Raw genomic sequence first — 144,179 nt, 5'->3', positions numbered from 1 at the left:
GGCTTTATTCCTTATTATTTCTCCTTGATCGTCTAACTTATTCCTAAATATTCATTTGGTGTTAATAATTGTTTTTCCTTTTAGTGGAGGTACTAGATCTCAAACCTGATTTCTTTCAAATTGAACTAACTCTTCTTGCATTGTAATTATCCAGTCGGGTTCTGACAATGCATCATTTACAGTTTTAGGTTCACTTTTAGATATTAGTGCTATTTGACTTAAATTTCTAAAGGTTGATATGGTTTGAACCCTTAATTCGGGATTACCTATGATTTGTTCAATTAGATGATTTGGATTTAATTTTATTGTACGTGAGTTAGATTTTTCAAGCTGTTTAGTTTGTGTTATTTGTTCTTCTTCTTCTTGATTTATAGAACTATGTTGTTTATTAGTTGTGATATTAGTTATATTTTCATCAAAAGTTACATTTGTAGTTTCTTCTATTGTTAAGGTAGATTTATTGTAAACGCTATAGGTTCTACTTGTAGATGAATAACTAATAAAAATTCCTTGTTGAGTTTTTGAGGTGAATTTCCCTAAGTAATTTTTAAGGTTTAAAATATATACATTGCATCCAAATACTTTAAAATATTTTATATTTGGAATTTTATTAAAATAGATCTCATAAGATGTTTTATTTATAAATTTATTAATTATTGTTCTATTTTGGATATAATAAGCTGTATTAATAGTTTCAACCCAAAAATATTTAGGTAAATCATATTCATTTAATATTGTTCTTGCAGCTTCTTGTAAAGTTCTATTTTTACGTTCTACTAGACCATTTTGTTGTGGAGCCTTTGGGCATGAAAATTCATGATGCTAACCGTTTTCTAAGCAAAAGTTTGTAAAATTTTGATTGTTGAATTCTCCTCCATTATTACTCCTAATTTTCTTAATTTTTATTTCTTTTTCATTTTCTATTTGTTTGTAGTAATTACTAAATATTTCAAAAGTTTCATATTTATGAGTTAAGAATTTAACCCAAGTGTATTTAGAATAGTCATCTATTATTACTAAGTAATAAAGACTTCCATTTAGTGATTTTATTCCATGAGAGTCGAATAAGTCTTAAATGTAATAATTCAAGTATTTTATTAATTTTATTTTGATTAGTTAGTTTATGGGTTGATTTAATTTATTTTCCTTGTTAACAAGGATTACATATTTTATTTTTAGAATTTCCTAATTTTAGTAGTCCTTTAACTAATCTATTTTTGTTTAATTTTAGTAAATTCCTAATATAAGTGTGAGCTAGTCTTCTATGTCACAACCAAGTTTCTTCATGATGAGTTAGAAAACACTTGGATAATGTTTTTGGTAGATTAATTGAATAAATATTTTTATCCTTAAACCCTTTTAGCAATATATTAGTTGATTCAGTGTAACTTATTAGACATTCAGAAGATAAGAACTTTACTTTGAATCCATAATCACATAGTTGACTTATACTAAGCAAATTATAATTAAAATGTTCAACAAACAAAATCTTTTTAATTGATATATTTGATTGTAATTGAATTTCATCTGTACCAATTACCTTTAGCTTCTCATTGTTTTCAAAGACAACTGATCCTAGGTTTTTGAACTCGATATTTGTGAATTTGTGTTGATCCCCAGTCATATGTCTGGAATAGCCACTGTCCAAGATCTATTTATCCAAAGCTTTTGTAACGACCACCCTTCTTACTACTACTCTCTAAGGGTGACCGTTACTTAACTACTAACTCTATTTAACCGGTATGATCGAAAACACGAAGAGTCTCTACCGAAAAATTTCGACAGCATCTCCCCTGTACCGGTGACCATAAACTGAGATACATAAATATATACTTCAGCCATAGGCGGCTGGAACATGTATCAAACACCCATGCAGTTTAATAAGTGTCAAACACTAAAATAACTACTTATTACACAGAAACTCATCACAGCATGCAATCTAAAACACGAATAAACTCAATAAAAACATGGAATATAAGATACAATCTCAAATGACATAAACCATAAAGTACGACTCAATTCCCCAGATCTCTCCCACAGTCCTGGCATCACACACCATCCGCACCACCTTGTCGCCTTCCTTGCTATATCTTTTCCTTTCCTTTATCTGCAGTAAGAGGAAATGCAATCTATAAGCAAAATTTGCTTAGTAAGCGCTATCTAACTCACAAAAACATGGATATGCATATATACAAGAAGAACTAGAAACTGTATGCTTTAAAAGGAACATATATAGCTACTCATGTTAATCTAATAACAATATAGATTACTCATGCTCAACTAATAGCAAAGCAATAAAATTAGCATACTCATGACATACAAGAATAAACTGCATGCTGGAAGATAAAGCTAATCATGCTAAATAACTAATCAAGAAACAAATAAAACTAATACTGCATGCTTCGAATTAAAAGAAGTTAAAATTTTGCTAACTCTAAACATAAGTGAAGCTTGTTTCATTTGTTTCAAAACTTATACTCTTATTACTTTAAAATAATAATCAACTTCTTCTTGGGCCCAGGTTTAGTACCAATGTGCGCTCCCTAATAGGGACTGTGGTAGCTAGTCATCAGTTCTACGAGGGCAAAGACCTTGGTCTTACCAGGGCCAAGACCTTGGAATTGGTCACTTGGATTTGTTTAACGACAACCTTGGAAGTCGGGTACTAGCCTCTTTAAAATAAAATACTTGTTATCTTGTAATATTCTTATAATAAAATGCCTTGGCATTTCTTTGAGCACTTGGTGTGCTGTTGATCCCAATTCTTAAAATTTAGGGATCCTATCAAGACCTTGGTCTTTTCTTACTTATAGTTACTCATTATAGCAAGGAAAAGCCTAAACTAAATGCTATATATATATATATATATATATACCATAATCTGTTCATGCACATCTAAAAGCAAGGGGAAGACAAAAATCAGCCTACAATACCTATAAAAATCTGCATGTCATACTTATCAAAATCTAATAGCAAGGAAATCTAGAGATCTAAAATCGATACTGCTCATGCTGGAATCTATAGCAAGGAAATAGCAATATAATTCAATACTGCCCATGCTCAAATCCATAACAAAGGAATGGTAATAGGATCCAACACTGCTCATGCTCAAATCTATAGCAACGAAATAGAAACATGAAAGCTGATCACATAGCAATTTCTACTGTAAGAAAAACTCCTACTGTAAGGAATTAAAACATGCATTATTCTCATTGTTGGGTGCCACAGCAACAAGGAAATAAAATAGAAAATGTCTGTGCTTCAGCTCACTACAGCAGGAATACTACAACATGTTAAAGAATAAATAAGACTATAGTCTAAACAGTAGGTTTACAAATTTTGAAACCAAAGGTTTAACAAGCTACTGAAATATACTAGAATTCCATCAAAACAACAACTTCACAGCATTTACCTACAACAACTCATAAGGCTACAGCAACTCATAAGGTCTAGCAAAACTAACCTTGCTTTACCTACAAAACCGAAACCTAATCCAATCAAAACCCCCTTCTATCTTCTTTATGCGATTCACGACAGCAAACCCTATCTTAAACATGTTACAACATACATGCAAGGAAGAAAACCAAGCCTGAAACCTTAATTCGCGGCAGGAAATTCTACAGCCACTAACCCTACCGAAATCAAAGAATGAATTCGAGGTTCGAAAACCACTCTTACTGCAGGTGAGTAAGCAACTTACCTTTGCTTTTGGGACTTGCAACCGGAAGAGGAAGGTTCTAGGGTTCAAAGAAGCTTCAAATCTCGGCGGCTTCTTTATGTTTCCGAGCTCCCCTCGTCGAGGTGGTCACGCACGGGTGAAGACCGGCAGGAAAAAGCCCTTCACCGGCGCCGGAGGCGTGCCCTAGGTCCGCTTCGTTTCCACCCGAGAGGAAGAAGGCCGACGCCACGTGAGGAGGAAGAAGAGAAGGGTTTTCGGGTTCGGTAAAAAAAGAAAACCTAAGTTCTCCTTAAAAACTAGGTTTTTTTTATTATCTAACTACTGCTTAAATATATTTCGTTCCATATTCATTCACAAAATGTTTGTGGAACAGTTGGCTAGTTGGATTCGATTAAAGTTGGGTTCGGTCGGAGGTCTCGGGTTCGAATCTCAGCTTGAACATTTTTTTGTCGAAACTTCCTTCGTTTAGTAAAAATACCAAACGACCTCTAAAAATTACATAAAAATACTCTAAAAATTTCTAAAAAACTCCAGAATATTTCTATAGCATTTTTAAATTATCTTTGGGACTCAAAATGAGAAAATTTGGGTTGTTACAGCTTTGGATTCCTACACATAACGTAGGAGTTGAACCAAAGTTTGGTTAAAGGATGTTCAAATTTATGAGTTTGGTTGTTAGGTAGTATTTTAAGGTAATGTTAATTAAGTTTAAAAATAATTTTAAGTAAAGTATTTTTAAGTTAAGTTTTAAGGTAATTTTTAATAAGTTTTTTTAAATATTTTTTTTTTAAAAAAATTTAATTAAGTTTTTTTAAAATAATTTTTATTAATTTTAAAAATAATCTTAATTAAAATTTAAAATAATTTAAAATTAGGTTCTTTAAAATAATTTTGATTAAGTTCTTTAAAATAATTAAGTTTGTTTTTAAAAAATAATAATAATTCTAATAATTGTATTTGAGTTTTTATTATTAATTAAATTAAATTTTAATTAAAGTTAAGTTTGAATTAAATTTTAATTTTAATTTAATTTACTTTGAATTAAATTTTTGAAAAAGGTTATTGAACCTATGTTAGATTCAAACTTAGCTTTGGGTTACTCAAGCAGACTTCTTCAGGATAAGTTTACAGTTCAGTGGCGAAACATATGACCTTCTTGTGTATCAACAGTGAACTACTTGCTGAATACTTTTCAAAATAGTCCTGCCCAAGAAACTTAATACTAGGTTTTGGTCTAACTAGCCCATATTTGACTAGGGTAGCTTCGGTCAAATCCACTAAGTCTAGTGCACCAGGTAAAATACACAAGATTCAGCCTAAACATGCCTTCGACAAAGCTTCCTTGACGTACTATCATCCCAATTCATTCCGATGTTATGTTATAGGGTTTGGTAAACCTTTTTAACTAACCATTCTAAGCAAAAAAGTAAACCTAATACTAATCATGTATAGTAGATTGATCAAGTTGGTTGAGCCATTTTTCTATTTGCTCCCCCTGAGTCATAGCTTAGATATGGTCTATCTAAGTAATAGATTTGACTCTTAGAATTAAGTATAGGTTTGGTTAAACATTTTATTAAAACTCATGTTTGGACTTGACTTTTAACATTTTGACTAAATAATGATAAATATGGTTTATTTGTTTGATTTGGTTTATAGCCAAGTCCTGATTTGTTGTACACAACTCATTGTGATCTAGGTACCATATTTAGACACTTGGATCCCATTTTAAACTTTTCCAATATTTTCTTGAGTTGTTGACTTGACCTTTCAAGTTAGAATTTTCTTCCTTAAGTTTTGCAACTTGAGTTGAAGTTCCTGTTGGAGCAATCCCAATGGTCTATGCGACCATGTGTTTTGATGTTTGGGAAAAGGGTTTATGTTAGATTCACCTTTGTATTTGATATGTGTATATGAGTGTGCAGGTTTGCAGAATATACATATGACTCAGCTTGATGGCTTTGGGTCCGGTGAATGATTGAGCATCCGAGGGACCGTGGATAAGGCAGTAAGGACAAGGGCCTGTAAGGGATCGATGGCTGGCTAGAAGGGGGTTGAATGGCTAAGTCACCCCCAACTTTTGATTCTTTTCTACAAGGTTAGTTTATGCAAGAGAAAATGCAAAAACTAAAGCAATAAAGATAAGCAAGAATACAAACGCTAACAAGCTCGATGTAACGGGGTTCGGAGATTGCTTGCTCCTACTCTACGACGTGTCCTTGAGGTGGACGAACCTTTGATCCTTCGGTGGATCAATCCCCGGCTATCTCCGGCTAGAGCTTTCTCCTTCTCGGTGGAGCAAACCTCTCACAAAGAATCTCTTCCTCTTTATAATGATGAAGTTTAAGTTTGAGAGGAAGAGAGTAGACTTGGAAGCTTTGGGCAAAGACTAGGAGTTATTCAATGAGCATGAGTAACCTCCTTCAAGCCCCAAAGATTCCTATAAATAAGAGGAGAGAGTTGATCATCATATCAACTCATCTCGGCACCAGTCGACTGGCAAAACCATTAGTCGATTGGTGTTACCGTTGGAGGTAGGCAACGGCTACTTTATAGCACCAATGGTTTACCAATGGTCATTTACCAATTAACTGGTAAAAGTATCAGTTGACTGGTCGCTACTGGCTGAGCGAACAAAATACTTCTATTCGCTACCAGTCGATTGCTAAAATATGCAGTCGACTGGTGCAGTCGACTGCTAAAACATGCAGTCGACTAGTGTAGTTAACTGCTAAAACATGCAGTTGACTGCACTTGGTTACATACTCGCACTCATCCTCTCCGGAGTCGCCCTTGAAGCTCTCTTCCTTGGCCTCCGTCCCTCAGATGCACCCTAGCCTGCGACTTCTCTCTGTGCCATCCTTCATGTTACCTTAAAGTCCGCTTCCCTTGGCTCTACTCCGTTGCTCCTCGTCCGGCGGTCCCTCGGATGTCTTCCACACCATCCTTCACCGACTCAAGGATCCGAGCCCTAGGATGAGCTTCCCAAGCTTAGATGCACCAAGCTCCTCATGTGTGTTTCACCAAGTCCTGCAAGACTCAAACACACATATCAAACACATATGAAAGTCTAACTTAAACTCTTTGACACATACATCAAAACCATGATCGTACCGATCAAACCTAGGTCGATTGCATCAACAATCTCCCCCTTTTTGACGTGTGGCAATATGTTTAAGTTAGGTATTAATAACAACATAAAAATTAAAAGAAATATGTAAATATGAAGCATAATTTCCAAGCTCCCCCTTAACATATGCTCTTCAACCTTAATTTTCAAGTTTTGCACATGATTAGGTTTCTAACTTAAACCTTCTCATTCTCCCCTTTTGACACCATCAAAAATCGTACCAAACAAGTACATATACCAAGGTATCAAGGTGGACATAAAAAACACCCAAAACCAGCTCTTGACAGTGATGAAAAACAGGTACCAGTCGACTGCCATTTGTTGCAGTCGACTGGCACATTACCAATCTGAATTTCAACCTTCCGAAGCCAACTTCAGAAATGCAAAAAAATTTCTAGAAAATTTGAAAAATCATGAAATTTTGAACACATATTTCTTATAATGTTTTTTAATAAGAAAAAATATGCTTCCATGAAAATTCATCATATTTTTGAAGTTTTGATAAAAACTCAAACACTTTGAAAATATATAATTATGTATCAATTTGAAGCCTAGTTTTGCAATCATATGTTTTAACATAACTATACCATAGTAAATAAAATATAAAATTATTTTCAAAACATTTGAAATGTCCAACTATGATCTATGGACAAGATGTCCATTAATTAAACATTTACTTTCCCCATAGTTGACCTATGATTACTAAAAATTTGATACATTTCATAACTCATCAAAATGTCATAAGCAGAAGTGAATTATTCGTATCATCCTATCATCTCACATTTATGGTTAGAAAATAGTGCAAGTCATTGTGAGATAAAAGGTAACCTCTACTTAGCCCTCTTGATCATAAATTTCTATCAAGGCTAACCAAATATTCTCCCCCTTAAGGTCTCAAGTCAACCATTTTCAAGGATTTGGATTATGATTTCCATGGTTGACTTGACCTAAAACCCTCTAAACCTTGAGGATTGACTTTGGCATCCAATAGAATTCTTTCTAATTGGATTAACCAAATATTTCTTGGGGATCCATTTTCTATTTATGGTCTTTGTCTTTGATTTCCCCCTAGCAAGTAGACAATGATAAGTCTTTTCATTGTTAGGTTCATTGTATCCTAACTCATTTTTCTTAAAACTTATCCTTTGGCTCCCAATAATCATGTTTAGGGTATTTGAGCCAATTTCAAATTTTCTAAGGGCATTGGTAAGATATTATATCTTTTTCTTTAATTTCCTATTTTCCTCTTCTAAACATGAATCATATGAACTTGTAAAAGAAGCATGCATATCATTGTCCTTAGAACACATGGATTCTAATTTTTCATGAAGCATGCAAATATCATTTTTCAAATACTTATTTTTCCTTTTAGCCTTAAACAAATCATCATTTGTACTTGTAATAATTTTAATTAAAACATGAGGAGGAAGATTATGTACCTCACTTACCGAGAAGTCCGAATCCGAAGTTTGACCTCCCCCTTTACTTGAGCTCCCTTCTTCATCTTCACTTGAGCTCCTTCCTTCTTCTCTTTCGGATGAGGTGGAGGCAATGCCATCAACTCCCATTAGAGCAAAATGGGACACATGGTGCTCTTCTTCCTCCGATGACGATGGATCATCCCATGTAGCCTTTAGGTTTTTAACCTTCTTCCCCTTTTCTTTTGACTTCTTCTTCTCTTCCTTCTTCTTTCTTCTTCAAGAGAGGACAATCATCTCTTATGTGTCATTCTCCTTGACAATTATAGCAAATGATCTTCCTTATCCTACTTTTGCTTCTTGAGCTTTTCCTAGCACAAGATTTGTTAGAAGAAAAAGATTTAAATGCTTTTCTCATCTTCCTTACCATATATGCCTCTTGATCGATATCCATTGAGGGGCTTGATTCTTCGGAGTCGGAGGATGGTGGGGATGAAGACTTCTTCTTTTTACCCTTTTCCTTGTTTGCTACAAGGGCTACTCCTCTTGACCTATGAGCTTCTCCATCTAGTCCTTCAATCCGAGTCTTATGGAGCTCCATTGTTGAGAAGAATTCATCTAGAGAAGATTTCTCTAGATCTTTTGAAATGTAGAATGAATCTACAATTGAGCTCCATGTTGAGGTTCTTGGAAAAACATTGATGACTTTCATTATAATGTCTTGGTTTGTAAGTGTCTCTCCTACACTTGTTAGTCCATTTAAAATTTCCTTAATTCTAGAATGCAAAATTGATACCTTTTCTCATTTTTCAAGCTTGATATTGGTGAGTTGAGTTCGAAGAAGGTCTCTTCTTGCTAATTTTGCTTCCGATGTCCCTTCATGAAGCTCCACTAGCTTTTCCCACAAGTCTTTGGCGCTTGTGTAGTTTCCAATCCTAGTCACCTCTTGTTGGGGAAGAACACTTAGGAGGTGATGCATTGCTCTTGAGTTTGCTACTGTAAACGACCACCCTTCTTACTACTACTATACTCTAAGGATGATCGTTACTTAACTACTAACTCTACTTAACCGGTATGATTAAAAATCACATGGAAACCCTACCGAAAAAATTCGACAGAGTCTCCCTTGTACCGGTGACCATAAACCAAGATACAAGCATAGTATACATCAGCCACAGGCGGCTGGAACATTTATCAAACAACCACGCTGTTAAATAAGTATCAAACACACAAATATCTACTTACTAAACTGAACTCATCCTACATGCAATCTAAACAGAATAATCTCAAATGACATGAACTTAAAATACAACTCAAATGTTTACAATAACTAAAATGCGGAAACTAAAATTAAAACTTCTTTCCTAGTCCCAAGGCTTCCATAGTCCTGGCATCACACATCCTTCGAACACCTCCTTGTCGCCTTCCTTTCTATATCTTTTCTTTTCCTGTATCTGTAGTAAGAGGAAGTGCAATCTATAAGCAAAATTTGCTTAGTAAGCGCTATCTAACTCACAAAAACTCGATATGCATGTGAATATACTGAAAACTAAAACTGAATGCTCAAAAGGGAAAACTACTCATACTCATCTACTAGTAAATAAACAAACATACTGAAGTGCTAAACACGTAAAGCTACTCATGCTCTTCTAATAGCAAAGAACAGTAAGCTAATCTAAATAGCATGCCAGCATAAAAGGAAACAAAATTTGCTGATTCTAAAACAAAGTGAAACTTAGTTCATTTGTTCTAAACTTATTCTTTTATACTTTTATACTTGTGTAAATCTTATTTTGTTTGTTCAAAAACCTATACTTATAATACTTCAAAATAATAATCAACTTCTTCTTGGGTCCGACAACTGTACTTGCTATGCGCGCATCCCTAACTAGACCCGAGATAGCTGGTCCCGAATCTAGTAGGGTTTACTTGGTTATCTAAACCTAGGGACCGACTATGGGAGCCCAACCCAAGGACTACTGAGAGTCCTGCATACTAGGTTATCTAAACCTAGGGACAACTATGGGAGCCCAACTCAAGGACAACTGAGAGTCCAGTACAGTGCCACTGATAAAAGTAAAATACTTGTTATCTTTTAATACTTCTAATATTTAATGCCTTGGCATTTTAATAAGCACCTTGTGTGCCAAAATCCCTAAAGTCTTGACTTTGGGATCTACTTAAGACCTTTGCCTCTTTCTTTCTTTTCTTTATCTGTCTTATACTTGTTAATACTTCTAAAAGAATTTAATAGAACTCTTATTTTCCACTAGAATACACTTGTTCATGCTTGTTAAAAATAGCCAATGAAAACTAGAAAATCTGCATATCATACAACCTTAAACTAAATCTAAAACTTGTTAGAACTAAAACCTTAAATCTTGCTACATCGAGATAAAAAAAAACAAGAGAGAAAAGGATGCATGCTACTCATTAATCTCTAGCTATTCCAAAGTTATACAGTGTAATCCAAAGCAACGGAAAACCAAAACTACAACGTGAACTGATATAGCTGTTCCTACTCATTGGAGCTACATAAATTTGAAATCTGCATGCATAAAAACTAATAAGGAAGGATCTATATCGAAAACTAAACAACTGAAATGCTAACAGCACAAAACAACTCTACTGCATGCTCGTTTAAAGGCCTATTCCTACACATGGCAGCAAAGAAGAAAATCAAATACTAGGATGTTTCATGCTCTCATTCCCAAATCTAAACAACTAAATCTGGTCTTATGGCAGCAAGCTTTAAGATAAACCAAACCCAAGTCTGTTCATGTTATTCTAATAGCAAGGAGAAACATTATAATTCAATACTGCTCATGCTCTTCTAGTAATAAAGAAACTACACATGCTTAACTAATAACAAATAGGAAAGTCCAACAACATGCTAAATCTAAAGAATCTAACTCACATGCCTTATATTCAAGAATGCAAATATACGGCAGCAAAGGAATTAATAACCAAGCTAAAGCAGCAGAGGAAATCAACCAAGCTAAGACATAATAGGGAATTTAACCAGCAAGGCAGCAAAGGATTAACCAAGCTAAGGCAACTGCTCTAGATACCAGTGGAGTACCCTAACCAAAACAAAATGTTTCCTTCTCCCTTTCCTTCATGAAGGCCACGGCAGAAAGTATCCAAAACCCCCAAATTCTTTCATCTTCATGGCGTGACTCAGAAACCAGCAGTAACAAAAAGGATACAAGGTCCAAAGCAATTAAGCACAAGCTAAATAATAAAACCCTATTCTCTTTCTTTCACATGGCAACAAATTCAAACAACAATCTCCACAGCAAAACTCGAAACCAAACAAGGAAACACCAAAACGAAATCGAAACCACTCTTACCGCAGGTGAGTAAGCGACTTACCCTTGCTTTTAGGACTTACAACCGGAAGGAAAGGTTGCTAGGGTTTCGGGAAAAGCTTGAGATTCCAGCTCTTCCTTGTGCCTACGGTTTCTTCTTGATGAGAGAACCTTGTCTTGATAAAGCACCCCGGAGAATCCCCTCGCCGGCCTGTTTCGCCCGAAAGAAAAGTCGTTGTCGCACGCAGAAGAGGAAATCGCGAGCGAGAGAGGAGAAGAAAGTATTCGGGAGAAATTAGGGATCAGGAAATTCTCAAGCCCTAAGTTCCTTTTATAACCCTGGTATTTCTGTTAACTTAAGGTTATTTCGCTGCCAACTCTTTCGCGAAATATCCACGGAATAGTTGGTTGGCTGGGTTTTGACCGAGCCAAAAGCCCCGGGTTCAATTCTCGACTGCTACCCCTTTTTCTTCCTTTATTTCTTTGTTATTAATTCCTACTACTTAAATAAATCTCTTCCTTTATTTGTTCAAGTAACAATTGCTAGCCCAGTTGGTTAGTCGGGTTTTGCTCGGGTCAAGGGTTGCCGGTTCGAGCCTCGGCTTGGACATTTTTTGTCAAAACTTCTTTCTTTTGGTAAAAATACCAAACGACCTCCAAAAATTACATAAAAATACTCTAAAAGTTTCTAAAAATCTCTAGAAATTTTCTAAAACATTTCTAGATTTTAATAAGGTATGTTAGGACTCCAAATCATGAAATTTGGGGTGTTACAGCTACATGCTCTTCCCTTTGCTTCTTACTCCACCTTACTTTCTCAATTAACTTATTGTCTTGGTCCCTAGGCATCTCAAAACCATTTTCTATAATTAGCATTATATCAAAATCGGTTTCGAAGAATACCTTCATCTTCTTCTTCCACCAAGAGAAGTCTCCTTCGAATTTGGGTGGATGGATGCTTGAACCGGCCATTTTGATAAGTGCTCTTCTCGGCGATTAGTCCGTTGAAGGGCATCCTCGCTCTGATACCACTTGTAAGGGATCGGTGGCCGACTAGAAGGGGAGTTGAATGGCTAGGTCACCCCCAACTTTTGATTCTTTTCTACAAGGTTAGTTTACATAAGCGGAAATACAAAAACTAAAGCAATAAAGATAAGCAAGAATACAAATGCTAACAAGTTCGATGTAACATGGTTCAGAGATTGCTTGCTTCTACTCCACAACGTGTCCTTGAGGTGGACGAACCCTTGATCCTTCGATGGATCAATCCCCGGTAATCTCCGGCTAGAGATTTCTTCTTTTCGGTGGAGCAAACCTCTCACAAAGAATCTCTTCCTCTTTACAATGATGAAGTTTAAGTTTGGGAGGAAGAGAGTAGACTTGGAAGCTTTGGGCAAAGACTAGGAGTTATTCAATGAGCATGAGTAACCTCCTTCAAGCCCCAAAGCTTTTTATAAATAAGAGGAGAAAGTTGATCATCATATCAACTCATCTCGGCACTAGTCGACTGACAAAACCATCAGTCGACTGGTGTTACCGTTGGAGGTAGTCAACGACTACTTTATAACACCAACGGTTTGCCAATGGTCATTTACTAGTCGATTGGTAAAAGTATCAGTCAACTGGTTGCTACTGCTGAGCGAACAGAATGCTTCTGTTTGCTGCCAGTCGACTGCTAAAACATGCAGTCGACTGGTGCAGTTGACTGCTAAAACATACAATTAATTGCACCTGGTTACATACTCATACTCATCCTCTTCGGGGTCACCCTTGAAGCTCTCTTCCTTGGTCTTCGTCCCTCAGATGCACCCGAGCCCGCGGCTCTTCTCCATGTCATCCTTCACGTTACCTTGAAGTCCGCTTCCCTCGGCTCCACTCTGTTGCTCCTCGTCTGACGGTCCCTCGGATGTCTTCCACACCATCATTCACCGACTCAAGGATCCGAGCCCTAGGATGAGCTTCCTAAGCTTAGCTGCACCAAGCTCCTCATGTGTGTTTCACCAAGTCCTACAAGACTCAAACACACATATCAAACACACATATTAAACACATATGAAAGCCTAAATTAAACTCTTTGACACACACATCAAAACCATGATCGTACCAATCAAACCTAGGTCGATTGCATCAACAGGGCCGAGGGAAGTGACTTCGAGACATACGCGAAGGATGACATTGGGGGTATGCCGTGAGCTTGGATGCATCCAAGGGATGAGAGCCAAAGGAAGTAGGCTTGAAGGTTAAAGGTCAAGGATGCAATGAAGGGTCAAGTGAGTCGTGAGGGTACGAGTGCATGAGAGATTGCACTCAGAGTAAAATCTTAGGTTTAGGGTTTTACCGTAGCAGTTACTGCAACAGGACTGTAGCAATTACTATAGCAGCACTGTAGTAGTTACTAGTCGACTGGTAATAGTATTTTTGAGCACAGAATGTCTCTGTAAGCTCATTTCGATAAGGGTAGTCGACTGATACCAGCTTGAAACTATTTTTTAGCGTTGTTCTTGACTGTGTCAACTCGTTTAGATGTATGAGATATATGGAGGAAACATACATGAGTTTAGGTTCAGTTGGATGATAAATGTTCAACAATTGAGATATTATAAGAAAACATTTTGAACGTTCGGCAAAGAGGGATAAGTAAGGTTAAATAGCCAAAACCTCAGCACAATAGCCTAGGGGGAGCCTTGTGATAGGTCCATAAATATCTCTATGGAAAATCCTAACTCATTGGGGAGCATAGGTGTAGGGGAGCTCCGCTGCACCTACAGTTTTCATTTTTTATTCGGCGGTGTAAGTCCAAGTGTGTAGCCTTGGCAATGTAAGTCCATTCGGCGTTGTAAGTCCAAGTGTGTAGCCTTGGCATCATAAGTCCATTATTTTTAGCATGTTTATTTGATATTTGTTTTCGCTAACTTAAACGTATTGCCAAACATAAAAAAGGGGGAGATTGTTGGAGCAATCCCAATGGTCCGTGCGACCATGTGTTTTGGTGTTTGGGCAAAGAGTTTAAGTTAGGTTCACCCTTGTATTTGATATGTGTATATGAGTGTGCGGTTTTGCAGGATACACATATGACTTAGCTTGATAGCTTTGGGTCCGGTGAAGGATGGAGCATCCGAGGGACCGTGGTCAAGGCAGCAAGAACAAGAGCCGAGGGAAGCGACTTCGAGGCATACGTGAAGGATGACATTGGGGACGAGCTGTGAGCTTGGATGCATCCGAGGGACGAGAGCCAAAGGAAGTAGGTTTGAAGGCTAAAGGTGAAGGCTACAATGAAGGGTCAAGTGAGTCGTGAGGGTACGAGTGCATGAAAGATTGTATTTAGGGTAAAATCCTAGGTTTAGGGAATCACTGTAGCAGACACTGTAGCAACAATGTAGCAGTTACTGTAGCAGTCGACTGGTGAAAATAGCAGTCGACTGGGCAGTCGACTGGGAGCGAACAGAATGATTTTGTTCGCTCGACCAGTATGGAGCAGTCGATTGGTACTTTTAGCAGTAGACTGATATCGAGCTGTTGGGATGTAATGGTCGAATTCCCACAGAGGAGCAGTCGACTGGTAGGCGAGATTTTCCAACCCGCGACCTATATAACCAAGCCTTAAGAGCTTGGTTAAGGTTGACGAAATTAGTGGTGGTAAACTCTAATTAGTAGTCTACTAGTCTCAAGAGTCTTGGTTGGTGTTGTTGTGAGGTTTCTCCACCCACAAGGAGCGACTTGAGATAGCCAAAGTTTGCCGGGGCTAATCCACCGATGGATATGGATCGTCCATCTTATGGACAGTCGTGGAGTATGAGTAAGATATCTCCGAACCACGTTACATCGACGTGTTAATTGGTTTGCTTGTCTTTCTTAGTCTTTGCATTTTTTTTAGTGTAGCTTGTTTGTTTTGTTTGTATTCTGTTGCGCAAGCTAACATCGTAGGAAGAGCGATCGATTTGGGGGCACGTCTATCCAACCCCCCTTCTAGTTGGCAGACCAATCCCTTGAAGTTTCGACTTGAACTTGGTTAGTCGAGTCACTCAAGTTAACTTGCTTCTTAAGGTGGTCTATTTCCTTAAGTAGCAAGTTATTTTGTTTTTCAAATTTTGATAATTTTTTAAAATAAATATTTAACTACTTTAAGCAAATTTGACTTTGAATAAATCGTTACTATATTTGGACCTTCAGAGACGGATGCGGCTTCGTGGCTTCTCTCGGACTTGATGTCGATCTCGGATTTAGTGTCGATTTCGGACTCGTATTCTTCCTCGGGTTCGGAGTCTTCGTTTCTTGCCATAAATGTAAGATGGCTCGAGTACTTCGATTTTTTTGTATCAGATTCGTCAGAAGATGTCTTGTCCCATGTCGCTTGGAGGACTTTCTTTTTTCTTGTTGACTTGAGCCTTTCTTCCTTCCGGTTTGGGCATTTGTTTTTGAAATGCCCTTCTTGTTGCATCCGTAACAAATTATTTCTGATTTGTTTTGTGTTTGGTTAATCAGTGTCCTTTTGATGCTTCTTTTGAATTTCCTTTTTGTTAGCAATCTTTGGACCATGTTGACTAGTTCTTCTTCATTTGTTGAATCAGAATCTGACTCACTTTCTGATTCAATCTTTGTTCTTGATTTAGTTTCCTTGCTTGGACCTGCATACAAAGTGACTCCTTTCTCGACTTGGCTCAAGTTAGATTGTTCGTGTATTTCTAGTTCGCAAAATAACTCATCTAGTTTAAGAATTGAGAGATCCTTAGAAACTTTGTAAGCATCTACTATTGATGCCCACAAAGCATTCCGCGGAAAAGCATTTAGTGCGTACCTTATTGTGTCGCGGTTCTCCAGGTTGTGTCCGATCAGATGGAGGTTGTTGAGGATGTCTTTTAGTTGAGCGTGTAGTTGCGAAGCCGTTTCTCTGGGAAGCATTTTAATATTAAATAAATTATTTAAAAGTAGTTCTCTTTTATTTACCTTAGACTCATCGGTCCCATCGTGTAGCTTTACTAGACAGTCCCACAGTTCTTTAGCATTGTCATAGGGGCCGATCGATTTAACTCCTCCATTGTGAGCCCGCACTGAATGGTGTTAATCGTCTTGTAGTTTAGTTGTGCCTTCTTGATCATTGGGGGAGTCCAGTCTTCTAGTTCTAGTGGCACTCCATCTTTCGTTGGAGGTGTGTAGCCTTTCAGTATTGTGAACCAAAGCTCGATGTCGGACTTAAGATAACACTCCATTCTGTTCTTCCAATAGCTAAAGTTCTCTCCTTTAAATAGTGGAGGTCGGACGGTGTTGTATCCTTCTTGGTAAGAGTTCGACATCCTTGTATCAAAAAATAAAATAAGCAAATTTCCAAGACTCTCGTCTTGGGATTAATAGTGTTGGAAAATGAATTAAAAAAATAAGGGAAAAGAAAATTTTTTAAAGGTGCTCGAAAAATGATTAAGTACTTTCAGAACTACAAGACTCTGATACCAATTGTAGGATCGAACGAGTGCGATAGAGGGGGGTGAATATCGCACTCTTAAAAACTTTTCTTTTTAGCATTTTAAAGACAATCAGAATATATAGTAGAAAGTAAATAACTCGTTTGATTACTTGGTTCAGAGCCTAGATCGACTCTTACTCCAAGACCCGTGATCCTTGATTGCACCGTTGGACAATTCACTAAAACTCTTCTTTCTGAAAACCTCGTGGTGAAGCAGTGTGTACAAGAAAATGAGTAAGATAGTAACAACCTACTATCTTACTTGAGTTAAGTACAATACAAGCAATAAAATAAAAGTATACCGACAGTATGTTAAAGTTGAAGTTCGGTCGACACTTGAATGAAGTAGTTGCTTGCGAGTTGTAGTAGCAGTAACACGAGTAGCTTTCATAGAGATAAACTTTGAACCAACCATAATGCTTTTTTACAGCCACGGACCTCGAGCTCTCTTTTATAAGAATCGTCGATGTTCGGTCGATCGATCTTTAGATTTGGTCGACCGAACCCACTCCCTCCCTTCTCTGTTGGGATTCGCTGAGATATGATCTTCAAGCATTAACTGATCTTTAATGGTTCGGTCGACCGATCTTGATGTTCGGTTGACCGAATAGTAACCTTCCCTGTTCGTCGAGATCTTGAATTAATGAGCCATTAATGTCTTCATTATTTGGTCGACCGATTTCCTGATTCGGTTGACCGATCAGCCAGTCTTCCTTCTTTGCTTAGGCTCAATCAGCTTGCTTCCATGTCATCATTGTTCGGTCGACCGATCCTCTGGTTTGGTCGATCAATCATGCTTAAATCTGAAGCTATGTTTTGTTTGGTTCTGGTCTGATCTGGTCTGTGTCAACCTGGTTCGGTCGATTGATACCTACGTTCAATCGACTGATCAGGCCAAATCTTCAAAATAGTGTTAGACAATAATTCTGCAAAATAAATATTAGCACAATAATAATACATCTAATGCATGAGTAACAGGCAATTCAACTGTCTTGATCCTAACTTGAAAATCTTCCCGGTTTCTTTAGTTGGATCAGCAACCTTACATTGATCCCATCAAGAACACGATCTCATTGTCGTTCCTCTAGTTGTTTACGTCAACCTACCTGCCAAACTTTGATCCTCCAGATCTGTTTGGACTTTTCACTTAGCCTTGATAGGCTCACCAGGACTTTCTCTCGATCTTCGGTCCTTTAGACCTCTCGATCTCACTGCTAAGTGTCGGGTCCTCTCGACTCACTTGGTCTTTTCACCTATGTTCCACGATCTGCTAAGACTTCTCCTGCCTAGCCTCCAACTAGGTCTTTCCTGGTTAAGTAAACAACCTGCACACTTAGTCAACTTGTTAGATCACAATAAGACTTAATTTGAACTTTTGACAACATCAAAACTTAGGTTTGATTATGGTCCAACTTACACCAACACATGTCAATCAATCAACACTGATCGAAATCGATTGGTGTTAGATATCAATCGATTGGTAGCTGCTGTTTTTGCTGAAATGAGTTTATTTCAATGGATTAAGCCACAGTTAGGTATTTTAACTATTCCTAATAGTTTCTTAGATAAGTATTTAAGTGAAATTTTATTGATAAAAATGAGAAAATAATAGTTAAAAAAGGCTAATTTAGAGTTAAGAACGAGGTTTAGATTTAAGGTTGAATTTTTAACTTTATAACTTCAATTTTGGGATTTTTTTTATATGTTTAGGAACTCCAAATCATTATTGGTGCAATGATAGAAGTTGGAGTATTCTTTAAGGGGGATGATCACCTTAATGACATGATTTGACTATGGAAGGAGAAATTTTGAAAGAAATTAATTGAATGCTTAAGGTAGAGCATTGGATACAGTGAAAGGTTTGAGACTTTCATTGGGATGTTTGGAGGTTAAGAGGAATGAATATTGGGAGAAGATTTTTGATGTGTGACAGAGAAAGAGAATGTAGGATTTAAATTGAGAAACCCTCATTCATGCTTTGGCATGAGAAGAAGGAAGTTGGGCTAATGGGTAATCATAACTTAATCATATTATCAAATATCAAAAAGAGGAAGGTTATTGTAGCAATTATCCTTGGGTCAAGGTTGACCAGTTTGACTAAGTTCGGGTTGGTTCGAGCTTAAGTTTAGATGTTTGACAATATATGAGAGAAGTCAAGCAGATCAAGGAGGACCAAATACTTGACTTGAAAGTTAGGCAATGGAAAGTCCAACGAGAAGGTTGATAGGGGAAAGTTCAAGTGGGTCGAGGAGGATTGAACACTTGGTAAATTACTCCCAATAGGTCAAGGTTGATCAAATATTAGCAATGGAGAGTCTCGATGGTTCAAGGATGATCAAATGTTAAGCAAAGAGAGTCTTAGTAGGTTGAGATCAACCGAATACCAATAAAGACACGAATTCAGTCTTAAGAGGATTGAATTCAGTGTTACCAATTGGGGGTGATGTGCCAATGGATTGGTAAACTCTAAACTCGATTTCGGGTTTAGGGTTAGGCAATTGATTGGTATATATAATCAATTGATCCTTAGCAATCAATTAGTGTAATCGACTGAAGGCTTTTTTTGGAGCACATAAGGTGCCAAAATCGATTAGGACAATCAATTCCGACATTAACAATCGATTAGGACAATTGATTGGACGATTTTTATGAGGAAATAGAATAATACTGAATCAATTGGGGCAATTGATTCAGCATGATCAATCGATTGAGAGTGTTTTTCTTGTGAAAACAGAAGGCTTAGGAATCGATTCACTCAATCGATTGAGAAGCTATGAATCAATTGGTCAGGCGAAAAAAAGTCATTCGCAGGTTTTGAACGGTCAATCTGATGTGGTAATCGATTGAGGGTAAGACCACTCGATTAGGAGATGCTTTCTAACCCGAAAGGAACCCTAGAAAAGAGGAGTCAGTTCTTAAGGATTTTGGAGACAAGTGCTATTGTATTTCCTACCATCAAGAGACAATTCAAAGCAAAAGGAAAAAAAAAGTAAAACAAGGTTTATTATTGTAAAGTCATTTTCAATTATATTTGTCTTTGCAGTCTTATTTTCTTGTTATGTTCTTGTAAGAATAACTTGTACGAAGCTTCTCCGTCTCTGAAAAGTTTCCAAGAAGGAGCCATTAATAGTGGAGCTGTGAGTATGAGGAGTCAACACTTAAATTAATCATCTCAAGGAGGTAGATACCAAGTAAAATCTAAATGTTAACATTATGGAATTTTCACTTTAAGTTTTCCATGTAACATTAAGTTTGAAAAAGCAAAGTGAGCCATTTACTCCCCCTTAACCCATACATGTCCCAACAAAAATATCATATTTTATCACCTTTCATTCACAACTTTCGAATATAACGTATAATAATTATTTTCATCTATTAGTATGTACCCTCCCCTAAACTTAAAATCTAGGATCCATCCGTGATTGAGAATGATAAAAAAATATTTCTATAGTTATTTTATAAAAAATACCTATTTTAAAAATAAATTATTTAAAAAATAACTTATATTTAAATTTTTATTAAAATATTTAAAATAAAAAATTCAACTTATGATACTTAAAAAAAATCATAATTGTCTAAAAAAAAGTTCTAAAAATGTAAATTGATTTTTAAATTAATATAAATCATTTTTGAGATTAAATTATTTATAAGTAGGTTCTAATAAGTAATAAAAATGCAAACTGATTAATACATTAATTTATATGTATGAAATCAAATATAAAGCATAAACTATTTGAATTGTAAGGCCCTATCTTTGTTTCTTATTCTTTAATTAATTTAACCCATCTCATAATATTTAATTATTGTTTCTAAACAATAATTGTTTTTTTATTTGTCAAAGTCGTAATTTCAAATCCTGTCTTTATCATTCTCTCTCTTTAATTATCATATTTTTTTTTTCAAAAAATGGGAAAGGACAGAGGAATAAGATTAGACGATCTTTACGGCGTTGAGTCAATTAAGGAGGATGTGTTTGGTCAAAATAGTCGATTTTATTAATAAAAGTCTGAATTGGAATTTTAATTATAAAAAAATGATTAGAAAATTCGAGATACAAAGTAGTGGGAAAAATTGGCTTGAAGTGTTCTTCTTCTTCTTTTTTGATAAAAAATAAAAAAATATTTTTATTATTAAGTTTCTTGATCATTCAATATTGCAAAACTTTCAATATTAAATGCAAGAAAAGCCGAAAAGGGGCATTTACGCTACACTCACTATAATTACCTCTTTAAATACATTACATTTATAAAAAGTAAAGGAGGTTAAATTAACTCGAAAACCTTAAACATAATATTAATTCGTTTTAAATATTATTAATAGATAAAAAATTGATTTTCTTTACCAAATCGAACTAAGTAAAAATAAAAAATTAATTATTCTATCAAGTATTAAAAAGTAGGTATCGATGACCTTAAAAATCATTCATATCAAAATTAAAAATTTATATAAAAAATAATTAATAGCATTTGGCCAAAAGTATTTATTAGCTTTAAACATCTTACATTTATATCAAATCAATACAATTATACTCATCCCCACACACACATATATATTTTAATTAAGACCCTTTAGGACCATCAATAATGAATAAAAAGTCATCATTATACTGACCTTAATGAACTATAATTTATTTTAAATTTATAACATTTTACTTCTTTTAAGTTCATTCAAACGCCAATATTAATTTGGATTGTTGTACAATTGACATAAAATGATAAAAAAAAATAATTAAAATTTCATGCAAACTTGATAGCTCGTCATTCCAAAGGGTATTTTCAAGAATCTCAAAACAACAAAGGGCCAATTTGATAATTTTCTGAAAAAAACGACAGCGAATAAAAATAAAATTCCTTTAAATCGGTTAGGAATATGCTTCCGGTTCTATTTTTCAATTTCCGAAGCAGTATATTTTTGGCGCATTATTACTAATTTCAATAAATATTTTCGTGGCTTTATTTTAAATTGTTCGTGGAGTAAATCTGCAACTGTAGCAGTCTCCACCAGGCACGGACCCGAGTGGAATCGACGACGACGTTCCCACTTGCGCTTCTTCGCTTGTGCTTCCGCGTACGTGTTGGAGAAGAATATGCCAATCGCGGTTCCCTCCTTCCTCCCAACTATTTTAGTGTCGTTCTGATGCGATTCGAGGCCCAAATCAATACCAACTTCTCGCTCGCTCTCTCGGTTCACGGATCCGGTACGTCGCAATCTCCGATCACGCTTCCCCTATTTCGTTTACATCTTCTTTCTTTTCTCGGATCACTCTTTGCCCGGTTGGTTTCTGTTTCACATTCTCGATTTGTGGAAAAATGATTTGGATTTTACGGAGATGCATGTTCCTTTCTTTTTTGTTCGTGTTCGGCAGATGAGAGTTTCGGCATTATGTAATACTCCGCGATTCGAATCGATGTACTTGTTTCTCGTGCGTTGTAAGCTTTGTTTTGTAATGTAATTTGGGTGGCGGTTGTTTCTGGTTGAGGCTGTGGAGAAAAGAACGAGTTTTGGATGGCGGAACGTCGGCCTGGTTGATTAGGAGGGAGAATGATACATTAAATCAAAAATGTTTTTTTTTTGGGAAGAATAACAGATATGAAAGCGCAGTACTAACTATTTTTTGTTCGGATTTGGATCGAACCAGTTATTTCGAATTGGTTTTACAAAATAGAGAAAGACTGGGAGTTTTATTCGGTAGATATTTTGGAATTACATTTTTGATTGAGCCAGCAAGACGTGCTATTTTTTTCACAGTTGGCTGGAAAAAGCAACTTTTTTTTCCCGTTTCGTTCCCACGACATTATGGTCTACTACTCTTCTAAAAGTTTCCAAGAAGACGGAGGCAGGCCCCATACTCATATATTGTTCATTTTTAGGCTACATAGCCTGTTGGGTGTCCATCAAGCATGAAATATGTTGGTTTGTAAAGACAATAGATCCATTTTAGGCTACATGTGTGCTTTCAATCTGATGCTGCTCACAACCAGATCAACTATGATAGATATTGGTTTGTTAAATACAATAGAGCCACTTTCAGCTACAGGCGTTCCTTCAATCTGATGTGATCCACAACCCTCGAGTACTCCCAACTCTTTCTTTATGCTTAAACAGTAGATTCCAGATTAGGATTTGTTTTCTCCATGTACTTGTCCTTCTCCAATATTGTTTATTTGTGTCATTTGATCTGCATAGAGTTTTGACTACAAATTCAGTTAGGAACAGCTTGTTGAACCAGGCATTTTCTCTCCACAATCTTGATCGAAATGAATTAGCAGATGATACACTAAATTTAGACTCTTTACTGATGGATTAGTAGATGGCACAGTGATATCACTTTCCTTCTGTTAAAGTCCAAAAGAGAAAATGCTAAAGCACTTATGGGGCAGGGCCTCTTGGTATCTAATCTTATTTATAAACCTCATTTTTAGGATGTGGGACTAAAGGGATAGAGTTTAACTCTGTCTCACATCCACTTCTTTTAACATGTCCCCTCAGATTCAACATCATTTTTCTAGAGCCTGACTCTTACACCATGTTTAAACTCAAAGGAGAGCACAATCCTTCAACCATAAATGTCTTGGCATCGGGGCTGCTTGGTATTTAATCATATTTATAAAGCCTTATTTTTAGAATGTGAGCCTCTCTATCTCACATCCGCTCCTGTTAACTCCTTCAAGTTGTTTGCCCATTTTTACTGTCAAGGTTTTTTTTTTCCTTCATATTATTGGATTTTGTTAATTGGAGATATATGCTAACTGCCATAAAAGGTCTTTTACATATTCATACTGGTTAAGGCTTATTGGTATATTATTTTTTGTCCTTTCCTCAATAACAAATGATGCTATCTCTCTTCATATATCATGCCGCTGAAAGTTAAAAGATTCTCGTGAAGATCATCTAATACTTTTGGAGTCTCATAGTCATGCACAGTTGCTCTAAGTATTACTCTTTGGTACAATGCAATTCTTCTTTTATATGATAGAGCCTCCTTGATTCTTGGGGCTTATTAGACATTTTTTTCTTTTTTGAGTGCTTGACACAATGGTAAGTTATTGCTTTGTGATCAAAAGGTCACGGGTTCAAATTTTGGAAACAACCTCTTGCAAAATGCAGGGTAAGGTTGCATACAATGGATCCTTCCCCAGGACCCCGCATGGCAGAGCTTCGTGCACCGAGCTGCCCTTTTTGACAAATATAGCTTCATCACAATTTCGAAGGCAGTTTTGATTGTATTTCTCATTCCTACTAAAGAATGTCTTTTTCACTTGGAGAATGAATACTAAGATGATTGTGTGGGATAGGTAGAAAATATATCTATATATACACAAACACACAGATGGATGCACAGGCATATTAACAGAATAACATTCTCTTGAGAAACAGGAAGAACCTACAATTCTTAATTTTTCTGGTTGTTGCACTTATGTTTTATTTGGATTTTCTCTATGCAGAATTAGACATATTGTTTGATGGATTCTGTGGAAGATGTTATATAAATATTTATTGGAAAATCTGTGGGACATGCTTGGAGTTATTCTGATTGGTGGATGGTTGGTCTGAATATTGGAGATAAAGAATCTATGAGCTCATTGCTGGATACCCTCGAAATGGAGAGGGTTACAACAATCCTGAATCCAACATATGCTTATCCACAAGCAAATAAGTATCAAACACAAATATCTACTTACTAAACTGAACTCATCCTACATGCAATCTAATCAAATTAATCTCAAATGACATGAACTTAAAATACAACTCAAATGTTTACAATAACTAAAATGCGGAAACTAAAATTAAAACTTCTTTCCTAGTCCCAAGGCTTCCATAGTCCTAGCATCACATCCTTCGAACACCTCCTTGTCGCCTTCCTTTCTATATCTTTTCTTTTCTGTCTGCAGTAAGAGGAAGTGCAATCTATAAGCAAAATTTGCTAGTAATCGCTATCTAACTCACAAAACTCGATATGCATGTGAATATACCGAAAACTAAAATGCTCAAAAGGAAAACTACTCATACTCATCTACTAGTAAATAAACAAACATACTGAAGTGCTAAACACGTAAAGCTACTCATGCTCTTCTAATAGCAAAGAACAGTAAGCTAATCTAAATAGCATGCCAGCATAAAAGGAAACAAAATTTGCTGATTCTAAAACAAAGTGAAACTTAGTTCATTTGTTCTAAACTTATTCTTTTATACTTTTATACTTGTGTAAATCTTATTTTGTTTGTTCAAAAACCTATACTTATAATACTTCAAAATAATAATCAACTTCTTCTTGGGTCCGACAACTGTACTTGCTATGCGCGCATCCCTAACTAGACCCGAGATAGCTGGTCCCGAATCTAGTAGGGTTTACTTGGTTATCTAAACCTAGGGACCGACTATGGGAGCCCAACCCAAGGACTACTGAGAGTCCTGCATACTAGGTTATCTAAACCTAGGGACAACTATGGGAGCCCAACTCAAGGACAACTGAGAGTCCAGTACAGTGCCACTGATAAAAGTAAAATACTTGTTATCTTTTAATACTTCTAATATTTAATGCCTTGGCATTTTAATAAGCACCTTGTGTGCCAAAATCCCTAAAGTCTTGACTTTGGGATCTACTTAAGACCTTTGCCTCTTTCTTTCTTTTCTTTATCTGTCTTATACTTGTTAATACTTCTAAAAGAATTTAATAGAACTCTTATTTTTCCACTAGAATACACGGCTGTTCATGCTTGTTAAAAATAGCCAATGAAAACTAGAAAATCTGCATATCATACAACCTTAAACTAAATCTAAAACTTGTTAGAACTAAAACCTTAAATCTTGCTACATCAGAGATAAAAAAAAAACAAGAGAGAAAAGGATGCATGCTACTCATTAATCTCTAGCTATTCCAAAGTTATACAGTGTAATCCGAAAGCAACGGAAAACCAAAACTACAACGTGAACTGATATAGCTGTTCCTACTCATTGGAGCTACATAAATTTGAAATCTGCATGCATAAAAACTAATAAGGAAGGATCTATATCGAAAACTAAACAACTGAAATGCTAACAGCACAAAACAACTCTACTGCATGCTCGTTTAAAGGCCTATTCCTACACATGGCAGCAAAGAAGAAAATCAAATACTAGGATGTTTCATGCTCTCATTCCCAAATCTAAACAACTAAATCTGGTCTTATGGCAGCAAGCTTTAAGATAAACCAAACCCAAGTCTGTTCATGTTATTCTAATAGCAAGGAGAAACATTATAATTCAATACTGCTCATGCTCTTCTAGTAATAAAGAAACTACACATGCTTAACTAATAACAAATAGGAAAGTCCAACAACATGCTAAATCTAAAGAATCTAACTCACATGCCTTATATTCAAGAATGCAAATATACGGCAGCAAAGGAATTAATAACCAAGCTAAAGCAGCAGAGGAAATCAACCAAGCTAAGACATAATAGGGAATTTAACCAGCAAGGCAGCAAAGGATTAACCAAGCTAAGGCAACTGCTCTAGATACCAGCGGAGTACCCTAACCAAAACAAAATGTTTCCTTCTCCCTTTCCTTCATGAAGGCCACGGCAGAAAGTATCCAAAACCCCCAAATTCTTTCATCTTCATGGCGTGACTCAGAAACCAGCAGTAACAAAAAGGATACAAGGTCCAAAGCAATTAAGCACAAGCTAAATAATAAAACCCTATTCTCTTTCTTTGAAGCACATGGCAACAAATTCAAACAACAATCTCCACAGCAAAACTCGAAACCAAACAAGGAAACACCAAAACGAAATCGAAACCACTCTTACCGCAGCTGAGTAAGCGACTTACCCTTGCTTTTAGGACTTACAACCGGAAGGAAAGGTTGCTAGGGTTTCGGGAAAAGCTTGAGATTCCAGCTCTTCCTTGTGCCTACGGTTTCTTCTTGATGAGAGAACCTTGTACTGATAAAGCACCCCCAGAGAATCCCCTCGCCGGCCGCCGGAATCGTGCCCTAGCTGCGGTCCTGTTTCGCCCGAAAGAAAAGTCGTTGTCGCACGCAGAAGAGGAAATCGCGAGCGAGAGAGGAGAAGAAAGTATTCGGGAGAAATTAGGGATCAGGAAATTCTCAAGCCCTAAGTTCCTTTTATAACCCTGGTATTTCTGTTAACTTAAGGTTATTTCGCTGCCAACTCTTTCGCGAAATATCCACGGAATAGTTGGTTGGCTGGGTTTTGACCGAGCCAAAAGCCCCGGGTTCAATTCTCGACTGCTACCCCTTTTTCTTCCTTTATTTCTTTGTTATTAATTCCTACTACTTAAATAAATCTCTTCCTTTATTTGTTCAAGTAACAATTGCTAGCCCAGTTGGTTAGTCGGGTTTTGCTCGGGTCAAGGGTTGCCGGTTCGAGCCTCGGCTTGGACATTTTTTGTCAAAACTTCTTTCTTTTGGTAAAAATACCAAACGACCTCCAAAAATTACATAAAAATACTCTAAAAGTTTCTAAAAATCTCTAGAAATTTTCTAAAACATTTCTAGATTTTAATAAGGTATGTTAGGACTCCAAATCATGAAATTTGGGGTGTTACAGCTACATGCTCTTCCCTTTGCTTCTTACTCCACCTTACTTTCTCAATTAACTTATTGTCTTGGTCCCTAGGCATCTCAAAACCATTTTCTATAATTAGCATTATATCAAAATCGGTTTCGAAGAATACCTTCATCTTCTTCTTCCACCAAGAGAAGTCTCCTTCGAATTTGGGTGGATGGATGCTTGAACCGGCCATTTTGATAAGTGCTCTTCTCGGCGATTAGTCCGTTGAAGGGCATCCTCGCTCTGATACCACTTGTAAGGGATCGGTGGCCGACTAGAAGGGGAGTTGAATGGCTAGGTCACCCCCAACTTTTGATTCTTTTCTACAAGGTTAGTTTACATAAGCGGAAATACAAAAACTAAAGCAATAAAGATAAGCAAGAATACAAATGCTAACAAGTTCGATGTAACATGGTTCAGAGATTGCTTGCTTCTACTCCACAACGTGTCCTTGAGGTGGACGAACCCTTGATCCTTCGATGGATCAATCCCCGGTAATCTCCGGCTAGAGATTTCTTCTTTTCGGTGGAGCAAACCTCTCACAAAGAATCTCTTCCTCTTTACAATGATGAAGTTTAAGTTTGGGAGGAAGAGAGTAGACTTGGAAGCTTTGGGCAAAGACTAGGAGTTATTCAATGAGCATGAGTAACCTCCTTCAAGCCCCAAAGCTTTTTATAAATAAGAGGAGAAAGTTGATCATCATATCAACTCATCTCGGCACTAGTCGACTGACAAAACCATCAGTCGACTGGTGTTACCGTTGGAGGTAGTCAACGACTACTTTATAACACCAACGGTTTGCCAATGGTCATTTACTAGTCGATTGGTAAAAGTATCAGTCAACTGGTTGCTACTGCTGAGCGAACAGAATGCTTCTGTTTGCTGCCAGTCGACTGCTAAAACATGCAGTCGACTGGTGCAGTTGACTGCTAAAACATACAATTAATTGCACCTGGTTACATACTCATACTCATCCTCTTCGGGGTCACCCTTGAAGCTCTCTTCCTTGGTCTTCGTCCCTCAGATGCACCCGAGCCCGCGGCTCTTCTCCATGTCATCCTTCACGTTACCTTGAAGTCCGCTTCCCTCGGCTCCACTCTGTTGCTCCTCGTCTGACGGTCCCTCGGATGTCTTCCACACCATCATTCACCGACTCAAGGATCCGAGCCCTAGGATGAGCTTCCTAAGCTTAGCTGCACCAAGCTCCTCATGTGTGTTTCACCAAGTCCTACAAGACTCAAACACACATATCAAACACACATATTAAACACATATGAAAGCCTAAATTAAACTCTTTGACACACACATCAAAACCATGATCGTACCAATCAAACCTAGGTCGATTGCATCAACAGGGCCGAGGGAAGTGACTTCGAGACATACGCGAAGGATGACATTGGGGGTATGCCGTGAGCTTGGATGCATCCAAGGGATGAGAGCCAAAGGAAGTAGGCTTGAAGGTTAAAGGTCAAGGATGCAATGAAGGGTCAAGTGAGTCGTGAGGGTACGAGTGCATGAGAGATTGCACTCAGAGTAAAATCTTAGGTTTAGGGTTTTACCGTAGCAGTTACTGCAACAGGACTGTAGCAATTACTATAGCAGCACTGTAGTAGTTACTAGTCGACTGGTAATAGTATTTTTGAGCACAGAATGTCTCTGTAAGCTCATTTCGATAAGGGTAGTCGACTGATACCAGCTTGAAACTATTTTTTAGCGTTGTTCTTGACTGTGTCAACTCGTTTAGATGTATGAGATATATGGAGGAAACATACATGAGTTTAGGTTCAGTTGGATGATAAATGTTCAACAATTGAGATATTGTTGGAAAAAATTTTGAATGTTAGGCAAAGGGGGAGAAGTAAGGTTTAGTTGGGAAAACCTTAGTACGTTAGCGTAGGGGGAGTCTTGTGATAGGTTCTTAAATATCTCTATGGAAAAATCCTAACTCATTGGGGAGCATAGGTGTAGGGGAGCCTTGGGATAGGTTCCAATGTTAATCCCCGTGGATGTTTTGATGTGATCAACCAAGTTGGTTAGGTCCTACTTTGTGTTTGATCCCTGTGTCTAAGTGTGCAGGAGCTTAGGAGCGCAGGAAGTCAAACGAAAGACGCAACTAGCGAGAAGGACGACACGGGAAGGGAGCCGACGGGCTCGGTGCGTCCGAAGGATGAGAGAGCTGCGGAAGAGTACTCCGGTAGACGACAAGAACGTGCGTGGCGTTCGAGGGATGAGAAGCCGGAGGGAAGACTGCTCGAGGAGAAAGCGGGAAATTGAGTTCAGGTGAGCTCTATTTCAGTTGGCCTCAATCACCCAACCAAGTGAAGCTTCGGAAGTCAAAGCAAAGGAGAAGATGTGCTGGAAATACAGCTCAAGGCGCCTCAAGCAGTATTTGAGGCGCCTCAATCAAGCTTGGAGGCGCCTCAAACATTTGAGGCGCCTCCAAGTTTGTTTAAGGCGCCTCAAGCCTGGTCAAAAGAGTCGTTCGAGCACGGATAGAGTTCTATCCGGTCAAAAGTCATGGAGGCGCCTTCAAGGCTTATAGAGGCGCCCTCAACCCTCGGGATTGACTTTCCAGGAGCTATATAAAGGCCCTTGGAGCTAGGAAAGACACAACAACTCAAGCAATCAATTCTGTAGTATTTTCTAGCAACTAGTGAGCATTTTAAGTGTGTAAAAGGCTTCTCCGCCTTCAGCAAAGGAGTTTTCTTACTGCGCTTTTCTTACTGCCCTGGATTAACAACCCTCTTAATTGTAACCAGGTTGATTTCTGTCTCCTTTTATTTCTACTATTAATTTTATTATAGTTGCTTTACTTTTGAGTTGAAAGATCCGAGGAGGGTATCGTTTTAATTTTTTCAGAAGCAATTCCCCCCTCTTGACGACCTCCGCTGTACCTACAATTGGTATCAGAGCCAGACCACCTCAGAAGGACTAACCGCCGACTGAAGCACAACGATTAAGACGATGGCCGGAGCAAATATTCATCCGCCAAAGTTCGACGGAGATTTCGCCACATGGAAGCGAAAAATGGAGGTATTTTTTGAAACTGAGTTTAATATACTTTTAATAATGAAATATGGATATACAGTGCCGAAAGATAAAGAAGAAAACACGTGGAGCAAGAAGGAGCAAGCCGATTTTGTCGCCAACGGAAAAGTTGAGTTCCACCTGTTCAGCGTTCTACCACCTCAGGAGGTAAATCGGATCGAAAGCTACGACTCCGCGAAAGACCTCTGGGAAAAATTCCTGGAGCTTCACTAAGGTAGCTCGGAAGCCAAGCTAGCTAGGCGCGATATCCTCCGGACCCAATTGATGAACCTCCGAATGAACCAAGGCGAGAAGGTAGCGCAACTCCAAGCAAGGATTAAAGAGTTGATCACGCAACTAACCAATCTTGGAGAAGAAGTAACGAATCGGGACTCGATTCGATACACGCTCAACGCCTTCCCGAGAACTCAAGAATGGGCGTCCTTAGTAGATGCGTACTACATCTCTAAGGACTTCGAGGTAAGTACTCTAGAAAATTTATTTTCAACTTTTGAACTTCACGAATCTCGAATTGCAGAGCCCATTGGTGTAGAAAAGACAAGTCAAAACATTGCTTTGAAGACAAGAGCAAACGGTTCTGACTCCGAAGCCTCGATCGACGAAAATGAGGCTACATTAATGGTAAGACGATTTAATAAGTTTTTTAAATCTAACAAATTTAGATCGCAGAAGCATGAGCGAAAAAGGAGAACGATTCGTTGCTACAACTGCAATGAAGAAGGGCACATCAAGGATGATTGCCCGAAATTAAAGAGCAAGCAGAAAGAAATGGTTAAGTACAAGAAGCCAGAATCCTCCAAGCACAAGAACCTGAAGGCCACTTGGTCAGATTCGTCGTCTTCCGAATTAGACATCGAAGCCTTTTCGGGGTTAGCTCTACTAGCTAACCATCAGCTGGAAGAAGAGTCAAGCTCAGAGATGAGCATCGATGAAGGGGGAGGAACATCAGTAGAGGAAAGCTGCAGTGAAGGGGGAGCCTCACCGAGTCAGGTAAGTCAGGTACGCAATCTAACCTTGACTCAGTCTTTTCGCTTTATTAAGTCTCTTTTTAAAGACTTATTCAAATTAGAAAAAGAAAATGCTGAATTAAAATTGAACCTAGCAAAAGCATGTCCGTTAGAAATGTATGATCATCTAAAATCAGAAAATGATAAATTAAAATTAGAAATTGAAAAACTGAAATCTGATGCATGTTTAAAACCAAATAAATTTCCAAATTCAAAATTAAAAATTTATGAAAAATTGAATTGGTACATTAGAAACCATCAGGGTCAACTTAAAAGAGTACCTAAGAACTATGTACCCCCTAAATTTTTGAATAATCCTATAGGAAGGAACCTCTATTGGGTTCCGAAATCTGTACTAAATTAACCTATTTAATTAAGGCTTTCAGAAGCAAAATTAAATGTTAAAATTTCTTTATGAAGCTTTGTCTAAGGAAGTGGTTGTTGCTCCAATAACCAAGAAGACCTAGTACCTCGCCACGACCTGGAAGCTGAAATATTGAAATAAAATATTTAATTAAACTTTCTGAAAAGCATTAAACTAGAATTAAATAATGCTTTGAAAGTTTTTTTTAAAAAAATTAAATATTTGACTTAGGAATTATTTTTGAAAATTTTAAAAAATTATGTTTACTTAGAAATTTTTTTTGGAAAACACTGACGAAAATTCTAAAAATCATGTTTACTTAGAGTTTTTTTTTGGAAAATTCGTCTTTTACACAAATTTTTCTAACTTAAAAATTTGCTAAAATTTTTTTCTGTTACCCCGCTTTTTTTTGTAATCAAAGGGGGGAGAGATAGGTACAAGTTTAGAGAGGAGAGAATTTTTTTAAAATTATAATTATTTTTTGGTTAACTCTTAAATTATTTTTTAGTTAACTCTTAATTTAGTAGTTGCAATTTTATTTATTGCAAACTAATGCTTAACATGCTAGTTTAGTAATTTTCTTTAAAATTATAGTTTTGTGTCTATTTTTACCCTAACTTGAACTTGGGTTGATGCACATAAAAAAGGGGGAGATTGTTGGTCCCCGTGGGTGTTTTGATGTGATCAATCAAGTTGGTTAGGTCCTGCTTTGTGTTTGATCCCTGTGTCTAAGTGTGCAGGAGCTTAGGAGCGCAGGAAGTCAAGCGGAAGACGCAGCTAGTGAGAAGAACGGCACGAGAAGGGAGCCGACGGGCTCGGTGCGTCCGAAGGACGATAGAGCTGCGGAAGAGTACTCCGGTGGACAAGAAGAACGTGCGCGACGTTCGAGGGACAAGAAGCCGGACGAAAGACTGCTCGAGGAGAAGGCCGGAAATTGAGTTCGGGTGAGCCCTATTTCGGTTGGCCGCAATCACCCAACCAAGTGAAGCTTCGGAAGTCAAAGCAAAGGAGAAGATGTGCTGGAAATACAGCTCAAGGCGCCTCAAACAGTATTTGAGGCGCCTCAATCAAGCTTGGAGGCGCCTCAAACATTTGAGGCGCCTCCAAGTTTGTTTAAGGCGCCTTAAGCCTGGTCAAAAGAGTCGTTCGAGCACGGATAGAGTTCTATCCGGTCAAAAGTCATGGAGGCGCCTTTAAGGCTTATAGAGGCGCCCTCAACCCTTGGGATAGACTTTCCAGGAGCTATATAAAGGCCCCTGGAGCTAGGAAAGACACAACAACTCAAGCAATCAATTCTGTAGTCTTTTCTAGCAACTAGTGAGCGTTTTAAGTGTGTAAAAGGCTTCTCCGCCTTCAGCAAAGGAGTTTTCTTACTGCGCTTTTCTTACTGCCCTGGATTAACAACCCTCTTGGTTGTAACCAGGTTAATTTCTGTCTCCTTTTATTTCTACTATTAATTTTATTATAGTTGCTTTACTTTTGAGTTGAAAGATCCGAGGAGGGTATCGTTTTAATTTTTTCAGAAGCAATTCCCCCCTCTTGCCGACCTCCGCTGCACCTACAGTTTTCATTTTTTATTCGGCGGTGTAAGTCCAAGTGTGTAGCCTTGGCAATGTAAGTCCATTCGGCGTTGTAAGTCCAAGTGTGTAGCCTTGGCATCATAAGTCCATTATTTTTAGCATGTTTATTTGCTATTTGTTTTCCCTAACTTAATCATATTGCCAAACATAAAAAAGGAGGAGATTTTGAAGTAATCCCAATGGTCCGTGCGACCATGTATTTTGGTGTTTGGGCAAAGAGTTTAAGTTAGGTTCACCCTTGTATTTGATATGTGTATATGAGTGTGCGGTTTTGCAGGATACACATATGACTTAGCTTGATAGCTTTGGGTCCGGTGAAGGATGGAGCATCCGAGGGACCGTGGTCAAGGCAGCAAGAACAAGAGCCGAGGGAAGCGACTTCGAGGCATACGTGAAGGATGACATTGGGGACGAGCTGTGAGCTTGGATGCATCCGAGGGACGAGAGCCAAAGGAAGTAGGTTTGAAGGCTAAAGGTGAAGGCTACAATGAAGGGTCAAGTGAGTCGTGAGGGTACGAGTGCATGAAAGATTGTATTTAGGGTAAAATCCTAGGTTTAGGGAATCACTGTAGCAGACACTGTAGCAACAATGTAGCAGTTACTGTAGCAGTCGACTGGTGAAAATAGCAGTCGACTGGGCAGTCGACTGGGAGCGAACAGAATGATTTTGTTCGCTCGACCAGTATGGAGCAGTCGATTGGTACTTTTAGCAGTAGACTGATATCGAGCTGTTGGGATGTAATGGTCGAATTCCCACAGAGGAGCAGTCGACTGGTAGGCGAGATTTTCCAACCCGCGACCTATATAACCAAGCCTTAAGAGCTTGGTTAAGGTTGACGAAATTAGTGGTGGTAAACTCTAATTAGTAGTCTACTAGTCTCAAGAGTCTTGGTTGGTGTTGTTGTGAGGTTTCTCCACCCACAAGGAGCGACTTGAGATAGCCAAAGTTTGCCGGGGCTAATCCACCGATGGATATGGATCGTCCATCTTATGGACAGTCGTGGAGTATGAGTAAGATATCTCCGAACCACGTTACATCGACGTGTTAATTGGTTTGCTTGTCTTTCTTAGTCTTTGCATTTTTTTTAGTGTAGCTTGTTTGTTTTGTTTGTATTCTGTTGCGCAAGCTAACATCGTAGGAAGAGCGATCGATTTGGGGGCACGTCTATCCAACCCCCCTTCTAGCCGGTCGACCAATCCCTTATAGTTTCGACTTGAACTTGGTTAGTCGAGTCACTCAAGTTAACTTTCTTCTTAAGGTGGTCTATTTCCTTAAGTAGCAAGTTATTTTGTTTTTCAAATTTTGATACTTTTTTTAAATAAATATTTAACTACTTTAAGCAAATTTGACTTTGAATAAATCGTTACTATATTTAGACCTTCAGAGACGGATGCGGCTTCGTGGCTTCTCTCGGACTTGATGTCGATCTCGGATTTAGTGTCGATTTCGGACTCGTATTCTTCCTCGGGTTCGGAGTCTTCGTTTCTTGCCATAAATGTAAGATGGCTCGAGTACTTCGATTTTTTTGTATCAGATTCGTCAGAAGATGTCTTGTCCCATGTCGCTTGGAGGACTTTCTTTTTTCTTGTTGACTTGAGCCTTTCTTCCTTCCGGTTTGGGCATTTGTTTTTGAAATGCCCTTCTTGTTGCATCCGTAACAAATTATTTCTGATTTGTTTTGTGTTTGGTTAATCAGTGTCCTTTTGATGCTTCTTTTGAATTTCCTTTTTGTTAGCAATCTTTGGACCATGTTGACTAGTTCTTCTTCATTTGTTGAATCAGAATCTGACTCACTTTCTGATTCAATCTTTGTTCTTGATTTAGTTTCCTTGCTTGGACCTGCATACAAAGTGACTCCTTTCTCGACTTGGCTCAAGTTAGATTGTTCGTGTATTTCTAGTTCGCAAAATAACTCATCTAGTTTAAGAATTGAGAGATCCTTAGAAACTTTGTAAGCATCTACTATTGATGCCCACAAAGCATTCCGCGGAAAAGCATTTAGTGCGTACCTTATTGTGTCGCGGTTCTCCGGGTTGTGTCCGATCAGATGGAGGTTGTTGAGGATGTCTTTTAGTTGAGCGTGTAGTTGCGAAGCCGTTTCTCTGGGAAGCATTTTAATATTAAATAAATTATTTAAAAGTAGTTCTCTTTTATTTACCTTAGACTCATCGGTCCCATCGTGTAGCTTTACTAGACAGTCCCACAGTTCTTTAGCATTGTCATAGGGGCCGATCGATTTAACTCCTCCATTGTGAGCCCGCACTGAATGGTGTTAATCGTCTTGTAGTTTAGTTGTGCCTTCTTGATCATTGGGGGAGTCCAGTCTTCTAGTTCTAGTGGCACTCCATCTTTCGTTGGAGGTGTGTAGCCTTTCAGTATTGTGAACCAAAGCTCGATGTCGGACTTAAGATAACACTCCATTCTGTTCTTCCAATAGCTAAAGTTCTCTCCTTTAAATAGTGGAGGTCGGACGGTGTTGTATCCTTCTTGGTAAGAGTTCGACATCCTTGTATCAAAAAATAAAATAAGCAAATTTCCAAGACTCTCGTCTTGGGATTAATAGTGTTGGAAAATGAATTAAAAAAATAAGGGAAAAGAAAATTTTTTAAAGGTGCTCGAAAAATGATTAAGTACTTTCAGAACTACAAGACTCTGATACCAATTGTAGGATCGAACGAGTGCGATAGAGGGGGGTGAATATCGCACTCTTAAAAACTTTTCTTTTTAGCATTTTAAAGACAATCAGAATATATAGTAGAAAGTAAATAACTCGTTTGATTACTTGGTTCAGAGCCTAGATCGACTCTTACTCCAAGACCCGTGATCCTTGATTGCACCGTTGGACAATTCACTAAAACTCTTCTTTCTGAAAACCTCAGAAAGAAGCAGTGTGTACAAGAAAATGAGTAAGATAGTAACAACCTACTATCTTACTTGAGTTAAGTACAATACAAGCAATAAAATAAAAGTATACCGACAGTATGTTAAAGTTGAAGTTCGGTCGACACTTGAATGAAGTAGTTGCTTGCGAGTTGTAGTAGCAGTAACACGAGTAGCTTTCATAGAGATAAACTTTGAACCAACCATAATGCTTTTTTACAGCCACGGACCTCGAGCTCTCTTTTATAAGAATCGTCGATGTTCGGTCGATCGATCTTTAGATTTGGTCGACCGAACCCACTCCCTCCCTTCTCTGTTGGGATTCGCTGAGATATGATCTTCAAGCATTAACTGATCTTTAATGGTTCGGTCGACCGATCTTGATGTTCGGTTGACCGAATAGTAACCTTCCCTGTTCGTCGAGATCTTGAATTAATGAGCCATTAATGTCTTCATTATTTGGTCGACCGATTTCCTGATTCGGTTGACCGATCAGCCAGTCTTCCTTCTTTGCTTAGGCTCAATCAGCTTGCTTCCATGTCATCATTGTTCGGTCGACCGATCCTCTGGTTTGGTCGATCAATCATGCTTAAATCTGAAGCTATGTTTTGTTTGGTTCTGGTCTGATCTGGTCTGTGTCAACCTGGTTCGGTCGATTGATACCTACGTTCAATCGACTGATCAGGCCAAATCTTCAAAATAGTGTTAGACAATAATTCTGCAAAATAAATATTAGCACAATAATAATACATCTAATGCATGAGTAACAGGCAATTCAACTGTCTTGATCCTAACTTGAAAATCTTCCCGGTTTCTTTAGTTGGATCAGCAACCTTACATTGATCCCATCAAGAACACGATCTCATTGTCGTTCCTCTAGTTGTTTACGTCAACCTACCTGCCAAACTTTGATCCTCCAGATCTGTTTGGACTTTTCACTTAGCCTTGATAGGCTCACCAGGACTTTCTCTCGATCTTCGGTCCTTTAGACCTCTCGATCTCACTGCTAAGTGTCGGGTCCTCTCGACTCACTTGGTCTTTTCACCTATGTTCCACGATCTGCTAAGACTTCTCCTGCCTAGCCTCCAACTAGGTCTTTCCTGGTTAAGTAAACAACCTGCACACTTAGTCAACTTGTTAGATCACAATAAGACTTAATTTGAACTTTTGACAACATCAAAACTTAGGTTTGATTATGGTCCAACTTACACCAACACATGTCAATCAATCAACACTGATCGAAATCGATTGGTGTTAGATATCAATCGATTGGTAGCTGCTGTTTTTGCTGAAATGAGTTTATTTCAATGGATTAAGCCACAGTTAGGTATTTTAACTATTCCTAATAGTTTCTTAGATAAGTATTTAAGTGAAATTTTATTGATAAAAATGAGAAAATAATAGTTAAAAAAGGCTAATTTAGAGTTAAGAACGAGGTTTAGATTTAAGGTTGAATTTTTAACTTTATAACTTCAATTTTGGGATTTTTTTTATATGTTTAGGAACTCCAAATCATTATTGGTGCAATGATAGAAGTTGGAGTATTCTTTAAGGGGATGATCACCTTAATGACATGATTTGACTATGGAAGGAGAAATTTTGAAAGAAATTAATTGAATGCTTAAGGTAGAGCATTGGATACAGTGAAAGGTTTGAGACTTTCATTGGGATGTTTGGAGGTTAAGAGGAATGAATATTGGGAGAAGATTTTTGATGTGTGACAGAGAAAGAGAATGTAGGATTTAAATTGAGAAACCCTCATTCATGCTTTGGCATGAGAAGAAGGAAGTTGGGCTAATGGGTAATCATAACTTAATCATATTATCAAATATCAAAAAGAGGAAGGTTATTGTAGCAATTATCCTTGGGTCAAGGTTGACCAGTTTGACTAAGTTCGGGTTGGTTCGAGCTTAAGTTTAGATGTTTGACAATATATGAGAGAAGTCAAGCAGATCAAGGAGGACCAAATACTTGACTTGAAAGTTAGGCAATGGAAAGTCCAACGAGAAGGTTGATAGGGGAAAGTTCAAGTGGGTCGAGGAGGATTGAACACTTGGTAAATTACTCCCAATAGGTCAAGGTTGATCAAATATTAGCAATGGAGAGTCTCGATGGTTCAAGGATGATCAAATGTTAAGCAAAGAGAGTCTTAGTAGGTTGAGATCAACCGAATACCAATAAAGACACGAATTCGGTCTTAAGAGGATTGAATTCATGTTACCAATCGGGGTGATGTGCCAATGGATTGGTAAACTCTAAACTCGATTTCGGGTTTAGGGTTAGGCAATTGATTGGTATATATAATCAATTGATCCTTAGCAATCAATTAGTGTAATCGACTGAAGGCTTTTTTTGGAGCACATAAGGTGCCAAAATCGATTAGGACAATCAATTCCGACATTAACAATCGATTAGGACAATTGATTGGACGATTTTTATGAGGAAATAGAATAATACTGAATCAATTGGGGCAATTGATTCAGCATGATCAATCGATTGAGAGTGTTTTTCTTGTGAAAACAGAAGGCTTAGGAATCGATTCACTCAATCGATTGAGAAGCTATGAATCAATTGGTCAGGCAAAAAAGTCATTCGCAGGTTTTGAACGGTCAATCTGATGTGGTAATCGATTGAGGGTAAGACCACTCGATTAGGAGATGCTTTCTAACCCGAAAGGAACCCTAGAAAAGAGGAGTCAGTTCTTAAGGATTTTGGAGACAAGTGCTATTGTATTTCCTACCATCAAGAGACAATTCAAAGCAAAAGGAAAAAAAAGTAAAACAAGGTTTATTATTGTAAAGTCATTTTCAATTATATTTGTCTTTGCATTCTTATTTTCTTGTTATGTTCTTGTAAGAATAACTTGTACGAAGCTTCTCCGTCTCTGAAAAGTTTCCAAGAAGGAGCCATTAATAGTGGAGCTGTGAGTATGAGGAGTCAACACTTAAATTAATCATCTCAAGGAGGTAGATACCAAGTAAAATCTAAATGTTAACATTATGGAATTTTCACTTTAAGTTTTCCATGTAACATTAAGTTTGAAAAAGCAAAGTGAGCCATTTACTCCCCCTTAACCCATACATGTCCCAACAAAAATATCATATTTTATCACCTTTCATTCACAACTTTCGAATATAACGTATAATAATTATTTTCATCTATTAGTATGTACCCTCCCCTAAACTTAAAATCTAGGATCCATCCGTGATTGAGAATGATAAAAAAATATTTCTATAGTTATTTTATAAAAAATACCTATTTTAAAAATAAATTATTTAAAAAATAACTTATATTTAAATTTTTATTAAAATATTTAAAATAAAAAATTCAACTTATGATACTTAAAAAAAATCATAATTGTCTAAAAAAAAGTTCTAAAAATGTAAATTGATTTTTAAATTAATATAAATCATTTTTGAGATTAAATTATTTATAAGTAGGTTCTAATAAGTAATAAAAATGCAAACTGATTAATACATTAATTTATATGTATGAAATCAAATATAAAGCATAAACTATTTGAATTGTAAGGCCCTATCTTTGTTTCTTATTCTTTAATTAATTTAACCCATCTCATAATATTTAATTATTGTTTCTAAACAATAATTGTTTTTTTATTTGTCAAAGTCGTAATTTCAAATCCTGTCTTTATCATTCTCTCTCTTTAATTATCATATTTTTTTTTTCAAAAAATGGGAAAGGACAGAGGAATAAGATTAGACGATCTTTACGGCGTTGAGTCAATTAAGGAGGATGTGTTTGGTCAAAATAGTCGATTTTATTAATAAAAGTCTGAATTGGAATTTTAATTATAAAAAAATGATTAGAAAATTCGAGATACAAAGTAGTGGGAAAAATTGGCTTGAAGTGTTCTTCTTCTTCTTTTTTGATAAAAAATAAAAAAATATTTTTATTATTAAGTTTCTTGATCATTCAATATTGCAAAACTTTCAATATTAAATGCAAGAAAAGCCGAAAAGGGGCATTTACGCTACACTCACTATAATTACCTCTTTAAATACATTACATTTATAAAAAGTAAAGGAGGTTAAATTAACTCGAAAACCTTAAACATAATATTAATTCGTTTTAAATATTATTAATAGATAAAAAATTGATTTTCTTTACCAAATCGAACTAAGTAAAAATAAAAAATTAATTATTCTATCAAGTATTAAAAAGTAGGTATCGATGACCTTAAAAATCATTCATATCAAAATTAAAAATTTATATAAAAAATAATTAATAGCATTTGGCCAAAAGTATTTATTAGCTTTAAACATCTTACATTTATATCAAATCAATACAATTATACTCATCCCCACACACACATATATATTTTAATTAAGACCCTTTAGGACCATCAATAATGAATAAAAAGTCATCATTATACTGACCTTAATGAACTATAATTTATTTTAAATTTATAACATTTTACTTCTTTTAAGTTCATTCAAACGCCAATATTAATTTGGATTGTTGTACAATTGACATAAAATGATAAAAAAAAATAATTAAAATTTCATGCAAACTTGATAGCTCGTCATTCCAAAGGGTATTTTCAAGAATCTCAAAACAACAAAGGGCCAATTTGATAATTTTCTGAAAAAAACGACAGCGAATAAAAATAAAATTCCTTTAAATCGGTTAGGAATATGCTTCCGGTTCTATTTTTCAATTTCCGAAGCAGTATATTTTTGGCGCATTATTACTAATTTCAATAAATATTTTCGTGGCTTTATTTTAAATTGTTCGTGGAGTAAATCTGCAACTGTAGCAGTCTCCACCAGGCACGGACCCGAGTGGAATCGACGACGACGTTCCCACTTGCGCTTCTTCGCTTGTGCTTCCGCGTACGTGTTGGAGAAGAATATGCCAATCGCGGTTCCCTCCTTCCTCCCAACTATTTTAGTGTCGTTCTGATGCGATTCGAGGCCCAAATCAATACCAACTTCTCGCTCGCTCTCTCGGTTCACGGATCCGGTACGTCGCAATCTCCGATCACGCTTCCCCTATTTCGTTTACATCTTCTTTCTTTTCTCGGATCACTCTTTGCCCGGTTGGTTTCTGTTTCACATTCTCGATTTGTGGAAAAATGATTTGGATTTTACGGAGATGCATGTTCCTTTCTTTTTTGTTCGTGTTCGGCAGATGAGAGTTTCGGCATTATGTAATACTCCGCGATTCGAATCGATGTACTTGTTTCTCGTGCGTTGTAAGCTTTGTTTTGTAATGTAATTTGGGTGGCGGTTGTTTCTGGTTGAGGCTGTGGAGAAAAGAACGAGTTTTGGATGGCGGAACGTCGGCCTGGTTGATTAGGAGGGAGAATGATACATTAAATCAAAAATGTTTTTTTTTTGGGAAGAATAACAGATATGAAAGCGCAGTACTAACTATTTTTTGTTCGGATTTGGATCGAACCAGTTATTTCGAATTGGTTTTACAAAATAGAGAAAGACTGGGAGTTTTATTCGGTAGATATTTTGGAATTACATTTTTGATTGAGCCAGCAAGACGTGCTATTTTTTTCACAGTTGGCTGGAAAAAGCAACTTTTTTTTCCCGTTTCGTTCCCACGACATTATGGTCTACTACTCTTCTAAAAGTTTCCAAGAAGACGGAGGCAGGCCCCATACTCATATATTGTTCATTTTTAGGCTACATAGCCTGTTGGGTGTCCATCAAGCATGAAATATGTTGGTTTGTAAAGACAATAGATCCATTTTAGGCTACATGTGTGCTTTCAATCTGATGCTGCTCACAACCAGATCAACTATGATAGATATTGGTTTGTTAAATACAATAGAGCCACTTTCAGCTACAGGCGTTCCTTCAATCTGATGTGATCCACAACCCTCGAGTACTCCCAACTCTTTCTTTATGCTTAAACAGTAGATTCCAGATTAGGATTTGTTTTCTCCATGTACTTGTCCTTCTCCAATATTGTTTATTTGTGTCATTTGATCTGCATAGAGTTTTGACTACAAATTCAGTTAGGAACAGCTTGTTGAACCAGGCATTTTCTCTCCACAATCTTGATCGAAATGAATTAGCAGATGATACACTAAATTTAGACTCTTTACTGATGGATTAGTAGATGGCACAGTGATATCACTTTCCTTCTGTTAAAGTCCAAAAGAGAAAATGCTAAAGCACTTATGGGGCAGGGCCTCTTGGTATCTAATCTTATTTATAAACCTCATTTTTAGGATGTGGGACTAAAGGGATAGAGTTTAACTCTGTCTCACATCCACTTCTTTTAACATGTCCCCTCAGATTCAACATCATTTTTCTAGAGCCTGACTCTTACACCATGTTTAAACTCAAAGGAGAGCACAATCCTTCAACCATAAATGTCTTGGCATCGGGGCTGCTTGGTATTTAATCATATTTATAAAGCCTTATTTTTAGAATGTGAGCCTCTCTATCTCACATCCGCTCCTGTTAACTCCTTCAAGTTGTTTGCCCATTTTTACTGTCAAGGTTTTTTTTTTCCTTCATATTATTGGATTTTGTTAATTGGAGATATATGCTAACTGCCATAAAAGGTCTTTTACATATTCATACTGGTTAAGGCTTATTGGTATATTATTTTTTGTCCTTTCCTCAATAACAAATGATGCTATCTCTCGTCATATATCATGCCGCTGAAAGTTAAAAGATTCTCGTGAAGATCATCTAATACTTTTGGAGTCTCATAGTCATGCACAGTAACTCTAAGTATTACTCTTTGGTACAATGCAATTCTTCTTTTATATGATAGAGCCTCCTTGATTCTTGGGGCTTATTAGACATTTTTTTCTTTTTTGAGTGCTTGACACAATGGTAAAGTTGTTGCTTTGTGATCAAAAGGTCACGGATTCAAATCTTGGAAACAACCTCTTGCAAAATGCAGGGTAAGGTTGCATACAATGGATCCTTCCCCAGGACCCCGCATGGCAGAGCTTCGTGCACCGAGCTGCCCTTTTTGACAAATATAGCTTCATCACAATTTCGAAGGCAGTTTTGATTGTATTTCTCATTCCTACTAAAGAATGTCTTTTTCACAAGATGCTATGACTATTAGGAATGTAGAGTATGGAGATAGGCTGATAATATATCTATATATACACAAACACACAGATGGATGCACAGGCATATTAACAGAATAACATTCTCTTGAGAAACAGGAAGAACCTACAATTCTTAATTTTTCTGGTTGTTGCACTTATGTTTTATTTGGATTTTCTCTATGCAGAATTAGACATATTGTTTGATGGATTCTGTGGAAGATGTTATATAAATATTTATTGGAAAATCTGTGGGACATGCTTGGAGTTATTCTGATTGGTGGATGGTTGGTCTGAATATTGGAGATAAAGAATCTATGAGCTCATTGCTGGATACCCTCGAAATGGAGAGGGTTACAACAATCCTGAATCCAACATATGCTTATCCACATGAGCATTCAAGGCATACTATTACAGCAGTGATAGTGACATGTTTATTCTTCATTTCATCTGATAATATACATACCCTCATACAGAAACTGGACAACAATATTAAGTGGTGGTCTATGTACCTATTTTTAATTGGATTCTTCTATTTCTTCTCGTCACCATTTATTGGGAAGAGAATTAAACCAAATTACTCAAACTTTAGCCGTTGGTATGGTTATTTTTACTGACATTTATTTTCAAATTTTTATGATTGCTACTTACATTAGTCATTTATTTTGATCTTTCTGATTTACTAGCTAATTACATTGCAGGTATGTTGTTTGGATTTTTGTAGCAGCTCTCTATCATCTTCCTAGTTTTCTGTCTATGGGAGTGGATTTAAAGATGAATCTTTCCTTGTTTCTGACAATATATGTATCATCTATAGTATTCCTTACTGTCTTCCATATTATCTTTCTTGGCCTTTGGTATGTTGGGCTTGTTGCTCGTGTAGCAGGAAAAAAACCAGAGATATTCACCATTCTCCAGAATTGTACTGTCAGTATTATCATAGTACCTACTTGTGAAGTCTATTTATGCTTCTGCATGAAATAAAATTGATTGATGATCCCTCTTTCCCTATTTTCAGGTTATAAGTATTGGGTGTTGTGTTTTTTATAGCCACTGTGGTAATCGTGCCATTCAAAGGCATAAATTCTTGGGAGAAAGAAATTCTTTCAATTCATCTCAATTTGTGAAAAGTAAAGATGGGAGCAACTGGCTGTCAAATTTTCTTCAAATGTCTGAATTAAAAGATCAAATCTGCTCATCTTGGTTTGCTCCAGTTGGATCTGCCAGTGATTATCCTTTTCTATCAGGGTGGGTCATTTATGGAGAGGTATGATGATATTATGCTAAAAATGTTTCTGTAGTTTTGAAGAAGAATGCAGTTTTGGTGCGTCTAACATGCATATGCCAGTTAGCTTGCAGTGGATCATGTGCCGGTCCATCTGATGAAATATCTCCTATATATTCGTTATGGGCAACGTTCATTGGCCTTTACATAGCTAACTATGTTGTTGAGCGATCAACTGGGTATGTTATAATAATTAATTAAATCTTTAATTCTGTGTACAATACATTGGTACATCTGTTACATTTAGAAATCAGAATTTTAGGAAAATATTTGAATTGCACTCTGCATTATTACCTTCAATTTTAGAAACTTTGAATTGTTAAATTTAGCATTTGGCCTATAATCAACATAGTACCAAATGTCTGACAAAGAAACTTGTGATGCATTTTTTTGTTGTTAGATGCCTACATACTACAAAGAAACTCACGGATTGTTTTCATAGTTAGCTTACTAGTCTTTCTGTTATTTATTAATTGTGATTGATTCACCAAACATTTTTGTTTATGAATGTGCATGTTATTTTTTAAGCTTCTCTATTTTTCTTAAGGTGCACTCATACATCATCCCTACTTAACAGATGGGCTCTAACTCACCCCTTGTCAATTTCGGAGCATGAAAGGTTGAAAAAGCAGGTGGAACCTGATTTCTTGGATATGGTTCCTTGGTATTCTGGGTGAGTTTCTAGAGATGAAAGAAGTTTTGGTCTATGATCCAAGAAGCACATTACCTCATCCTTTCTGTTTACACATTTTTGCAGGACTTCAGCTGACTTGTTCAAGACAGTATTTGATCTATTAGTTTCTGTAACACTTTTTGTTGGTCGTTTTGATATGAGGATGATGCAGGTAAAACAATAGAAGGTGCTTAATCCTACTTTTTTGTCGTATATATGAATCCTTTCACATATTTAGTCTGTACTGTCTTCATTAGATTCAGTGGAACTATACTACTTTTTAAATGTGGAAAACCCAACTTACGTGGCAAAAGACGAATACACTTGCCCCTAGCGCCCCTGCCAGCCCACCCCAGGATCAACACGGAGGACGTAAATCATGGTGACTAAGAAGGCAAGTGGCAAGTGGGGTGAGTTTACACGGGTTGCAGGGATTTACACCCACTAGCCCCGAGATTCGACCCCAAGACCTTATGTGGCAATCAACCTGCCACTTACCAACTCAGCTAATTACGCGGGTTGCAGGGATTTACGCCCCGCTAGCTCCGAGATTCGACCCCAAGACCTTATGTAACAATCAACCTGCCACTTACCAACTAAGCTAAGCCTGTGAGGGCGGAAGACCCAACCTACACTTTTATGCTCAATTGTTTGTAGGCAACATAAACCAATAGTGAGTTGACTTGCAGTATTACTATCTTTTAAATTGTTGACACTGAAAGGATTCAAACATAAGAGCTCTCACTCCGATGCCATACTAAATTGAATTGAATTCCATACCCAAAGCTTGCTATTATACTTGATTTGCATAAATCCTTAACTACCAATATATTTGTTTATTTTAAAAGAAAATTTGGATGGGGACATCCTACCAGAATATCCAATATAGAGATTGAAAAGTCAAAAGTACACAGTATAGATACATTTCATAGGACACTAGGTTTCAAGTACCAGAGAGGGTGGAAGTACAATAGAAGAGCTTGTGCAGATTCAAATAAAGAGATATGATTACCAGTGCTGCAATTTCACTATTTACATATGAGACCATATTACCAGCAGAGGAAAAGAATGACTGATAGTTATTCTCTTTCTATACGAGAGAACTATCTAGAACATGTTACCAGTTACCACAAATAATGAATTTAAGAAACTTCAGTATAAAATGTGATACAAAGTTTGAAATCATGTTGCGTTTCAATTCACATAGGTGAAACCTATCATTACACCCGTAGACTGAAATTGCAACAACATCAACATGAAAAATTTATAATTAGTGTGAACCAAAGCCCATATTTGCATCACCCTTATTAAGAGATAGTGCTTACTTCTATTTTTTGTTGGAATCTACTGTGAAAGGATTATGACATGTTACTCATAGACATACTCAACTCATGCCCATCTTCACGGTCTTCAAATTCATCCTCGGTGGATTTTTTCATTAGTTGACCTTTTATATTGTTTTTTCTCTTGTGTTTGTTAATGTTGGTAACTTTCTTTAAGCTAAACTTTTCATTCATTTAATATACTTTCTTGTGAATTTTAAGAGTCTTTCAAACATCATGTATGGTATTCACTGACAAGTTGCCTATACAAACATATTATCTTGACAACCAGATACATTTGTAGGTATATTTGCTATGTGCTCCTTCCTATACACTCCCTGATATCATTTTTTCACACAACTTGCATTTAATTTTATCGAAGTTCTTAGGATCAGTCAACATCCCAAACTCTCATCCGATGTCATTTGACTTTCTCCTAAAAATCTCGGATTTAGGTTGAGTGATGGATGCCTATTGTTCGCCATTGTAATTGTGATTACCTGAAAAGTGATTTAAGAATAAATTTATAGGATATAAATCAATAAAAAATATTAATATAAATCAGTAAAAAATATTATTAGAATATAGATGTAATTTATATGGATTAAATAATTAATAAAATATATTTTATTTTTTTAATATTTTAAATATAAAATTATGAATATAAATATGATTTATATGAATTAATAAGATTTGTTAGATTTTTTTAATTTGAAATATAAAATATCAGAATATAAATTAATTAATAATATTTATTAGAATTTTTAAATTTGAAATATACTATTATTAGAATATAAGTAACTTAATAAAATTTATAAAAAGATTTTAATTTTAAATATATTTTTTTATATAATTTATTAGGATAATTTAATTAGGATGTATAAAAGCCTATTAAAATTACCCTATTTAAGAGTCAGAATATAAATGTGATTTATACAAATTAATGAAATTTATTATATATTTTTAGCATTTTAAATATAAAATTGTGAATGTAAATATAATTGATATGAATTAACAAAATTTATTAGAATTTTTTAATTTTAAATATTAAATGTCAGAATATAAATTAATTAATAATATTTATTAGAATTTTGAAATTTGAAATATAATATTATTAGAATATAAATAACTTCATAAAATTTATAAAAAGATTTTAATTTTAAATATTTTTTTATATATAATTTATTGGGATAATTTAATTAGGGTGTATAAAAGCTTATTTAAATTACCCTATTTAAGTGATAATTGTTGAATTAATTAAATAATACATAAATTTAAAAAATAATAAATAAATTAAAACAAGAATGCGTGTTGAATGCCACGCGCGACGTGGCATAGCTGCTCAGAACTCTAGCGGCAGCGAGCGGTTTCCTGGACGTGTCTGGGTCGTCGGACAAGTCGTCGGAAGCTTCCGGAGGCACCGGACGCTTTTGGCGCTAGGCGCGCCCTCGATGCTTCTTGCGCCGTCGGAAACCTCAGGTGCCGCCAAAAGCTTCCGGCAACCCAGACGAGTCCCATGACGCTGGAAGCATCACGGGAGGCGAAAAAAATTGCTTCAAAATATAAAATAAATTTAAAAACTTACAGCTCTTCCGGAGAAGGCGAGAGGCAGTCGAAACGGTGAGATCGAATAAGGTTTTTAGCCGTTTAGGGCTTTAAATTGAAAAAAAACATTTTAAAAAAATTCCTAAATTTCCGCGACGTCGAGCGTAGTCCGGCGTCGCCTAGGCGGCTGGGCTGCCTAGGCTTGACGCCTAGCACCTTTCCGGTGCGGGTGCCGGCAGTCGAGCGCCTAGGTGGCGCCTAGATAGCCACCTAGGGTGCATTTTAGAACATTGGTAAAGATGATAGAGAACTCAGGTTTTAAGTTAAGATATATAGGAAAGGATAAACTAAGAAATGGAGTGGGTATCGTTGTAGATAGTTCGTTGAAGGATGAAGTTGTAGGAGTAGTTAGAAAAGGGGATCGAATTATAACCCTTAAGATAATAGTGGCGAAAGAAACTATAAACATAATTAGCGTATATGCACCGTAAGTAGGATTAGATGAAGCTACCAAATCAAGGTTTGAGGATGACTTAGATGAAGTATTACAAAACATTCTGCCAAATGAAATGATTTTAATAGGAGGTGATCTAAATTGGCATGTCGGAGTGAAAAATGAGGAATATGAGAGAGTACATGAGGGTTATGAGTTTGGAACGAGAAATGAAGAAGGGAAAACTATATTAGATTTTTACCGTATATTAGCTAATATATTTTTTAAGAAAAGAGAATAACTCTCAGTGGCGTTCAAAAGTGAGAATAATAAATCGCAAATTGACTTTCTTATGGTTAGAAAGAAGGATAGAAAGATTTGTAAAGATTGCAAGGTCAACTTTGGAGAAAGCTTAACTACCCAATATAAGTTAGTAGTGTTGGATATATGCCTCAAATATAATATAAATAGAAAGAAAATATATACGACTCCTAGAATTAAGTGGTGAAAGTTAAAGAATGGGAAGCAAAAAATATTTAAGGAAAAGGTAGGAGTACAAGTATTAGGTGAAATATATGGTGACTCTAATACTGTTGATGTTGCAAGGTTGCAAATATAGTCCCATATTGAAAACATATGGGAAAGACCATGGGTATATAAGATAAAAATATCTCCATTGATATGAGGTCTTTTGGGTATAACCCAAAAATAAAACCATGAGGGCTTAAGCCTAAAGTGGACAATATCACACTATTGTGGAGCTATCTAAATTCTTTTGGTCATAACAAATTGTATCAGAGTTCGGACTACCAGAAGATCTAACCGTCAACTGTGCACAAGAGTTATGATTTAATCGAGCCATGTAAGTAGAATATTGACCTCGAACAAAGGAAGTGGGGACTCTCATGTCCGGATCAAGAAGACCAGACACCAGGCAAGAAGTCCTAGTAGGTCGGTTGGATCGAGGGGCAAGAAGTCCTAGTTGTGGCTAGGCAAGGAAGTTATAGTAGGTCAGTTGGACCGAGGGACAGGAAGTCCTAGTTGCGGCTAGGCAAGGAAGTCTTAGTAGGTTGGTCGGACTGCAAGGCAAGAAGACCTGGTGGATTGAGAATCAGACGTTAAACGGATAGGCTTTTCCACTTGAGGGGGACCCTGTGGTCCTTTGTTTGAGGGAAGGATTGCTGGGTTGTAAGGTTACAAATATAGTCCCATATTGAAAACACATGAGAAAGATCACGAGTTTATAAAAGAAAGATATCTCCATTTGTATGAGGCCTTTTGGGTATAGTCCAAAAATAAAACCATGAGGGCTTAGACCCAAAGTGGACAGTATCACACCATTATGGAGATATCTTAATTCTTTTGGTCCTAACAAATACGACATGGGATAAGATGGTATCAAAGTTGAAATAGTAACTGAGAGTGTACACGGTGAATCAAAGGGACATGCACCACTAAATAAGGAATCTTGGTAGTGGAATAAGAAGGAATAAGAGAAAGTAAAGGAAAAACGAACAACTTATAAGGAATTATATATTTGTAAGAACTAGAAAAATTTTAAAAAATATATAATAACTAAGAAAGAGGCTTAGAAAGTAGTGAATGAAGCAAAGAATGAAACTTTTGAACGATTATATCAAAAATTAGATACAAAGAAGGGGAAAGAGACATTTATAGAATAGTTAAAGTGAGAGAAAGGAAGACAAAAGATCTTATCTAAATAAAATGTATTAAAGATGAATGTAAGGGCATCCACAACGCTACATCGTTATAACACTTACCACCTCATCAAAAAGCATGGGTCCACTGCCACATACTCATTATAACAACATCCTTCTTTCACCCACATTCCTTTTAACATTAACACTCATTATTTATGGGTCTCACAATCCACTCAATTATCTTAAAATTATATCATATTAAATAAATACATTTTAAATATATTTTAAAATATTTAAATTATTATTATTATTTTTAATAATAATCTTACTTTAAAAATATAATTTTTTTTTTCAAAAATAATATTATTTTTTAATATATATTTATTAAATAAAATAGATGTTTGTGAGAAAACAAAATTTCAAAGTTGGGAAAACAAAATTACAACTAAGCGGCTAAATTATAAAGTTGAGAAAACGAAATTTATTTTAAGTTACCATGTAATTATAAAATTGAAATACAACAATAACTTAAATAAACTACACTATGATGAAATTAAAAATAATATATGAAATACTAATTTACGGATTGTTGTTGTATTGCCCCCCAATATGCTCAACTAAGTCAGCACGAAGTTGGTGATGAACTTGAGTGTCACGTAGTTCAGAATTTGTTCGAAGATAATCTTGAAATCCTTGGTTTGAGCCATGGATAGGTTGTGCGGGTTCGTCACCTTCATCGTTGTACCAATTTGTCATGTTACCTCCCTCATCCTCAACAATCATGTTATGCAAAATAATGCATGCTAACTTGATTTGTTTTAAATTTTTCCTATACCAATAACGAGTTGAACCTCTGACAATTGCCCATCGAGATTGGAGCACCCCAAATGCCCGTTCGACATCTTTTCTTGCAGATTCCCGTCTTTCTTTAAACAACTTCCTCTTGGATCCTCCGGGCAAGGAAATGCCTTAACGAAAGTAGCCCACTCGGGATATATTCCATCTGTTATATAATAACCCTTCGTATATGTAGTGTTCACTGTGAAATTAAGCTCCGGCGCATTTCCTTGTAAGACGTTGTTGAATATGGAAGATTCATATAACACGTTAATATTGTTACGTGAATCGGCGACCCCAAAAAATGCATGCCATATCCACAAGTCATGAGATGCGCTCGCTTCAAGTACGATTGTTGGTGACCTATGCCCCCTTGTAAATTGACCTTTCCAAGCAACTGGACAATTTTTCCATTTCAGTGCATACAATCAAGGCTACCTAACATACCAAGGAAGCCGTGTCTCTCATCATGCATTGAAGAAGACGTTGAACATCATCAGCATTTGGTCTTCTCAAGTACCTATCACCAAATATTTTAACCACGTATTCGCAGAAATTGAAAAGACACCTAATGGCAGTTGATTCACCCATACGTAGGTACTCGTCAAGATGGTCAGCGGGGATTCTGTAAACCAGTTGACGAATCGCAACGGTGCATTTTTGTAGTGGTGACAACCCTTTTCTTCTCACGACATTGCCCCTATGTTGAAAAAACACTAAATGATTCTCTAATGCATTCACTATGCGGAGGAATAACTCTCGTCGCATTCGAAATCGTCTTTGAAATATTTCATCGTGATACACCGGGTTTATAGAGAAATAATCATTGACTAGCCTCTCATGCCCGACTTCACGATTTCTTTGGATGAACTTTCTTCTTTTGCGTGTGTCCTCCCTCTGATATGCTTCCATAAGTTGTTGGTGTTGTTGAAGAACCAATAACATCAGTTCTTCACCTGGATCATAAGCTTGCCCATCGATTTCAACACGGACTTCGTCTTCGCTTGTCGAGCTAGAACTTGAGCTAGAGCTGCCTATAGAATGAGACATTTTTGGAGGAAACACGTTATAGTCAAATGAAAATCTCATAGCACAATGTGTCTATATATATTATTTTTCTCATGCAATAGTTAGTTTGCAACGGCCAGTTTGCAACGGCTAGTTGCAACAACTAGTTTGTAACTGCTAGTTTGCAGCGATTAGTTTGTAATGTATAGTTTGCAACGGCTAGTTTGCAGCGGCTAGTTTGTAATGCATAGTTTGCAACAACTAGTTTCTAACAGCTAGTTTCCAACGACTAGTTTACAACGACTATTTTACAAAATTATAATAATTGAAAATCACATTAATCAAAATGAGAAATACAATAGTTAAAACTTACAATCACTCGAAAATACAATAATATTAGAAAATGAACGTTGAGTAAACAATTTAGATATTCCATCTCGACCTAATATCCTGGCATAGATGTTCATGTATGATAAGCTGCTCCTTTGTCATCTGCGAGGTGTCTTTGTTCAATATTTCATACTCCTTCAACTTCAAGCGACGATTCTTAGCTTCAGATTTGGATAAGGCAACTTTTGCCTTAATCTCCTCTACTTCGAGTTACTTTTGTTTCAGATTGACTTTGGACTTCTTCACGCTTGTGTACTCAGTGAACTTTGCGAAAATATTGTTGTAGTTTAGTGTCAGATCCTCCATGGTTGATTTTACTATGTCTTTTCCCTTTTTTTTTGCTGCTTCTGTCCCATTGGGCGAGTATCTTCATCATCCAGGTCTATACTCACATCTTGGTTGGAGGAGGTGTTGCTTGCTCCCGACTTGAGGTCCTCGTCTTCTTTGTGGCCACAAAGTGATTAGCGGACTGTGGAGTAAACATTGAGCGGTCTTTGACAATTCTCCACACATGCTCGAGATTAAATGCAACGCCATTGTTTTCGGATCGATATTTTTCGTATGCATACCTCAATATATCTTCGTCACTATGACCACTTCGATATGAACTGTAAATACTATTGTAATTTGCGTTGAATCGATATACCTTCTTTTGAATTGTATTGTGCCAATGTGATCATATAACATTTGCACTTCTGATGTTTGAACCTGAGGATGATTCTCATTGTAGTAGCTTGCAACACGTCTCCAAAAAGCATCCGCCTTTTGATCATTGTCGATTATTGGATCATCGCTGATAGTGACAAAGCTTCTTGCTAAGACCTCGTCTTCAGCCTTTGTCCAATTTGAACGCTTTCTTGTACCCTCATAATTTGAAACCGTTTTTTCAAAATTGACCATCTCAATTGGGGATTCATGGTCGGAAAGTTGAGTCTCCGGGACAAAAGTTGGAGTTGCAGGTTCATTCGACATCGGAGGAGTGAAAGACATACCAGCTGTGTGCGGGGTACCATATCCATGAACAACCGACGGCGTGAAATACAGATGACTCATGTTTTGCCAATATTCGGCTAGAACTGGTTGATATGGACTTCGAGGGGCATAATTTGGATGATTCATAGAATTTCCAAAACCTTGGAAATTTTGTGGAGGAAACGACATATGTGGAAATGGATGTGAGTATTGATAATTTGGTGGAATTTGTGGATTTTGGGAAGATGAATATTCTTGCGGGTTGTTTGTAGAATTCAAGAAATTTGTAAAAAATGCCTTATTATTTTCATCCATTTCAAATTGAAAATAAGATTGTAGGAACTTAAAAGAATAGATGGAGAGAATATTAGAGAGTGGAATTGGAGAGTTTAGTGAGTTGGAAAGAAAATATGTGTATACATTGGTCGGTATTTATAGATGGAATTTTGAACTAGCCGTTAAAAAATAGTCGTTAAAAATAATCGTTAAAAAACTAACCATTTTATTTAATTTTTAATTTTAAAATTTATAAATTTTTAATAAATAAAATTAAAATATATATATATATACACACGGGGTGGGCCAGTCGGGCCCACCCTATGTTTGCTTGAACGCGTTCAAGCGGAGGGGTTTAGAACACCCCTCCATAATGGTTTTAATGTCGAAGTGACGTTATAACATGAATCGCAGCGTTGAAGTTGCTCTAATAGGGTACTAGTAAACGATAGAAAAATAAAAGAGCAGTAGAAGAGGTATTTTCATCAACTTTTGAATAAAAGTTTATGTGCCCAACCTAACTTAGGTAATTAAGTAGGTCAAATGAGTATAGAAATTTAAATTTTTATCATAGAATCTAAACCGCAGAAGTAGAATAAGCTTTAAATGAGATGTATAATGGAAAAACTGTTAGACTAGATGATATTCTGATAAAGGTATGGAAGTGCTTAAGAAAGCAAGGTATTGAATGACTTACAAAATTATTTAACATGATATTGAAAACGAAAAAAATGCTCCTAGTTCCCTTATATAAGAATAAGGGAGATATATAAAATTGTGCAAATTATAGGGGTATTAAGCTAATGAGTCATACCATAAAACTTTGGGAAAAAGTAATAGAAAAAAGATTAAGGAAGGAGATCACGGTGACTGAAAATCAATTTGGGTTCATGCTTGGAAGGTTGACAATAGAAGCTATACATCTTTTTAGACAACTAATTGAAAAATATTGGAGCAAAAACAAGATCTACACATAGTATTCATTGACTTAAAAAAAAACTTATGATAGAGTTCCAAGAGAAATTATATGGAGAATTCTCAAAAAGAGAGGTGTTAGCGTAACATATATTAATTAATTAAGGATATGTATGAGGATGTAATGACTAGAGTAAAGACTTTAAGCGAAGTAACTGAAACATTTCCAATAAAGATAGGGATTAGCTCTAAGTTCCTATCTTTTTACACTAATTATGGATGAACTTACTACACACATTCAAGACACAGTACTATGATGCATGTTGTTTGTAGATGATATTGTCTTGATAGATGAAACACGTGAAAGAGTAAATGCTAAACTAGAATCTTGGCTGGAAACACTAGAAGGGAAAGGTTTTAGGCTTAGTAGAATAAAGACAAAATATATGAAATTTAAGTTTAACAATATTAAACGTAATGAGACAATTGTTAAGATAAGAGATGATGAGTTGCCCAGGAACTGAGATTTTAAATATTTAGGATCATTTTTGCAAAATGATGGAAGGATTGAGAAAGATGTCTTACATAGAATACAAGCAGGTTGACTGAAATGGAGACGAGTGTTGGGTGTTTTATGTGACCCCAAGATATCTTTAAAACTTAAAGGAAAGTTCTACAAAACCATAGTTAGACCTGCTATGTTATATGGGGCCGAATGTTGGGCTATGACTCGAGCATATGAGTAGAAGATGAGAGTTGCAAAGATGAGGATGCTAAGGTGGATGTGTGGACATACGAGGATGGATAGAATAAGAAATGAGAGCATTAGAGAGAAAGTCGGAGTTATATCTATTGAGGGAAAATTCTGAGAGACACGTTTAAGATGGTTCGAGTTGTACTTAGACGCTCAATAAATATTCCAGTTAGACGATGTGAAACTATAATAAACACACACATCAAATGAGGAAGAGAGAGACCAAAAAAGACTTGGTTAGCAATAATAAAACAAGATAAAATTTATTTAAGTATAGATGATGATATAGTAGGAGATAGAGTTTATGACGTAAAAGGATCCATATAGCGGACCCCATCTAGTGGGATAAAGTTTGGTTGTTATTGTTGTCGTTGTTGTTGACACATTGAACTTATTTGCTATTTAAGGGTAAGTCATGTATATTTGACCCTTTCTAGACCCTGTGTTGGAGGGAACCTCATGCACTGAGGTATCATTCCTATCATGTCATAATGATGAAGTTGAGCAATCATTGAAGTTTTGCATTTGGGAATTACTTTAAATCTTGAAGCATCTAATAACTTCACTATTTCATGGTGAGTATAATAAGTTTTCTAGTTGCTGTAATGGATTCTAATTGTAGGGTTAAAGTATCTGTATCTTACAACATAGTGAATTTGGATTGAAACTAGATTTGGGTTTACCTTTTCAGGGTAACTGATCCAGTTTCTTTAACCAAGTAATGACTGAACCATGCAAATTGAGTCTATTATATCAGAAGTATTTTGTTCATTACATTATTTCTTTTTGTTTCTGTATTCCATTGTTTTGGTTTATTGCTGGTTTAGCCTCCTACAATGTAATCCTGGTCAAAACTTTTCCATTCTCATTAGTTTGTGCATTCTTTGGAACCAGGCTGCGATGAGCAATAAACCTGAAGAAGCAAAAGATGGTGATCTGTTCTATGATCACCTTAACGATCGAGATGAGCTGTGGTTTGATTTTATTGCAGACACTGGGGATGGTGGAAACTCATCTTATGCAGTGGCTCGACTATTGGCCCAGCCTTCCATTCAGATTAAGTCTAGCAACTCCATCTGTGTTCTTCCCCGTGGTGATCTACTTCTTATTGGAGGAGATCTGGCGTAAGCTAGTCTAACCTTTGTCAGCGATATTCTTTAGCAAAACAGTATTCGAGAAAGTAAAAGGCCTAAGCAAAATAATCTAAATTGCTCATCAAGCTGTCTAATGACCTGAGATAGTTTTTATATTTATGATTTTGAGCTCTGGTACATGCTATATTTCACAGAATAAATATAGCATCAATAAAATATATTGGCCTAGAAATCTTACAAGTGCTTTGCGCAATTTTTGTGAAAAACTACATTCCTCATTAACATGAATCCGTATATGGTTTGTGATTCTTTAATGCAATCAATATTCATGAGACTGCAACCCATTGGTTGACCGGTTGTAATATTTCAAATTTTTAATACTAATTTGTTGAAAATGCAGAAACAACGAATAAAACCTATAGTATATAGCAGTGCTAACTTTCTGCTCTATATTTCTGGTGTTTTTTTTTTCACGAGAGAGCATGAGTATCAGATGAAGGAGACAAAACCGTCAAGTGGTTATAGATAAAGCAATTAGAGGAGATTTTGTTCATTCATTTAGTCTATAGTTAACTGTCATCAAAAACCAAAACGCCATTACTGGTATACCCAAACTTTTTTAATAGCTGATATCATATATGAACAACTAACGTATCCATCCAATCTCTATGGAAATACTATTTTCTCGATGATTCTAGGTTAAAGTTATCTATCTGCAGCTAACTATGCTGTTAACTCATAATCTTAGAATCAAATCAAGATCTAATAACTTGATTGTCACCTCTACTTTTGATTTCTCTCATTGTAATGCTAGGAATATTCATTCCTCTAATGTCATTGCTTGTGAATTCTCTAGTTCCCTCTCTCCTCTCTCCTTTCCTTTCCCTTTTTCATGTTTTTACTGCTTTTGGGATGACTTTAAATAGTCGTTATGGACAACTCCAGATATTGTGTCAGAGAAAAATACACTTGATTTTTTGCTCAATAGGGAGTTAATCCTTTGACAGATTGGTTTGATTGGAGAGGTATAAAAATATCTAGTGGAAAGTATTTTTGTCAATTGATGGAACTCTTCTTCTCAAAAATCCGTACAAAGTTAACTGGCTTAGTCTTGAAGGCTAGCTGCTTGTATTCCTTGATGATTTACAAAATATGCCTGTTGTTTTGATATCTAATTCTAAAGAATGAAGACAATCAAATTAAATGGTTGTTACAAAGGACAACGATTTTCTGCTAGACCATGTGGTCTACATACTTTTTCTTGACAGATTCCATATAGCACCTTCCCACTGATTAATTGTTATGCATCTAATCTTTTGATTGCATGTAAATTATTGATTTAAGTCAAACAAAATCCAGAATGTAGTCTTTGTTTATAGTCAAAGTTTGTGTTATGTCATTTGGGCTATAACTTGAAGAATATTTCCAAGTGTAGAATTATGATTGCCAATTTGGATGTGTAATTACTGATTCTTGTGATTTAGATTGATTATCGATGAGTTAAAATTTCCAGAATAAATAGTTCCTAGGGACGTGTTAATAGTTTTATAGATGTTATACTTCCAAGTTAACTTTGCTAATTTAGTTATTGCACAGGTATCCTAACCCTTCAGCATTTACTTATGAGAGGCGATTTTTCTCTCCATTTGAATGTGCTCTGCAACCTCCACCTTGGTACAAGTCTGAGCATATAGCATTCAATAAGCCAGAGGTTCCTTATGGAATTTCAGAACTACGTCAGTATGATGGGCCTCAGTGTTTCCTAATTCCTGGAAATCATGGTACTTTCTAGATGAAACATGCATGAACCCTGAAATTATGTCTTTAATATTATCACAATGATTTCGTTACTTCATGACAATTCATTAGTTATTTTATTTCCACATGAGGTATAAGTAATTAACTATTTAGGGTGCCAACTAGCTCAGTTGGTAAAGGTCCTTGAAAGTTGTTGCCAAGGTTTGGGGTTGAAATCTACATTCACCCACATATGTGTGACTGTGTGAGTGCTTGTGGGCTCTCATAACTATCTTTTCGAAAAATTAACTGTAGTTACTGTAAATGCAGTTCTTAGCATTTTGTCATTTTTGGTAAGGGAGACCAAAATTGATTTTAGGACAATTTTCACATCTACAGACTGGTTTGATGGGCTACATACTTTTATGAGATACATATGTCACAAGAGCTGGTTGGGTGGGTGGCTCTTGCCTCAGAAGAAAAGTTATTTTGCCTTGCAACTTCCAAAGGGATGGTGGGTATTTGGTCTTGATCTAGCTCTACACTGTGACATTGATGTTTACCAGTTCAAGTTTTTTGCAGAGCTATGTAAAAACAAGGTACATTTTGCTTCTATTTTACTCAGTTGCAGTATAGCATCACATTGCTCTATTTTTTGTCACAATAGCCTGTTCTTGCTTATTGAACTAAGGGAATTCAGCATAGAAGGACAGAAGCTCTCGCGCTTTAGATTTTTCTGTTGCCAAGTTTTAGCTACCTTTTTGGACTATGAATCACTTGTACCAATATTCAAGCCATCTGATAATGATTACTTCTAAATAAAAGTTTGTGGTTTTTTGGTTGGTGTGATGTGCAAGGAAAGGGTTAACACATTCAGCAATGGTTAAAACCTCAATCAATTATGTCTGTAGGTTTAGAAATTGTAGTATAATATTTTTTAAATATATATATTTAAAATTTATAATATTTTCATATAAATCAGGTAATTCATTTAAAAATTTGAAGTATTATTTTTCACAAAACATATATATTAATGTTTAATAATTGTATTTTATCCTCTCATACTTGCAAGGTCTCCATAGGTTGGTGAGAATGACTCTGTTATTGTCATGACACATGAGCCAAACTGGTTACTTGATTGGTACTGGAATGAGACTACTGGGAAGAATACATCTCACTTAATTCGTGAATACCTGAAGGGAAGATGCAAACTTAGAATGGCAGGAGATTTACATCATTACATGCGCCATACTGTCATTCTTCCTTCTTCAAAGAAATCTGTTCATGCACAACACCTTCTTGTAAATGGTTGTGGTGGGGCCTTTTTGCATCCGACACATGTCTTTCAGGATTTCAAGGAATATGATGGAGTTTTTTATGAGAGAAGGGCTACATACCCATCCTTTGATGATTCGAGTAAGGTGAAAATTAGTCTTCTTTAGTTTTCACATTTTTTTTGCCAAATACCAAATTTTTATTAATTGTCTTATATTTACCTCAGTGATTGAATATTTGTTTGATCCACTCACAATCTCTTTCAGATAGCATTGGGCAATATTCTAAAGTTTCGTAAGAAAAATTGGCAGTTTGATATAATTGGTGGTGTTATCTATTTCATATTGGTGTTCTCTACGTTCCCACAGGTGATGCTCCATCACTTATAGTTCTTTTTGTTTTTAACATTTTTCATTTGTAATATGCTGAAAGTACAACTTATTAGAATAATTTCCCTAGGAAATATACTCACACAGTTAGTCTTTAATTTTTAAGTTTTATTCTATCAAGGGACTAATCATTTTACCGAATTAGAACAATCTTAAAGACATGTGCCTTTTCTGAAAAAGTGAACCAATATTGGCATAGTATACCTTGTTGAGAGATGACAGCCAGTGGGCGACACCATGCAAAGGAATAAACAATCTCATTTAGAAGGTAAAAAAATGTTGACTAAGCGTGGTCTTCTCAACAAGTTATAGAACTAAGAGAATTTAATTATTTTACCACTGTTAATGAATGACAGTATCCTCCTAATTTCATGCCTGATTCTCCACATACTCTATCCTAATTTACCACGATAAAGTACCATATTAGCTTCATATTCTTTTCCCATTCACGTGACTTCCTTACCTTTTATTGGATGTATCCACTTGAATAAAACAAGACTTAGCACAACGAACAAAATTAGTTATTATTCTCTTTCTCTATTCTTAAATCAGTGTCTGAGCACTAGGTTTATCTATCTTGGCGTGACAATTAAAAATGATTGAACTGTATATTATCCTCTTCAATTTATCGAGGTTATACATAGATAATCTGGAAGCTAACCTGAAAGAGGCATCATTAATATTGTATTGAATCCTCAGGAAAGAATACAAATGTATCAAAAGTAAAAATATAAAATTCTTAAACCAAGCCCTGCAATACTTTTTTTTTCTCTTCACTTGTTTCAAGAAATCGATAGATCTCAAGATAATCTTGGAATCCTCAATTTTACTGGGTTATGCATTGACTTGAATGAGGTTCTAAGCGCTGGTTCACTGGTTGAACCAATGGGTCAATCATCGGTCTGGAAGTTGACTCAGGGATTGACCAGGTCAAGTTTATTGGTCTGACTGACCTAGATTTGGTGTTAAATAAGGATAAAAAGGGGATTTTTGTTTTTTTTCCAAAACACGCTATATTAACATAATTCTATTGTGTTGGACTATGTTATGATCTGAGAAATTGCATATTAACCAACGTGGATTGATACCCTTACTTGTTTGTCATGCAATAACTTTTGTCTTTTCAAAAGCAGTATAGTTCATATATTCATTCTCAACTGTCAGTAATCCCTAAGTAAACTATTTGATATCGGATCCTGTAGTTTCTCTTCAAAAAGGTCTGGTTCAGACATTGCCTCTGCTAGTAAATTGTTCGAAGTATAATGTTTTGTACAAAAATCTGATAATTTTACAATCTGGCCCGTTCAACTGATTTTTTCATGGTCACTTGGTTTACAGTTTGCTCAGAACCCAGCTGGACTGACCAGTTTTTTCTAAGTTGATTGCATATCTCATTTTGTTACTTGACCAGACTGGATTTGCTGCTGGTTCCAGGCTTCTTAGATGACCGGCCAATCTGATCTGGTTGAGATAACTTTGCTTTATTTCCACGTGGCGGTTACAAAAGAAAATGGACAAATCTATGGAAAAACTAGGATTCAGTTCATCATCTTTCTTTAAGTTACATATGTCCAGCTTCAAATGTGAATTTTTATTCTAAGATCTCACTATACTAGATCTCAAACACTCACCTTTTGGTGTTTGCTATTGCAGTGTAATGTTGTACAAATATTACAAGAAGATTCTTGGGCTGGTCGCATAAAGAGCTTCTTGTTTAGAATGTTCAATGCTTTTGTTTACATGTTGCAACACTCGTATGTGTCTTCAGCAGGAACTCTCATATTGATATTGTCATCATATTCATTTGTTCCTGCAAAGTTATCACGTAGAAGACGGGCTTTACTTGGTTTTGTTCATGTGTTTGCCCATATGGTTGCCTCATTTATTCTAATGTTGCTGTTGGAGTTGGGTATCGAGATGTGTATTCGTAATCATCTTCTAGCAACTTCAGGTGCATAAATATTCTCATATTTTGACTAGTAGTCTACACAAGAAAACCACTTCATTTGTCCGCTATGTGCATGATTGCAAGTCTGATAATAACATTCACTATTTTTGCTGCAAATTAACATACCTATTGCTTCAAGTCTTTCAGTTAAAGATCTATTATGGTAGTTATAGCAAAATTTTGAAGCCTCTATGCAAAAAGTAGTTCAAATACACAATCGATGTTATTAGGTACTAAAAGAGAAAGTTAGGGACATTTGACTCCAATAATTGGAATATAAATATGCATCTAATGCTTGTTTCTTAAGTGTTCAATCCAAACATTGACTATCATGCTCTTCTTATCAAAGGTTATCACACACTCTATGAATGGTACCAGGCAATGGAGAGTGAGCATTTCCCAGATCCTACTGGTCTCCGTGCTCGCATGGAGAAATGGACGTTTGGACTTTATCCAGCATGCATAAAGTACCTCATGTCCGCCTTTGATGTTCCAGAGGTAATTCCTATTTATGCCTCATGATTCTGCATTTCTTCATCTTTCTTCGTGATAAAATTCATGGAAGTTTTGCAGTTGATGGCTGTTACTAGAAGTAACATATGCAAAGGAGGTATGGAGTCCTTATCCCGTGGCAGTGCCATCATCTACTATGCCTCTGTGTTTCTTTATTTCTGGGTGCTTTCCACCCCTGTTGTATCTCTTGTATTCGGGAGCTATCTGTACATATGTGTCAATTGGTTACGATTACACTTCGATGAAGCTTTCTCATCACTCCGGATCGCAAATTACAAAGCTTTTACTCGCTTCCACATCACCACTTCTGGCGATCTTGAGGTCTTCACTCTTGCAGTTGACAAGGTAATGCCTTCTTTTGTACATCATATCACAGCTTAAAAAGGTCTAGTTGATATCTTACACACCGAAACCACATATTTCTTGATTGTTCAATACACACATTCCATAGGACAACAAAAATAAAAAACCATTCATCTCGGAAAGTTCTGCTGAACAGGTTCCGAAAAGTTGGAAACTAGATCCTGATTGGGATGCGGAAATAAGACAACCACGGCAACTTAGCCATCAGAGAAGGTTCCCTAGCAAGTGGAAGGCTGCCTCAGGCACAGACCCTGTCAACTCAGTGAGAGTGGTAGATCACTTTGTCATCAAAAGAACGAAGGCCGTTCAATAATCTCCCTACTTAATGTTTTTTTTCGTGGCCGGACGATTTATTCTTCTTCTCGTCAACAAGTTGCTCATGCTGAAAGCTCAATGCAACTGTATGTCAATAGTTCCAAATAGGGATGGGAGATGTATCCAAGTCTGAGGCCAGTGTAATGTTTCATCATGAATTTCTTTGGTTTTATAGCTTGTGCTAGTCATAGAAAGAGATTACACATAGCATCCTTTTAAGCAAACAATATCCATCATTTGTGGGCTCTGATATTGCTAATTTATTTTTCTCACTGCTCAATTTTTTTGTTGTGTTTAGTTGGTAGGAAATACTTATTTGATATAGCTTCATTTTGTTTCAATTTCCAAAGAATAGATATACCTATGGGACAATAATGAGGCCCACTCTATCCCTTTTTATATTAGTAGTAATTGTAGACAAGAACAACTTAGTGAAGTTCTACTCAAGAGTGAATTTAACAAGATTGCTTATATGCATCATACTCCCAAAACAAAACCAAAAGTACGTTGTCCACGTCCACCCCCTTTGTATCGGCCTGGCCTTGCCTACCTCATGCTTGCCGTCATGTCCTTCAACATCGGATCTTCATCATTGCTGTTGCCGTTGCCGGCCACGCCATGGGGTTTCTTGGTTTTGCCAGCTCTGAGGGTTCCTGAAGGAAACAAAGGACTACTCTTAAGGCGGGAGACCAACGGCCTGCAGTTGATGCACCGTGCATGAAACACTTAACCGCAAGCAATCAATAAGGTATTGTTGATCAGTGAGTGCCATAAGATCAATTTGGTTGTGTTTAAGCTTCTTTTTCTTTTGGAACCTTAATTTTATATATATATATATATATATATATATATATATATATTTGGGTTATGTATGAACATTATTATTATTATTATTATTATTATTATTTTGTAATTTTGGTTGGATTATTCACTGTTAATTTGTGCTTTTTTATTGATTGTAAGTTGTAAGTAGAATTGAAGTACTAGAAAATCAAATTTTGAGAGACAAAAGGGAACTTTGCATATGGAATACATATACTACAAACTTTTTTAGAAATTATTTTTATAATATTTAAAATTAATTGAACTAATTTATTTTATAAATAAAATAATTTAATGTCAATCATTTAGATATTTATATATCTCAGTTTTATCATGCCATCTATAATTAATGCCACTTATTTATATATAATTAAAGTAGACATGTTTGCTGTTTTCAAATGGTATTTATATGTAATTAAAGTCACACATGTTTGCTATTTTTGACATGCTATATAATAAATAAATACATTTTATTCAACTTTTTTTAGGATTTCAAAATTCTAGTTTTTTTTTCTAATATATATATATATATATTTTAAAAAATTACAAATTTCACAAGTCACACACACACACACACACAAAGAAATTCACAGATCAAACAAAAAATTTCCACTAAGGACTTATTTTAAAAAGGGGAACCAGATAACGGAATGAGTTGAAATTACCGCTTACTAGTTGCTTGTGCTGTTTACCACGGCGAGCGGAGGCTTATCTCAGCGATGTCCGACGGAGCCAAACCGAGGAAATCCAAACTCTGCTTCTCTTCCTCATCTTCCCCTTCCTCCTCAACCCTAACTCTAACCCTAGCCCTCAAGATGGCTCGCCGCTTCCTCCTGAAGCCCACCCTCGCCACGCTCCTCCTCCTCCTCTTCTTTCTCTACGTCCTCGCCCACACCCTCCTTTCCCCCTCCCCTTCCCTCCCCTCGTCCTCCATTACTCTCCCCCTCTCTCCGGTCCCCAAGATCTACCTCTACGACCTCCCGCCCAAGTTCACCTACGGCGTCGTCCGCAGCTACCTCCGCGCCCGCGACTCCCCCGATCCCCTCGACGACGCCGATCTCCGCTACCCAGGCCACCAGCACTCTGCAGAGTGGTGGCTCTTCTCCGACCTTTTCTCCGACGCCCGGCCCGCCTCCTCCCCCCTCCGGCGGACCCTGGATCCCGATGACGCGGATCTCTTCTACGTCCCCTTCTTCTCCTCCCTCAGCCTCATTGTCAATCCGATCCGCCCGCCCGGGGACTCCGCGGGCGGATCCACGGAGTACAGCGACGAGGGGATGCAGGAGGAGCTGGTGGAGTGGCTGGAGGAGCAGGAGTATTGGAAGCGCAATCGGGGGAGGGATCACGTCATAGTGTGCCAGGACCCCAATGCGCTTTACCGAGTGATTGATCGGGTGAGGAATGCGGTGCTCCTGGTTTCGGACTTCGGGAGGCTCCAGCCCTATCAGGCGTCTCTTGTTAAAGACGTGATCTTGCCATACTCTCACCGGATCAATTCCTACAAGGGAGAGGTTGGGGTCGAAAATCGGCAATCTTTGCTGTTTTTCATGGGCAACCGGTACCGAAAGGAGGTGAAACACTCTCTTTTACTCTTCCTCCTTCTTTCATTCCTAATCAATTTGAATCGAATTGATTAATTTCTTTGCAGCAGTGGAATAGACAGTAAAAATTGTAGAATAATTTGATGTTTGCAACTCTGTCCGAACTTTTATCGACTCATAGAGGAAATTTGTTGAATGTAGACACATAATTGTTAAAGTTCCACATTTCATGTTGTCTCTAGAATCCTTTTTGGAAGAAAAAAGAATATCCTGGCAAAGAATTCACAAACGATGATATTGAAAAAGAGATAGTACAGATGCATTCCATCATGGCTCTTCAACTGTCTTCCAATAAATAAATAGACAACTAGGAAAGTGCTGCAAATGCTTAAGTGATTCTGAGTAGGTTATATATATATGTATTTAACTTGTTATATTTATTTCCTTTCTATTTCTTAAGCATTTTCCTTTTCTTATTTGTGTAATTTTTATTTGTAACGTGATGTGTGGAATGTGAATCCATCAGTTGACCATATGCTTTTTATTTTGAGCTAAATTTATGAGGATGTAGTGGAAACAAGATTGATGATGTTGAGCATCAAAAGCCTTCTTTATTTTAGGTTAAAGTTATTCATCATAGTTAATCGTTATAATATTATCACTCCAATGGTTTCCAAGATTGTTTTATCTGTGCTTTCTAGCAATATCTTTGACAACTTTTTATTATCCGAATATAGAGAATATATTTTTGAAATATATCTGCTGAATATCCTTAAATGTAAATTTTCTGGGGTCCTATCCATTTGGGATATACGGTTGAAGAAAGACACAGTTACTTTGAGTCTTGAATTATAAATACAAATGAATCAAAAATGAAACAAAAGCCATTGGTGTTGACAAGAAGTCCCTTTATTATGCCTTTTAAATAATTAAGTTCACAGTAATTTAGTGGATTATTTGCTTTTATGAATTATGATAATTGGATTACTATCTTCCATGGAAATTGTCCTAACAAGGAGAATACTAGCTGCTATGTGGAAAATTAATTAAGATTTTCTGTAATTAGATTTCTGTCGTTTGTTATTAAGAAGTTTCCATGATCTAACTACTTACAAAATCTAGGGTGGAAAAGTGCGTGATACTCTTTTTCAAATCCTTGAAAATGAGAAGGATGTTATCATCAAACACGGCACACAGTCCAGGGTGAGTAGGCGAATGGCAACAAAAGGAATGCATTCATCTAAATTCTGTCTACATCCAGCTGGAGATACTCCTTCAGCTTGCAGGTTATTTGATGCAATTGTTAGTTTATGCATCCCGGTGATAGTTAGCGATTACGTCGAGCTGCCTTTTGAAGATCTCATAGACTACAAGAAGATTGCTATTTTTATAGATACCAACAATGCCGTGAAGCCTAGTTTTTTAGTTTCAGAGCTTACAAAAATCAGTGAAGAAAGAATAGTGCAATACCAGCAAGAACTCAAAATGGTAAAGTCTTCTGTTCTTATGTTCCATCGTATTTTACCTTCTTCGTTCATGATTTCAATCAACACTTGGTACATTTAGTATGTGTTTTTAACCATTGCACTTGTATGTTTAAGTTGAAAGCTGCGTAATGCTTTCTTTTTGTATATGCCCTTTGACTTTCAGTTGGATTTTTAAGAACATTGATTTTCATTTTTCTTTGGTGAAATTTAGATGGTTGAGGTCTTTAAATTGTAACTCAAATGTCATGCCAATATTTTTAGATTTGATGTTTATAGAAAAAGATGGAATTCTGGCGTCATGCCAAAGCCTGACATTCAGACTGCAAGCTACCTTCATCTTTGAGGATAATTTCTGAAGTGAAAAATATATTCTTGCTTCTAGTTAGATAGCTTTGATTCAAGTGGTTACTGAGTGTTTTTATTTTTTATTATTAAAACAAAAACCATACAATCATAGATAATATGTTGGTTCATGCTTAGTCATTTATTCACTACTTTTTGAATTGGCTTCAGGATTACTTGTTTCATACACAAATCAGATAGAATTCATGTTGCAAAGCTAGTAAATTTATCAAATCATATATTGATACATGCCTCTTAATAATACAATATTAGAGGATCTGCTGAACCTTGAAGAGGACATGTTTAGAGTTTTATTTACTATGTTTATAGCCTATACTGGTTTGAGGCACTTAAGGTAGGATTTGTGCCAAAAGATGGTCTCCAAAGTGGAAGTAGGATAATGTAGGTGCTTAAAAATTTTCTTTTCCCTTATTTTCAAGGTTAGAGAATGAGTAGTTGTGTGAGAAACGATAAAAAGTATAGTCTCTTAGGAAATTATCAAACCCCTTTAACAAAAAAATGATTAGCAAAGAAGAATCCAATGGAATTGCAAGATATAGGAGATTTAAATAATGGCATAAAGCTTCATTATGAAGCACAATGTCTTTTGCCTTCATGTAAACCATTCGTATAAGAAAAAGGGTAATCTGACAATTAATCAGGTTCAAACAATGGTCATAATACTAAGCTGCTAACCTAATGTTTGTATATGCAAGATACTTTGATAGCAAAAAACGCTGTCAAGCAATTACCAATTCAAAAACTAAAGGGAGTGATTTTTGAATCTATAGTTGTGGACACACTCCTTGTCAGTTTACTCATCAGGCTTATTATTTTTTCAGGTGCAACACTACTTTGAGTATGAACATCCAAACGGAACAGTAAATGAGATATGGCGTCAGGTTTCATCAAAGGTGCCTCAAATCAAGCTGATGATCAACCGTGACAAACGCCTTGTACAGAGAGGTCCAGATGATCACGATTGCTCGTGTATATGTTCTAAAGGAAATGCAACCTTCAGTGTTAAGAGATGAGGTCAACCCTTTCATATTCCTTCTATTTTGCTCTGTCGATTTCAAATGAGTAGGTAAAATGCCAGTCCAAATACAGATTCACCTAGAATCACCTAAAGTTTTTGTTTTTTTAGTCAATGACTTGTACTTCTAATTCACTGTAAAAGAAAAACTACCTTTCGATCTTTCCGAGTGGAGTTTTTTCCGCGGTTAATATGTATTTTTCTCATAGTTAATATATAAATTTTGCAATATGATTGGAAAGAGAGTTGGTCGAATGAGCATCTGGAATCCTATTAGTATTAGTTTCATCTAGATCACAAAATAGTTTATATTTTGTTCATAATTAATAGCTAGCGGTCATCTCAAATAATCACATGTATATGGAGCTGTTGGCTATATTTAGGTGCAGCAGCAGGGCATCCAGGTTATCGCCCCGTGGTTCGAGCCCCAGTTATGGCGAATTTGTAAGAATTTTTCTTTCAAATGGAGCACACAGCTAAACGATGCCGGGCTCCTGGGCTGTCCGCTGCGAGCACTTCCCGATTTACTCTGATGGCTGGTGGGAAACTTCCGTGGGGTCGGGTCGGTCATCCTAGACTCGACGTTACTCAGTCTGGTTAATTATTTTTTGTTGGCTATATTTAGGGTTTTAAATGAATCTAACGTTTGTGAAGTGTTTGACTTGGTAAAAGTTTATTTTTGTTTGTTCAATACATACAATATCAATTAAATGAATAAGTTTGAATAATTTGTTAAACTAAATGAACAAGTTTGAACATATATGTGTTTAGCTTATTAGTATTTGTGAACAACGTTCTTAAACAATGTTTATCAATAAAAGCCCTTATCAACATGTTAAATAAATAAAGAAAATTTCAACATTTGTGAATATTATCTGCGAACAATGTTTGTAATTTTTTTTTAATAATATTCAGAATCAATATTCATGAATGTTTATAAATAAAATTTTTAACGACATATTAAATAAATAAAGAAAATTTTAAAATAAATAAATAAATTTATATTATCGAGCTCAATGACCAATCAAAGAGCCTTAAAATATAAAAGGTATAAATAAGTTTGAATTGAGAGTCCGATAATATGTAAACGAATCAAACTTAAGACAAGCTCAAACGAAGTTCAAACTCATAAAAAAAAGAAACAAAGCAAAGTTTGAACAATCATTTCAATGACATGATTCATTTAAGACTTGACTTGACTTAGTTATTTTATCAAACAAGCATGAACATTATAAAATTGGGCTCGGTTCGATTGGTTTACAACCCTAGCTACATTGGACAATAACCTCTAAAATTAATTTATAAAACAAAATTTAATTACTTGCTACAAATTATTTTAATCCTATCCACTCTAGACTATAAGTCTATTTTTTTTCTTCCATAGCTTTTGCTTACTTTGAAATATTACTATAGGTGGAAATTTAATTTCTTTTCGGCAATTTACCAAATAACATAGGTGATTATACATTTTTCTTGATCACGTATGTGGTTTTGAAAATATCAAAACAACGTAGTCTCTCTCTTCCTTTTTATAGTCCATTCGGAAAAAATTCCAAACTACCTTTTTTACTGTATTGCTCATTTCAAAAACATAATTTGTTACTTAAAAATCAGCAACATAATACATTGTATTATTAATTTTATGCTGTGGAAAAAAATAATATAATAATTTGTGTTGTTGATTTTTCGAAATCAGCAACACAAAATTAACAACATAAAATCAGAAACATAATATATTGTATTGCTAAAATTTGAAGTCAGTAACACAATGTTACTGATTTTTCGAAAATCAACAACATAATATTGTTGTTGAAAATTTAACAACACAATGTGATTTCCGAAGATGTTTATTTTCGCAAATCAGCAACACAGTGTTGCTAATTTGTGAAAATCAGTAACATGGGAAATCTTTCGAACTATTTTTTTTATCGTGTTGCTGATTTTCGAAATTAATAATGTTCAAATATTTTTGATTTGATATATTATGTATCCCGTTGTTTAATCCAAGTTAAAAGTTATGACATCTCAAAATTATAGCTTATAGTTATAGTAGCTATGATTTCATAGCTGCTACAATCTATTGCTGATCTTCAAAAGACCAACATGTAGCAACTATGAAATTATAGCTGCTACAACTATAAATTATAATTTTGAGAGGTCATAACTTTTGATTCATGATGAACTACAGGACGCATAATATATCAAATCGAAGATCGTTGATTTTTTTTTTGATATATTCTGCATCCCTAAGTTAAATCTGAATCAAAAGTTATGACATCTTAAAGTTAAATTAAGAGGTCATAACTTTTAGCTCTGATTTAACCATGAGATGCACAAAATATCAAATTGGAGATCTTTAAATGAGCTTCGATTTAATATATCATGCATCATGTAGTTCAATCTAAATAAAAAGTTATGTCTGTAAGTATCCGTGGTAGTTTTAATATGATTGTTAAGTTATGTCCTATCTGTATTTGATCCTTGTGTCAAAGTCTGCAGAAGCTTAGGAACACAAAAAGTTGAGCGGAAGACACAGCTAGCGAGAAGGATGACATAAGAAAGAAGCCGACGAACTTGGTGCATTCGAGGGACGAGGTGCTATGGAAGAGTACACCAGTAGTCGAGAAGAATGTGTTCGACGTTCGAGGGACGAGAAGGCGGGAAGGAAGCCTGCTCAAGGAGATAGTTGAAGTTGGATTCGAGTGAGTTCAACTCCAGATAACCGGAGCATCACCCACGCGAAGACTAGCTTGGTCTGCCTTGTGGAAGGTGCCTTCAAGCCTATGGATGACGCCTTTACTAACCTTTACCCGAGCATAAAGTTTTATCCTCGGTGGATAAAATCTATCTGATGGAAGGCGCCTTGGACCACTTTGAAGGCACCTTCAAGTTGTGGATAACATTTTCTAGAGGCTATAAAAGACTGATAGATCTAGGAATTCAACAACAACTTGACCAACAAATCTTGTACTATTTCCTAATCTTTCTTTTGAGCTGTCAACTCTTGTAAGAGGTTTCTCTATCTGCAACGAAGGAGAATTCTAGTGGAGAACTTTCAGAGCCTTGGATTAACAACCACCTAGGTTATAACTAAGTTAATTTTTGGTCTTCTTACTTCTTTCTTTTAGTTGTTCATTTTTATGTTTAATTTAATTGTGCTACTAATTTGAGTTGAAAGATCGGGAAATGTTAGTTTTATTTTGTTACAGGCAATTCACCCCCTCTTACCGATCTACCTGTATCATCAAGTGGTATCAGAGCGAGAGTGTCTCAGAAGGACTAACAACTGATAGAAGCACCGAGATGACGGTCGGATCGAGCATCTATCCACCGAAATTCGAGGGAAAATTCGCATTATGGAAAAAACACATGGATGTATTTTTCAAAACTGATTTAGAAATTCTTTTGATAATTAAATATGGTTTTGTAGCACCAAAGACTAACAAAAAAAAAGAAAAAGAAAAGTATCTCTGGACCAAGAAGGAGCAAACGGACTTTGTAGCAAATGGACGAGCCAAATTCCATTTGCTGAGCATGTTACCTCCATAATAAGTCAGCAGAATCAACGTCTACGAATCAACAAAGGAACTTTGGGAGAAGTTTCTAGAGCTACACGATGTCCGAAGCCAAACTCGCAAAACAAGATCTGCTTCGGAATCAACTGACCAACCTTCCCCTGAAAAGAGAGTCAGTAGTACAACTGCACACCAAGCTGAAGGAGTTAATTACCGGACTTACGAATCTCGGAGAATAGGTAACAAATCGAGATTTGTTGCGTTAAATGTTTTCCATAGAACACAAGATTGGACGTTTATAGTGTACTTTCTATTATATTTCAAAAGATCTAGAGATAAGTACTTTAGATAGTTTATTTTTCCACTTTAGAACTTCACAAATCTAGATATACAGAATTGAAAAAGGAGCCCAGTCAGAATGTTGCCTTAAAGGCAAGAATAAACGATCTAGACTTCGAAGCGTCAATCGATGAAGATGAAGCGACCGTAATGGTAAAAAAATTTAGTAAATTTATTAAATATAATAAATTTAATAAAGCCTAGGCTAAGAAACATTCTTGGAGCAAAAGGAAGGTCCAATGCTACAGCTGCAATGAAGAAGGGTACATCAAGGATGATTGCCCAAAGCAGAAGATGAAGGAGAAGAAAGAGCCAATTAAATCCAGGCACAAAAACTTGAAAATACGCCAGACTAGCCCTATTGGCGGACCATCAAGGAGAAGATGAAAGCAACTCAGAGATGAATATCGATGAAGGGGAAGGATCCTCGGAAGAAAGCTACGATGAAGGAGGAGCATTAGAACACGAGGTAAGTGAGGTATGTGCCCTACCTCTTAAAAAGTCATTTCAATTTATCAAGATGCTTTCTAAGAATATAGTAAAAGTAGAAAAAAACAATGCTTAGATAAAAATGACCTTAACCAATTCATGCCCATTAAAAATGTATGATAGTCTAAGAGTGGAATGAAAAATTGAAAGCATAAATAGACAAATTAGAAAATGACTATGCATGTTTGAATTCAAATATGTTTCGAAAATCAAAATAAAAAAATTATGATAGAATTAACTAGTAAGTCAGAAATATCTAAGGATAAATTAGGAAAATCTTTAGAAATTATGTACCTCTAAAATTTTTAGTAAACTCAATAGAAATTTATATTGGATTTCAAAATTTTTTTTAATTTAAATCTATTTAAATGTTTATTTTGAATACAAATGAGTATCGAAATCCGTGAATATTCATCTTAAATGTAAAATTTTAGTTTGATGTGTCAAGCTGCCGTCAAAATTTTTAGTATGAAGCTGGTCTTTCTCATGCGAAAGTAAATTGAGTATATACTTAGAATCCATTTTTGTAAAATCGTCATTTTGGAGCGGATCACATAATCATATGATCCGAAACATCAAATCGATTCTAAATCATGTAGGAATATTTTTTTACAATAAATTAGAGCAGAATCCTATGACTCGAGCACATGAGAAGAAAATGAGAGTTGCAGAGATGAGGATGTTAAAGTGAATATGTGGACATGCGAGGATGGACAAAATAAGAAATGGGAGCATTAGAGAGAAAGTCAGAGTTGCATCTATTGAGAAAAACTCCTAGCGACACGTTTAAGATGGTACGGATATGTACTTAGACGACAAATAAATGCTCTAGTTAGGCGATGTGAAACTATGATAAACATGAATATCAAACGAGGAAGAGGAAGACAAAAAAAAACTTGGTTAGCAACAATAAAACAAGATAAAATTTATTTAAATATAGATGATGATATAATAGGAGATAGAGTTCAATGTCGTAAAAGGATTCATACAGCCGACCCCACCTAGTAGGAAAAGGCTTGGTTGTTGTTATTGTTGTTGTTGAAATCGAAACAGAATCGGTGGGAACGTAGCAAGATCGATAGAATCGGAGTAGGAACAGTAAAAGCTTGAGAGACTATAAATTTTGATTCGAGTTGAATCACTAGACTAATAATATATCAAATTGAAGCATTTTCAAAGATCTATAATTAATTATTGAGTACAACTTGTAACTACCAATTTCATGATAAAAACACACATCGTTTAAAACCTTTCTAGAGATCTAGAAGGTTTTTAGTCTTTTTTTTTTTTTTTTATATTATCTTTTGACATTTTATAATTTATGTTATTTTTATCTTTTATAGAGTTAGGGTTAGAATTTTAAGACTATTTAAACATCTATTTAGTTATTTTTACTTTAATTTTATCAATAATATTTTATCATTTTATTTTTTCCAAAATGATAAAATTTTGGATGTCTATTACTTGATATACATATCTTTAGAAGATTGTTTAAAGTGTTTGTATTCAAATCAAAAGTTTCAGTAACTTCCTCTACGTTAGCTAATTTGTTGATTTTTAAATTGAGTTATCTTACGAATAAGAAAATATTTTGGTGATTGAATGTGATTATTATTATTGTGTTAGTAGAAATTTTATATTCTTTCATTTTATGATATGAAAATATAAATAATATTGAATGTTATTGTGCTAGACTGGTAGTTAAATTACTAGTTAATTTAAATTTGTATATACTATAGTGTTAAAGTATCGATGATTTCATGTATATATTAAATTATTAATCTATTTATATATAAATAATCTTTTTAGATATTAATTTTGATTATTAATCATGTACCATAAAATTTTAAGGGGTTTAAATAAAATTATAGGATCCTACCATCAAATCTCGACCAATCCAATCCTATTATAACTCCAAATCGATTTTATATAAAATCATAATTCTACAAACTATCTTGGAATCATCTCTTTATTATACAGCCAAGATAAGCACATTCTAATGTATATTTAATCTAACAAACAAAACGGAAAAAGTGTGCCCAAAGAAAAGGGGACCCCAAACGTTAATAAGATTCTCTTGCAAACATACACACACACGCAAAGTGCCACGCCCCACATGGACTAGATCTGCTAAAGAAGAGAATGAGATGAAGGTGGGGCAATGCCTTGTGGATGGAACAATGAGGCATGCGACGGGTAAGGTGAGAATCAAGATCGACATTCATTTTCCTTATTTTTATCAAACAAATTAAAGAGAGGCACATGTATATATATCTTATAGAATTAAGCTCTTGTTGGTCTCAAAACTCTTCTTTGTTCCACAGTACTTGTAGGTAGTTATCAACAAAGTGGTTGCCTCTCTCAATCTTCCCAGCCCCCATGAGCAAGAGGGAGTCCAAGAAAAGTACACCCCAATTTGTGTGGCTATGCCCTATACGAAATTAAGTAGTGCATGGGATCCACATTGTTATATTTTGCTATGACCTTATGCTTATGCTTGGGTAAAGGATAAAACAAGAATCTAATGCAGTTTGTCTGAAAAAAAAAAAGTCATAGCTGCTAAATATGTAATATACATTCTCAAGTCTCGTCCCCTCCCCAGATTAATTATCATATTCTCCTCTTCCACGGCAGCAGGCAGCAGGTTGCCGAAGCAATCTAAGCTAGGTTGGAGCTGCCATATATAGCTGGTTATTAATCATATCCTTGTTTAGTTCTTTTTGATCGTCCCTTTTCTTTTTTTTTTTCTATATTTTGTTAGTTTTCCTATATTCATATGTACGAATTATATTTTCTATATTTTGTTAGTTTGACATGAACTATGCAAGTTTACTTAATTTCTTGGATTAATCCAGAGCTACAAGTCTGCAATCGTCTCTTGTTGTTTAACTAACTATAAGAGATGGAAAATGATTCTCTCGCATCCCTCGATATTCTTAGAGATGTGCATCGCATGGCGAGTTTTTTCACTAAGCAACTACTGACCCCGGAAAGAGAATCGGTGGAAGCCATCCAGGCGACGATCTTTCGAGTTCCTGAGAACATCCGCAGAACCAATGCCGATTCTTTTGAACCAAAGATGGTCTCTCTCGGCCCCTACCACCATGGAAAGAAACGCTTTCGAGCAACGGATGAAAGGATCAAATTGCCCAATGCCACCAACTTTTTCAAGCGCACCAACCGCATGGACGTGGATTTTGTGCAGCGCATTGTCGAGCGATTCAAGGAGTGGGAGCCGAATTTACGTTGTGGCTATTCGGAGCAGATCAGCATGACCAGCAATGAGTTCGTGGCGATGATGATGCTCGACTGCGCTTTCATGGCCGAGTTTCTACGGGAGCATGCCGCGGGGTGTTATGTAACACAGAAGGAAGACTACTTGTGGAAGTGGGCAGCTCCATCGATTGTCAACGATATGCTGGTTGTCGAAAACCAGTTACCTCTTCCTCCCCTTCTTTATCTCCTCAATGAGCGCACAGATGACAATCGCCTCTTAACGAAATTCCTCTGGCATGATATCATGCTGCTAATTCACCGAAACCTCTCTCCGCCCTGGACCTCGACCTCGACCTCGACCTCGAACGTTATCTTTAAAGAAAATTCTCATTTGCTCCATCTTTTTCATGGATGGCTAGTTAGCCAGCTGCGAGGAAAGGCGAAACATCTGGATACCGCCGACTTACCTTCCTTCCCTAGTGCTGAGATGCTCGAATTGAAGCAATGAGAATACAATTTACAAATAAGACCGATGGCAGTAGCTTCTTGGACATCACTTTTAACGAAAGCAAGAGATCCATGGAGATTCCTCAACTCCTCATCAACGATGACAACATCTCCCTCCTCCGAAACCTCATCACTTTCGAGCAGCAATGCCATGAGGTCGACAACTACATCTCCGCTTACGTTTGGTTCATGGACTGCTTGATAAACACTGACAAGGACGTGGCGGTGCTCCGGAAACATAACATCATCGTCAGCCGCATGCGCAATGACGAAGAAGTGGCTCACATATTCAACGAGCTCCGAAGGACGGATGCCTCTGTCGTCGACTTCGATCATTTCTATCTTGCAGAGGTAATGGACAATGTACAGAGCTACTCCAGAAACAGGTGGAACAGACTTTGGGGATTGTGAAATTTCTCATGGCTGAGGCAAAACTATTTCAGGAATCGGTGGGTGACTATCGTCGTCAGTGTAGCTATTTTCTTCAATCTTCTCACTTTGGTGCAAACTGTTTATGCAGTTCTCAGTTACCTCAAGCAGTGAAAGCATATTGTGAAGACTAGTGAATATTGCTTTGATTTTAAATAAAGGTTTAGCGAGTATGTAAAACTATTCTACTCCTAATGTAGATCGTATGTATAATTAACTCATTTGCTTATGATGGTGCTTTAGATATATAACAAGTTATATAAATATAACATTGGACTATGATAATCATCTTAATTATAGGCTAAAGAGGAGAATGAGATGAAGGTGGGGGCAATGACTCATGAAACATTGAGGCGTATAATGGTCCCTCGGATGGATCTAGTGGTTAGCACATGAGATGTTGTCATAATGAGGTATGGAGTTCGAATCTCGATAGAGCCGAGATAAATACATTCTTTATGTGTTAGTCATTATTCCAAAGGTTAGTAGTTGTCCGTGATTTACCTCTTCCGTGTTGACCTTGGGACGGATTGGCGAGGACACTGAAAGCGAGCGTATTCACCTTTTTACCATAATGAGGCGTATAGTGGTCATGTATCATACGGATATACAAAAAAAAAAAAAAAAACTGCTTATTATGACAACTACTTACAGTGTACGTATGGAAGATATATATATTCCTCAAGTCTCACCCCCCCCTTCCCAGCTTAACATTATATTCTAATTCTCCTTTTCCACGATGATAAAAAATAGCTATTCAAGATAATAATTAGAAGACTTATCATATTCAACATAATAATAAAAAATTAATTTCAATTATTGAACATTTATCTGTTTGGATTGCAATCGATCATATTTGTCATTATCATAAATATTTATTATAATGTTTTTTTATATATTATCTATGTATATATATATATGATTGTTAGCATGCGTGTAACATTAATCGTCAATAGAGAAAGCCATTATTTCTTTGCTTGCTAAAACTACACCCTACTTGTTATTTAATAATCCATGCATGTTGCTAAAACATTAATCATCATACCTTTAGTTCTTTTTAATTAATTGTCTCTTTTCTTTTTCTATGTTTTTAATTGTTAGTTTTTGTATATATATATTCATATGTACGATTATTTAAGTTTGCTTAATTCCCTGGAATATAATTCAGAGCTACAATTTTGCCATCAAGTTTAGATCCTTAATTGAAAGGTGGTTTACATAATAAAAGATGGAAAGTAAGAATATCGCACACCTGCCGATGATTTTTGCGAAGAAGGTGATGTCGGCCTCAGGCGAACCGAAGGGAGCCATCATCTTTCGAGTTCCTAAAAGCGTCTGGGACTGGACAGCCAGTGCCAACTATTTTGAACCAAAGATCGTCTCCCTCGGCCCCTACCACTACCATGGAACCTTGGTGAAAGGATCAAATGGTCATACGCCAACAACTTTTTCAGGCGCATCATCGGCAAGGACACGAATTTAGAGCAGCACGTTATCAAGAGATTCACGGATTTAGCGGTGGACATTTTCGAGAGATTTAAGAATTTAGAGTTTAATTCACGCCGTGCCTACTGGCACGAGATCGACATGACTAGCAGTAAGTTCCTGGAGATGATGATGCTTGACTGCGTTTTCATGACCGAGTTTCTCTTGTTGCAACGAGAGATCAAGAATAGGCGCCATGGAACAGAGATAGAAGAGTACTACTACCCATGGAAGTGGGCAACCTCATTGATTCTCAACGATATGTTGATTCTCGAAAATCAGGTTCCTCTTTTTCTCCTTTATCAGGTCCTCACTGAGCATATCAAGTTCACTATGCATCAAACCTCAGTCGAATTCTTCTTTGAAGATTTCATTCTGCAAATTCACCGGAACCTCTCTCCAACCTCAAACGTCATTATATCATCGTACTCCCTTTTATCAAAGGAAACAAGTGCCCATTTGCTCCATGTTTTCTATTTAGTTCTTGTTAGCGAGTTACGGAAAAAGGCAAATCACCTTCTTCACACCGTCCAATTGATAGAATTTGATCAAGAAAATGGCAGACTTAATTGGAGACCTGAGTTACAATAGCAGAGCTCTTCAATATCTTAATATCAAAATGAGAGTTATATATATACTCTCGTGATTACATTGATTACATCATAACAGCAGTTGATTTTCAAAACCTCGTAAATAGTTATATTTGACCAATCTTCTTAGATGCTATACCCAATCTATTGAGAATCATCAAAACAGTTATGGTTCTTGAGAATTGTCATTTTTATATTTTCAATAAGTGCATTAATTCCAACACTCCCCCTTAATGCATTTTCTTTGTGACTCCAATTTGTTCTCTGAGAAAACAGAATTTTTCTTTGGGAAGCGCTTTAGTTAAAATATCAGCAAATTGTTCTTGAGTGTTGCAATATTCCAATTGAATTTCTCCCTTCTGAATTGCTTCTCTAATAAAATGATACTTGATTGCAATATGTTTTGTGCGATCATGATTAATTGGATTCTTGCCAATAGCAATAGCTGACTTGTTATCACAATGCAATATGATTTTTTCTTGTTTTTCTCCCATGTCACAAAGAATTCTTTGCAGCCATATAGCTTGAGACGTTGCTTTTGAAGCTGCAATATATTCTGCTTCAGCAGTGGACTGAGCTACAACTTTTTGTTTCTTTGAAGCCCATGAACATATTCTAGAACCAATTGAAAAAATATAACCTGAAGTGCTTTTCATATCATCAAGACAACCGGCCCAATCACTATTAGAATACCCGTTTAATCTTGAATTTTCAACCATTTTATATGAAATTCCATAGTCAATTGTACCTTGCAAATATCTTAGAACTCTTTTTGCTATTCCATAATGAATTTGACTTGGTGCTTGCATGAATCTGGACAGTAAGCTTGCTGCAAACATTATATCAGGCCTAGTAGATGTTAAATATAAAAGGCTTCCAATCAAACTTCTGTATGCTGCAGTATCAACTTTTGGAACTCCATCTTCTTTCTTTAACTTCTCATTCACAATTAGTGGTGTGTCGACGGCTTTACATCCAAACAAATTAAACTTCTTGAGAACATTTTCAGTATACTTCCTTTGAGAAATAAAAATCTCATTTTCCATTTGAGTTACTTCAATTCCCAAAAAATAATGTAGTAGCCCTAAATCTGTCATCTCGTAGGTGCTCATCATGTCTCTTTTGAAATGATAAATCATATCTTCATTATTGCCGGTGAAGATTAAATCATCAACATATATTGAAACAATAAGGATTGCATCTTTCCTTCTTAAGACATAGAGTGTATGCTCATTTTGACTTCTGTGAAAACCTTTCGTAGTAAAATATTTATCAATCTCAGCATACCAGGTTCGAGGAGCCTGCTTCAATCCATAGAGAGCTTTTCTCAACTTATAGACTTTATTTTCTTCCCCTTTCACAAAGAACCCTTGTGGTTGCTCCACATATATTTCCTCTTCTAGAATCCCATTCAAAAAAGCCGACTTGACATCGAGTTGGTAAATCTTCCATTTCTTTTGTGCAGCAAGAGCAATCAATGTTCGAATAGTCTCTAATCTTGCCACAGGAGCAAATGTTTCATAGAAGTCAATTCCTGGTTTTTGAGAAAAACCTCTAGCCACAAGTCTTGCCTTATATTTCTGAATGCTCCCATCTTGATTAACTTTTGTTTTGAAAACCCATTTGACTCCGATTATTTCCCGATCTTTTGGATGATCAACAAGCTGCCATGTTTGATTTTTCTCAATCATAGCGATTTCATCGTGCATGGCCTTTTTCCAATATTCATGTTTATTGGCATCTTCAAAGCAGTCTGATCAATTTCAGAAAAATTGCATGCTTCATATATTTCACTCAATTTTCGAGTTTGTCTTGGGGAAGTTTCTGAAGAAGAAAAACTTGGACTAGAATTTGGTGAACTTGGTGGAGTTTGGAGAATACCTTCAGATTCAGAACTTATCCTTGTTTCAGAGTCCCCTGTACTTCTACTTGCTGGAGTTGATGAAGATAATATAACATCCTGTATTTGTGACTGTTCAAGCTTTTCTTTTTCTTTCCAATTCCAAGCTGCATTTTCATCAAAAATAACATCTCTGCTCACAATTAGTTGTTTAGCTTCCACATCATATAATCGATATCCTTTTGTGTTGGAGCTGTATCCGACAAAAACACATTTCTTGCTTTTTTTATCGAACTTAGTTCTTTTTTCAGAAGGAATGTGAGCATAACATATACAACCAAAAACTTTTAAATGTCTTACTGACGGTTTGACTCCACTCCAAGCTTCAAATGGAGTTGTATTCTTGATTGCCTTGGTTGGACTCCTATTGAGAATATACACTGCTGAATATACAGCTTCTGCCCAAAAACCCTTCGGTAAGAATTTCTCATTTAGCATGGATGTTGTCATTTCTACAATGGTTCTGTTTTTCCTTTCAGCGATGCCATTTTGTTGTGGACTATATCCTGCCGTCAATTGCTTCCAAATCCCTTCATCTTTGTAAAAATTTTCAAATTCTTGAGAGGTATATTCTCCTCCTCTGTCACTCCGTATGGTTTTAATATAATAGTTACTTTGTCTTTCAACAAAGGCCTTAAATCTTTTGAATACAAGAAAAGTTTCTGATTTTTCCTTCAAAAAATAAACCCAAGTCATTCTTGAGAAATCATCAATAAATAAGAGGAAATACCTCTGCTGTCCTAAGGAGGGTGTTCGCATTTTGCCACAAATATCAGTGTGAATCAATTCCAATGGTGCTTTTGCTCGCCAAGAACTTTGTTGAGGAAATGAATTCCGATGTTGCTTGCCCATGATGCACTTTTCACAAAGTTCTGTTATAGATTCGATTTCAGGTAGTCCCTTTACCATATTTTTCTGCTTGAGAAGCTTCAGGCCATTAAAGTTCAAATGACAGAACCTTTTATGCCATAGCCAAGTGTCTTGTTTAACTTCACCTTGCAGCGCCATAAAAGCATCAGTTTGAAGATTAATAGAGAAACTTCTATTGCTCTTCATTTTTATATACGCAATCACCTGATCTTTTTCTTTCTTATCAAATATAGTGCATCCATCATTTTCGAAATGAAGACAATAGCCATTTTCAACCAGTTGCCCTACACTCAATAAATTTTGCTTGATTTCAGGCACAAACAATACATCGTTGACATATTTTGTACCCCTTTTTGTTTCGATTGAAATCCTCCCTTTGCCTTTTGACTCAACGATGGCACCATTTCCTAATTTCACCTTTAGAATAATAGTTGAATCAAGACTAAGAAAAATATTCTCATTACCTGACATGTGATTACTGCAGCCACTATCAAGAAGCCATGTGCTATTTTTTTCTTCAAGAGTTAATTGGCAAGCATAGAATAAATGATCCTTTTCATCATTATCTTCTTCTTTATCTTGAATTCCCCTTTTAAATCTGCAATCTTTTCCAATATGTCCGAACCTTTTACAATGCTGACATTGAGGTTTTCCACGATGCCAACAATTCGTAGAAGTATGACCTTGTCTTTTGCATATCGTACAAGAGGGCTTGGAATTATATATTAACTCCTTTTTGTTATTGTGGTCTTCCCTTCTATTGGATTCTCCTTTTTGGAATTTTCCTTTGTCATTTTCCTGATCAGTTTTAAAACTGCTTTCTTTGAAGGAATTTTGATGTTTTAAACTCAGCTTTGTCTGAAGAGCACTTTCCAACGGTTGCTCATTACATATTGTCCTTCTTTGCTCATGAGATTCTAACGATCCCATTAATTCTTCGATTGACAGAGTGGTGAGATCTTTAGATTCTTCAATGGCCACAACAATATGTTCAAACTTTTCTGGCAAGCTAATAAGAATTTTTTGGATTACCTTTTGATCAGCAACGTCTTCTCCAAGAATTCTCATATGATTGATTACTTCAATTACTTTAGAGAAATACTCTTTAATAGACTCGGATTCCTTCATCTTTAGATTTTCAAACTCTCTACGAAAAGTTTGAAGTTTGATAACTTTAGCTTTGTTGTTGCCTTGAAATTCTCGTTCCAGAATATCCCAAGCATTTTTTGCTGAAGTAGCTCTCATAATTCTCGGAAAGATAGTTATGGTGACTCCATTTTGAATTTTTGAGAGAGCTTTAGCATCTATCATGCGATCTGATTCAAGCTTCTCAACATTTGCTGCTGAAGGTTGAACCGTTGCTTCAGATTCTTCAAAACCATTAGCAACGATACTCCATAAGCCTTCAGACATAAGTAAAGTCTTCATTTTCACCTTCCAGAAATCATAATTGTCTCCACCAAATACTGGAATGTTTGAATATGAAATTGTAGAATTTTGCATTGAAGTGAATGTCATTTTTGAACTTGTAGAAGACTCCCAACCAGATCTTTAACCTGGCTCTGATACCACTTTGATAGAACAATCTGTGTTTGATCAAGAAAATGACAGACTTAATTGGAGACCTGAGTTGCAATAGCAGAGCTCTTCAATATCTTAATATCAAAATGAGAGTTATATATATACTCTCGTGATTACATTGATTACATCATAACAGCAGTTGATTTTCAAAACCTCGTAAATAGTTATATTTGACCAATCTTCTTAGATGCTATACCCAATCTTTTGAGAATCATCAAAACAGTTATGGTTCTTGAGAATTGTCATTTTTATATTTTCAATAAGTGCATTAATTCCAACACCAATTACCTTCCTTCCCCAGTGCTGAGATGCTCCAAGCAATGAGAATACAATTTACAAATAAGACAGATTGCAGTAGCTTATTGGACATTACTTTCGATGAACGCAAGAGATCCATGGGCATTCCTCAACTCCTCATCGAGGATGACAACATCTCCCTCCTCCAAAACCTCATCGCTTTCGAGCAGCAATATTGCCATGGGCTTGGTTACTGCGTCTCCGCTTACGTTTGGTTCATGAACTGCTTGATAAACACAGACAAAGACGCGGCGGTCCTCCGGAAACATAAGATCATCGTCAGCCGCCTGCACAGTGACGAAGAAGTGGCTCGCATATTCAACGAGCTCCGAAAAACGGCTGCCACTGTCGTCGACTTCGACCATTTCTATCTTGCAGAGGTAATGATCAATGTGGACAGCTACTGCAGAAACAGTTCTAACAGACTTTGGGCGCTATGGAATTTCTCATGGTTGAGGCAAAACTATTTCAAGAATCGATGGGTGACTATCGGTGTCACTGCAGTTGTTTTGTTCAACCTTCTCACTCTGGTGAAACTATATATGCTATTCTCAGTTACGCCAAGCAGTGAAAGTATATTGTGAAGAATAATGATGGCGATTGATTTTAATTAATAAAGGTTTAACGCATAAATAATATAGGATTGTTTGGACAACTACTTTGCTCAGATCACATATTATATTTAATATTATCATATTTGTTTGTAATGGTGTTTTCCATAACAACTTGTATAAATATATCATTGGAGGGAGTTTTACTCTGAAATTTTCTTATGTCTTTAATTGTGATATTGTCTTTTTCTAATTATATGAAAAATATACTGTCTTGCTTTCCCTCTTACTACGAGTGCGCTTGTCCTAGGCATCTCTTTAAGTGAAATCAATATCAAAGCGGCCATGTTTCGATACCAATTATAGAATCATTATGCTAAAGGGGGAAGAAGGTGAATAGCGCTCGTGATTTTCACCTTTTTCAGAAATCATTCGCGTAAAGAGTACGTACAACGGAAAGGAAGTAAAGAAAGAAAAAATCAAACTAACACTTTTGACTTTACTTGGTTCAGAGTCTATGACAACTCTTACTCTAAGGTCCACACTCGTTGAGTATTTACTTTGAACAATTCACTAGCAATTCCGAATAATACAAAGATGAGTACAACAAGTTAATAATTTAAGTATTACAACTGAAAATTATACTGACAACGATGATGTTGAAATTATGAGCTTTTGGTCGTCGGAGTAGCGTTATAGTTTCGTCGGATCATCTTTGGAGTAGCGTGTAAGAGAAGGATCTCGAAGATAAGTTGTATTGAACCCTCTAATCGAAGACTTCTTTTATAGACTGATAAAGACGCCTTCAACACTATAGAAGTTATCCCCTCATCCTCAGACTTGATAACCTCCGCAATCTGCACTGTTTATCCATCTGAAGGTGCCTTCAAGGCACTCTAATGCATCTTCCATCCAGTCTCCAGGGCGCCTTTGGCTGCATGGAAGACGCCTCCATGCCTTTCTACGCGGGACTTCTGACAAGGTGTTCGAGGCGCCTGCAACACCATAGAAGGTGCCTCGAGTATTGTTCACCCGAGGTAATCCTGTGTACATTTTATTCTTGCAAGGCACATTAGTCAAAATACAAAAGATACCCTGCAAAATAAAATTAGCACAATAAAATATGATTAATAAACTATTTAACAGTTTCCTGACTGTCTGATTTTAACTTTTAGATTTCCCAGAAATCGTAGGTCGAACCGACGCCTACTGCTTCCTCAATGGGGAATGCATCTTCACCTACTCTTCTCAAGAGAATTTATCTTTTGCCAAACTAGTCCTCCAAATCATTTGGACTTTTACTTAGCGTCCGAGACATCAAGACTTTTCGCTGAACATCCAATCCCTGACCCATCCAACCTTCCGCCCAGTATCCGTGACTCCTAGGACTTTCACCTAGTGTCCTCGACCTTAGGATTTCGTCTAACGCCTTCGACCCACTAAGACTTTGTCTAGTCTCCCGAACCAGGACTTCGTTACCTGACTATAGCTAAGACTTTTCACCTACCTAACCTCAAGTAAGATTTTCTTTTGCCTAAGATCATTTAGGACTTCCCTACATACTTATTTGGATCATTCTTTATATGCCCAAGATTTCATAATTGGATCAAATGAAGAGAGTTCTAAGCTAAAAAGGGCTTGATGGGGATTATGCTTCATATGCCCAAGATTTCGTATTTGGATCAAACGAAGAGATGGGGATTATGCTTCATATGCCCAAGATTTCATATTTGAATCAAACGAACAAAGTTCTAAGCCAAAAAGGAAAAAGATCAAGAGCACTAAAGATTTTTCTTGAGTGATTAGAGAGGCAACAACTATTCTTGGGGAAGAACTTAACAATGCAAGTAACCAATTAAGTAAAGCATTGGAATATGACGAAGGCACTGAAAATGAGGTTTTAACAAAGTTACCTGGGTTTAGCATGTTGGAGCGACATAAAGCGACAAGAACAAGTAGTTGTAATCGTGAGACTACAAATATTTTCTTCACCATACCAGATGATGAGAAAGAAGTTTTTGTAAAAGTATTATTGAGTGAAGATATTTGAGACGTAGACATGTAGGTTTTGTTGTCATTTATTTGAACAAGTTAAACTTGTAATTTCCTAGACAGGCTAAACTTAGTGGTTAAACTTTATTTTTTTTATGAAACTTGGTGGTTAATTTGTTCGGTATAGTAAAATTTGATTTGATTTAGTTTAGTATGATTTTATTCCGATGATTAAATTTAGTTTGATTTAATTTGATCTTGTCTAAAAAATATATAAAAATATATACGTGTTCATTCTTGGAATTCACTTTTCATTTTAAACTTTTAGAAGTTCTATTCTGTTATCTAATTAGTGATACACTCAGACATCTCTGTAGGTGCTTATATGACATTGAGGCATATAATAGTTTAGTTAAAGTCCTATTTTAATACTCACACTTAAAGTCAGATCATACTAAGGGGAACCTGCAACAATTTGCTTTGTTACAGCCTCCTGGATGTCACAGAATTGTTATTGATTATGTAATATATTGGCTAGTGTTTTCATTCCTATGAAAAGTTAGTTTTCAAGCTGTATCATAAATTACCAGCTTTCTCGCTGAGGACATCGGCCGACAGGTAAGGGATTTTTCATCAGAGGAATTTGCTCATTTTCAGTTACTTTTTCCAACAGCAGGTAGAGTCAATCATATTAATTTCATAATTTCTACTTCTCTCTTATTTTCCATTGTGACAGTTGCTCACATATGGTCGAAGAATTCCAATTACTGAGCTTTTTGCAAGGATAGATGCTGTTGATACCAGCACCATTAAACGTGTGGCGAACCGCTTCATTTTTGATCAGGTTTAGTGGATGATAATTTTCTCATCCACTAATACCCACTAATACTTGTTCTATGATAAATACATAAATGAGAAGATCTTAAATTAGTAAGAGACAAATCAGTTTATCTCTAGAATCCTCTTGATGAATATGTTCTTTGAGCCGAACATAAGAATGATTCATTTGGTTAAATAGCTCCATTTTTTTTCTCTCATTTTAATGATATCAAAATTGACACACGTCTTGGCATCTAAATTAACCCGGCTTGAATGAAATATATATTCTTCAGCTAAAACTTTCTATATGAACATTGCAGGACGTCACAATTGCAGCCATGGGATGTCGCAATTTTAGGTTCGATAAAATATGATTTGATTTAGTTTAGTCTAATTTTATTCTATTCGATTAAATTTAATTTTATTTAATTTGATCTTGTTTAATTTAGTATGATTGAATTTGATTTAATTGAGAAGAAAAATAAAATTAATTAATTAAATTCTATTATAAGGATATTTTTATCATTTTTCAATAATATGAATTACATTTTTTTATAAAACAAGAATATACATCAAACAAAAGAATAAAATCATCCTTATAAACAAAGATTATATGTATAGTATACAACTATTTTACCAAACTGAGTAATGTAATCCTGATTATATTATATTACATTATATTCATTACAAATTTGATTATATTATTAGTTTAATTTGTTGGAATAAAAATAAAGTTTTAACTTTGAATCATTTATCATTTTATATATTTTTATTTCGAGTTTAATTTTCTTATCTGAAAGGATGAACTAACTCAAAATGGCATACTGACATCTATAGTGAGGATTCGATAATAAACATGATTAAAATTGATGATCCATAATAATAATCCGTAATGATGTTATTGGAAGGGGTATGTCTATCCTTATCCTCCAAGTCAAAAGGATGTGTCAAAAAATTTAAGAGGGCATAATCCACGTCTCCGTAATGATACCTAACTAATCCGAATTATAGATTTATAAACTAATTGACTAAACCTATTATGTTAGATCAATATCATTAGTTGAAGGAATTCTAACACTATAACTACACCAAAGAAGGTGTATTGTAGTTATTTATTTATTTATTTATCATATAATAGTTGGTGTAATTAAATAAAAAATATTAAACTTAAGTTGTCGAGAATTTATTTTGGACTTCACCCAAAAAAAAATCAATTCCAATGGATATATTTTCTATCTTATAAGTTCATAATTTTTTTAATGTATTTTTAATGTGAGATTTGATTATATCTCTAATAAAAAAATAATTATATATACACCTACCCTTAACTTTTCACTATAACAAAATAAAAATAATTACTTTAATTAATTAAAAATTATCTACCATTTACCTTATATTGATTTTTAATAATGTCTCACCTAGGATCTTAGTTGAACTTTTTTTTTCCGGGGTCATGGTGCTGCAGTAAGATATTCAGGTTATCACCTAGGTATTCACGGTTCGAATCCTAATTATAGCGTATGTGTAAGAATTTTCCCTCCAAATAGGTGGCGTAACCAAAGGGTGCTGGATTTTTAGACTGACCACCGCGTATACTTCCCGATTTATCCTGATGATCGATGAAAAACTTTTATGGAACCGAATTGATCACCATAGAAATAATTAATAGGGCTAACTAAAATTATCATTTAGTTGTAAAGGACTTACCATTTACCTTAGAAATTCTTTAATTTGTATGGTAAACATTAAAAGGGTATTCTAAATTATTCAAATAGTTAAAAGGACCGTCCAGTAAAAATAAAAAAAAAAATCGGAGAATACTCTTATTTTTAACGTTATTGTGTCAGTTATAGAGTAATTTCTTGTTTATAACGGCTAGTCTATAATTATTATATGTAACAACTAATTTAATTAGGGGTAAAAATGAATCCGACTCACTAAGTTGATCTGAGTCAATACGAAAAATATCGGATTAAGATTGGGAGTTTTTAGATTCAGATTGGAAGTTTTTGGGTTATGTTAGGATCGGGTTGGATTTGAGTTGATTCGAGTTGGCCTGAATTTAAGATTTAGGATTTTTTTTAGATTAAATTTGATTTTATTTTAAAAATTAAAATTTATGTACATCAATTATGATAGTAAATGAACTGAATATTCGTGAACAAACTTATGTTTAACTTGATAAAAGTTTGTTTTTGTTCATTCAATATACACAAGATCAATTAAATGAATAAACTTGAATAACTCGTTTAATTAAACGAGTAAGCTTAAACACATATGTGTTGAGTTTGTTAACATTCATAAACAACGTTCGTGAATAGCGTTTTTGAACAACATTCGTGAATAATATTCGTGAACCATGTTCATCAATAAAACTCTTATCAATTTGCTAAATAAATAAAGAAACTTTTAAAATGAATAAATAAATTTATAATATATATAAAGTTCAATAACTAATCAAACAAGCTTAAAATGTAAAAATTTCAAACAATCAAATAAGTTTGAATTGAGAGTTTGATAATATCTAAACGAACCAAACTCAAGTCACACTCAATTCTAGCTCAAACTCATAAAAAAGAAACTAAGTCAAATTTGAACAATCATTTAACGGCTTGGTTAATTGTAAACTCAGCTCAGCTTTGATTACTCTATCAAACAAGCTGGAGCAGTACTATAAAGCTTGGCTTAGCTTTCTTATAGTCCTAATATCAATAGCAGAAGGTTAGTATCATAATGATAAAATATTAAAATAAAAATAAAAAAATATAGAAAATAGCACTAAAATTCATGTTGGCCGGGTTATCATATTTAGAGTTATCAAATTGTGTATGGATTCGGGTCATATTCGGATTGTGATTTTTTTAAATATCCATACTTTGACCCAACTCGATCCACAGAGTCAATTAGGAAATCCCTAAATATAATACTATTTTTTTATTTTCAATATTAGAGAATGATTAGTTGTGTGAGAAACGGTAAAAATTATAATCAATTAGGAAATTATCAAAACCCATTAGCAAAAAAAAAAAATGATTAGCAAAGAAGAAACCAATGAAATTGCAAGATATAGGAGATTTAAATAATGACATAAAGCCTCACTGTGCAGAACAAAAAATTCATTTATTCAAAGCTTCATTGTGAAGCACAATGTCTTTTGCTCCCTTTTTACCTTCGTGTAAACCATTCGTATAAGAAAAATGGGAATCTGACAATCAATTAGGTTTTGAACAAGTCATAATACTAATCTGCTAACCTACTGTGTGTATATGTAAGATACTTTGATAGCAAAAAAACGCTGTAAAACTAAAGGGAGAGTTTTTTGAACCTATAGAAGTGGATAGGTTAGTCCAGACCCGGTTTAAGGGATAGACCGGCCCAAATTGGAGCACATTATTTTTATAAAAAATTTATACATCATTATTTTACAAAATCTCCCATTGATGAGCCACCAATTGCCACCACGTATGTTCAGATTATTAAATGGCATGATGCTTCGATTTCTGCTGACCGCTTCGTGATTAATGACATTCTCTTCCTCAATTTTAGATGAAGTTTTAGTATATCTATTATATAAGACTTAGATGGCGTTTAATTCTTTCAGAATCAAAATAGAAATAAAAGTATAATATTATAGAATAAAATAGATATAAACATAAATATTATTTTTAAAAATAATATTTAATTAGTTGAATATTTTCTATTGGAATAAATTAAAATTTTTCTTTTTATCTTTAGAGGAAAATAAGAGAAAAAAATTAGATGGAAGAGAAAATTAAAGCGTGAAAGAAAATACGACGAAAGAGAAAGTATGATGAGAGAGAAAATATGATGGAAAAAAATGAATAGAGGGAAAGTGTGACAAAAGAAAATGAGAAAAGAAAATATGATGGGAGAGAATATGGTGGCAAAAGGCGACTACGCACACACCCCAGTGCCCTAGCCAACCCGTCCTAGAGTCAATACGGAGAAGGAAATCACGAATGACTACTAGCCTTTGGAATGTGATGATGGGAGAGAAAATGGTGAGAGAGGATGAGGAGAGAAAAAATATGATGAAAGAGAGTGTGATGGGAGAGAATAAAGAGAGAGAGAGTGTAACGATAGAAAATGAAGAGAGATTGTGTGTGATGGAAGATGTTGAGGAGAGAAAAAGTACGATAAGAGAGAAAATGCGATGAGAAAAAAATAAAGAAAGAGAGTGTGATTGGAGGAAAAGCATGATGAGAGAAACAGTATGATGAGAAAAAAGTATGATGAGAGAGGATGAGCAGAGAGAAAGTGTGATGAGAGAGAAAGTGTGATAAAAGAGAACGAAAAGAGAGAGAAAGTATGATAAGAGAAAATAAGAAAAGAGTGTGTATGGTGGGAGATACTGAGAAGAGATAAAATATGTTAAGAGAGAAAGTGTGATAATAGAATGAAAAGAGAAAAAAATATGATGAGAGAGAACAAGAAGAGAGAAAGTAATATGAAAAAAAATTGAATAAATATATTAAAGATATTTTCATTTAAAACTTAATTTTCATTTCTATTCTGATTAAAACCCAAGTTTTTAGATTTCATTCTAAAATTTTAATTTCATTCCCATCAACCAAATATAAGGTTTGGAAATGAACTCATTCTCTCATTCCCAAACTCTTAAATCAAGCACTACCTTAATTTCATTTTCCTCCTTCACTTTAATTTTACAACTAGACAATCTTAGTCATCGTGATTAGATCTCATTCTCATCATTGCTCCACGTTTCTCCTGATCTCCTCCCTCGAACCCTCCAATGATACTCTTAGAGGAAGGCAGAACGCCCTTCTTCTTCATTAGTAATATTTTTTCCCCGCTTTTATCTTTTTCCTTGATAAGAACATGAATTAAGGATTTTTTTTTTCCATAGAGCTCAAAGTAAAATGCTAATATTTTAAAATATCATTTTTTTTTCAGTTTTCGTATGGGCTATCCAATTTCAATCTTTGCGTGAGTGATGGGAATACACCGATTGGAATTTGGACATTAAGTTACATGTAAACTTGTCAAACTTGCAATATCTGAACTGTAATCTTATCGTGCGAAAGTAAATCAATGATTGTGTCGTTTTAGGATGGAGCACCTAACAAGTTATTTAACGGTGTGGGCAAATGAAACTCTAGTATTCTAATTCTAGTTCAATATCTTACAAAAAAAAAAAAAAATCGTTATCTTAGCGGTCCCCTAGTGTCAACCCTATAAATATAAAAGGAAGTAAATATAGGTACATAAATCATAGACACATGGTGGAATAAATCACAAATCGTCAATTTTTGAGAATTATAATATCTTAAAAAAAAAAAAAAAAACTTAGACAAAAAAGTGACATATGCGATTGTATTTATACTTTTGATTATCTATTGAGAATAAATTATATATAGATACTATCTTATAGATAATGTTACTTAAATTAATGAAATAAATTTTAATATTTATTTTTCTATTATTATATTTGTGTAGTTAATAGTCGAACTTGAAATATCATCCAATTGAAATTATACGATATAAATCAAGTTTTTTCTTTTAATTTTAAGTAATTTTAATTTGATAAAATAATAACGATTTATATTTTCTTTTTAATTATTATTTAAATATAAATATGTCTATTAAAAAAATATAATTTTGGATATTCAAAATGTATGAAAAAAATAAAAGAATTAATTCAATCTCAAAAAGCCACTTGATAGATTTATCACTAATATTCAAAATCAGAACTCCAAAAATAATACATTTGAATATTTAAATGAAAAATCAATTGAATTTTTCATTAGAAGATAACATTTTAGGAAAAAATCTGTCAAGAATTTTTTAATGATTATAAATTTAATTCATTAAATATTAATATTAATAAAAAAGATAATAATAATTCAGTAGAAGAAAATGATAAATTAATACATCATGAAGATAAAGTTTTTTCATAATATTGATGAATTTACTATTCAAAATATATAGGAAAAATATAAATATAAATTTAATAGATTTATTAGATGAAAAAGGTCCAATTAGATAAATCAATTAGATAAAAAATTTTAGACAATTTTTTATGATTTATTCATTCCCTAATGGAATCCCATTTTCATCAGGATTTTCTTACGCAATTATATTTCATCAGTATTCCCGTCGTTATTCACGGAGATTCTTGTAGTGCGAAGCTCCTTGGTTCAATATCAGCATGGATTTTGTGTTGAGATTATCCTACACTTAACAAACCTCAGTTCTAGTTGTGGTTGATAGATTTTTAAAGATACACATTTTATAGCTTGCAAAAAGAATATGGATGTTATCTGAATTGCTCATCTTTACTTCAAGGAGATTGTGCATTTATATGGCAGCGTTCCTTGATCAAGACTTCAGATCGGGATACCAAGTTCATCCATCATTTCTAGAAAAGTTTATGGGAAAAATTAGGTATGCAGTTGAACTTTAGTAATGTTTATCACCCTCAGACAGATGGACAAACCGATGTGGTGAATCAGAGTCTGTACAATTTTCTAAGATGTATCACAAGAACTAAGTTAAAACAGTGGAACTTAGTATTGTCTCAAGCAAAGTTTGCCTACGATAGATCAAGAAATAGGATCATAGGTCTGAGTTCTTTGAGATTGGTTATGGGCAAAACTCATCCATGGTTCTGGACTTAGTCCCTATTCCACATGTAGGACGATGTAGTCCTAAAGAAGATGAGATGGAAGAGCATCTTCAGGGCATTCCTAAGTAGGTGAAACTCGCAATTCCAGAGAAAAATATCAAGTACAAGACTCATATTGATAGTCATCGTCGTCAGGTACTTTTTGAGGTTGGAGATTTTATCTGGGCTGTATTGACTCATGATCGTTTTCCCATTGGCGAGTATCACAAGCTCAAAGAGTGGGAGATCCGACCATATGAGATACTACAGAAGATCAACGACAATGTCTACAGGTTGTGCCTTCTTGGTCATTTGAAGACTTCTAATTTCTTTAATGTATAACACTCGACTCCCTATTCTGAGGATATTGATGATATTACCACGAAATCGAGGACGAATTCTTTTCAACTTGGGACAACTAATGCAAGACCAACCTAGGAGAACCTAATCTTTCAGAGAGCATAACTTTTGAATCGAAACTCAAATTAGGTTCTATCAGTGCTCACACGTGTAAAATTCATAAATCTATATTTGTTATTAGGGTAGCTTGTAATCACCATGTTTTGGATCCAAAATCAATCGTTTAAGTACTTTTCAAAGCCTTCGAAGATGGTTTTGCTATTTTTAATCATATCCATTTTATGATATTTTTGTTATTTATAGGTTAGACTTTATCTATATCAATATCCTATTTTATTAATTCCTTTTTGTTATTAGTTTTTTTCTTTTTTATAATTTTTTTTCCTTTCTTTATAAGTTAGAAATTGAAATTGTAGATTACAAATTCTTTCATTTTTAGTCTAAGAGTTTAGAGGTATATAAACATTTATTCAGTTATTTGGGAAATCAATCCTTTATTATTAACAATTTTTTTTTTTTTTTTTTTTTTTAGCAAAACACGATTTCTCTTTGTTGTCTTCAGATTTTCTTGTTATCTTCTACTTAATTCCTCCTTCTACTTATGTCCTGAGTCACTTTTCCTTTTGTCTTCATGTAAACCATTCGTATAAGACAAAAGGTAATCTGACAATCAATCAGGTTCGAACAATAGTCATAATACAAATCTGCTACCCTACTGTGTGATGCGAGATACTTTGATAGCAAAAAATTATTGTAAAGCAATTACCAATTAAAAAAAATAAAGGGAGAGATTTTTTAATCTATAGCAGTGGATACACTCCTCGTTTCACAGTTTACTTATCAGGCTTATTCTTATTTCAGGTGCAGCACTACTTTGAGTATGAACATCCAAACGGAACAGATGTGGCGTTAGGTCTCGTCACAGATTCCTCAAATCAAGCTGATGATCAACCGTGACAAACGCCTCGTACAGAGAGGTCAAGATGATCATGACTGCTCGTGTATTTGTTCTAAAGGAAATTCAACCTTAAGAGACGAGGGCAACCCCCTTTGATGTTCCTTCTGCTTTGCTCTGTTGATTTCAAATGAGTAAATAAAATGTCCGTCCGAATACAGATTCACCTGGAATCATTTAAAGTTTTTGTTTTTTTAGTCAACGATTTCGCTTCTATTTCACTGAGAAAGAAAAACTACTTTAGATCGTGGAATTTTTTTTTTTCGCATTTTTCTCTTAGTTAATATATAAATTTTTTATGCATACAAACCCAATACGGCAATTTATCAAAAGGTGTACTAGGTTTAATGTATTTACCAAAAGGTATATCATCATTTGATATTTATCAAAAGACGGAGTTTACCAAAATCAATTCCCAGATTACCCCTCTGGCTAACCTGACAATCGCCTTTTTCAAACACATTTTTCCAAGCATCCAAGCCGAAATTAGAATTGAAAAATAATTTATGGTTCGGATGCACGTCTTCTCACCGTTTCTCTCCCTCCATCCCTCTGTGTGGTGTTATAAACTTGAAAGAAAAAAGAAATATGAACTCTGCGCTTACCATTACTGCTCGTGGTGGTTGGCGGGATTGCAATAGACCAGTTAGGTTTATGACAAAATTGCGTAAGAGTTGCTAGAGGAGACCAAGGACAAATTAAGTTAAGAACGTCATCCGAGAAGGACAAACTTCTTGCAAGAGGAAAATTAGTAGAAGCACACATTTAAAGATTTAGACATGTATGTATTGTTTTTTTACTGTAAATTAGGGTAGTGAAGATAAATAAAAATTACACTATTGGTGGGAAGGGTGGCAGCAAAAAGTGTTTTTATGGTTAATTTTGGTTGTGTGGGGAATAATATTCAACAACACCTGAATTATGATGTAATAGAAGACTTAATCGATTTAAGTCATGTTAGTTTTTGACGTTGATAGTTAAGGTTGGCTAAAAATTGTTTATTTATGGTTTAGGGTTTAGTCAGTGGTGGTTCTAGTTTACAAGAAGTATCTGCTTCAAAAGGGGCCTGATATCTATGACGTGTTATGTGGTTAAAACTTTGTTTTTACATCAGACCCTTCCTAGTTTGAGCAAAATTACAATTTAACTACAGAAATAGATTATGTAGTTGTAAATTTACTAAAATAGTTTGTAATTTATTTATCAGGAATGATCATATAACTGACGAAATTCTATCTGAGATATGGAATACTCTTGATGCAAATTCTAGCATTGGACATGCAGATAATGTAGGAGAAGTATCCAGAACAAATATTCTATCATCTTCACAGTATAATTGTGTGCATAACACAAATAGAAATACAAGCAGTAATTTCACATTTGATCTAAATGAAGAAGCTAGTATTCAAGAAGATGAGGTTCTGAACCCGTGTGTAACACTTGTTGATTACTATGGGCCTAGTTGGAGTGAGGAGGAAGGGTATTATAACCGAAATGGAGAGGAAATGCAATGCAATACAGATGTACAAGAATTCTTTGCTGATGATATGCATATTGAACAATATGAAATATCTCAAGAGCAGTACAGTGACTTAGAGGAGGAGTTCCCAATAGCTGATGACCCATATATTCTAAATTCTCGATTGCTCCAAAGGCCAATTGAAGAGGCAACAGATCAACATGAATTTTTTGTAGGACAGATATTTCCGTCTTGACAAGAGTTCAAGAATGAACTTGTGAAGCATGCCATGGTTAAACATATGAGATATAACCCAGTTGACACTCGGAAAAATAAAGTAAAAGCTGTCTGCTTCAATCAACCTTGTAAGTGGAGAGTAGTTGCCAGGGGGGATGTCGAGTTCATTGTTACGAAATATATAAAAGAACACCAATGTGGCACCATTAGGGAAAGTGCTGATCATCAAGCATGCTCTTCATCCTTTGTAGCTTCTTTTGTTGAAGAGCAATTTCTTGCTAATGAACAATACAAGCCAAGTATGATTATAGCAGATATAAAAGCCAGGTTCGGAGTGACCATATCCTACAGAAAAGCTTACATAGCTCGAGAGAAAGTGATGAAGAAAGTTGTTGGAGATTATGATCAAGCATATAGAGATCTTCCACTATATCTGCGTGAGTTAAGAGTCAGGGATCCTGAAACCTATGTGGCACTACACAGGAATGGGGATAATAAGTTCCAACGCTGTTTTTGGGGTTTTGGAGCTTGTAGAAGAGTATTCAGGTCTTATCTGCATAAATTAATTGGAATTGATGCCACACACCTAAGAGGCAAATATCCGGGTGTGTTGTTGATGGCTACATCAATAGATGCTAATGACAATGTCCTCCCAGTAGCCTTTGGAATCGTTGAAGTTGAATGTGAGTCTGCATGAGAGTGGTTTCTGGATCATACGAAGAGATTCTTTAATGTTGATCCAGAGTCAATGAGTATAGTATCAGATAGACATCGTGGCATTATAGCAGCAGTTAGGAAAGTCTACCCTACTGCCCATCATGCTTTTTGTTGCCACCACATGTCTTGCAATATGGTAACAGATACTGGCAGTAGGTCAGGTTTAGGGTTGTTTTGGGCAGCTGCTCGAGCAAACATAACACTACAATATGATCTCATAATGCAGTCCATGCTTGAAAAACATCCAGATGCTCATAAGTGGCTTCAGAACATTGACCCTAAAAGATGGGCTAATGCACACTTTAGTGGAAGAAGGTACACAATGCTAACCACCAATTGTGTAGAGAGTTTAAATGCTTTGTTCAAGGAGACGCGTGAACTTCCGATAAACAGGTTAATTGATAATACCAGAAGAAAGGTAGCTCAATGGTTCTTTAACCGTAAGGAGGAAGCGTCGAAATGGTATGTTGCGTTGACACTTCATGCTACCAAAGAAATGCAATCAAGGAGGGAGAAAGCTAGACGATATAAAGTCCACCCCTACTCTCAATCCGAAATGGAAGTAGAGACATGGGGTGCTTCATACATTGTTGATTTGGAGAGGAAATATTGTAATCGTGGGGAGTTTCAAATTTCAAGATTGCCTTGCTCACATGCAAATGCCGTCATAATTCACTGGAACATGGATACACTCCCATATTGTGAGCATTATTTTCATTCACATAATTGGAAAACGACATACATGGATCGTATTTACCCCTGTCGAAGCAAGGAATTTTGGCCTAGGGGAGTCAACAACATTATAGTGATATGTCCCCGTAGCCTTGTGCAGCCTGGTAGGCGAAAGAAGGCAAGGATCGAGTCGAAACATAATGGGAAGGTAAAAATCAAATGCAGCAGGTGCAAACAACTGGGCCATAATCGGAGGACCTGTAGAATGCCGCCAGCCCCTGGTTCTTGACTGAATTGTAAATTGGAGGAGTTGAGCCATATGTTTTGTATGAAGTACATAAATAGGTTTGTAAGAAAAACAGTTGTTAAAAGTGATGTTTCTGTTATATACGTTTATGGAGTATTTAGTTTGTGTTATAGTGTTATGGTAAGTATGAGAAGTGTAAACCATCACCTGCAAGGCAGAAATAATACTTCACACCATATCTCCATTGTGTCAAATAAAAATGTGATACATTTCAATTCAACAGGAAATGGTTCGTAATTTCAAAGTCACGTAAATATGTAGTGAAATATAGATGTGTTAAAACTCGTACAAAGGGATTGTAGTAATCCTTGCAAAATAAGATAGGACAGCAGTTCTCGGTCATTGAAATGGGGTATAAATACGTTTTGACACCAGATATACCATCTTCCCAGTTAGAACTTCACAGGGAACGTGATTTCAGGTAGATCCAAGTAGGGGAGGGCCATCAGTGGGTTTTGGTCAAAACCCACTAATGGACCTTGACACCTCTGATTGGACCCATTTCAGCTATAGTGGTATTCTGGAGTTGCAAGGACACCAAATCTGCTGACAAATCATTATTTAAATATCTATAGGTGCTGGGAAAAAATAATATAAAATCAGCCTTCGTTGGGCCTGATATGCTTGGATATCAGGTCCAATGTGGGCCTGATATGAGTATCATTTAATAAAACATTATTCTATCTCCCCCTAATATAAACTCCAAACAATCTAACAGGGGTCTGATCAAAAAAATAAAATAAGATCAATTTTAAAAGTGACCTTCCATAAGGTAGAAAAGAAAAGATGTGCACTATTCCGTGCCAATTGGCACATAGCCATACCTTCTAATCCATGGTGTATAAATTATGTTTGACACCATATATACCATCTCCCCACCAAGACCTTCACAGGGGACTTGATTTCATGTAAATCCAAGTAGGGGAGGGACATCAGTGGGTTTTGGTCAAAACCCACGGATGGACCTAGACACCTCTGATTGAACCCATTTCAGTTCTAGCGGTATTCTGGAGTTGCAAGGACTCCAAATCTGGTGGAAAATCATTATTTAAATACCTATAGGTGCTGGGAAAAAAATTAAAATACAATCATCCTCCGTTGGGCTAGATATGCTTGGATATAAGGTTCAACGTGGGCCTGATACGAGTGGATATCAGGCCCAACGTGGGCCTGATATGAGTGCATATCAGGCCCAACGTGGGCTTGGTATGGTATCCTTTCTTATAAATTTATACTATCTCCCCCTTTCTATAAACTCAAAATGTGCTACCATGCTCCTTATGAAAAAATAAAAAATAAAATAAAATTAGAAGGTGCTACCATAGGATTTAAGTCTATACCATGGCCATAAGTGGAATAAGTGGCAACTGGCACGGAGCCATACTTCCTAATCCATGGTGTATAAATTATGTTTGACACGATATATACCATCTCCCCACCAAGACCTACATAGGGGACTTGATTTCATGTAAATCCAAATAGGGGAGGGCCATCAGTGGGTTTTGGTCAAAATCCACTGATGGACCTAGACACCTCTGATTGGACCCATTTCAGTTCTAGTGGTATTCTGGAGTTGCAAGGACTCCAAATCTAGTGGCAAATCATTATTTAAATATCTATAGGTGCTGGGAAAAATTAAAATATAATCAGCCTCCGTTGGGCCTGATATGCTTGGATATCAGGCCCAACGTGGGCCTGATATGAGTGGATATCAGGCCCAACGTGGGCCTAATATGAGTGCATATCAGGCCTAACGTGGGCCTGATATGAGACCATATCAGGCCCAAAGTGGCCTTGGTATGGTATCCTTTCATATAAATTTATACTATCTCCCTCTTTCTATAAACTCAAAATGTGCTACCATGCTCTTTATGAAAAAATAAAAAATAAAATAAAATTAGAAGGTGCTACCATAGGGTTTAAGTCTATAGCATGGCCATAAGTGGAATAAGTGGCAACTGGCATGGAGCCATACTTCCTAATTCATGGTGTATAAATTATGTTTGACACCATATATACCATCTCCCCACCAATACCTTCACAGGGGACTTGATTTCATGTAAATCTAAGTAGGGGAGGGCCATCAATGGGTTTTGGTCAAAACCCACTGATGGACCTAGACACCTCTGATTGGACCAATTTCAGTTCTAGTGGTATTCTGAAGTTGCAAGGACTTCAAATCTGGTGACAAATCATTACTTAAATATCTATAGGTGCTGGGAAAAAATTAAAATACAATCAGCCTCCGTTGAGCCTGATATGCTTGGATATCAGGCCCAACATGGGCCTGATATGAGTGGATATCAGTCCCAGCGTGGGCCTGATATGAGTGCATATCAGGCCCAACGTGGGCCTGATAAGTGGCCTTGGTATGGTATCCTTTCATATAAATTTATACTATCTCTCCCTTTCTATAAACTCAAAATGTGCTACCATGCTCCTTATAAAAAAAACAAAATAAAATAAAATTAGAAGGTGCCACCATAGGGTTTATGTCTATAGCATGGCCATAAGTGGAATAAGTGGCAACTGGCACAGAGCCATACTTCCTAATCCATGGTGTATAAATTATGTTTGACACTATATATACCATCTCCCCACCAATACCTTCACAGGGGACTTGATTTCATGTAAATCCAAGTAGGGGAGGGCCATCAGTGGGTTTTGGTCAAAACCCACTGATGGACCTAGACACCTCTGATTGGACCCATTTCAGTTCTAGTGGTATTCTGGAGTTGCAAGGACTCCAAATTTGGTGGCAAATTATTATTTAAATATCTATAGGTGCTGGGAAAAAATTAAAATACAATCAGCCTCCGTTGGGCTTGATATGCTTGGATATCAGGCCCAACGTGGGCCTGATATGAGTGGATATCAGGCCCAACGTGGGCTTGATATGAGTGGATATCAGGCCCAACGTGGGCCTGATATGAGTGCATATCAGGCCCAATGTGGGCCTGATATGAGACCATATCAGGCCCAAAGTGGCCTTGGTATTGTATCATTTCTTATAAATTTATACTATCTCCCCCTTTCTATAAACTCAAAATGTGCTACTATGCTCCTTATGAAAAATAAAAAATAAAATAAAATTAGAAGGTGCTACCATAGGGTTTAAGTGTATAGCATGGCCATAAGTGGAATAAGTGGCAACTGGCACGGAGCCATACTTCATAATCCATGGTGTATAAATTATGTTTGACACCATATATACCATCTCCCCACCAATACCTTCATAGGGGACTTGATTTCATGTAAATCCAAGTAGGGGAGGGCCACCAGTGGGTTTTGGTCAAAACCCATTGATGGACCTAGACACCTCTGATTGGACCCATTTCAGCCCTAGTGGTATTCTTGAGTTGCAAGGACTCCAAATCTGCTGGCAAATCATTATTTAAATATCTATAGGTGCTGGGAAAAAATTAAAATACAATCAGCCTCCGTTGGGCCTGATATGCTTGGATATCAGGCCCAACGTGGGTCTGATATGAGTGCATATCAGGCCCAACGTGGGCCTGATATGAGTATCATATCATAAAGCATTATTCTATCTCCCCCTAATATAAACTCCAAACATTCTAACAGGGGTCTGATCAAAATAATAAAATAAGATCAAATTTAAAAGTCACCTTCGATAGGGTTGAAAAGAAAAGTTGTGCACTGTTCCGTGCCAACTGGCACGGAGCCATACCTGCTAATCCATGGTGTATAAATTATGTTTGACACCATATATACCATCTCCCCACTAATACCTTCACAGGGGACTTGATTTCATGTAAATCCAAGTAGGGGAGGGCCATTAGTGGGTTTTGGTCAAAACCCATTGATGGACCTAGACACCTCTGATTGGACCCATTTCAACTCTAGTGGTATTCTGGAGTTACAAGGACTCCAAATCCGCTGGCAAATCATTATTTAAATATCTATAGGTGCTGGGAAAAAATTAAAATACAATCAGCCTCCGTTGGACCTGATATGCTTGGATATCAGGCCCAACGTGGGCCTGATATGAGTGCATATCAGGACCAACGTGGGCCTGAAATGAGACCATATCAGGCTCAACGTGGGCCTGATATGAGACCATATCAGGCCCAACGTGGGCCTGATATGCATATGAGACCATATCAGGCCCATCGTGGGCCTGATATGAGTATCATATCATAAAGCACTATTCTATCTCCCCCTAATATAAACTCCAAACATTATAACAGGGGCCTGATAAAAAAAAATAAAATAAGATCATTTTTAAAATTCACCTTCCATAGGGTTGAAAAGTAAAGCGATGCACTGTTCCGTGCCAACTGCCACGGAGCAATACCTTATTAGAAAAGGGTTATAAAGAAGGTATTTATTAACCATAAATTTAATTTACAATAAATTGATTCACCATAAATTTAATTTACACAAACAGTAAATCGTTACTAGAATACAATATTACAATTGTTCATTATTTCTATAGTTTAAAGTTTTTGTCAGACATGATTTTATGTTCAAGTCTAAATCTATAAGCTCTCATATCAGCTTGTACAAAGTCTGTAGATCTTCGGAACATCAAACTCTTTGCATAGTGCATTATAAAAAAAGCACAATCCAACCTACAAAACAAAAGCACAATCCATCATAAAAAAGCCAAATCAAATTATTATGGAACATACACAAATACTTACGATTTGCTTTGTGTGGTGCCAATAACTTGCATCATTTTATACTCTCTCCCGGAGAATGGTGCTAAACCTTTATGCCATATGTGATAGTATGACCAGTTTAGCTCCTTAAAAAACAACACCTACAAATATCAAACCATAGTAATTAATACATAAACAATGATTATTGGATATAAGAAATTTGTTACTTACAGTTTGATTAAAAACAGAAGTGTAATTTTCTGTGGTGCCAAGAGAGTTATAATGAATTATTTGACGTTCCTCCAGGTCCATGACCATTAGATGCCAATGATCATCTTGGTTATGTAGAGGACAAAAAATATATCTAATGTCCTTGCCGTCATCAGTTTTTGCAGTTTGTTTCAATGCATCCACGTGCATCATTCCGAACAAGTCCTATGCAAATAATAGAGCTATTTAGGTGACTGCATCCAATATATATTGTAAACAATTTACAATGAGATAAGGGACATACTGGGAATCTAACCCCACAAAATATGGATGAGTGGTATGGTGAGTTAGAGTGTTTGGCTTCATTAGCAAGAATATTCCAATAAACATTTATGCAATCCCCATTGGTATATTGCGTCCAATCAAATATTGTCATAAAAGATTGCATATCTAAAGATAAATTATCATTTGTCCATATTGGTTGCACCGTCACCCTACACACAAGGATACAGTCAATGGTATTTAATAAATTAAAAATATAAAAAATATCATTAAACTCCAATAATAATCCTTCGTTGACATGTGGGTTAAATATTTAGGTTGACATCTACGTTACCTTAACTGACTGAGCTTCAATAATGCATCGGCTATCACATCATCTTGACTCTTTTTAAAAAATGTCTTCGCTTGCTGAGATAATTAAAATAATACTATGTCATTAAGGATTATAAAATAACAACTTACCTACTCTCGACCGTACCTTCAATATTTTTGTTTTGACCTTGTTAATTTCATGACATTGTGTTTCTAGCTGTGATGAACTTGTATTTTCTGTCTTTGATGGTGCAGGAGCATCTGGTTCGACAGTAAGAACAAGCTGTTTGCCTTTTTTTTGGTGCATTGGGATATCAAACGTCTCTGGGTTCTCTTTCTTTTGGGGCCTACCCGAAAATTAGTTGGAATTATAGGCAGATTAGGGTCTATGCCTTCTGATGCTCTTGGCTCCCCTGATATGCTTTGTATGACTTGTTGGAGCTCTTTAATCTTATTTTCGGCATCGACGATGATTTTGTCATTTATAGTTAAAATTCTGTTATCCACGTCAGAATTTATAGTATCAGCCTTGTTGCCACTAGTATCCCGTTCTTTACGCAGTTCACTTATTTGTTGATCCTTTTCTTTAAGCATAGATTCCATATCAGCAATCACAATATCCTTTGATGCTACTCGACTATCCATTTCTTCTATCACCGTTGCCAGGTTTTTATTAGCTTCCTCCAAACTTTGAGAAGCTTTATGTAATTCTTGCTTTAAACTCTCAATTTTGTTATCATTTTCCTTGCACAAAATACAATCTACCGTATCGTCACACTGCAGTAGACCTTCTTCGGCTTGATGTAAAGATCCTTGGCCAACCAACTCAAGATACTCAGATGGCTGAGGCCGATTTGGTAGTAAATCCAACTCTGATTCTATCAGAATTAAATCTACTAAAATTTTATCTGCAGTTACACGGTCTATCATTTTTTTTACTGTGTCAACATGATAGTTAGGCCACCTCCATCGTAGTATTCTTGGCAATTTTTCTGGATGGTCTGGATCAATAATGCTGATGTGCTCACACACCCATACCTACAATATAATTATAAAAATAATTCATAATCTTTACAAATATCGTGATATATATGTAATCGGACTTACAACTAAAATATTTGGAAATCCCTTTAGCAAGGGGGCCTTGGGCGTTGCATCAGCAACCTGTGGTTTTGGTCTTAATGTAAGCTCCAATCCAATGGAGTCTAATTGTTGAGCCATGAAACTGTATACTGCATTGCACCAGTTAAACCTAGCTAAGTTGTCAAAATCAACTACATAGTCAATTAGGGAGAGCACAGGTATTCTGAGAACACTGCTACTCCCACAAAACAGAACAGTTGTAAAAAAATACAGGATATAAAACTGACAATATAGCTTGTCATTTGATCTCGACTTCCTAATCAGTTTCTCTAAATGTCTGGCAGAACAATCCGATTCTTGGAAAAACTCCATGTACAGTGCGCTTGAAGCCTCATTTAAATCGAGACGAACTATATCTCCATTGTTGGGTAGGCCAAGAATCAGTCCCACATCTGCCTTTGTAAAATTGAGCTTCTTCCCATGGAAGATAAAGTTTTTTTCCTCATGATCCCAGTTATCAAACATATTTTGTACTTGAGCTCTTACAAAAGAACTATCAGGGAGGTCGAGGATCCACGAAAAAGGTGTGCCTCGAATCTTCTGTTCTTGTTCTGCAGTCGGGTTAACAGAAGAGATAAACTTTCTGAAGTGGCAAATGGTACTTTTCCGGTTCATTCTTTTAGTTCTTCATCTGTTGACATAACTTTGATAATTTGATCGATTAGCACTCACACTTGTGGAGACATCTTTTGTTGCCATTGCGAACCTAGCTACTGTATAACCACACCCAGAAAAACAACTCTTAGTTCCCATAATAACGACTACGCTTTTATTCTAACACACCCACACAAACCCTAGGTTAAACGGTTATAGAAAGCATAACTAAATGAGCAACTGACCTACGTATGGAAATGATTCTTGAACACCGGTGAAGGTAGAGTCACGCCTCGACCGGAGCTGCATAGAATGGCTTCAAGAAGAAGATGACGACCGAAGCAGGTGAGTGTGCACTTGAGCAGATTGAAACTTGGGCCTGACATCCCATTATTTTATTTTAAATTTAATCGACTTGATTTATGTGTAAGATTATTTATTATTATTTTGAAATAATACTCTTTAATATCAGGCCCTACGTTGGGCCTGATATCCAAGCATATCAGGCCCAACGGAGGCTGATTGTATTTTAATTTTTACCCAGCACCTATAGATATTTAAATAATGATTTGTCAGTAGATTTGGAGTCCTTGCAACTCCAGAATACCACTAGAGCTGAAATGGATCCAATCAAAGGTGTCTAGGTCCATCAGTGGGTTTTGACCAAAACCCACTGATGGCCCTCCCCTACTTGGATTTACATGAAATCAAGTCCCCTATGAAGGTCTTGGTGGGGAGATGGTATATATGGTGTCAAACATAATTTATACACTATGGATTAGGAAGTATGGCTCCGTGCTAGTTGCCACTTATTCCACTTATGGCCATGCTATAGATTTAAATCCTATGGTAGCACCTTCTAATTTTATTTTATTTTTTATTTTTTCATAAGGAGCATGGTAGCACATTTTGAGTTTATAGAAAGGAGGAGATAGTATAAATTTATATGAAAGGATGCCATACCAAGGCCACTTTGGGCCTGATATGGTCTCATATCAGGCCCACGTTGGGCCTGATATGCACTCATATCAGGCCCACGTTGGGCCTGATATCCAAGCATATCAGGCCCAACGGAGACTGATTGCATTTTAATTTTTTTCCAGCACCTATAGATATTTAAATAATGATTTGCCATCAGATTTGGAGTCCTTGCAACTCCAGAATACCACTAGAACTGAAATGGGTCCAATCAGAGGTGTCTAGGTCAATCAGTGGGTTTTGACTAAAACCCACTGATGTCCCTCCCCTACTTGGATTTACATGAAATCAAGTCCCCTGTGAAGGTATTGGTGGGGAGATGGTATATATGGTGTCAAACATAATTTATACACCATGGATTAGGAAGTATGGCTCCGTGCCAGTTGCCACTTATTCCACTTATGACCATGCTATAGACTTAAACCCTATGGTAGCACCTTCTAATTTTATTTTATTTTTTATTTTTTCATAAGGAGCATGGTAGCACATTTTGAGTTTATAGAAAGGGGGAGATAGTATAAATTTATATGAAAGGATACAATACCAAGGCCACTTTGGGCCTGATATGGTCTCATATCAGGCCCACGTTGGGCCTGATATCCACTCATATCAGGCTCACGTTGGGTCTGATATCCACTCATATCAGGCTCACGTTGGGCCTCATATCCTAGCATATCTGGCCCAACGGAGGCTGATTGTATTTTAATTTTTTTCTAGCACCTATAGATATTTAAATAATGATTTATCACCAGATTTGGAGTCCTTGCAACTCCAGAATACCACTAGAACTCAAATGGGTCCAATCAGAAGTGTCTAGGTCCATAAGTGGGTTTTGACCAAAACCCACTAATGACCCTCCCCTACTTGGATTTACATGAAATCAAGTCCCCTGTGAAGGTCTTGGTGGTGAGATGGTATATATGGTGTCAAACATAATTTATACACCATGGATTAGGAAGTATGACTCCGTGCCAGTTGCCACTTATTCCACTTATGGCCATGCTATAGACTTAAACCCTATGGTAGCACCTTCTAATTGTATTTTATTTTATATTTTTTCATAAGGAGCATGGTAGCACATTTTGAATTTATAGAAAGGGGGAGATAATATAAATTTATATGAAAGGATACCATACCAAGGCCACTTTGGGCCTGATATGGTCTCATATCAGGCCCACGTTGGGCCTGATATATACTCATATCAGGCCCACGTTGGGCCTGATATCCACTCATATCAGGCCCACGTTGGGCCTGATATCCAAGCATATCAGGCCCAACGGAGGTTGATTGTATTTTTATTTTTTCCCACCACCTATAGATATTTAAATAATGATTTGCCACCAGATTTGGAGTCCTTGCAACTCCAGAATACCACTAGAATTGAAATGGGTCAAATCAGAGGTGTCTAGGTCCATCAGTGGATTTTGACCAAAACCCACTGATGGTCCTCCCCTACTTAGATTTACATGAAATCAAGTCCCCTGTGAAGGTCTTGGAGGGGAGATGGTATATATGGTGTCAAACATAATTTATACACCATGGATTAGAAGGTATGGCTCCGTGCCAGTTGGCACGGAACAGTGCACAACTTTTCTTTTCTACCCTATGGAAGGTGACTTTTAAAATTGATCTTATTTTATTTTTTTGATCAGGCCCCTGTTAGATTGTTTGGAGTTTATATTAGGGGGAGATAGAATAATGCTTTATTAAATGATACTCATATCAGGCCCACGTTGGGCCTGATATGCACTCATATCAGGCCCACGTTGGGCCTGATATCCAAGCATATCAGGCCCAACGAAGGATAATTTTATATTATTTTTTCCCAACACATATAGATATTTAAATAATGATTTGCCAGCAGATTTGGAGTCCTTGCAACTCCAGAATACCACTATAGCCGAAATGGGTCAAATCAGAGGTGTCAATGTCCATCAGTGGGTTTTGACCAAAATCCACTGATGACCCTCCCCTACTTGGATGTACCTGAAATTACGTTCCCTGTGAAGTTCTAACTGGAAAGATGGTATATCTGGTGTCAAAACGTATTTATACCCCATTTCTAATAAGGTATTGCTCCGTGGCAGTTGGCACGGAACCTAGTGACGTTGTGCTCTTGAAACCGACTGTTGGTCCGAGCCTATTTGATTTTTTTAACAATCCCAACCGTTACCATGTTTTCAGTTTTGAGAAGATAGAAATGATGTGAATTATAACTTATATACATTGTGTCTTTCCACTGATACGCACCAGCATCACATTTTGTATATTGTGACTTATATTTGACTAATCACTATGCAATATTATTAATATTCCAGTGACAGTTTATAATCTTTTCATATACTACATACCACCGTATTATACAACAAAGACTACATACAAAGATATTAAACTACCTACACTACGTAATAAGTTCATTTACATTCTATACAAGTTTTTGCCTTACAAGACTGGATATTTAATCCAATGTTTTAAAATACTTATCCCTCAAAATTGATACCATTACATCAATTCTAATATTTTTCATGCCTCCTTGTTTGAAGTCCATCTTCATATCATATAGGAGACATCGAATGTATTGCATCACAAAGAAGCCACAGTCAACGCTGTAAAGAACAACAACATTTTTATGGTCAATATTTTTTTTATCAATTATTTATATTCACATGTTGTGCTCAATTTACCTTGCTTGTTGTTGTGAACATTCAATTGTGCGAGAGACCCATCTATCAAACGGATAATACCTTTCCAAGTTTGGATGAATAGCAGTAACGTGCTCACGACTATATAATTTAAAATCTGATACCTGAAGATTGAAGAGGAAATTTCCATTTTCCATCAACTAGCATTTATATTAAAATACAAACATACACATTATTATTAGATGCTCACCGCTGCTTCAAATTCATATTTGTATTTACTTCCACTTGCTAGAGAATTGTACTGATTGAACATCATTGATTTGATGTCCACCACCAGCAAGTGGAAGTGTGCATTATCACTGCACAAAGGTATAAATATATACCTTACCTCTTCATCTCGTCTACCCGTCTTTATCATGTGTTGGAAGGCAAACTTACTTAATGATTTCATTAATGACTACAAATATGCAAAGTCATACATACATAACCAAATAATAAAAAGAATTCTATTTTTTACTATAATCAAATCAATTCCTTACTGTGAAGAATGTTGAACAATATATTGACTTGTTGTATGTGCTTCCAGACGGGAATGCCCCCCTAAATAGAATTTTACAATACGTGTCGATTACATCCCCTCTTGTCAACATTTCTCCATTCACACCGGATAAAAGGGAATACAAATTTAAACAAAAGGGTGGTTCCTCCCAAACTATATCATTTGTAAACCTACAAAGTAAACAAATCACAGATTATTTTTATAAATTTATTTTTGATAACCTTAGCTTAACCATGTAATCAGATAAGCATATAATATACTTTAATATTCAACTATTTAATTTACATACTTTATTTCCTCCAAGGCTTTTAACAAGTACGCCACCTCTTCGTCTTGTTTTTTTTTCTTGGAAGACTTAAATTGCTTCTTCACATACTATGCATACAAACAAAAAAGGCAATTAGATAATCCATTATATCTAACAAATTACAATGAAATTTGCAGATATCGTCTTACAGCAATTGCTTGTTTCCTCATTTTGTCATATTTGACAAACATATCTACATCCTTGTCTGCCTCTTCATCAGATTTGTCTTCCATCAATTGTACAATATTAATTTCTTCTTCCATTTCATCCAAACCAATTTTTCCTTTCCCCTTGCCCACAACAACATATTTTTTGACAACTTTTTTTCCTTCTCCTATACTTGTAACTTTCTCCGCAGGCTCACTTATATGTATATTTCTACGCTGCCTCTTAGGTAAAGTTTTGAGCCACAATGGACTATCAATTGGAGTATCCCTGTAATTATAGCGACTTCTGTCATGTCCTCTCCTACTTCTTGTTGTAACACCTATAGGTTCAATTTGAGGATCGTCTACAAGCTCGCTATATTGAGATTCCATGCTTTTTTTTTCAACTATTTTAAGTAACTCTTTCACCCTCTCCTTCAATTGCATGTTCTCCATTGTTAGCTCTTTAATTATGTTTGGTTGAATAATGCAATTACAACAATCCTTATTAATCTGCCTTCCTCCTACAGTGACTTCAATTTGTGATGCCTCCATTGCATGTGGACTGTCATCAACGCTAGCAAGGTTCTCAACCAATGATCTTTCATCTTGGTTAGGGATTAGGTCAATCACAACCTGTAAGAATATTAAACCACATGTTAAAACAATACTTTTTAACCAAACTATAGTCCAAGTATTCTAAATTTACCTCTTCAGATGAAACTTGGTTAATCAATTCTCTCACCTTACTAATATGTGAAGGAATATTCCTCCACTTATTTATTCTGGCTCCTTTTATTTTGTATGGTTTTTGGATTGGAACATGCTCCAAAAATCATGCCTGATTCACCATCACAAGGGTTAACTATTTTAAAATTGTTCGCAAAATATTAAAAAATTTCACACAAATTATACACTTACTGCCAAAAGACCAGCAAATCCCTTTAGGTAAGGGAGGTTGGTGTTAGCATGTTTTGTCTCAGTTGATGAAAATATGTCCCCAATCTTAGGTAATTGTGGAGCCATAAATTCATGGATTGCTTCAACCCAGTTGAATCTATCAAGATTCTCAAAATCATCTACTATATCTATAAGACTTAACGGGACCTTATATGTACTAGAAGAAAATAAGACACAAACAAATATATACAAAATATAGAATTTGCAAAATAATAAAACATCATCTTCGACTTCAACGCGATTGCCATAAAATTTAAGCAACTCCTCAATTCTTGATCTAGTAGCTTCTTTTTTGTTTGAGAAGTAAGTTAGAAAGAGGTCACTGGATACTTTAGCTGAATTCATCGAAATTGAAGCTCCTCGGTCTGCAATACTAAGCAGCAATGAAACGTCTCCTCTTGTGAAGCAAACCGGAACACCTGACCAAGTTAAATTATTATTAGACTTCTACCAACACATACAAAAGTATTAGGAACACCGTGGACATGATACGATGTCATATCAAGCATTGATACGACATCGTATCAGGCCCACGTTGGGCCTGATACGGCATCGTATCAGGTCCACGTTGGGCCTGATACAGCATCGTATCAGGCCCACGTTTAGCATAAGATTAAATTTTACCATACAACTACTTTGTAATTAAAATACGAAATTATAAATTGTACCTGAGAATCTAAAGGTTTGACTACTTGAATCCCAATTTTGAAATATATTTACCAAAATCCCACGGATGTGCTGCATATCTTCTATGTCCAAAAAAATACGAAAGGGTGACTGTTTGATCAGCACTATGTATCGGTCATGTAAAATAACAGAGCCTTCATGCGTTCCTTTCTTCGTGGATGGTTGAAAAAAACTTTTAAAGTGACCGATGACACTATTCCAATGCAGTTTCTGTCCAACATCAACTGAACCCTATACTTTATAAAATTAAAAAAATTTAAATCATACTAGTTCAGCTTCTTAATATCACAGAGTTTGTAAAATGATAACCTTTACAGCTAATTGATGTGGAGAGGATGATGATACACCCGATCGACGTCTTTGCGTCATTATGATACTAGCTGATTAATGTAAACCCTAGAATCCTTCACTGATGACTCACGAACACTCCTGGTTTTTAATTGAACTGAAATGCTAGATGCCGCTTGAGAAAAACTCGAGGTCACTAAACTAGGGTTTCACAAGACGGAGCTGCACTCGCATGTCACGAAGGAGGGAGGTAGCCTAATGATCGATTTTATTTTTTTAAAATCAAAGTTATTTAAAAATATGGTTCAGATGCCTGAGAAATGATGACTGATCAGAGGAGTTGGCGGGAGGGTTATATTCGGTAATACACATCACTTACCTGCGCCTTTTGGTAAATACCAAACGGTGATACGCCTTTTGGTAAATACATTAAACCTAGTATGCCTTTTGGTAAATTGTCGAACCCAATATGTTAACTTTTAATTCGGGATACAGAATCAGATTTTATCTATAGTCATATGCGTATAATTCAGATATTTACATTAACTTATTATAAGGAAACTTATAGCTGTTAAGTTTTGGATCCAAAAAGTAATATTTAGGCTAGTGCTCATCTCTGAATATTTTATATATTTTATTACTATTTTTAGTATTTTTTATTTTTATAGTATTTAAGATAATTATAGTATTTCTGGTATTTATGAGTCTTAATTTGTCTATATAATGTCCTGTACAATTAATTTTAATTTATATAAAAGAAGATAAATTATGGAGTCAACTTATAATCAATAGCTAAGTTGATAGAAGGAGAGATTTTTTTACTCTTAAGAATATATATCAATCAAGAATTGATTTATTACTCTATTATAATACAATTATTACCTTTCTAATCAATTGTACACATATGGAGATGTCAATTTTATAGTACGTGTGGTAAAAGATGTTTCGATCGTTCCAAATGCTCTCGCCAACTTATTTTTAAGATAATACGAATGAGATAAATTACATATGACTATTAGTCATTAGTACATATAATTAAGAGATAAAAAAACTATTCAAATGTCTTAAATGTCAATTTCAACATCTCATATAATAATAGATATCTTAGCTATCGTACCGCTCGGGACGATGCCACTTTTACAGTTTGATTGGACAGTGAATTACTCGAATGGGCTACTGGAATCATATTAGCGTAACATTTGATGACTAGACGCCAAAATTCACATGCATGTAATTTTATCTAGATCATAAAATAATTTATATTTTGTTCATAATTAGTAGATGTCATCTCAAATAATCATATGTAAATAGAGTTACCGGGCACCGGCTACCTTGGACAACCTCTACAAATAATTCCATCATACAAAATTTAATTAAGCTTTCTAAAAATTATATTATAGATTATAAAAATTATTAATATTTATTGTTGAGATTTTATGATGATGCAATCTGAACATAGGTAGAATGATAGTATATCATCGTTTTGATAAAGTGGAGATTAGAGTTAGACTCTAGCTCTTTAAAACTATTTTACCTCGCACATGGTGTTCAGAGAACACGACAATCGTCTCCCAAGATATAACGACTTTATCTTGTGATAACATCACTGTAAATCGCAAGACCTCCGAACCGAAAAAGCTCATCGAACTCTCCAATATAAGTATGGAATGCAATGCTTGCTTTGTTTGAAAGGAATTGAGTGATTGAAATGAGTATGTAATGGACCTTATTTATACTAAATGAAGGGGTATAGGAACCTCTTGGTTTAATTAGATCTTATTTATCTATTTTGAATTAGATGATGTAGATCGTATCTTTTCCTAAGAGACACACTATCTCTGTATTAGATGTTACCCTTTAGAAATCAATGAATGAAATTTAATCATCCAAGGGACACTTAAACATTTTTAATTGAATGAACAAGATTTATCAATCTTGATCCGATCAAGATTTAATTTCTCATTTATATTAAATTTCTAACATTTATTATAATAATTTTTTTTCATAAATAGGTTAGTTTGTATCTATTTATTTATATATTTAATCTGAATTTATCTTTATATTGGGAAGTTGATTCAAATTATATTATCTTAACATTATCAACGATCTAGTCTCGCTAACCTTTTTTTTCCATATCTTTTACTTATGCTCGGAACTTTGAGGTGCTTCAGGATTTCTCCAAACGGCAGTTGATTAAATATTTAATATTTTAAGCACTATTTGAATTTCTAGCAGTTTAGTTTTTTTATTATTTAAATCTATTTAAATGTTTATTTTGAATACAATTGAGTATCCAAATCCGTGAATATTAATCTTAAATGTAAAATTTTAGTTTGAAGTGTCGAGCTGCTGTCAAAATTTTTAGTATGAAGCTGGTCTTTCTCATGCGAAAGTAAATTGAGTATATACTTAGAATCAGTGTTTGTAAAATTGTCGTCTTGGATTGTAGAATCGCATATCCTATGATCCGGAACATCAAATCAATCCTAAATACTGTAGGAACATTTTTTACAATGAAATCAGAGCAAAATCGGTGGGATCATAGTAAGATCAATAGAATCGGAGCAAGACCGTAATAGGAACGGAGTAGGATCAGTAAAAACTTTGAGAGATCATAAATTTTAACTCAAGTTGAATCACTAGACTTATAATATATTAAATTGAAGTATATTCAAAGACCTATAATAATTGAGTAAAACTCGTAACTACCGAATTTCATAATAAAAAAATATCGTTTAAAATTGTTCTGGAGATCCAAAAGGTTTTTAGTCTTTTTTTTTTATATTATCTTTTGGACATTTTATAATTTAGGTTATTTTTATCTTTTACCGAGTTAGAGTTAGAGTTCTGAGACTATTTAAACATCTATTTAGTTATTTTTACGTTAGTTTTTATTAATAATATTTTATCATTTTTTTTTTCAAAATAATAATTTTTTGGATATCTATTACTTGATATTCTACGTAATCAGCATGTCTTTAGAAAATTGTTTGAAGTGTTTGTGTTTAAATCAAAAGTTTCAATAACTTCCTCTACGTCAGATAATTTGTTGATCTTTAAATTGAGTCATCTTATGAACAAGGAAACATTTGGTGGTTGAATGCGATTGTTATTGTGTTAGTAGAAATTTTATACTCTTTAATTTTGTGATATGAAAATATAAATAATATTAAGTGTTATTATGCTAGAATGGTAGTTAAATTACTAGTTAATTTAAATTTGTGTAATATTGTTATTTGTGGTGTCTAAGTATGATGATTATGTATATATAAAATTATTAATCTATTTATATATAAATAATATTTTTAGGCATTAATTATGATTATTAATCATCTATCATAAAATTTTAAAGATTTTTAATAGAATTGTACTATCCTACCATCATATCTCGACCAATCCAATCCTGTTATAATCCCAAATTGATTCCATATAAGATCACAATTATACAAACTATGCTTGGAATCATCTCTTTATTATACAACCAAGATAAGCACATTCTAATGTATATTTAATCTAACAAACAAAATGGAAAACATGTGCATGCCAAAAGAAAAGGGGACCCCAAACGTTAATAAGATTCTCTTGCATATATACATACACACGCAAAGTGCACACCCCACATGGACTAGATCTGCTAAAGAAGAGAATGAGATGAAGGTGGGGCAATGCCTTGTGGAACAATGAGGCATGCGATGGGCAAGGAAGACTTCCACGGGTGACAATCCATAAATCAGCAGCGTGAGAATCAAGATCGACATTCATTTTCCTCATTTTTATCAAACAAATTAAAGAGAGGCACATGTATATATATCTTATAGAATTAAGCTCTTTTTGGTCTCAAAACTCTTCTTTGTTCTATAGGTAGTTATCAACAAAGTGGTCGCCTCTCTCAATCTTCCCGGCCCCCATGAGCAAGGGGGAATCCACGGGAAGTACACCCCAATTTGTGTGGCTATGCCCTATACGAAATTAACTAGGTGCATGGGATCCACATTGTTAGATTTTGCTGTAACCTTATGCTTGGGTAAAGGATAAAACATAGAATCTAATGCAGTTTGTCTGAAAAAGGAAAAAGTCAAAAGCAGCTAGCTATAAATATGTAATATACATTCCCAAGTCTCGTCCCCTCCCCAGATTAATTATCATATTCTCCTCTTCCACGGCAGGATCGAGGCAGCAGGTTGCCGAAGCAATCTAAGCTAGGTTGGATCTGGCATATATAGCTGGTTATTAATCATCCTCGTTTAGTTCTTCTAGATCGTCCCTTTTTTTTTTCTCTATATTTTGTTAGTTTTCCTATATTCATATGTACGAATTATATTTAAGTTTGCTTAATTTCCTGGAATCCAGAGCTACAAGTCTGCAATCAACGTTAGATTTTATATATGGTTGTTTAACTATAAGAGATGGAAATTGTTGAGCCCCTAGCAATCAACATCGATCTTGGAGACATGCCGTGGAATTTCATGGAGAAGTTGAGAAGGGCCTCAGACAAACCCAAGGAAGGCATCCAGGCGACGATCTTTCGAGTTCCTGAGAACATCCGCAGAACCAATGTCGATTCTTTTGAACCAAAGATGTTCTCCCTCGGCCCCTACCACCATGGAAAGCAACTCTTTCAAGCAACGGATGAACGGATCAAATTGCCCTGCGCCAGCAACTTTTTTAGGGGAGCCATGACCGGGGATTTGCAGCGCATTGTCGTGCAATTAAAGGACTGGGAGTCCAAGTTACGTTGTGCCTACTCGGAGCAGATCAGCATGAGCAGCGATGAGTTCGTGGAGATGATGCTGCTCGACTGCGCTTTCATGGCTGAGTTTCTACGGGAGCAATACGGGTCGATTAAAAAAACAGAGAAGCAAGAAGGGGGGCAGAGAATAGAGATGGAAGAGTACTCGTGGAAGTGGGCAGCTCCATCGCTTATGAACGATATGTTGGTGGTCGAAAACCAGTTCCCTCTTCCTCCCCTTCTTTATCTCTTCAAGAAGTGCAGCTGGGATGATATTATTAATATCGATGGTATTTTTTATTCGCTCATGCAGCAAATTCACCGAAACCTCTCTCCGACCTCGAGCGTCCGTTCAGATCTATTAATTAATTCAAGTTCCCATTTGCTCCATCTTTTCCATTCAAGTCTTATAATTGTCGAGCCGCGGTACACGGAAAGACGGCTTCACAACACCGACTTATCTTCCTTCCCCAGTGCAGAGATGCTCCAGGCAATGAGAATTCAATTTACAAATAAGATCAATTGCGAGAGTTTCTTGGACATCACTTTCGACGCAAGCAAGAGATCCATGGAGATTCCTCAACTCCTCATCAACGATGACAACATCTCCCTCCTCCGAAATCTCATCGCTTTCGAGCAGCAATTCCATGGGGTCCCCAACTGCATCTCCACTTACGTTTGGTTCATGGACTGCCTGATAAACACCTACAAGGACGTGGCGGTGCTCCGGAAACGTAACATCATCGTCAGCCGCCTGCGCAGTGATGAAGAAGTGGCTCACATATTCAACGAGCTCCGAAGGACGGATGCCCCTGTCGTCGACTTCGACAATTTCTATCTCGCAGGGGTAATGAACAATGTGAAGAGCCACTGCAGAAACAGAACCAACAGACTTTGGGCATTGTGGAATTTCTCATGGTTGAGGCAAAACTATTTCAAGAATCGGTGGGTCACAACCGGTGTCACTGCAGCTGTGTTCTTCAACCTTCTCACTTTGGTGCAAACTGTATATGCAGTTCTCAGTTACGCCAAGCAGTGAAAGTATATATTGTCAAGAATAATGATGGCGGTTGATTTAATTCAATTAATAAAGGTTTGACATTAAATAATATATGATTGTTTCGACAACTACTTTGCTCTTATTGTTGATCCCATATTATATTTAATGCTATCATATTTGTTTATGAGGGTGTTTTCCATAACAACTTGTATAAATATATCATTGGACTATGGTAGTCATATCATAGCTATATATTATAATTTACTTAATGATAACTTATCTTTTGCTTTAAAAAAGCTTTCTCATGACTTTTGGACTTCCATTTTATGTCTCTGGTGGTCTCCCCTTGTATATATTAACCCTTTTTATTACATAAAAGAATACTATGTATTCCTTTACTTTTTTATTATGTGTGCATCACTGCATCTCCTCTACGCTAGATGCTATCAAAATGTTTAATTCAAATGTAAATTTTTAATTTGAAGTTGGTTTTAAAATAAATATGCAGTTTAAATTTCATTCTAATGTATACTTAATATAACAACAAAATAAAATTATACTAATTAAAAGAAAAAGGACCTCAATCTTAATAAGGGAGTGAGTGCGTGTATATATATTGGTAGATTAATATGGAAAATGATAAGTTAAATTATTCTTATTTAGAAAAAAAATGAAAAATTAATATAGGCATTATTCAATTTCTTAATCGAAATGATTTTTTTAAGTAGTTAAAAAGATCTACCAAATGGACTGAATTAGTTGACTTTTATATAAATATAAAAATGAACAAGTGATTCAATCTGTTCCATTTTAAATAAAAAATTATCATATATTAATATATATGTTCTAACATATTGTTTTTAGTTTCACATGTTCAAATATATTAAACATAAATATAAAGTTAATTATGGATGATGCTCTACATAATCATTCCATATATTGCTTGTAATTTCATCATATACATTTCCCATCTGAGCTGTCTGGTTTGGATCAATTGGAATTGACTCTTGATCACTAAAATCACCTTCAACTCCAGACATGAGCATATCATCAGAAGAGTATTCCATAAACGCATTATCCATTGCAAGATGTCGATGTATAAAATTATGCACCGCATAACATGAAACTGGAATTAATCTTTGCCTAGTAATTGGATATTTTGGCATATCTTTTACAATTTGGAACCTTACTTTGAGCACCCCAATGCATCACTCTATAATATTATGACATGTATTGTGCCTATAATTGAATAGCTCTTCCTTCCCCTTTGGTATGCTTTGCCCCTAATAATCTCGCAAGTGATAGCGTCGATCTCAATACGGAGCAAGAAACCCCGACATGTTTGGGTAACCAGAATCAATAAGATAAAATTGATCTGTATATATGTATATATAGAGGGTTTTATATGTTCTTTACCACTGCAAGGTTTAGGAAAATTGTTTCCATACCTTGCCAATGCATCTATGAATACTTGGAATCATTTGTTGTCCCCTCCCAACCAGTATACACAAATGTGAAAAGCATATCGAAGTCACATGCAAGCATTGCATTTTGTGTAACAATAACATTTCTACCGCTAAAAGATGTTTGAATTGATGTTGATGCCCATGCCAACACGTGAGTCCCATCGATTGCTCCAAGACAATTCTAAAAATGCACAATGTGTTAGTAAGGATATATTGTTAATGTAAGTAGACACATTAGTGTAGAATATGTATCTTAAAATACGGAAACCACTTTGGATTGTTCATTATGAGAGAATGGACACCATTGTGTTTATATGGTCGAATAATATATGTGCCGAAGGTACAAACAGCTAGTAGAACTCGTTTGAATCAATTGCTACTATTGTAGAATGAATGTTGAAATTGATCTGCACATATCCGATGTCGTGTGTTGTGCTCGACAATTAGTAAGTACATAGCGACACCTTCTTCAATTGTAAATTTCTTTCCATCTTGCAATAGATTCATCTCTTTTAATGTTCTACAAAAATTCACAAACACATGTTTTTACATACGAAAATTGTCAAAGCAAACTTGGGGGTGCCCATCAAGCATTTCTTGTATATACATCTTCCCAGTAAGACATGAAGTTTGACACGACCTTCGATCAATGTATCCAAGATATTCAGTCGTCATGTCATAAAAAAAATCATTTGCGATACCCAAAAGTATCAGTAAATTGATATCTGGGCCCAATTCATCATATTCATCATCAAAACTTGACATGATATGCAGCATACCAATATTAAAATCAACACATGTATAAAATTACCAATAAATTCATCTCATAAACATCCAATAAATAATTCATATTAAAAAAAGTCAACATAGGCTTCAATATTAAATTCTAAAATATCAAATATAATAAGTCTTAAATATTCAAGCCATGAAATAAAACAAACTCCATTAACATTAAGTAGTCTTCAGTTAGGTAATAAAAGCACTCCCCATCAACTTGGCAACATATGATCCTACACGTGCTCAAGATTGAGGCAATCCAATGATTCAGCTCTTCTATTTGATGAAAATTTCACGTAGATCAGGTTTTAAGGAAAGCTTCGGTATCTTTTGTGTACGCTTGGGTAGATAATGATTTCATCCCATTTAAAACCTACATGAACATCTCTATAGGGTAAGGATCATTGAACACGATAATTCTAGAAGAGCAGAATATATCTTGTTGATGTTCTAACTTAACAACCCTCAACTCTAGGTATTTTTACCTTGAAATAGATTCTCTACTCAATTGTTGCATGGTACTACTCCACTTGTCCATACAAGCTTCATATTTTTCAATTCTTGAAAGTTCAAGATCTTTATATCGACGACTATTGGATGATTCTACAACACGACGCCGTCGATTATTAGGTTCCCCTCCAACATCCTCATTCTCGTCATCAATGACTTCAACATATGAGTTAACACCTCTATTAATGAATGCTTCTTCGAGCTTTGTCTTCATAAGATGTGGGAGGTAATTGAGTATAAGTCATGTGTATATCACTTGTTGCAGTTGTCCCACCAAAAACTTCACTAAGAATGTGAAAATGATCACTGCCTTTCGTTCGTATTGCCTGTACTCCCTTTTATTTTTCTATACCATTGATTAGGAAAGCATTTTATTATATACTAGCATACAATAAAAATATATATTTGAATGGATAAAAATATTTACCATATAAAATTTTGCCCACACTTTCTCGGGAGCATTCACTTTACTGGTGTCTAGATCTATTGCCACACTAGTATGAGCAAGTAATGTAGCAAAAAGTCATTGCCTGGTATGTAGACGATTCCATTTACCTTTGAGCCTATCTACACCATAATTCATCTTCGTAGCTAGATATAATTCTTTGTTGATCTCCTCCCAAATAGTATTACTAAAGGTAGATGGTTGTAACTTATTTTGTTTCACTTTATCGTAAATGATCTTGACAAACATGGCAACATTAGCCTTTGACCACTCATATTTCTCCACTTCGATACCGGGATTATGCCCTCCCATAATGCCTTTTATAAAAAAATTATCTTTATATTTAAGGGCACAAATTGTTGACGATAGAATTCATATACTTTATTAATGATAATATGTCGTATATGAATATCATTACAAGTGAAAAATAGGAAAACATATAAAATAGGAAAACATATAAAATACTAGAAAATAAATAAGTATTTCTTAATAATAATTATTCTCTAATAATTAAGAAACAAATAAGTATTTTCTAATAATAATTATTCCCTAATAACTAGGAAATAAATAAGTATTTACTACTAATAATTATTCCCTAATACGCCCTCTCAATATAGTATCCCAGAAATGACACCAATCTCGCTACAAATAGCAAACAACTGAGGTCGAGAAAGTGACTTGGTAAGTGCATCAGCCAACTGTTCCTCAGTAGGAATATGAGTAACTCGTAGTTCAGAGGCCTGCACCATATCACAAACAAAGTGATAGTCAATAGCCAGATGTTTCATCCAAGAGTGAAAAATAGGATTAGTTAAAAGATAAGTGACACCCAAATTATCAGTGAAGAGCATAGTAAGCATAGTAACCGGAAGAAACAGATCAGTCAAAAGTTATTTAATCCATTGAATCTCAGATGTCGTAGATGCAATGGCGCGATATTCAGCCTCAGTCGAAGAGCGTGCAACCGTGCCTTGTTTGGTAGATTTCCAAGAAACCATATTAGCACCAAGAAAAATAATAAATGTGTTGGAACCCCAAGGTTATTTTGGTGTGATCAACAAGTTAAGTTAGGTGTGATCAATAAGTTAAGTTAGGTCCTGTCGTGTTTTTAACCTTGTGCCTAAGTGTGCAGGAGCTTAGGAGCACAGGGAGTCGAGCAAAAGACGCAGCTAGCGAGAAGGACGACTGTCACACCCGCCCTCCCAACTACTTAAGGAGGGACGGGGTGACTTACTTACATACGTGCATACATATAAGAATCATGGCAGCGGAAACAGTTATTTAAATATTTTTCTACACTAATCATCAAGCTTATCATACTGAACATGTAAACTTACTAGTATTCATGCATACACTTAATTAATACCAACTACTTGAAGCATATTTCATGTTATCATAAGCATACTAGCATGAAACATAACGAACATAAATGCATAACTATCCATACTAGTTAAAGTACTATCAAAACATAACAATAACACATGGTTCATAAGCAACTTAGAACTTAAAAACATATAGCAATTTTCTTCCACCGTGCCACTGCCACACACACTTTTGCCCTTCCTGTTGCTCCTCTTAGTTTAGCCTTTCCTTTCCTTTCCTTTTTCTGCAGTACAAGGAAACATAAAAAAAAACTATAAGCCCATAGGCTTAATAAGTCCCTTTCCTACTCACAAAAACCATGAATCATGCATGAACATAAAGTGGTAAATCATAACATAACATGTGAGCGCATAACATAAAGTCATATCATATCATGTGAGAGCATAAATATAAAGTCATATCATATCATGTGAGAGCATAAAATCATATTATAACAAGTGAGAGCATAACATGATCATATAAGCATCATAGACATATTTCAAGAGCATCTTAAAGAAACATAAAGAAAAACATATAACGTGAACTTGTAGATGCAAGATGTTCTTTTGAAAACATGTGTCATGAAATGAGTATATGCAAGATGTCCTTTTGAAAACATATATCATATACATACTTAAACATAATCTCAACATGAGCGCCCGGCTTGTACTACATACATACATAAATGCGCACATCCTAAATAGATTCAAGGTAGCAAATTTTGAACCTACTAGGAATTAGGCCCGTTTCATAGACCATCGACCTAGGGGCGCTTAGGAGCCCATCCCTTTTACTAGGCCCGTTTCATAGACCATCGACCTAGGGGCGCTTATGGAGCCCACCCTTGGTACAAGTCATACAAAGTAAAATAGCATATCATGTTTCTTATCATAACATAACATATCATATTCTTGTCATATCATGCATATCATATTCTTGTCATATCATGAGAGAGCTCTTGATCCTAACTTAAGGGAAGCATCTCTTAGGCTTTTCATCTTACATAAGCCTTTCATAAACATATCATGATAGCATATAGTGCATATAACATAAAGCATATCATAAGGGATTCCAACATGATGGCATAAATGCTCATACATAAGCATATCATAAGAACTCATAACATGATAGCATAAGTGCACATAACATTTAGCATATAACATACAACATGGGGACCTACAATCCATAGCACATCATAAGGAGTCATTATCATACATGGTTGGGGTTTTGATCTTCCTACAAACCCTAGCTCATTCTTGGCCGAAACCTAAAGGTGAGGTTCCAACCTTTCAATACAACATGTAGCATGGATACTTAAACTAACAACTTGTAAGAGATCATACATCATGAAGAAGCATAAATAAGCATGATTAGACTTAAAAACTTTGCTCTAAATCTCATATTCAATCTTGGCCGAGACTTAAGGTGAGGTTCCCAACTTTCTAACATAACATGAAGCATGAAACTTAAACCAAACATATATTAGAGATCATATATCATGAGAAAGCATATACAAGCATAGTTAGGTTTCAAACTTTTCCCTAAGTCTTCCATTCTTACTTGGCCGAAACCTATAGTTGAGGTTCCAAACTTTCTAACATAACATGAAGCATGAAACTTAAACCAAACATATATTAGAGATCATACATCATGAGAAAGTATATACAAGCATAGTTAGGTTTCAAACTTTTCCCTAAGTCTTCCATTCTTACTTGGCCGAAACCTAAAGTTGAGGTTCCAAACTTTCTAACATAACATGAAGCATGAAACTTAAACCAAACATCTATTAGAGATCATACATCATGAGAAAGCATATACAAATATAGTTAGGTTTCAAACTTTTGCTCTAAGCCTTGATTTCTTCTTTGGCCGAAACTATAAAATATCATTCTAAATTTCTATGCAACCTAAAGCATGAGAACCTATACTAACATCATACATAGTGAGTTACATATCATGAGAGGTCATAAACAAGCATAGTTGGGTTCCTAAATTTTCTCTAATCCTTTTATTCTTACTTGGCCGAAACCCTTGGAGCATGGGTCTAACTTTGGATGCAATCTAAAACATGAAAAACTTTCACTAACATCATGGAGTGGTTTACATACCATAAGGAAATCATACACAACATAGTTATCTTTTTTTTTTATAAATCCATAAACCCTACATCTTTTCTTGACCGAAACTTTAAAGGTTTGAAATTCCAAGTTATGAAGCATAAAACTTTAATCACCATAAACAACCTTGTAAACCCATCTTGGCCGAAACTTACAAGACAAAAACCCTAGCTTCTAAGAAAACTTTAAGCATAGAACGTATGGAACTATTGTACTGCAGGTGAGGGGAATACTTACTTCCTCTCGCTTGATTCTCTAAGGGAAATAACTTTGCTTGTGAAGCTTTCTTAGAGAAGAAATCTTCTAGCTTGTTTTCGGCAATGGTGAGGAGAGGTAAGAGTGATTTCGGTGAAGAGGAAGGAGGAAGTGAGAAGAAAAATAAATTTTCTCTTTTATTTTCTCCTTTTATTCCAAATGAATGGAAGAAGGAAAAAATGAACTTTTCCTTCCCTTTCTCTTTTACTCATCCTAATGAAGGAAGAAAGCAAAACTTTCTTTTCATTGAAAGAAGAAGAAGAAAACTTGAACTTCTCCTTCTTAGTGAAGAGAGCCTTCACTTTCCTTACCTTTAACCATAAGTTCTCCCTTTTCATAACAGCACACCCCTGCTGGGGCCACTGGTTATGACATGGAACCACTTACCAAGAGGTCCAAGGTTCAATCCTTGGTCATGCCTCTTTTTGGTTCTTTTTATTATATTTTATTTTAAAGAAAAATCCACATGAAACCTATTTAATCATGCATAATTTTATGTAAAATTTCTAGGGATCCTATGGGTTTTACAATGACACGGGAGAGAACCGATGGGCTCGGTGCGTCTGAGGTACGAGGCGCTATGGAAGAGTACGCGGGCGGACGAAAAGGAGGCGCCGACATTTCTAAGGGAGAAGCCGGAGTGGAAGGTTGCTCGAGAAGGCCGAAATTGGGTTCGGGTGAGCCTTATTTCGGTTGGCTAAAATCACCCAAGAGAGCGGAGCCGGAGTGGAAGACCCGGACCGAGGCGAGCAGCACCGGAGCAAAGAGCCCAGACCAAAAGTCAACTTGGTTGACTTAGTGGTCCGGGCGCCCAGAGTTGGATTTTGACCAGGATCGCGTCAAACGTGATCCGTTGCGAAGGGCAGAAAATTTTGTCCTCTCTCAGGCACCTGGACCATTTCCAGGCACCCTGACCAAGGTTATAAATACAACCTTGGTCCAGAAGCTTCAAATCATCTCAAGCAATTAATATTCCAACACTTGTACGCTTTCATTTGTAGTTGAGCTTCTATTTTTCTGTGTGTCATTACTGTAAGAGGCTTCTCCGCCTGAAGGAGATATTCTAGTACGCATTTCATTCCTTGGATTAACAACCTCCTTGGTTGTAACCAAGTCAAGTTTGTGCCTCTATTTTCTATTTTATTGCTTTTATATTCTTATGCAAGTGTTCTGTTGAAAGTTCGAGAAGGGTCGTTTATATTTTTTCAGGGCTATTCAACCCCCCTTCTAGCCGACCGACGCAAACCAACAAAATGCACCCATAGAAGACCGATCATCTAAATCTCCTGCCCAATCCACATCGAAGAAACCATGAAGAGAAAGAGGTGTATCCGTAAGAAGATGAATGCCAAGATCCCTAGTACTATTGAGATACTGAAGTTGACTCTTCACAGCGACCCAATGTGGCTCTGAAGGAGCATGCATAAACTGTGAGAGCTTGTTGACTATAAAGAAAATATCAGGATGAGTCATACAGAGATGTTGTAAGCTCCCAACCACTTGCTGGAACTTAGTCGCATCAAAAAGTAAGACAAGAGCAAGTAGCAATAGGAGTCGAGAATGACTTGGAGTCAAGCATGTTGTGTTTGGAGAGAAAATCAATGATATACTTTGGTTGAGACAAGAGAAGACCATTTGAGGTTGGGAGAAACTCAACATCGTAGAAGAGGAAAAGAGCCCTAAGATCCTTAATTGTAAATTTTGCATGAAGTTTACATACTATGACGTCAACAGAAGAACCATCACTCCCTGTAATGATTATATCATCAACATATACAAGGAAATAGATAAGAGTACTATCCCAAAAATAAATAAATAAGGAGGTGTCAGCCCAAGATGCGACAAAGCCAAGAGAGACCAAGAAAGCGTGAAGCTCCAAATACCAGTCGTACGGAGCCTGCTTCATGCCATAAAGCACCTTATGCAAATGACACACATGATTCAGAAACTCAGCACTGCCCATACCCGAAGGTTGCGGTATATAAACCTCCTCTTCAAGGTGACTATTAAGAAACACATTGTTGACATGAAGTTGGTGAAGACACCACCCCTAATTCACATCTAGACTAAGAATAATACACATTGTTACTGGATTAATAACAGGGCTGAATGTATCATGAAAGTCAACATCATGACGCTGATGAAAACTCTTGGCAATAAGGTGAGCCTTATATCAATCAATTGAGCCATCAGAATACGCTTAATGCGAAATACCCACCTGTTACCCACAAGATTTTGGTTTGGCAAAGTAGGGACAAGAGTCCAAGTTTGATTACGGAGAAGAACATCATACTCTTCGTCCATGACTTGTACCCAATTCGGATCTTTGAGCGCCTGCGTGACAAAGGAGGGTTCACAGGGTTGCGGAAGGCTAGTATGAAGAAGATACTTTGGATTGGGTTTGTAGATGACATTTTTGGAGCGAGTTTGCATGAGATGTTAGTTTTGAGAAGCGAAAAGTGGATAGAGAGGCGGTGGGCTAGACGGTCGATCACCACCTGGCAGCATGGATGGCCTGACAATAAGAGGCGGTGATGGCAGCGGGGATGACAGCGGTGAAGAAGTCAGTTGCGGGTGACTACGACTAGTGGCAAGTTATCGAATCAGTGCCGGAGGGTCCCATGAGAGGACTGGTGCGGCAGAGAGCTCAGAGTCAATGTCTATTACCGTGGAATCTAAGGAGGAGGTGATAATAAATGAAAAAAATATGTCCCACAAACTTAACATGATGAGATACAAAGACTTTTTGGAGAGTGATATCATAGCACAGAAAGACACTCTGGCTGAGAGAATAGCCAAAGAAGACACAAGAGGTTGACTTAGGATCAAGCTTGTGGTGAGAGTAGGGGCACAGCCACAGAAAGTATAGACACCTGAAAACTCGAAGCTTAGAAAGATCAGGAATGGTGATGAACAATTTTTTAAAAGAGGACATGTGGGAAAGACCGACCTTATGCATGCAGTTAATCAAATAAACTGTCGCAGGAAAGACATCAGGCTAGAAAGTGAGTGGAATAGATGCTCTATGCAATAAAGTGATACCAGTTTCAACAATATGATGATGATGACGTTCAGAGTATCCATTATGTTTAGGAGTGTGTGGAGAAGTGGTAAGGTGACTGATACCATGAGTAGTAAGAAAGGAGCGAAGGACTAAGAATTCGCCTCCATTGTCAGTGAAGAGCATTTTGATAGTCATCGAGAATCGATTTTCAACAAGAGTTTTGAATGCAATAAAGGTAGAGTATACATCCGATTTTTTACGTAATGGATAAAACTATATATACTTTGTAAAATGATCAACAAAGATAACATAATACTTGAGTCCATCAAACGATGATATATGGGATCTCCAAACATCAGAAAAGATAATATCCAAATGAGCACGAGACGAAATACTAGATTTACGAAAGGACAATTTATGACTCTTATTAATATTGTACGAAGTGCATGAAAAATTAGATATAGTATCCGTAGGAAATGAAAGACCCAAGGATAATAAAAAATATTATAAAACACCTAATGATGGATGACCTCAATGACTATGCCATAAGGATGACGAGACAGACACAAAAAAGGAGAAAGGGGATGATAGCGTAGATGCAAATTTTTACCAGTAATAGACACCATCTCTATGAACCCCGTTGATCAATGTCACTCTCGTACGACGATCTAATACTTGAAAATAGGAATCAAAGAAAAGAAATGTAATAGTATTAGTAGTACAAAGTGCAGTGATGGAAATTAAATTTTTTAACATAGATGGCACAAATAAAATATTAGAGAAAACTAAAGGGAAAGATGGAGTGGAGAAAGAAAAAGAACCGGTGTGTGTGATGGGTAGTCCAGGACTATCATCAATGACGACGCTATCATTCTCAGAATAAGGCTTACGCAATAAGAGAGTAATGAGATCAGTAGTGACATGATGAGAGGCGCTAGAGTCAACCACCTATTCTCGAGAATCAGACGGAGATATAAAATGAACAGCAGTGTGCGCAAATGGTGCACTATAGGTTGGACGCAGAGCACACGGAGGAGCCGGCGGAAGCAGGGCAAGCATTGAGGTAGTGATATGACCACACTGGTGAGCAGAGTGACCTTGGACACCATATATCTGACAATACCCAAGATAACAATTGGGATTGGACACAACTAGATGTATAGGAGGACGCGCACATAGCCCAAGAGTAGACAAGCGTGGCTGATGGGACATCGGTGTAATCTACTGGTGACCACCATGATAGTTTGAATACCGATTATGAAAATTACCTACTGGATCCACAAGAGTAGTCATTGGCATCAAAGATGGAGATGGTGTCGAGACTTTTAACTGGGCTTCATAGCTGAGGAACTGCTCGAATAGCTCATCAAAGGTAATAGGGACGTCACGAACTTGCAGTGCATTTGAGATATTGTAGTAATCTTAGTTGAGACCATTCAGGACATGAATGGAGAGCTCATCAAAGTCAACTTTGACATTCATAAATACAATAGCATCAATATTTCTTTTAATATCTAATCAGTGATAGATCTGTTACCCTGTTGAGGGCTGGTAAGATTTTGACGATGAGTCATAATCCTGCCATGTGAGAGAGTAGTGTAGGTTCTCTCTAGCGTCCTCCATGTGTCTCTAGATGAAGTTAGTGAAGAAATAAACGCACAAGAGTAGGAGACATCAAACCTATAATAGCATTGAGGAGAAGTTGATCATGACGGAGCTAGAGAATATGATCAAGATTCACCTGAGGGAGCATGACGTTTGTAGGTGTTATCTGCGCAGGGGGTTAGGGACGTGAGCCATCAACAAAATCTAGTAAGTCATATCTGAATAGAAGAGACGTGAACTGCAAGCTCTAAGCAGAGTAATTAGAGGTGGTGAGTTTCAACGGTGCCTGAGCATTGATGTTGAGAACCACAAGGGCGGAAGGTGAATCGGGAATATTTGTAAGAGATAGCTAGTGAGTGATGTCATTGATGACAACCATTGTAAAAGGTGGCTGATGGGTATTATGGAGAAAAGAAAAGAAAGGATTACTGTTAAACTTAGTGCTCTGATACCATGTTGACGATAGAATTCATACACTTTATTAATGATAATATTGTTGGTGCAAGTTATAATAATAATCTGATTTTGATGTATGATAAATAGGTTAAAGTTAGATGTAGTGTGTGTCTAACCTTTCTACCCAGTGTGCATGAGTTGACTAGTTTGAAGAACTTGACACTAGGCTGAAATCCAGCTAGGTTTGTGAGACCTGATAGTTGGTGCAAAGTTCAGATAGGTCCACAGGACCCGATATTTGGCGGGAAGTCTGGTTGGGTTCACGAGACTTGACAACCAACCAAAGTCCAGTTGAGTCTGTGGACCTGATAACTAGTAGGAAGATCTGGTGGGTCAAAGGTAATTAAGTCAAGTGACTGCTGCTGGTAAGTGAAGGTAAGTAACTGGAGGAGAGATCCAGTGAGGATATAGCCATGCAAGAAGAGCTAGCCCAATTTGAGAGAAACACAGTCTAGACTAGTTGCTAGACTACCACCCAAAAATAAAAAGATAATAGAAATAAAATGGGTATTCAGAAACAAACTAAGTGAAATTGGAGAAATCATTAGAAACAAGGCTAGACTAGTTGCTAAGGGATTTAGTCAAGTAGAGAGACTTGACTATGATGAAACATATGCCCTAGTAGCCAGACTTGAGTCCATTAGAATGTTACTTAGCTATGCAACCCATAAAGGATTTTAACTTTATCAAATGTATGTTAAATTTGCATTCTTAAATGGGCTAATCAAAGAAGAAATTTATGTAGGTTAGTCACTTGGGTTTGAAAGTTTAGATCATCCTAATCATATATTTAAACTTAAGAAAGCCCTATATGGACTTAAACAAGTACTTAGAGCATGGTATGAAAGATTAACCTCCTACCTAATTTCCAAAGAATTCATCCAAGGATAAATTGACCCAACCCTATTTGTCAAGTCAATCAAAAAAGATATTTTTATAGCCCAAGTTTATGTAGACGACATAATCTTTGGGTCAACTAATTCAGAATTTTTACAAGAATTTATAATCCTAATGGAATTTGAAATGAGCCTAGTAGGTAAACTAACTTACTTTTTAGGACTACAAATTAAATAAACAAATGAGGATAATTACATTTATCAACAAAAATATATTAACGAATTACTTAAAAAATTGGAATGGAAAACACTAAGGAAATAAAGACACCTATGGCAACTAACAGAACCTTAGATGATGATTCAAATGGAAAATCAGTTGACTTAAAATACTATAGGAGTACAATAGGTAGCCTACTATACTTAACTGCAAGTCGACCTGATATTTTATTTGCAGTTAGTATGTGTGCTAGATACCAAACCTGTGCTAAAGAATCACATTTGACTCAAGTCCAAAGAATTTTTAGGTATATCAAAGGAACATCAAATGTAGGAATTTGATATCCTAGAATAATCAATTTCGAACTAATAGGTTATTCTGACTTAGATTACAATGGCTGTAAATTATACCATAAAAGTACAAGTGGTGGATGTCAGCTACTGGGCGCATCACTTGTTAGCTGATTTAGTAGAAAGCAACACTGTGTTGCCTTATCTACTACCGAGTCAGAATATAGGAGAATGTGTTGCAAAATTATTATGGATGATGCACACCTTAAAAGATTTTAATTTAAACTTTACAAATACAAAAGTACTAATTGATAATGTTAGTTCAATTAATTTAACAAAAAATCTTGTGCATTATTCAAGAACTAAACACATTGAAATTAGACACCACTTTATCAGGGATCATGTCACTAAAGGTGATATTGAACTCAAATACATTAAGTCCAAGTTTAACTTAGCTGACATATTTACTAAACTCCTCCCTGAATGTGAGTTTAGTAACTTACGTCGGAAATTAGGAATGTGCTTAATAGACTAGAACCTTTACTTTCAAAAGTGTTTTTAAAATTTATCTTTCAAACTCTAGGATAAAACTTTTTATTTCTTAAAATTCCATGTTTTTAGAATTTTCAAAATAAGTTTTTAGCCTTCATATAGATCAAACCCTTAGAAAGCATACTCCTATAGGTCTAGAACTTGAGCATCTCACCAACACACTAGAACTATCTTGTTTGTGTATTGCTAAACTTAGAAAGGAGTGAGATGCATAGGCAGATTGCCTGGACTTAAAGATGCTTATATCAGTACATTAATACAAGTCTAGGCGTTAAAAACCAAACTTACAGTAATCAGGTTAAGTTGTTCAGCTTAGTCAAACACTGACTGAATAAACTAAACTTAACCTGACTAACTAAGTGAAAACTGCTATCTTTTGATAGTTAGTAAGTAACAAATGGTTAGACGGTTAAGGACATTTTTTTGTTGCTTATTTTGAATTAATGTCAGATTTAGGGGGAGGAAACTTTAAAATATTTTCAAAAACTACTTCATTTTTTTCGGCATTGAAAATTTTTAATTATCTTCAAAAGTGTTTAAAAAAAATAACTTGTAAAAATCAGTGTTACAACTATTTAAGTTTTGAAAATATTGCTTTCATATTTTTGAAACCAACTTGGCACAGTTTTCAAAGAATTTCAAAATCTTAATTCAGTTTTACCATTCCTTATATGTTTTTCAAAATTATATTTCTTGAAAAAGGTTTTTCAAAGTTTTCAAAAGTTATCTATTTTTGAAACATTTTTTTAACCTTAAACTATTTTTGCAAAAACTTTTCTTTTGGAAACCTTATTAAAAAATTAGTAGTTTTTGAAAAAACATTTCAAATCTTTTTAAGTTATGTTAGCAAAATTTTTGGCTTATCATATATTTTTTTAAAACTAAGTAGATTGTGAAAACAATCATTTTATTTACTTAGTTTCTTCAAATTAATTAACTTTTTACCCTTGAAAGATACTTTACTTATCTTCTAGATTAAAGCTCCCCAAGTAATCTTGACTATTTTCTACTGTTAAGTTTTTTTTGGTTACTTAGTCAATTTTCCCTTAGTTGTCTATGCTTATTTTTGATGAATGTCAAAGGGGGAGGGTAAGGTGGATTAAGTTAGCAAAAATCTAGACAAAACACCAAAATCAGTATAAAAATATATCATCTTTCTAGTTATTTTTGTATACTTTTCACTAACTTAACCTAGATTGTCATTGCATCAAAAAGGGAGAGATTGTTGGTGCGGATAGCACTAACAATCTAACTTAGGTTTTGATAAATGACAAAGTAGGTTAAGTTAGTTTTGTTGTGATCTAACACTTTGACTGAGTGTGCAAGAGAAATCCAGCTTGGTCGACGGGCCGACCGGATAGCTGGTGCTAAGCCAGCTAGGTCGATGGGTTGACTGGATAGCTGGCAAGAACTCCAGCTAGGTTGACGGGCTGACCGAATAGCTGGTAAGAAGTCTAGCTAGGTCAATGGGTTGATCGAATAATTGACACGAAATCCAGACAGGTCGACAGGCTGACCGGATGTATGGCAAAAGGTAAGTAAAGGTAAGTCACTGGAGGGAAGTGACTTGGTGAGGACACGTTCCCCGTTTGAGGAAACTATAAGTATCGATCCAACTTAGATTAATTTTAGAAATTTAAGTTGAGATCGTGACTAGATTCTAGTCTCGAGAAGACATAATCTAATTACTACTCTATTTATATATATATTTGTGCTAACTTTTGTTTTGCAGGGTAGTATTGTTAGAGTGTATAATAAAACTCTAGCTTTTTGTATAAACATATCAGAATCACACTGGTCAAATGTCGACATTTATATGTTAAGTGTAGTTGTTCAATTAATTTATATTGTAGATAACATAGTGTGAGGTGTCACACACAGAAGATCATGTTATCAAATCCTTATAAATTATAAACAGTAGCTCACGACTAAGATGGAAAGGAACAAACCATTAGAGTAGTCGTAGTGTAATTTGATGATAGTTTATCTTAACTATAAAATTACACTAGTATACTCTGAGTGTATTGAGCTAGACCATTTAAGGTAAGTTCTTTTTATATTGACTGAATAAAAGAATAAGACCTTTGTTATTATGGAAGTGTGTGCTCTTAATCCTGATATAACAACAAACACATATATCTAGTATTTATTTCTTTGACTTATCAATGGGTAAGATTTAGTTCAATAAATCAAGAGGGCCGATAAGTTGAGAAATGATATTATTTATAGTGTGTGTTGTTGATTATAGAAGGAAACTATGTCCTAGTTGTTAGGACCTTCGGACGCGGCTAGAGAGGGGGGGGGGGTGTGAATAGCCGACCCCAAATTCACATTTCTTTCTACAATTTTAGTTAGCGCAGCGGAAATAAAAGATAGAAATGAAACAGGAGAATATCAAACCTCAAACGCGACGATATAACGAGGTTCGGAGATGATACTCCTACTCCTTGGCGTGTCCGTAAGGTGGACGAATCCTATCAAACCGTCGGTGGATGAGACCCCGGAAAACTGGCTAATAAAAGCTCCTTCTGGGTGGAGAAACCTCGCCACAATCTCTCTTGCAACAGCAAGATCGGAGTACAAAGATAAAGCAAGAAGCTAAGAACAATATGAATGTAAAAACACTAGTTTGCTTGCCTTCTCGTCGACTGGTGATGAAGCAACCACTTCACGGATGCCAACAACAGCAGCAACTGATCAGTTGGAGTCCAACCGAGGGAAGCTCACACGAAGCTTCAGCAGTGGAGAGCTCAACAAAGCTTAGATAGCAGGAGCAAGAAGAATTCAACCTTTTCTTTTTCTCTATATATATCTTGTTGCAGAGGCCCTCGACCTCGTGATTTATATGAACCTGCGAAGAAGAATACACAGACACAGAAATCTAGCCGTTGTGACTCAACGGCTAGACCTGGACCGATCAGGCTCCACCCTGATCGATCCAGGAAGGATCTGATCGGTCAGGGGACTGATCAAGCCCTAGGCTGATCGGTCCCCAGATCGATCCCAACTCTCACAGAGAGTTGGTTGCCAAGCCCTGATCGGTCTATGGACCGATCAAGCCATAGGTGGATCAGTCCACAGACCGATCCCTCCTATTCCTCCTCCTAATCTGTTTGGTTACTGATCGGTCACCAGACCGATCAGATGACCCACAGTGAGAATCAGTGCATCACTGGATCGGTCAACAGACCGATCCAGATACCCATAGTATCATTGGATTGGTCAGCAGACCGATCCAATTTCCTAGCCTTAAACCCTAAAGCCTTCCTGATCTAGAGAACGAGCTACCGAACCCTCTCTGACCTAATCCGGAGAACGAGCTACCGAGTCCTCTTTGACTTCCACGTCCGGTCTAGAGAACGAGCTACCGAGCCCTCTCTGACCTAGTCCGGAGAACGAGCTACCGAGCCATCTCCGACTTCCACGTCTGGTCCAGAGAACGAGCTACCGAGCCCTCTCTGACCTAGTCCAGAGAACGAGCTACCGAGCCCTCTCCGACTCCATCCAGTCCAGAGAACGAGCTACCGAGCCCTCTCCGACCTCCCATGCCAAGCTTCCATACTTGGACTTTTCCCCGTGCCCAGCTCCCTGCTTGGACTTTTCCTGTGTCAAGCTCCCTGCTTGGATTTTTCCGTGCCAAGTCTCCATACTTGGACTTTTCCCGTGCCAAGCTCCCTGCTTGGACTTTTCCGTGCCAAGTCTCCATACTTGGACTTTTCCCGTGCCAAGCTCCCTGCTTGGACCTTTCCCGTGCTAAGCTCCCTGCTTGGACTTTTCCGTGCCAAGTCTCCATACTTGGACTTTTCCCGTGCCAAGCTCCCTGCTTGGACTTTTCCGTGCCAAGTCTCCATACTTGGACTTTTCCCGTGCCAAGCTCCCTGCTTGGACCTTTCCGTGCCAAGTCTCCATACTTGGACTTTTCCCGAATCAGGTCAACTCAAGTCGGGTCAACCAGGTTAACCTTGACCAAAGGTTGCACCCACAATCCCCCAAGTTCCTATTCTTGTCAAACATCAAAATATAACTTCTCCATTCTTGTCAAACATCAAAATATACCTCGAGTCAGGTCAACTCGAGTCGGGTCACCCAGGTCAACCTTGACCTATGGTTGCACCAACAATCTCCCCCTTTTTGATGTTTGACAAAAACCATAATCAAGTTAGGTTAACCCGATAACCTAACTTAGGTTTTCCAACAGTTCTCCAATGTTCTTCCTTGAACATTCTCTGAACATTCTCCCCAAACTCCAATGTTCTTCCTTGAACATTCTCTGGACATTCTCCCCCTTTTTGACACACATCAAAAAGAGTGAATCAAGGTCAAGAGTTTCTTCCTAATGAAAGTCCCATACCTTTCATTGAAACCCTTAATTTCCCCCTTGATACTAAAGACAACAATCAACTTAGTGATAATCACTTATTAAAAAAAACTTGACGAGTAAAAATTCCCCCTAAAAGTCAACTCCCCCTTGACCATTAGGTAAAACTCCCCCTAAAGGTCAACTCCTCCTTGACCATTAGGTAAAACTCCCCCTAAAAGTTAACTCCTCCTTGACCATTGCACCAACAATGTCTTGGAGAGTTTCAACCCTTTAGTAATCTAAAGCACCAACTTTCATAGCTGAAATTTCAGACAATAGTCGAAAATCAGCATTTTGGCACACTCTGATCGGTCACCAGACCGATCAGGACTCCACTGGATCGGTCACCAGACCGATCCACACTGCCCTGGATCGGTCCAGTGACCGATCCAGACTTCCCTGGACCGATCAGAATCTTCTCTGATCGGTCCATAATTCTCTGATAAGAATTTCTAATTTTTCTCCCGAAATTCAGAAACCCCTAAAAAATTACAGAAAGTTCCAAAAATTGTGAAATTTTGAGGATACATTCCTCATAACATATATTATCATGGAAAAATAGTTTTCTATGAAAATAACTCCCATTTTTTAATCTTGATACAAAGTTCGAAAGACTTTGAAATAGCTCAAGGTTAATCCATCTTTGTATCAACTTGCTCAATGATGAATGCTATCACTAGAAAAGCTTCATCAAGGTTTTTCAAATCAATTTTGAAATGATCTTAAACCATTCAATTTAGGACCACAATCTTAGGGCTAAATGTACATGCCTTGTACACAAGTTTTCCCTATGATCCTCAAATTCGAATTAGGCTCATCTAGGTACAAGAACTATGCACCTTGATCCTAACTCATAATCCTAATATCTCACACACATCTAAGGTGTATCAAACACATCCAAGTCAATTTTGATGTGAGATATGAGTTTAGGTCATCTTAAGCTGTTCTCATGCATTTTCTAAACAACAATTAGATCTCCATATCAAATTGTGTTTTTTATCCTTAAATCAAATTAATTGATCATAAATGCAAGAGATGATGACATGGCATAAAATAATATCATAAGTGGAAATATGTGCCAATGTCATGATGTCATGGCATAAAGTATGAAACTTAAATAAGGCATGACATATAACTAACCTAAGTATTATCATGACATTTCAAATGATAATAAGTTAAATATGATGTCATGGCATGACATATGACAAACAATATATGACAAATAATATATAAAGGTATAGAAAATACCTAATTCTAGCCTTAGTTGCCATTTTTGATAATTTTGATCATTTTACCATAAATTCTATATTCCTAAGTATAATAGACCTAAAATCATATACTAAAGATTTTTAGATCACTATGTGCCAATTAGATTGACCCTAGAAAAACTCCTCAAATGTGGTTGGCACATCCTAATCACCTTAGGAATAATTTTTAATTTCATTTTCAAGGCTTGATTACACCTTGAAAATTCCTAAAATGCCACCTTTTGCCATGAGTAGGTTAACTACCTATCCAATTAAGGTTGGCACACCCTAAACCATCTAGCGTGAAGGAATCATGCTCCTAGGAACCCAATACCTATTTGAGCTCATTGGGTTCACTAAATATTCACTAGGGATGACTTCCCTAGCAACCCTCCTAATGACCCTCCTAGGCTTTAAAGCCTTGGTCATTTGAGACTCATCAAGATCAACTCTAGGGGTGACTCCCCTTGTGACCTTGGTGATGGTCTTCTTAGCCCTAGGTCTTGTTCCATAATCGAATGGAACATTATGATAAGCGGGCTTGACCACTTGAGACTTAGGTTTGTGACCCAAACCTCTCATGTCCTTGGGCTTTGATTTTTGACCCTTAGACCCTAGAGTTGACTTCTCCAAATTCTTAAGAGCCTTTTCTAAAGTGTCAAGTCTTGACCTCAAGACTTGATTTTCCTTCTTTAATACCTCAAGCTTTAATTTTCCATTTTTCTTTGAGGTATTCGTAGGCATATGTCTAGTTGTTTTGGAATTCCTATCTAGGTTTTCCTTAACCTTAGATGAGTTAACTCTAGGGTTGACATTTCTAGCATTGTCCTTATCTAGGCTAACATGTTTGGCACATAAGCACATGTATCGGTTTCTATGGTTATCATGCTTATCATTATTGACAATTGCAATAAAACTACTAGCATGTGTCTTATTATAATTACAAGAATGTGCCTTAAAGGATACCTTAGGGTTTGCGTTAGCTCCCCCCATAGATGTGCTTGGTCTCTTGTCCTTGTGAGGTTGCCTCCCTCTTGGACATTGACTCCTATAATGTCCCCTTTGCTTGCATTGGAAGCACACCACGTGCTCCTTGCCCTTGCGTATCGGGACTCCGGCTTCCTTGACTTTTGGTGCCGGTGGAGTCTTCCTAATCCTCTTTGGACATTTACTTTTGTAATGTCCATATTCCCTACACTCAAAGCACATTATATGTAATTTACTTGAAATTAAGTTGCTTGAGTTACCTAGGGTTGAGGATGGATATAAGCTCTCTCCTTCATCCCTTCCGGAGGTAGAGGCTTCTTCTTCTTGCTCCAGTCTTGAAGAAGAACTCTCCTCCTCTTCTTCCTTAGATGTTGAGTAGCCCTCAACTTCTAATTCCATACCTCCATGATGTGAGCTACTTGGCTCACTTGACTCCTCTTCATGACTTGAATTGGAGCTCTCCTCATGGAACTTAGCCAAGTTGTTCCACAACTCCTTGGCATTGTTGTATTTACCTATCTTACACAAGATATTATTAGGTAATGAAAATTCAAAGATTTTCGTTACCTCGTCGTTGATTATGGATTGGTGGATTTGTTCCTTCGTCCACTTCTTCTTCTCGAGAGGTTCTCCTTCTTTATCCACCGGAGGAATAAAACCTACTTGTACACAATTCTAATTTACTAGGTTAGTCATAAGGAAATACTTCATTCTTACCTTCCAATACGCGAAGTCGTCGCGATCGTAGAAGGGTGGAATCGTGACGTCTTCTCCAAGTTGATCCATTCTCTAGCTCGTGCTCCCCCGGGTGTTAATCCGACGAAGAGCAACCTTTCTCTGATACCACTTGTTAGGACCTTCGGACGCGGCTAGAGAGGGGGGGGTGTGAATAGCCGACCCCAAATTCACGTTTCTTCCTACAATTTTAGTTAGTGCAGCGGAAACAAAAGATAGAAACGAAACAGGAGAATATCAAACCTCAAACGCGACGATATAACGAGGTTCGGAGATGATACTCCAACTCCTCGACGTGTCCGTAAGGTGGACGAATCCTATCAATCCGTCGGTGGATGAGACCCCGGAAAACTGGCTAATAAAAACTCCTTCTGGGTGGAGAAACCTCGCCACAATCTCTCTTGCAACAGCAAGATCGGAGTACAAAGATAAAGCAAGAAGACAAGAACAATATGAATGTAAAAACACTAGTTTGCTTGCCTTCTCGTCGACTGGTGATGAAGCAACCACTTCACGAATGCCAACAACAGCAGCAACTGATCAGTTGGAGTCCAGCCGAGGGAAGCTCACACGAAGCTTCAGCAGTGGAGAGCTCAACAAAGCTCAGATTGCAGGAGCAAGAAGAATTCAACCTTTTCTTTTTCTCTATATATATCTTGTTGCAGAGGCCCTCGACCTCGTGATTTATATGAACCTGCGAAGAAGAAGACACAGACACAGAAATCTAGCCGTTGTGACTCAACGGCTAGACCTGGACCGATCAGGCTCCACCCCGATCAATCCAGGAAGGATCTGATCGGTCAGGGGACCGATCAGGCCCTAGGCTGATCGGTCCCCAGATCGATCCCAACTCTCACAGAGAGTTGGTTGCCGAGCCCTGATCGGTCTGTGGACCGATCAGGCCATAGGTGGATCGGTCCACACACCGATCCCTCCTCTTCCTCCTCCTAATCTGTTTGGTTACTGATCGGTCACCAGACCGATCAGATGACCCACAGTGAGAATCAGTGCATCACTGGATCGGTCAGCAGACCGATCCAGATACCCATAGTATCACTGGATCGGTCAGCAGACCGATCCAATTTCCTAGCCTTAAACTCTAAAGCCTTCCTGATCTAGAGAACGAGCTACCGAGCCCTCTCCGACTTCCACGTCCGGTCTAGAGAACGAGCTACTGAGCCCTCTCTGACCTAGTCCGGAGAACGAGCTACCGAGCCCTCTCCGACTTCCATGTCCGGTCCAGAGAACGAGCTACCGAGCCCTCTCTGACCTAGTCCAGAGAACGAGCTACCGAGCCCTCTCCGACTCCATCCAGTCCAGAGAACGAGCTACCGAGCCCTCTCCGACCTCCCATGCCAAGCTTCCATACTTGGACTTTTCCCCGTGCCCAGCTCCCTGCTTGGACTTTTCCTGTGCCAAGCTCCCTGCTTGGATTTTTCCATGCCAAGTCTCCATACTTGGACTTTTCCCGTGCCAAGCTCCTTGCTTGGACTTTTCCGTGCCAAGTCTCCATACTTGGACTTTTCCCGTGCCAAGCTCCCTGCTTGGACCTTTCCCATGCCAAGCTCCCTGCTTGGACTTTTCCGTGCCAAGTCTCCATACTTGGACTTTTCCCGTGCCAAGCTCCCTGCTTGGACCTTTCCGTGCCAAGTCTCCATACTTGGACTTTTCCCGAATCAGGTCAACTCAAGTCGGGTCAACCATGTCAACCTTGACCAAAGGTTGCACCCACAATCCCCCAAGTTCCTATTCTTGTCAAACATCAAAATATAACTTCTCCATTCTTGTCAAACATCAAAATATACCTCGAGTCAGGTCAACTCGAGTCGGGTCACCCAGGTCAACCTTGACCTAAGGTTGCACCAACACTAGTAATCTAGGTTGATGATGTCCCCAAGAGGAGCTCATAAGGATTGCCATATAATGATAATGAAGTTGAGTTGCACTACTCTTGGAGCTAGATATTAATTAAGTGAGTTGTCAGTAACTCTTTTAATTAGTGGACATTTTATATTTTAAATACAGGGAGACTAATACACTCATAATAAGAAGGAGCCCAAAATGTAATTTGGGATTTGTGCGATAGTTTAATAATAATTCTTTAGTGGTATGAATTATTATTGATGAAATTAAATTGGGTGTTCGGGGCGAATACGAGAAGCTTAATTTCATCGGGAGACCAAAACCAATTCCTCCTCTTGGTCCCTATCGTAGTCTCTTATTTATAAAGTATTATACCCACCCATACCCACCTTCTTAACCATCCTTATGTGGTCGGCCAAGCCAAGCTTGGAGCCCAGGCCCGACCAAGACATGGCTTGGATGGGTTGGAGTGTGGCCGGCCCTAGCTTGAGTCCGAGCTTAGGTGGCCGGCCACAATAAAATTAAAAGGGTTTTATTTTTTAAATTTTTTCTTATGTGGATTCCATGGTTTTAAAAGAGAGCTTAAAATTTAAATATTTCCTTTTATAACTTTTTACAAAAGATTAAGTGAAAGGTTTGGTATCTTTCCTTATTTGTAATTGAAAGGAAGATTTTAATTTTTGATAAAACTTTTCTTTTTTAACCATCCTCATGATTTAAAAGAGAGTTTTAAAATTAAATCTTTCTTTTTATAGTTTCTACAAAAGATTAAGAAAAGATTTGATATCTTTCCTTATTTGTAGATTGAGAGAAAGATTTTAATTTTAAAGATAACTTTCCTTTTTGGAAATCATCTGTTAGGACCAAAAGTAGCTAGAGGGGGGGGGGGTGAATAGCTCGTCGCGTTCGCTCGTTGCTCGGTGTTGCTTGGCGTTGATTGTTTCTTCAAGAATATGCAGCGGAAAATACAGAAACAAATACAACCACGCTAACACTAGGATTTTACTTGGTATCCACCTCCAAAGGAGGTGACTAATCCAAGGATCCACACCACGCACGCACCCTCCACTATGAAACACTCCTTTTCGGTAACTACCGAGGGCGGAGAAGCCCTACAAGACTCTCGGTACAAGAAGAAGGAAAGGGAAACAAAATACAAGCACAAAACTTACAATGAATGCAGAAAACCCTAACCCTAGCTTCTCTTCTTGCCTTTGATCCGCCTCTTGACTCGGAGAGCTTCCAAGAACCTTCAAGAACTGGCGATCACGAGCTTTGAGAGTGCTGTGGAGGAGCTGGCGAAGATCTGAGATGAAATGGTGAAGAGATGCCGAAGGAAATGAACGTCTGCGGCCTTTATCGACGCCAACGGTCGGATCCCGATTGATTCGAATATTCCCAATCGATCGGGGAGGCTTTGGATCGATCCACGGATCGATCCAGAGCACCTCTGTGCTCTGGAAAAACGCCTGGATTGATCCACGGATCGATCCAGCGCTTATTGCGTGAAGCAGCTGCGTCCCAATCGATCCACTGATCGATTGGAACATCTGGATCGATCCACGGATCGATCCAGAGGCTCTCTGTTCGCTTAGGAGAAGCCTGGATCGATCCACTGATCGATCCAGCTCCTGGATCGATCCACTGATCGATCCAACACTTGGTTTTTGCCCAAAACCAAGTTCCAAGCCTCTCAAACCAACATCCGGTCAACCTTGACCTGTTGGTACATCATGCCTAGCATCTGGTCACTCCTTTGACCTGCTAGGACTTCCCACCAAGTGTCTGGTCAATCCCTTTGACCCACTTAGACTTTTCTATTCATGCCAAGTATCCGTCACCCTTGACCTACTTGGACTTCCATCGATGTCCGGTCAATCCTTTGACCTATCTCAGATTTCCTCGTGCCAAGTATCCAGTCAATCCTTTGATCTACTTGGACTTCCCAACACCAGATGTCCGATCATCCTTGATCCATCTGGATTTTCCCTTGCCTGGCTTCACTCACCAGGACTTTCACCTAGCTTCACTCACTAGGGTTTTCCATCTGCCTAGCTTCACTCACTAGGGCTTTCACCTGGCTTCACTCATCAGGACTTTCACCTAGCTTCACTCACTAGGGTTTTCCTTCTGCCTGGCTTCACTCACCAGGACTTTCACCTAGCTTCACTCACTAGGATTTTCACCTGGTTTCACTCACCAGGACTTTCAGCTAGCTTCACTCACTAGGGTTTTCACCTGGTTTCACTCACCAGGACTTTCACCTAGCTTCACTCACTAGGACTTTCACCTAGCTTCACTCACTAGGGTTTTCCTTCTGCCTGGCTTCACTCACCAGGACTTCCTTGTCAAGTATCCGGTCAACCTTGACCTACTTGACTCTTCTTCAATCAATTTCTTATTGTCAAACATCTAAACTCAAACCAAGACTCAGCTTGGTCACCCAGGTCAACCTTGACCTGAGGGATGTTGCACCAACAATCTCCCCCTTTTTGATGTTTAACAATACCACAATAACACTTACAATACCACATGTAAGTTAGGCTAATCCTATAGCCTCAATCTTCATGCCACTAGGTAATGAACATATAAATTAAGCTCTTCATTCTCCCCCTACGAGGGCACACTCCCTCTAGGTAATGAAAGTCTAACTTACACCCATTCATAGGTCCTTTCATTCTCCCCCTATTGGCACACATCAACCCATCTTTGGGCACACATCAACCCATGCCCCAATTTTGGGTACACATCAACAAATCCATTTGTTGACGACTCTCCCCCTGAAGAGTTACTCATCATTGTTCACAACATCACTCGTTGTGATCAACACGATAATGAAGGTCTCATACCCTTCATTTATCCTTAACTTTTCCCTCAATGTAGACAAATACCCAACCTTGAGCATTATCTAACCACTTGAGTTCCCACTTGAAATAATGAGGATATCCACTCCCCATTTCAAGTTCAAAAGCTCATACATGAGCATTTTCTTTAAAGAAGGTTAACCACCTTCCAAGGTTCATGAAAAGTAATTTTTCATGTCTTTAAAGAGTCCCTCCCCCTAAAGACATGGTGGTAACTTCTATCATTGCACCAACAATGACTTGGAATTCCTAAACCTTTAGGAAACCCAAATTTTAGAAGTTTTGAGGTTTAAATGTTCAATATTTGAAACAACCTCAACCTAAACTTCTACTTAGTCTTCGTTAACCAATCCATCCTTGTTTTCAACATGAAAACACCCTTTGTATGTATACAAATGTATTTTAGGGGTTTGGAATGGTTACCTAG

General features: G+C 36.3%; 5 protein-coding genes across 10 annotated transcripts; all 5 read left to right on the top strand.

The window, feature by feature from the left end:
• The first annotated feature begins 41,217 nt into the window (after positions 1 to 41,217).
• On the top strand, positions 41,218 to 63,461 carry LOC122052542. 3 transcript variants are annotated; one of them, XM_042614114.1, is made up of 16 exons: positions 41,218 to 41,411; positions 43,665 to 44,074; positions 44,178 to 44,403; positions 44,495 to 44,743; positions 44,825 to 44,940; positions 45,339 to 45,434; positions 45,519 to 45,606; positions 56,442 to 56,671; positions 58,238 to 58,422; positions 58,778 to 58,977; positions 59,461 to 59,799; positions 59,920 to 60,021; positions 61,696 to 61,993; positions 62,340 to 62,488; positions 62,564 to 62,848; positions 63,003 to 63,461. In XM_042614114.1, the coding sequence occupies exons 2-16, from the start codon at positions 43,761 to 43,763 to the stop codon at positions 63,177 to 63,179; spliced, it is 3,054 nt and encodes a 1,017-aa protein (XP_042470048.1). In that variant the 5' UTR covers positions 41,218 to 41,411; positions 43,665 to 43,760; the 3' UTR covers positions 63,180 to 63,461. The 3 variants fall into 3 exon arrangements, 2 of the variants coding, with proteins under 2 accessions (XP_042470048.1, XP_042470049.1); XR_006132051.1 differs by lacking the exon at positions 63,003 to 63,461 and having other exon boundaries at positions 62,369 to 62,488; positions 62,564 to 62,703; XM_042614115.1 differs by lacking the exon at positions 41,218 to 41,411 and having other exon boundaries at positions 43,551 to 44,074.
• A 1,200-nt stretch (positions 63,462 to 64,661) lies between these two features.
• On the top strand, positions 64,662 to 69,071 carry LOC122052541 (probable arabinosyltransferase ARAD1). Of its 2 annotated transcripts, XM_042614113.1 has the most exons (4): positions 64,662 to 65,574; positions 66,667 to 67,032; positions 68,216 to 68,408; positions 68,793 to 69,071. In XM_042614113.1, exons 1-3 carry the CDS (start codon positions 64,723 to 64,725, stop codon positions 68,405 to 68,407), a joined length of 1,410 nt encoding a protein of 469 aa, XP_042470047.1. In that variant the 5' UTR covers positions 64,662 to 64,722; the 3' UTR covers position 68,408; positions 68,793 to 69,071. The 2 variants fall into 2 exon arrangements, with proteins under 2 accessions (XP_042470047.1, XP_042470046.1); XM_042614112.1 differs by lacking the exon at positions 68,793 to 69,071 and having other exon boundaries at positions 68,216 to 68,640.
• Positions 69,072 to 74,959: 5,888 nt separating this feature from the next.
• Positions 74,960 to 118,022, top strand: LOC122052539 (UPF0481 protein At3g47200-like). Of its 3 annotated transcripts, none has more exons than XM_042614108.1 (2): positions 74,960 to 75,442; positions 116,426 to 118,022. In XM_042614108.1, exon 2 carries the CDS (start codon positions 116,482 to 116,484, stop codon positions 117,841 to 117,843), a length of 1,362 nt encoding a protein of 453 aa, XP_042470042.1. In that variant the 5' UTR covers positions 74,960 to 75,442; positions 116,426 to 116,481; the 3' UTR covers positions 117,844 to 118,022. The 3 variants fall into 3 exon arrangements, with proteins under 3 accessions (XP_042470042.1, XP_042470041.1, XP_042470043.1); XM_042614107.1 differs by lacking the exon at positions 74,960 to 75,442 and adding an exon at positions 116,197 to 116,278 and having other exon boundaries at positions 116,426 to 118,021; XM_042614109.1 differs by lacking the exon at positions 74,960 to 75,442 and adding an exon at positions 116,205 to 116,301.
• On the top strand, positions 75,655 to 76,476 carry LOC122050707 (UPF0481 protein At3g47200-like). Its single transcript, XM_042611593.1, has one exon. It carries the CDS (start codon positions 75,655 to 75,657, stop codon positions 76,474 to 76,476), a length of 822 nt encoding a protein of 273 aa, XP_042467527.1.
• LOC122052540 lies at positions 78,041 to 84,326 on the top strand. The gene is made up of 2 exons (XM_042614111.1): positions 78,041 to 78,671; positions 83,632 to 84,326. The coding sequence occupies exon 2, from the start codon at positions 83,639 to 83,641 to the stop codon at positions 84,209 to 84,211; it is 573 nt and encodes a 190-aa protein (XP_042470045.1). The 5' UTR covers positions 78,041 to 78,671; positions 83,632 to 83,638; the 3' UTR covers positions 84,212 to 84,326.
• Positions 118,023 to 144,179: the final 26,157 nt, after the last annotated feature.

This window comes from Zingiber officinale, chromosome 3A, assembly GCF_018446385.1.
Source record: "Zingiber officinale cultivar Zhangliang chromosome 3A, Zo_v1.1, whole genome shotgun sequence".
Classification (NCBI taxonomy): Eukaryota; Viridiplantae; Streptophyta; class Magnoliopsida; order Zingiberales; family Zingiberaceae; genus Zingiber; species Zingiber officinale.
Note: the sequence above shows the minus strand (reverse complement) of the source record. Positions and strands in the feature narration are given on the sequence as shown.

Bases quoted from the DNA above. Each gene is read 5' to 3' on its own strand.
- LOC122052542 (XM_042614114.1), top strand. From the start codon at position 43,761: ATGGTTGGTCTGAATATTGGAGATAAAGAATCTATGAGCTCATTGCTG. The intron at 44,404-44,494 runs GTCAGTATTATC...CCCTATTTTCAG, and splicing joins CCATTCTCCAGAATTGTACT to GTTATAAGTATTGGGTGTTG. The intron at 56,672-58,237 runs GTAAGCTAGTCT...GTTATTGCACAG, and splicing joins CTTATTGGAGGAGATCTGGC to GTATCCTAACCCTTCAGCAT.
- LOC122052541 (XM_042614113.1), top strand. From the start codon at position 64,723: ATGTCCGACGGAGCCAAACCGAGGAAATCCAAACTCTGCTTCTCTTCC. The intron at 65,575-66,666 runs GTGAAACACTCT...TACAAAATCTAG, and splicing joins GCAACCGGTACCGAAAGGAG to GGTGGAAAAGTGCGTGATAC. The intron at 67,033-68,215 runs GTAAAGTCTTCT...TTATTTTTTCAG, and splicing joins ACCAGCAAGAACTCAAAATG to GTGCAACACTACTTTGAGTA.
- LOC122050707 (XM_042611593.1), top strand. From the start codon at position 75,655: ATGGAAAATGATTCTCTCGCATCCCTCGATATTCTTAGAGATGTGCAT.
- LOC122052540 (XM_042614111.1), top strand. From the start codon at position 83,639: ATGCTCCAAGCAATGAGAATACAATTTACAAATAAGACAGATTGCAGT.
- LOC122052539 (XM_042614108.1), top strand. From the start codon at position 116,482: ATGGAAATTGTTGAGCCCCTAGCAATCAACATCGATCTTGGAGACATG.